Genomic DNA, 123,219 nt, shown 5'->3' with positions numbered 1-123,219 from the left:
ATTAGGACCAATTATAATGACAGATGTGACGAGATCTGCCGCCACTGGGAAGGAGGCAATGTCCTGGGTCCTAAGCCTGTGGCTCAAATTGCCAAGCTGGAAAAGGCAAAGGCTAAAGAACTCGCCACTAAACTGGGTTAAATGTACGCTAAGTTTTCTGTACATAAATATAATTACAAAATTACCTTCCAAAACAGACAAACAGACAAATAAAACCCCCAAAGGTAATGGGCATTTCAGTATTTTTCCCAACACGCCTCTGGTTTAGCCTGTTCACTTCTCAAGGAGCATCTCCCTTCTTGCAGCCAAAATACCCATATACATTGAATTTAAAAAGAAAGGAAGGAAGGAAGGAGGGAGGAGGAGGAAAAGAAGGAAGGAAAAGAAGGAAGGAAGAGAGAGAGAGAGAGAGAGAGAGAGAGAGAGAGAGAGAGAGAGAGAGAAAGAAAGGAAGGAAGAAAGAAAAAGAAAAACTGGTTTCCCCCTTCTCAGCCACAGCAGTTGTCTCCCGGGGACATCTGGTAACATCTGTGGACTGTACACTTGCTAAACAGAGAGCTAGCGCCATCTAGTGGATCCATCCAGACACACAGCTAACAAAGCGTTGCCCCTCTCCCAAGTGACCAGGTTTGGAAATGGCTCTGGCGAGAAGTTCTCCAATTTCTCTAACTGCTGGTAACAAGCCTTACTGCTTGGTGTTGGCATCGAGGATGAGGACGCTGTGACTGACTGTGCCTGGAGTAGAGCAGGAAGGAAGAGGAGGAGCATTGAAGACAGCGAGGGGTCACGCTGCTTGGGGCCACATACCGTCCTGAGATGGGACAGCACAACCCAGAGAATGCATTGTGGGGAGAGGGGTGGGGAAGGGATAAAGAGGGAAAGGGAGGGAGGGAGGGAAAGATGGACATAAGACAAGCTTTGGACTCCAGAGAGAGATAGAGACAAACCCACTCTTTTAGAAATCAGACCTCTCTCTGAAGTGGAAACTTCCAGTTCTTTGGAAAGTCAGTCATGTCAAATGATGGTTTGCTGGGGCACACAGGTGAAAGGCTGTCTCACTAAATCAAACACACGAGAGACCGTTTTCCTGGAGCAGACACACATGAAAGGATGTTTGGACAGAGCAGACATGTGAAAGAACTCTTGATGAAGGAGTTGAATACGATCGCACAGACAGTGGGAGAGCACGGAGCATCGGTTTGGTTTGTTCCGCCTCACTTTTATTCCTCACTAGAGACACACAGGTATTGGTGCGTGTCTTTAGCAAAGCCTTTACATAGCGTTGTTGAGCTCGACTTGTGATAACTCCACCACTGAGAGAAACTCACCCAAGAACTGCTCGTGAGGTCCCCGCGGCGCCTGCTGCCTCTGCAGCCTCGCCCTAGACCCCTTAGCAAGCCTGGTGGTTTCTTCAGGATTGAACTGCAGCTGCTGGTTCGTGCCTGGTGTCTGCCCGCCTAGAGGACTGGTCAGCAGCTGCTGAGTCGGATTTGGGACTGCACTGCAGAGAAAGAAGATCAAGCAAACCCCCAAAGAACTGTTGCTGGACAGGTCCTCTTCCCCCACATCCTAATAACTTTTCTCTTCCACTACCTCTGCTGGGTTGTTGAACCCTTATTAAAAGTAGGTTTCAAAAAACGTATGCCTACAAATCTCAGCGATACACAAAACTGTAAGGAGGGGAACTGTCCACAAAGAACATAAAGGTTGGGAAGCAGAGACAGATAACCAGTGAAGACAGCTCCCAGGTCCTGAGGCCCAAGAAGGGACCGGAAGCAGGGCTTGTGGACCTGAAGCAGAGCTCTCGGTCTGCAGGGTCGCTCAGAAATGTCAAGCTCAGGAGAGAGGGACGCTCCAGGGTTTATGTCACATGGCTTGCTCTTCTGTTCTTCTGGGCAAGGGAGCCCCAGGCTTATCTCCACAGAGGAGCACTGGGAGGGGCTGTGGGCGTGCCAGAAATTCCTGTTAGTTTCTGGCAGAAACGGAGTGGGTGGCGGGTACCCCGGACACCTGTTGCCACACCAGACACAGACTGAGCAACGCCTCGGGTCTCCTTACAGAAACCAGCAAGATCTCTCAGCTTAGAAAATACAGAGGCTGGGGGTTGACCAGAGCTGTGATCAGCAGACAGAGTGCCAGACTTCTGGGCAGATTCTCACCCCTGAGGGTTAATATTCAGGGTCATTCCCCAGGATGAGCAGGGAGCTATCTCCTGGAGTCTCTTCAGAGCCAGTCAGGAGCTGAGTACCGTGCACAGCACCCTGACACGGTTCAACTTTCTTCTGGGTGATTCTGAGGGGAGGGAGGGGATAGACCATTAAGTAAATCCCACTCTCTGTCAGAGGAGGAGTCCCTTCGAGTTTGCCTCCCTGTCTCAATCTATACAGTCTGAAGGCAACATCCTAAAACGTCTCCCAGCGCCTTACGCAAAAGGCCTCAGCCAGGCCTCCACCCCATGGGAAAGATGAGGGGAGCCTCGGTTCCACACAGCAGAGCAAATGCAGGCGGCCACCTGGGTAGTTGCCAAGAGGCCTCCCCAAGGACAGAAGACAGAAAAGGCCTGGGACATGAGAGTGACAGAGAATCGAGGTCCCAAAAGATGGGGAAGGGACTCACAGGCCACAGAACAAATGCAATGTGAATGAGAAACCGTGGACTAAATGTGCCAAGATGGAAAGCCAGCAAAGACAGAAATGACTGTAGTGAAAGCATTAAAGAGACAGGCTGGAGAGGTGGCTCAGTGGTTAAGAGCACTGCATGATCTCCCGATCTCCCAGAGGTCCTGAGTTCAAATCCCAGCGAGTACATGGTGGCTCACAACCACCTGTAATGAGATTTGGTGCCCCCTTCTGGCCTGCAGGCACACATGCAGGCAGCATACTGTATGAGAGCTGGGACAAAGTGTACTGCATATAGTCGGTGTACAAGGCCTTGGGTTCACTCAACAATAGGAGAAAATAGACATTGGAGAAAATTATGTTGGGCTGGGGAGATGGCTCGGTGGGTAAAAGCACTTGCCTCCAAGTTTGAGGAGGACCAGAACCAGTAGGAAGGAGAGAAGGAGAGAACGAAGTCTGAGACTTCTGACCTGCATTTGCACGCAGTGGTACATCCCCAAGTTGATGGGTGTTTTCTATGAGGGGAACACACACACACACACACACACACACACACACACACACACCACCACCACCACCACCACCACCACCAACAACAACAACAAAAAGGGCACCAAAATGCTAAGTATTCTGTGGTTGATTTGGAGAAATAGGAAACGCTTTTGGAGAAATAGGAAACGCTTTTCCCTCGGGGAAAGCATGAGAACAGAAAGCCCAATGAACAGGCCTCTTAGAGGCTGGACGCAGATGGACACAGACAGAAGCTCGGAATTAGGAGACAGGCTCAGACAGTGCAGACAGTGGCTGGAAGGGAGGCTTGGGTCGGATGCCTGAGTGGCCAGGATGAGGAAAGCAAGCGCAGAGGGAACTGGAGACTCCCCAGGAAGGGGCCCGGGCTTCTCTCCTGTGAAGACAGACATGAGCCAAGTGGGCAGGCTTGATGGCCTGGTTAAGTATGACATCAGAGGACAAGTGAGAAAGAGGAACGGCAGTAGTTACTAAGTCACAAGATTCGCCTACTTCTTGTTCTCTCCCAGTGCCCTGTGATACTGCAGACTGCCTTTCTCAGTTGTCGGAGGGCTTGGAACCAGACTTCCTGAGTCATTCCCTCAGTCATAGGACTGAGCGCTTCACGGGATTTCAGACACCCGGGTTCAGAGGGCAGACAAACAGTCACGCTGTGCGATGTGCGTCACAGCCTCGATCCAAACTCTGCAGTGTCAAAGAGAACAAAACTCATGGCCAGGTAATGGAGGCTGACAGACTGGGGTGTGCAAGCAATATGCTTTCAGTCTCACACCAAGACACTTGTGGTGGGTACCACGCCGGAGAACTCTTCGGTGCCCTGAAGGGCAGCTGCTGCGGGGCGTGGCCATCTGGGGCGAGCGCACAAAATCAACAGCAGAAAGCGGACCGCCGCGTCGCCAGCGCCAGTGACCAGCAGAGGGCGCCTCAAACTCCCTTGCCACCTAAGAGGGGCAGGGCTAGGCGCAAAGATTCAGATTTTTAAAGTCTTAGCATGTGGGCAAGCTAGAACAGGAAAAGGTGGAATTTAGCTCTCAGAACTTGTGCTTGGGGGTGAACTCTGTATAACCAAACAGCTAATGGATTATTTCATCTGAAAAGATGATCTAACTGTAGCTCTCAGTAAAAGGGTGTAATAAATGTGTGCTCAATAATGCTGTCAGAATCATATGAGGTAATCCAGGGAGGGATGTTAACGGCCACTGGAACAAGACACATAACCCTAAATTGTACACAATACTCTAGATGGGGTCACTGGCAGGCTCAGTGGGTAAGGGAGTTTGCCACCAAGCCTGACCACTTGAATTTGATTCCCATGACCCACAGGATGAAAAGAGATCTAACTCTTACATGTTTTCTGCCGACGTCCACAGGAACACTGTGGCATGCACACACTCCTCCCCCTGCAAACATAAATAAATAAAGTAAAAAAAGAATAATATCACAACTGATTGACTGTTAGAATTTTGTCATTCTGTGCTCTAAATAGGAATGCAAGAATTACCAGAAAACGCGTGTTGAATTCATATTATTACTGTTTCGGTAGCTAGACGGCATGCTACAAGCAATTAGAATATGCATTCTATATGGGAAGACTTAAAATGGAAAGGGGAGATCGTGTAGATGGTTTCCATAAAACTGACGCTCAACAGAGCTGCTCCCATCCACATGACATCACTGCCAGAGAAACAGACAGTTAAATCATGGTGCAAGGGAAGTGAAGACACGACCAAATGATTGACAAGGGACCACGGCTACCAAAACTGCAAAGAAACCAGCTGGTGGTCCACCTGAGTCGTGCTGGTGTCCCTCTGTTCCGGGAGAGCTGCAGAGGCTGCAGGAGAGGGAAGGGGGCAGAACCACCAAGGCCCTCAGAGCCTTGCTAGAAATCCATTTCTACAAATGACCACGTGGGAGACAATGTCACCCAGACTCTTCAGAAGGGCAGGTAGATGAATGCTCAGGGGGGTTTGTCAGTGCCTGGAGCTCAGAGAAAGCATCTCTACGTCAGGGAACCAGCCCTGGCCTCTTGCTGGCCTTTCACACTGACCAGGGCCTCTCTGGATTTGACAGCAAACAAACACGCACGGCACAGAGTCAAGCTGGGAAAGAGCCGGCTAAGCTAATGGTTAGAGCAAAGGATGACCTCAGGCCTTAGGCCCATTTGTGTGTTTTGATGTCTGGGGTTTACTCTTATGAACTGAGTGTAGCGGTGTGCCCAGTGCTGTTCCCAGCACTCAGGAGACAGAGGCCTGAGCTACACAGAAGACCTCTGCTTTAAACAAACACTACAAAATAAGTAAGTAAGTAAATAAATATGAAAATGGAAAGGAGAAAGAATACAGATATGTGCTTAAGTGTATGTACATGTATGAATGTATGCATGCATGTATGTATGTATGACTACATACATGCATGCATGCATGTATGTATGTATGACTACATACATACTGGAGGTAGACAGACAATACATCTGTCTCTCCCTACCTCAAACTGCGCCAAGCACTCGGGCGTTACTATGGTATTTTCAACTTCTGTAGGTTTTGAATATATTTCTATAATAAAAGGCTTAAATCAATTTATAGGTTTCCTTTTGCTTTAAGACAAGGTCTCACTGTGTCGCCCTGGCTGGTCTAGAACTCTCTACACAGACCAGGCTGGCCTCGAACTCAGAGATCCGTCTACCTCTTCTTCCCAAGTTGCTGAGATTAAAGTTGTGTGTCATTGAGACCTTGTGTGTGTCAAACAATTTAACAATGGAGATGTCACAAATATCTCCTCATTTACCTTTCTACATATATTTTAACTCCTCAACTGAAATTATCGATTGTTAAAAACAATTCCCCCCCCTTTTTTTTCTGAGTATGTGTGTGTGTAAGGGAGCATGTGTGCAAGCGCCCATCGAGCCCAGAAGGAATTCGGTTCCCTGGAGCTGGAGCTATGACTGGGAGCTGCTTGGATGTGTGTGCTGGGAACCAAACCCAGGTCTCCCACAAGAGCAGCATGTGCTCTTAACTGCTGAGCCATCTCTCAAGTCCCAGCTCAAAGAATCTATGCTGCTGGCCAGGAGGACAGGGCTTTAAGTTAGTTCTTTCATGTCAGTATCTCCAAAAGAGTTTTGCTTGGTTTCAAGTCTTGACTCAGCTGAGACACGTGGGCCTGCGAGTCAGAGGGTCTCACTGACTCTCACGGTCTGGCCTGTAGCAAGTAACTTGCATGCGGATGATAGCAGTCTCCTTGTGATGCCAGGGACTGACTACGCCTGTTCAGCGCTGGAATCTGGCAGGCGTGGCCTCATTTAGTGCTTTTAATCAATGACGTAGGCACGACTGTTACTCCCCAAGGAAATGGAGGTGAGGAATAGCAGAGCCATTCTTAAGGAGGGATGAGTTTTGAAACTTGAGCCATATAGTTAAGGATTGCTCATTATGAAGCAGAACAGCATTTTCACAGAAATGGGAGTGGGCAGTATGGCCCTGAGAGCCAGCGGTCCTTGACTACGAGAAGGCTGTGGGAGGAGCTTCCAGGGGGAGGGGCCACTGCATCTGCCAACACTTCCTCCTCACATCGCCTCCTGGTCATCTTCCATGGCACTCTCTCTTTCCAAGCAGCTGCCTTTGCTCGCCTCCTTTAGCTGGCCTAATTCACTTCCTTCCTTTGGAAGCTGGCTCACGCCACTGCTGGAGGCAGATGTGGTCCTATTCTAGGGAAGAGGGCTCTGCAAGGGCTTCAGAAGCTGAATGTGGACTCTGCTTGTTTCTTGGGCTTCTGCCCTACAGCTATGGTACACTGCAACCAAGACTGGAGGGAAGGATGCAGAGGAGGATGGAGGGGAGGATGAAGGGGAAGAAGGAGAGGACAAAGGGGAGGATGGGCCTCTCCTGGGGAGAGTCCTGCTTCTGGTGTGTCTTTCCTCACAGGAGCTGTGATCCAGAGAACTTTGAATCTGACTACAGGGCACCCCTCCCCCCTCAAGTAAATGTCTAAACCAATGGTAATATCACACAAAATTTGGAGGCCTCTTTGCAGACATCAGGAGCCCTGTGCCCAGCTGTCGGTTGGTCCTGGGGGCTTTGGTGATTCTGCTACAGACTCTGAAAACTTCTGGAAGCCTAACTTAGTAGTCTGTAAAGTGCAGCGGACACAGACAGGTGGCCCAGGCAGAAGGGCTCAGAGGCCTTGATTGAGCTTCAACCCTCCACCCTCCAGGCAGGTCCTGTGGCCCTTGGGAAGGAGCATGAGGAGCATAATGTATAGCAGGGAGGGTCGGGGGTGGGGGAGGAAGGGAGGGAGGGAAAGTAGATTGAATCTATCTTCTGACTTGGGGTTTGCATCCCACCTCTTCTGCAGACCACGCCCTTCGCCCCCACCCCCTCAGTCTTTCTTCTCAGTTAACAGCGGCTTTCAGAGCCAAAAGGTGCACAGGGCTTAATGAACAGGGCATGAAGGAAGACAGGCTCCTTTCGGGTCCTGAGCAAATGCCACCAGCTAAAGCCTATCTGTCTCAGGCACTGTCCAGAACAACCCAGAGGCAGGTTCCGGGAAGAACCCCCATCCACGTACAGACAGAGAAACAGAGTCTTGAGGTCCTTTTCTGGCCAGGGGGACTCAGTAGTAGTGCTCGAATTTGAATTAAGACTCTGAAAACTGCCTTTTCAGCTACAGGACTCTTGCTGCTCTTGGCCTACCTGCCCGGGACAGGTGTCATCGGACTTTATCCTCGTCCTATGAAAGAGTGGAAGTCGCTCGCCCGGTTGCTGCGGGCCTCGGAGCCCTAGCAGGCAGCTCGGACATCAGAATGCCTTCCCTAGCTCACTTTGCCCCGACCACCAAGCCTTGTCTCTTCTCCTTGGAGAACCCACCGCCGCCAGCGCGAGGCACACTTAGGGACAGTGCCAGGGTTCCCCCAGGACCCGCGCAGGTGTTGACACGTAAGCCGCCCCGAGCCTGGCAATGCAACCCTCCAAATTGGCTCTCACCCGTAGGCGCGCCTGTCCTGGGGACCGGGTCTCTGAGCGGCGCGTAGACCCTGAGGATCTGAGGGTTTCCTCCACGCTCAGCGGGACGCGGGATCGAACAATGAAGAAGAACTGCACATGCGCAGGAGAGATGCTAGGGACTGTTCCCGCGACCCCCTTGGCCTCCATCACATTCCAGACTCCGTTCCCACGGCGCCCGCGCCCCTCCCAGGGGGCGATAGAGCTCCTGTCTAGCGGGAGAGCTTGAGCCACCTGCAGCTGCTGTTGCCTCAGAGGCAAAGGCACTTGAAGAGTCGTGTCTATACCACGCGAGAACGAGGCAAGGGGGTGAAGTGTTTATAGAAAGTAAAGCCATGCATTATAATCGACGATTAATACTACCTCACGTTTCCTCTCTCAAAAGTACATGACACCTTCACACAAAACTGAGCATCGAATATAAGGCCCGGAAACCACAGAGAAAATCAAATACACAAGTCAATGGGGCATATGAGCAAATGAGGCCATGAATCATTTCCTTTCCCAGAGATGACCATGGATAACATTGGGTGGTCCGTTAAAAACCTTTTTAAAAGGTTTGTGCATATGTGTGTGGTTTTGTGCACGTGAGTTTAGATGCCCGTGGAGCCCAGAAGTTCCCAGAAGATCCCCTGCAGTCGGAGTTACAAGCAGTTGTGAGCCGCCTTAACTGAATCCTGGAATAGAACCCTGGACCTCTGCAATCATAAAAAAATATTTATAACCACTAGGCCATCTTTCCAGATCCTAGGCAATACTGTTGGTGATATAGGACCCTAGACAGGACGTGGTGGCTCATGCCTTTATTCCTAGCACTCGGAAGAAGAAGCAAGCGGATCTCTGGGTTGGAAGCCAGCCTGGTCTACAAAGCCAGGACAGCCAGAGCTACACAGAGAAACCATGACTTGAAGACAAACAACAACAACAACAACAACAACAACAACAACAACAGAGAGAGAGAGAGAGAGAGAGAGAGAGAGAGCGCATATTAATAATTTTCTTACTGTGCAGTGGTGAGAGTAGATACCCTTTGAGTCCAGAAGAGGGCGCCAGATGCACTGGAGCTGTAGGTCCAGGCGGTTGTGAGATCCTGATGTGGGTACTGGGAACTAAAAGGGTAAACCTGGGTTTTAACCTTGAGCCTCGCCCCCGCCCCCAGTCCCTGGAAATAACTGACAAGTTGGTATACGGCGATTCACAAATTTGTAAGGTTTTGCATCTTCTGTGAGTGACAACTGGCTACAAAAGGTTCTACTCACTGTGGTAGTCAGCATCTAGGACTAAGTTTACCAGTGTTGAGCGCTGGGCAGAAAGCTATCCTTGCAGGCTGCCGGGTGCCCTTAGAACTGGAGACTAAGGCTGGGTGTGGTGGCGCATGCCTTTAATCCCAGCGCTTGGGAGGCAGAGGAAGGAGGATCTCTGTGTGTTCTTGACCAGCCTAGTCTACTACATAGAGAGTTCCAGGAGAGCTAGGAGCGATTCTGTCATCATCATCATCATCATCATCATCATCATCATCATCATCATCATCAACAACAACAACAACAACAACAACAACAGCAACAACAACAACAACCCCATCAAAACCCCCGGAGGCTGCCACGACAGGAGAAAGAGTACATTTTCGACCTCAGCTCGGTGAGCAGAGTGGTCCCATTCCTGTTGCATTTCACTGTATTGCTTGACTTAACACATCAAAATTTCATCTGAAGAGCCAAAGCCCCTAAGTAGCATTGGGCATTTTTAATTGATAACTTAGAGTATTTCCAAGTAGATATGAAAGTTCTCTCTGCTTCTGGCAAGGACAGGCTTAAACCCAAACGTTCCTAAGAACTCCTAGTAACATGGATAAAGGTGAAATATCCGTGTAGGAGGCTAAGAAAAAAAGGAAATTATTTTAAAAATCATCTTAGGAAACTAGGGGACTGGAGAGTGGGGGGTGGGAGAGGAGCAGGGCACGTGCTGCTGTGGGTACCTCACATGGATGGGACCTGGCATTCTAACCATGTGTTGCCAGGCACTGTATAGGAAACTTTGATCCATGGGCAGGGAACAACAATAGTACCTACCGAGAACACGACCTGAATCTTAACTCTTAAAAAAAAAGTCAAACCTTACCTTAAAAAGTACCAATAAGATTGGAAAATATATACATATATTTTGTAAGTCTACACATATGAAAGAAATGGTTTACTGGCTCCATTTAATTATCCCTTACACATTTGTAAGAAGATCACAGTCCCATAAAAATGATCTATGGATACAAAGGACGAGCAATAAAAGGGAGATGCAAATGAGGAGTAAATACGCAGGAGCTGGCCATAAACTTCAGATAAAAACTGCAAGTGTTTAAATACTTCTTCGCCTTCACAGTAGGCGAAGATTATAAAGAAATATGACGTGCGGAGTGGTTGAAGTTCGGGAAAACGCTCATTCTCATAAATATCTTCTTGGGATGTAATTTGTAGAACAATTGGAGGCCACTCTGTCTCGGGGGTTCCAAAGGAACGTGTGCTTTGTTAAGGCAGTCATTCCATCCCCAGGGCTGGGAAGCAAGGGAGGGAGATCCAATGGGCATTCCCCGGTGTTTGCTGACAGGACTGTGCCGTGAGTGTGTGTGTGTGTGTGGGGGGATTAAGTTACAAAAAAAGATGAAAACCCACAAAGAGGGATATAGGCCGATTGTTAAACCCTACAGTGTAGATTATAACATGTTAATATACAATACATGGAAGTTGGGTAGAACTTACAATGTAGTTTTAAGATTTATTTTTATTTTTAATTGTGTGTGAGTGTGTCTTACTCAAGGTTCTCTAGAGGAACAGAACGGATAGGATTACACACACACACACACACACACACACACACACACACACACACACAAAATGATGTATTAGAATTTCTTACAGGGGGTTGGGGATTTAGCTCAGCGGTAGAGCGCTTGCCTAGGAAGCGCAAGGCCCTGGGTTCGGTCCCCAGCTCCGAAAAAAAAGAACCAAAAAAAAAAAAAATTTTCTTACAGGGTAAGTTCAACAATGTCCAGCTAACTCAACAACGGTTGTCTGCCAATGGGAGGTCCAAGACTCCAGGAGTTGTAGTAGACTGAATGTCCCATCTGGTCTTCAGTACATTCTAGAATCCCAAGAAGTAGGCTCTAATGCCAGTGAAGGAACGCACTTGCCAATAAGAGCAAGCAGGCCAAGACAGCAAGCTTCCTTCTTCCGTGTCCTTTATACAGGCTGCCAGCAGAAGGGGTGGCTCAGATGAAAGGTGAACCTTCCCACCTCAAAAGAACCAGGTTAAAAGTAGGTCTTCCCATTTCAACTGATTTAAGAAAAAAATCCTTCACAAGTGTACCCAACCACAACTAGACACTCCAGAGGTAGTCTAATGGACAACCAAGAAGAGTCATCGCAGGGTGAGAGAGTGGGAGGGGGTGGCGATGTGCTATACGAAGGGGCCTGCAGAGGCCAGAAGAGGGGGCTCAACCCCCTGGAACTGGAGCTATAGGTTGGTTTCTGAGTCTTCAAAGGCGGGTGCTGAGAGTTGAATCCAGGCTCTCTGCAAGAACAGTGTGAGTTCTCAACCACAGAACTGTCTCTCGTTGCAATGTATTTTTAAATAAAATACACTTAATTTTAAATTGTGTATGCGTGCGTGCGTGCGTGTCTATGTGTGCATGTGGGTGCGTGCGTGCGTGCGTGCGTGCATATGTGTGTATTAGTAACTTTCCTATTGCTGTGATAGAACACCATGACCAAAGCGACCTATATTAGAAAGAACCTATTTGGGCTTTCGGTTGTGGAGGGCTAAGGGTCCACCATCATCGTGTCAGGAAGTTATGGCAGCAGGTGGCACACATGGCAGCAGGACCAGGTGAGGCCTCACATCTTTAACCAAAATCAGGAAGCAGAGAGCAAACTGGAAATGGTGTGAGTCCTTAAAGCCCACCTCTAACGAATATTTCCTCCAGCAAAGCCACACCTCTGAAACCTTCTCAAACTGCGTCACCAACTGGGCTGTTCTCCAATTGGTTATCAATCTGTCAGTAAAGCAGCTATGGGCCAGTTGCTGGGAGGAAGGAATAGGCGGGACTTCTGGGGTCCCGACCCTCAAGAGACAGATGTAGGAGAGAGAAGAATGGAGATCTCGGGTGGAGTGGCCACCGGCAGGTGGTCGGGAATGTTTAGCTGGGATGAGATGTAACTGATCAACCGAAATCGAGGGCAGGCGGAGAAGTGAGGAGCTAAGAGTATCGATAAAAGGGCGTGCTTCTCCACAGGCGGGAGATAAGTAGCGCCCAGCAATTGCCCCAGAAAGGCAAGTTGAAATTGAACTACTGTGTGTGTCTGTATTTTTTATCTGTGAATTCAAGGGAAGCTGAGTGGGGGCTGGGGTAGCCTGGCCCATTCCCGGAGCTTAGATGGGGTAGCAAAGGCTACATGCAACACTGGGGACCAAATGTTCCAATGCTGGAGACTGAGGAACCCTTGTCGTGGAAACCATCACAGTGTCATACATGTGTGTGCCCATGTGTTCATGCTGTCTTCCACGTTATATTATTGTTGTTGTTGTTATTTATTTTGAGGCAGGGTCTCTTCAGCTGAACCTGGAGCTCACTGATTGGCTAGACTAAATGGCCGGTGGGCTCTAGGGATCTGCCTGTCTCCATCCCCTCTCCCCGTCACAGTGCTCTTGGTTTTTATGTGGCTGCTGGGGATTTTAACGCAGGTTCCCTTGCTTGCTGGGCATAGCCATTTCCCCAGACCGCCAATAAAATATAAAAGAAGATAACGCCGGGCTGAAGACATGGCTTAGTGGTTAAGGACTTTCTCTACTCTTGCAAAGGACTTGACTCCCACTCCCCATGTCTGCCTCTAACTCTAGGTCCAGGGATTTGACCTCCTTAGATGCCTACACACCTGGACATACCTCCACATAGACGCATGTGCATAATCATGACTAAAACTATGAATCAGAACTGGGGGTCGTGGCACCCACTTTTAATCGCAGAGTTTCGGAGGCAGAGGCAAATGGTTCCCTTATGAGTTCAATGCCAGGCAGGTGTACAAAGTGAGTTCCAGGATAATCAGGGCTACACGGTGAGATCCTATTTCAAGGAACCACTGCCCTCTTCACAAAAGGAATAAGAATGAAAGCCTGAAGAGGGGGCTCTTCCAGAAAACCCTGGTTCGTGTGCCAGCATGTGCAATGGAGCATGTGTAACTCCATCTCCAAGGGATGCAATGCTCTGTTCTGGCCTCCGTGGTCACCAGGCCACCTAATGCACTAGTGTACTTGCAGGCAAAACACCTACACCCATAAAGTAAAATAAAATAAAATATGAAGTCTTTAAAAATAAAGAAGATAAGCCATGGGTTTTTATTTTTAATTTTATTTTTAATCATCTGTCCTTCCTAGGGTTTGAAAATAATGTTAAATACCAAATATAGGTACAAAATCAAACCAAAAAAAAAGTTAAACCTCACCGTACGAAAATCTCCGAACAGGTTTTATTTATAAACATTTCCGACCTCTATTCCTTAGCACTACCCTGGAGGACCCAGGCACGGTGGGCCACACTCAGTAGCTGGAGTCAGTATTCTCTGCGGAGGGTGTCACTCCAAGGCGGCCCCTTTAATTTTCCCGGTGTTAGCATGATATATTTAGTGCTCGCCACTAAATTAACTGTGCGGTGCATTACAGTGCTTGTTGAAGTGTCTTTGTTGTGCATTATAACATCTAATTTCCACTTCAAAGTAATTGGCTTCCATAAGTCTTTTTTTTTTTAGGCCCCTAAAAGCTCTATCACTTAATGACTTTGGATGAGGCTGGTGTAGTAATTAAGTGATTTACAATTTTAGTAAAAGTGAACGTTAAAATGATTAACCAAGTTACTAAATTATTCAAAATAGTCTAAAGCCCTGTCGCCAGTGGATTCTTTGACGGGACAGTAGCACTCAACGTTAAATGGATGCATTTTTGGCTCAGCCAAGCTCCACGACTCACACCAAGCGCGCACGCGATTAGCGCTCCTCGCCACTTTCATACTATGGCTCTGCGCACCTTCAAGGAGCTGAGAAGGCCGTCGTGTCTTTGCTGTCATTTCCAGACAGTACACTGTGTTCCTGGGCGCTGAGCGGCACTGCCCTCCCACACTGTGTTCCTGGGCGCTGAGCCGCACCGCCCTCCAACTTTCCTGCGGTGCCATTTCAATGTGTGGATACAAATGCTTGGAAGTCAAGGAGAATGCGTGCTGACCTTCTGACTGTCGTACTCTCTCTAGTGACCGTGGGGTCTGTGATTCACAATGTTGAGTGTCAACTCCAGTCGACACAACCCAGAATCACCGAGGCAACGGGCCTGGGAGGAGTCTCCTAACTGGGTTTACTGACGTGGGACACCCACCCTGGCTGTGGGTGGTACTGTTTCCGTGGCTGAGCTCTAGACTGGACAGAAAGGAGAGAAGGTGCTGAGCGGTGAGCCTACATTTATCTCTCGCTTTCTGTGTCCATACGGTGCATATAATGCGGCAGTTGCCTCAAGCTCCTATGTCCTGACTCCATGGATGGACCGCCCTTTGATCCGTGAGCTGAAATAAAATCTTTTCCCTTTAAGCTGTTTTTGTCTAAGTATTTTTTTTTCTCCACAGAAACAAGAAAAGAAACCAAGACATAGTGACGGCCGATATTTTACTTTTTATTGACAGAAGTGAGCTTATTTGGTGTATACAGATGTGTATACATAATGATACTTCCATTGACCATGGGCCCATAAGGTTATATAATGGAGCTGAAAACTCCTATGCTCTAGGATTGTGGCTTGAATGTGCAATGTCCCCCATAGGCTAATGTGTCTGAACGCTTGGTCCCCACCTGGTGGTGCTGTTTGGCAGCTTATAGAATTCCCAGGGGGTAGAACCTTCCTGGAGGAAGTGGGTCACTCGGGGCAGGCCTTGCAGTTTTATGGTGCATCTCCTGACACCATGCCTTGGCTACCAGCAGCCACATCTTCCTTGCCTCTGTGGACTATGACCCCATGGAACTATAAGCCAAACCTTTTCTCCCTTAAAAAGGATACTTTCTTAAGGAGAAGTAACTAAGTTGGGCAGCACCTCTACTGTGCTTTTCTGTTAAGATACACACAATCGTTACAACTGCATACGGTACCCAGCATGGTGTCTCTGTCTGCCATAGCACATCGTACTGGTTTATACATATTACAGGTCTGTAGCCTGTAATAGATAGCTTAGGTGTGCAGCAGGTGACACTCGCCAGGCTTCTGGAAGCATGTTCTCTGAAGACAAGTGGCCTCAGGAAACCAGCAATGCTACTCAGTTCTCAGCCCTCTCTCTGGTACATTCTGGGCTGAGGACAGAGCTGCTGGAGCAGCTTGGAGGGGACTTCATGGGGGACTCAGGGCAATGCTGCCCCCTGGACTTCCAGATGCCACTCTAACTTGTGTCAAGTTATTCAGCGAGATTGTGACACCATAGATGGTGTCACTTCTACAGAACACTCATATCAGGTGTCTGGCTTTGTCATTCTCTTCTTGACTGCTTAGCCTGTAGATTTCAAGCCAAGGCATGAGACATGGGCTCAATCATGTCATAACTTCCTCCATTGTTGCCTACGGCCACACCTGTGCGTAGACATATAGATATACATATATGTATACAAATACACGGTGGGCAGGCAAGCTGTAAGTCTCAGAGGCTGCTGGGAAGAGGGAGAAGAGGAAGAGTGGCAGCTGTGCCTTTGGAGTTAGGGTCAGCAATGGATGCTTACAAGCAGTTGACTAAATCTGGAATGACACAGGACCTGGAGAGAGCTCAGCCTCCAGCAGAGGGTCATTGACTGGGATATCTGGTGACCAGAGATTCTTGTTGGTAATAGTTCCTGTGTGTGTGTGGGTGTTCTGGGGGTCTGGGGGGCATCAGATGAAGCTTTTGAACAGTTCACACTGATGTGGAGGATCTGCTGTACAGGAAGAAGCCCAGGCTTTCCCAAGTAGTCCCATTGACCTCACACAGTCCACAGACACAGACTGTGAGTCAGTAGTCGGTCAGGGGGTGCTGTGCCTATTATAGACTGGAGAACGTCCACTAAGCTAGCTTCCCCGTGAACCTGGAAGATGAGATCGCCAAGTGATTTCAACATGGGCTGGCTGTACGCAGTCAGTGGACAGTGTCCGTGCACTCCTGCAAACAACAGGGCACTCTAAGGCATCGCATGAAGACATTAGCTGAGAAAACAGAGACTTTTCTAGATATCAAAAGACTTGCCTCAGTGGGGTGCTACGAAAGATGGATGGATTTATACACGCAGAGCAACAGGGCAGAACTGAAAGCTGTCAGCTCCGTCAACAATGGATAATTTCTAAAACTCGCCTCCTGCTCTAGGAGAACGATGCTACTCACTGGCAGAACAGGAGCCATTACAGTGGTAGTCCACAAGCTCCCACCCTGCGGATGAATCAGCGGGGCAACGCCATATCTGTGATTTAAGGGCTCCCTTATGCACCAGACTCCATTTCAATTCACTGCCCCCATCAGAACTCCCTTCCATCCTTGTTATCTGGGAGGGGGAAACTTCGATTGGGGAGGAAGCCTCTATCAGGTTCGCCTGTAGAGAATTTCTTGACGATTGTGTGAAGGGGCCCAGCCCACTGGGAGTGGTGCCACCCCTGGGCAGGTGGTCCTGGATGGTATAAAAAAGCAGGCTGACCAACCCAGTAAGCAGTGCTCCTCCATGGCCTGTTTCAGCTCCTGCCTCCAGGTTCCCACCCTGATTTACTATAGGTATGGACTATAAGCCGTAAGACGATATAAGCCCCAAGACGAGATGAGTCCTTTCCTCCCCAAGTTGCTTTTGGTCATGGTGTCTATCACTGCAATAGAAAACAGACTAAGGCAATCCCCTTCCTAAAGAGTTTCCTGGGGCTGGGGAGATGGCTCAGTGGTTAAGAGCAATGACTGCTCTTCCAGAGGTCCTGAGTTCAATTCCCAGCAACCACATGGTGGCTCACAACCATCTGCAATGGGATCTGATGCCCTTCTGCTGTGTCTGAAGAGAGTGACAGTGTACTCACATGCATAAAATAAGATAAAAAAAATTTCCAATCAGCACATAAACATGCAATTACCCCAGTTCTTACAAAGAAACCATCATTTGGGGTGTGTGTGGAGAGATGGCTTAGCACTGACTGCTTTTCCAAAGGACCGCAGTTCAATTCCCAGCACCCATATGGCAGCTCACAACTGTAATTCCAGTTCCAGACGTGCAGCTAGAACACCAATGCACATAAAAATAAATATATCTTTAAAAAAGTACATTTATGGTGGGTAGGGGTGGCAGCATGTACCTTTAATCCCAGCACTTGGGGGCAAGGCGGGGGGTGGGGGTGGGGCGTAGATCTCCTGTGAGTTAGAGGCCAGCCTGGTCTACAGAGTGAGTTCCAGGACAGCCAGGGCTACCCAGAGAGCCATGTCTCAAAAACAAAACAAAAATTACATTCTCTTGTGTATTTGGGGAGGAGAGGTTGACCAGTAACAGCGCATGTGCCGGAGTGTGTGTGGGGACGAGAGGCCAGCCTGTAGGAGTTGGTTCTCTTCCTGTATCAGGTGGGTCCTGGGGTCAAACACAGGTTGTTTGGCTTGGTGGCAAGTGCTGTTACCCCACATGGTCTGGAAGCCTCTCAGACTCTACAGATGCAGTAATAATCGCTAGGAAAGGAGATCGGCCACCAGGCTGCAGATCCTCAGACTGCTGAGCCGTCTACAAGCTGTGTGGAGAGGTCCAGGGCTGCAGCCTTCACCGCCCACGCTAGTGGGATTTGATAATGCAGCTAGGGGCTTCCGGGCCATCCCTGCTCCCGTAAGCAACCCCTCACCCATACCCGTCTGTAACCCCAATAAACTCACTGGTTTACCGAGGTGGACTTTGGTGTAATCATTATTTTGGTCTGGCATAGGTTTCCTTCCTCGGGTGTGTTGCCTCTTCCCAGTAAAAGTCTCACACAACAAATATCTGTTATTTTAATGTGGTAAACATGGGGTAAGTTTTACGGTACCAATAATGTCCCCCCAGCCTCTAATACTTTCAATGTGACCTTATGAGATAAGGCTTTTTACAGATGTCAGTCAACATGAGGTCATGCCTGAGTAAGATGGGACCTTGATCAGACATGTCCTGATAAAACGGAAACGTAGACAGACATGCGCAGTGAGGATGGACATGTGCAGTGAGGACGGACATGCGCAGTGAGGACAGATACAAAACCTGAAGTCTCGTTGGCACAAGCTGCAGGACACCACATGGGAGAAGCAAGCCTAGCCAGCCTCCAGTGGTCAGAGGGTTGCAGCACTGGGTCTGACTGGCTGTCTCGGGTCCTGTGAGAGGAGATCCACTCTTCTGATGGTTATAATAGTTTCTTACAGCAGCTGCAGGAAGTTCACAGACCCTACAAGTCGCCATTCCCTTTAGTTGCTTTTAAGGATCTTCTTTCATTTAATTGCTTTAGAATTTTTTATGTGTCTTCAAGTTATTTTTTAAAAACTGCCTTGTTATTGTATGTGCATAGGTTGGCAGTCCATGTATGGTCAGAGGACAACCTTGTGGAGCCGGATCTGTCACATTTACAGGTGTCGCGGGATGCTGGCTTGTAGAACAAGCACCGTTACCAGCTGAGTCCTCTCACAGGACCGTCAAGTTTCACTCGTGACTTTCTGTGATTGGGTCTCACGACTTGCCCTTTATGGACTTGCATTTTTCTCATCAGACTTGAAAAACAAAAAACCCGTTCCCCCCAGCATACAGCACTCCCTTCTATAGACTAGGTCAAACCAGTAAAGGCAAACAACTCCGTGATCACAAGACTGGTGACCTGTTGCATAACCTAGCGGCAAGCAGAAGGCACGATTAGACAGTTAGGGTACAGATCTTTGAAGAGCGAAATTACCTCCCCAAAACAGCTCACCAACATCCTCTACAAGGAGCTGTGAGATTTGTAAGACCAAGCAAAGAAAAGTAAGTATGAGGAATGCATTTTGGCAAATGTGGTAAAAATGCTTAAGTATCCTATCAGTGAGTTTTTATATTTATTTATTTATTTATTTATTTAGTGTGTGGTGTGTATTTGTTCTGTGTGTATGCCACATCACCCTCGTGGAAGTCAGGGTAACTTGTAGGAAAATCAGTTCTATTATGTGGGTCCCAGGGATTGAACTCAGGTCCTCAGGCTTGCTAGCAAGCGCCTTTGCTTGCTAATCCTTGTCAAGCCCCCATCAGTAACTCTAAAAGCAGATGATAAAACTGCATTCGCAACAGCACCCAAATCGTTCAAGTAATAATTAAAATCTTCAGGAAAAGATTACTATTGATATATGCATACATTCATGTCTTAGCATGTATTCGTACATATCAAATGCGTGTGCATTCACAAATATGCATTTACCTTACTGAAGGATAGGAGATACAAACTGAATGACCAGGCCATCTTGTCCCTACTGGGATTTCTGATGGGTCTCAAACAAAGGGGAGCTTTTCCCACCCCAGAACCCAGCGTCACGAGCACAGGCAGCAGACGAGTCAGAATGAGACTCAGTACCAAGACTACGTTGGACAATACAACTTACTTTGGCCACACGAAGGGCTGATTTGCCCAGGACAAGATACCCAGAGGCCCTTCTTTGTTTTGTCAATGAAATAAACTCACTTCATTGTTCTATAAAATGCACAGCACATCAGAGAGCAGGGCTGGGTTTGTGGAAAATTCCACTTGTGGCTGGATACCAGGAGTTGGCAATAACCCACCAAGAATGGCAGGCATTCTGGCTAGGTGCACACATCCACACTACGTGATTCTATTTGGCACAATGGAGACATTTTCTCAGAAGCTGACAGTTAAATTCTAAATCATACCCCTATGGACATGTTCATTAAAAAAAAAAAAATCAAGGTATTTTTGAAAGCGCTGACATAATCAAACCACTAATAGAACAGAGGTATTTAAAACACGAACAACACAGACACTGTTTTGACTCGAACACTCCCCAAATCCTCTTCACTATTCAGATCTGCTCAATTCATTTTTGGTTTTGCTATGGTAACTGCAGTCGCTGTTGTCTTGGCTTGCATGGAAGCTCAGGGAGGCACTGACAAGCTGCCTGTGCCTCTCACTAGAAAACTCCACGGACTCGGCTTCAGCAAATGCTCACTCCTGTGTGGGAGTCGCCACAGGCATGAAGGGGGTTCGTCCGACTCACCTTTGCAGAGAAAGGGATTAGGGCCTGTCACTAGACAGGAGGGACAGAGGACGGACGGTTGTGTAGTCTGAGGTGTTAATACTGGAAACTCATAAACAAACTACTCAGTTACCGCAGGAGCAATGATCTGGAGTCAATGCTGGCTCCTCACATCCGGCAACATACGCTATGCAAATTAACTGTGGAGGGAGGTCAGGTAGGAATTAGTGTTTGTTCCGTGATCGGAAGGGCGGCAGGCACACCTGGTATAATGTTTAAAATGCTGAATGTCTTCATAGTTAACACTGAACGTCCGGCGTCCATAAAACAAACTCTGTACGTGGCCCACGTGAACTCTCTGGTGTTTGAAACAGGGCTGCCTTACGCAACGGTCCCTGTGCTGACGAGGACTCACGCCTTTATGTGTAATTCAGGACTTGAGCATTACGTAAATGATCCGTTGTTGCCTTGCTGGAATTTACTTCTTGTGAGTTTTCTGATGTAAAAGGAAGTTTGATTTGTGGCGAAATGATTTCTTACATATGCTACACTCATAGGGTTTCTCCCCTGTGTGTATTTTCTGATGTTCAGTCAGAGTCCAGAGCCGGCGGTAGCTTTTTCCACATTCACTGCACGCGTACGGTTTCTCCCCTGTGTGGATTCTCTTATGCACTGTGAAGGCTGACTTATGGCGGAAGGACTTCCCACATTCCTTGCACTTGTGTGGTTTCTCCCCGGTATGAGTTCGCTGGTGCTCAGTAAAGGAGACCTTCTGGCAGAAGGTCTTCCCGCACTCTTTGCACTCGTAGGGCCTCTCTCCCGTGTGTGTCTTCTGGTGGTGCCTGAGAGCTGACTTCCGGCAGTAGGTCCGCCCACATTCCTGACACTCATAAGGTCTCTCCCATATGGTTCTCTTGTGGGCGACGCGGCGTGAGCTCTTGTGGGCTGTCCGCCTGTGATCGTGACACTCATGCAGATTCTCCTTTGCCTCCGCTCTTTTCTGCTCGCCACAGTTGGACTTCCCAGCGGAGGAGGGTCGGCTCCACTTACTAAGCAGGCCGTGCTTCTCCCCTGCGTGAGTCCTCTGATGTATCGTGAGGGTTGACTTCAGGTAGAAAAGCTTCCCGCACTCGCTACATTCAAAGGACTTCTTTCCTCTGTGAATCACCTGATGCGCGACCAAGGCAGACTTCGTGCACAGAAACTTTCCACACTGCCGGCATTTGTAGGGCTTCTCGCCGGTGTGGCTTCTCAGGTGAACGTTGAGCGCCGACTGACAGAAGAAGGTTTTGTCACACTCCTTACACTCATAGGGCTTTTCCCCGGTGTGGATCCTCTGATGTGCTATCAGGGCGGAGAGACAGAAGAAGGTTTTGCCACACTCCTTACACTCATTGGGCTTCTCGCCCCGGTGAGTTCTTTGGTGCACAATGAGGTACGACTTCTTGCCAAAGGCGTTCCCACACTCCTTGCACTTGTAAGGCTTCTCCCCGGTGTGGGATCTAAAATGCTCAGCCAGGGCTGACTTCCGGAAGAAGGTCTTTCCACACTCGATGCACTCGTAGGACTTCTCCCCGCCGTGGATCCTCTGGTGCACGATGAGGGCAGACTTGTCGATGAAGGCTTTCCCACACTCCTTGCACTTGTAAGGCCTCTCCCCGGTGTGAATCCGTTGGTGCCGGGTGAGGCTTGCTTTTATTCGGAAAGTTTTCCTGCAGTAATTGCAAGCGTAGGGCCTCTCTCCTGTGTGGATCCTCAGGTGTACGATGAGGGTGGACCTCTTAGAAAAGGTTTTCCTACACTCCACACACTCATTCCGCTTTCGTTCAGGACACTCCTCGGTGCGGGCTGACTCCTGTTCACCTTCATTGTGTTCAGAGGGCTGACTTACAGCCGGGTTATTCAGCTGTTGAGTGAGATCCTCACCTTGACTCCTAACATCCCCGACTTCACTCCATTTGTACCGCTTTGCTGCAGAATGACTTCTGTCAGCCTTCGTGTGGAGCGCTGGCTTCCCCCTCCCATCATGCTCAGCAGCTACCTTCCCATTGGCTTTGCTTGGCTTTACGACAGTGTCTTCTGAATTATTTTTTAGGCCATTTCCACCTGGATCGTATTTATGGAGCATTTTCCCCGAAGAAACACTGTTCGTGTCGAGAGCAACTGTTTTCTCAAACAGATTGGCTTTTTCTGATGTCGTTTTGTTATTGATGACTAAGAACTGCTTCAAATGTTTGTCTTGTGTCCTCTTGTCCTTCTCTAAGGTGTCATCATCTTCTGGAAGGAATAAAGGAACAGAAATGACATTAATATGTGAGTTCTGTGAGCCTCTGACAATCTGTGCAAAGGCCTTATGGGGGCCAAGGCTCAGCACTGGCTTCCCAGTGATAAACAAAACCACAATGGATGAGAGAGAGCAGGGGTCAGGGGACAAAGCAAACCCACCTACAGCAGCTCACTATCGGGTCAGAGAAAGGAGAAACTGACAAAAGAACACAGGAGCCTTGGAACCCTGACAGAAACATGCAGCCGGGATGGTCCCCAACAGCTCTCCATGGCTGACAGGGTGACAGGACAAGGACCTGGTGTGAACAAAGGGGAATGCAGCAAGACAGCGAGAGCATGAAGCTGGCTTCCGGAAGTGCTCAGAAGCATCAGGAGGGAGGGGCCAAGCGGACATCTTTTCAGTGCTGAGTACTCTGGCATTTATGCAAATGCAGTGGGGTGGAAAGCTCGAGAGGGCGCTGAGAGGCATGGACTAAGGCAGTAGGCAAGGCACCTGGGTGGGCACCTGGGTAGGACAAAGGAATCAATGCGGGGTGAAGGTGCTTGGGTTCTGTGGATGGAGCACATAAAGCTCCATTAAGTGAACAGATTTGGGGAGGACATTTTAGTATCTATGAGCTGGCCTCCTCATCTGTCACTTCGAGATCTCTAGGTCCTAGAAGATTCCAGAAGATCATACAGGTGCCTGCTGTGGTCACAGATCAGCCTGGGCTCAAGTTCTTCGGTTTTACCCACTCAGTCATCGCACTCACCTGCATGTGACAAGTTCTGATGTGACAAGTCTTCCCCGATCCAGGGCTCTTCCCCTTGCTCCAGTTTTAGGATCACATCTGGTTTGCTAACACGAAACCCTGTTAATGAGAAACAGTATGGGGTTGGGGATTTAGCTCAGTGGTAGAGCGCTTGCTGGGTTGGGTCCCCAACTCCAAAAAAAAAAAAAAAAAAAAAAAGAAGAAACAGTATGGAACTTGAACCAAGCTCTGTGTACTTCAAGGACTTAAGGACAGGGAAACTGGGCGATGGAGATGCCCTCTGATAGCTCAACAGAGCCAGTACGAGTTGGTGAAGAGCTGTGTGCAAATGGTTGACATTATCATCCTTCTCCCGTTACTCAAGGTGAGTGAATTCACTTCCACTCTCTACCGTGTTCTCTGACACAGAAGAAAGGCTGCCTCTGGTGCTGTGGGGGCCGCACTCACCCACCATTGTGAGGCTGCCTCTGGGTGCTGTGTGGGGGCTGCACTCACCCACCATTGTGAGGCTGCCTCTGGTGCTGTGGGCTGCACTCACCCACCATTGTGAGGCTGCCTCTGGTGCTGTGGGGGCCGCACTCACCCACCATTGTGAGGCTGCCTCTGGGTGCTGTGTGGGGACTGCACTCACCCACCATTGTGAGGCTGCTTCTGGGTGCTGTGGGCTGCACTCACCCAGTGCGATGAGGTTACTGTAGTTCTCCAGCATCACATCTCTGTACAGGAGGCGCTGCGCAGGGCCCAGATATTGCCATTCCTCACGGGTGAAGTCCACAGTCAAGTCCTTGAAGGAGACTGATGTCTGAAAGAGCAAGTTGCATCTGAGACACCAGCACTGAGCAACAGCAGAGGAGCGGGAGTAAGAACCATGAGGTCGGCCCCGCACGGCCAGGGCCCGGCGAGAGAGAAGCTTCAGGGGGAGCAAAGAATAAACCGCTCACGATGTGTGCATGGGTTCTTTACATATACCGTGTCCTGGGATCCCGGATTACTCACTCGTGTGCACGACGGCTCTCGCTCTCAAGGAGCACCCAGTGTGACTGGGGTCACACCCAGGGCTGCACTTCAGGCAGGAACATACATACTAGACAAAGCACCACCACCAATGGTCCTGTTTCGTGTCCTGAGAGGTCTGTGAGGCCATGATTTTAGTCCTCACAGAAGGTATGTCTTGCTACAGTATGTTCGCTGAGAAATACACTTAGCAACACACACACGCACACACACACACACACACACACACACACACACACACACACACACACACACACACACACACACACAGGCATACACACACATGCACACACATACACACATAGGCATACACATACGTGCATGCACACACACATGCACACACAGGCACACAGACAGACACACACACACACACACACACACACACACAAACACACGACAGTGGAAGAGTAACCTTTGTAGGAAAGAAACAGGAGTGGGCAGAGCACAGAGGCCTTTTGCTACTGCAACGCATCAGTAAAACCCTCTTCCGATGTACAGAGGACCCATGCCTTTACTTGGAAACCATAGTGTAATTCTAGGCTAAGCAGTGCGTTAATACCAATAACCATGTTAACACCGATAACAATTTGTTGTTTGCTCATGCTCCTGGCCAAGATATGAATATGACTATAATAAGCCCAGGGGCTGCTGGAGCGCTCCTCACCGTCCACTCTGGAGAACACAGAGATGTCTATAACCCCTGGAGCAGCAGGACAATGTGCATTCTGGGGGTGACACTGTTGTGTGTGGGTGGTGGCAAGCCATTGCCCTGGGGCCCAATCTAATCACAACGGCTCAATCTGGCCGGTGCCTGGTTCACACTTCGCCCGGGACCTTTTCATTCAACAAGCGGCTGCATGTAGAGCTAATAGAGATCCTGTGTCCAGGCAAAACTGAAAACCATTATCATACAGTCCCCCAGAAGAAGCTTGCTGTTCCCCACTTGAAAACATGGGAAACAGCTAAAAGGTCCAGTCAAAGGGGAAGAAAATTAGGATGCCCTTCTACAGGGAGCTTCAGTGGGTGAGAGACGAGGAGAGTGAACACTCCGTGAGGACCAAGAGGGACTGGCCACCTGTGGGCTGGAGGAGTAGACTGTTAAGTGTGACCAGAGCCGGAGCATGTCAACATTGTACGCCAATGTTAGGAAGACAGAAATAAACAGCCCCCCCACACACCCACGCAACAGCACAGGAAGCTAAGGCACCAACCTGCTGTGCTCAGAGCATCTGTGCAGGAGACGGGCAAGGGCACCTACCCTGGCAGGCGACATTTGGCTTTGGCGCTCAAGGAAAAGAACAGCAATGGGAAACAGTATCTGAAGGCAAAATGCGGAAGTCTCTAGACTGCATGCAATGAGATCTAGGCTGTACCGTGAAGGGAAAGAGGTACAACGGTATCTACAGTGTACCGCTATGTGAGGAAGGAGAGGAAAGAAGACACACAGGTAACAATACCCATGTAAAACACACACAGAGAGGGCCGACCAGGAATGAATGAATTTGTCGCCTTCGGGAGGAGGAAGAGGGAGAGAGCAACAGTAAGGAGAAAGGGCGAAAGTGCGGAGGGCAGGGCATTTCCACACAGACTTCTGTGTATAGGTCTGATTCAGAGAACCGCAGGGATGTTTCTCAAGCCCCCAAACCCAAGCAAGCGAACTACCACGCACTATGGAGAATCACAAATCAGACACAAACAGCAACACACCTGGCTGGACAAGGGAGCCACAGAGTGTAGGTCACAAGACAGAGGCGCTACAGACAAGAACAGGGTCTTGAGACCATGCAGGGTCGTGAGAGACAAAGGTCATCCAGATTACAAGAGGCCATGGACACGAGACAACTAACTGTAGCACTGGACCCTGGCTGAAGACCTGGGCACTGCACTGTTGTCCACTCAGTAACAGAACCAGACTGGCGCTTTTCCCAGGTTCCGATCACTGCACCCAGCACTGTCAGGCCAAGGGAAGATAGGCCAAGCTTGCATGAGAACTGAATGTGACTTCTGTTCTTACATTTGTCTGAATTCATTTCTAAGTGCAGCAGCGATGACATCTCCCAGCTCTACAGAAGCCCATGAGCTCCCTGTGTGCCAGGCCACAGGCTCTCCTCATGAAAAGCTATAGTGGGTCCCTGAGCCGTTCTTCCTCCTGCCTCACAAATGCACACGGGCCTTGGGGCACCCTTCCTTCAGGCTCGAGTGCCTGTCTCCTGGAAGTGGTTCACGATCCACGTTAAATACTCTCTACGAATCACTCCCTTCAAAATAAGCTTCCTGGTACTAAACAGTACTTTATAATTTGTATTATAACCTAGGCAGGATGATGTGCACATGTACTCTTGACGACTACAAAGAAGACACAGAGAACTTTAGAGGGAGAAGGCCAGGGAGGGTCGGATGAGGAGCGCGGACTTGAGTCCTCTGCACACCCGGACAGCAACAGCTGCCCTGAGAGCACACAGCCCACAGCAGAAGGGAAAGCAAACTCCTTTTGGAAGACACTGAACAGTGTTCATGACGAATGGTAAAAAACGTCAATCTCCAGTGATTCAGTCAACTATGGAATAACCCTATGCAGTCTGAGAAGAAAACAAAGGAAAACCAAAAGAGAAGAAAATGAAGGCCCTCCCTGTAAGGGATGGGGTGGTAGAGAGGGCATGGAGAGGAGGCCAATGGCTTCAACTGTAGGCAAACGTGCAGACCCTACCCTGATGTGGAAAAAGAGACAGCGGTACAGCTCTCTAAACACACAGCTTGGAGGATAAAGAGAAGGGACAGGAATGGGTTCTAAAACAGAACAGCTTCTGCCTGTGAAGAATTAGAAATTATTAAACAACAGGGAATAGGTTCAAAGTAAACTCAGGTGCATGATCAGGAAACAGAAGCATGATACAGTCCTGCAGCGGGCTAAACGCAGTTGATGCCTGCTTCCTGGGGCACAGTGCACAGCCAGCAAAAATGTCTGGCTGGGGCAGTGCCGTGAGATGACTTCTGGCAGAGGGACAGCAGGCCTGGGATGGTAGGTGTCCTACAGCATATGGGACAGCCTCAGAAAAGATGAGCCCCCAATCTTGAGTTGCTTTCTAACATCCTGGTCACATCCATCGCAAATCTGTTGATAGCGATCTGAGCCATGTCTGGGTGTCAGCTACAGGAAGGCCACTCCTCTGCCAGCTTGAGCTCCACAAGGGAGCATAGAGGCGCTGGCTTCCAACAAGCTACAGGTGCAGCATCCAACCCACAGGTGCAGCATCCAACCCACAGGTGCAGCATCCAACCCACAGGTGCAGCATCCAACCCACAGGTGCAGCATCCAACCCACAGGTGCAGCATCCAACCCACAGGTGCAGCATCCAACCCACAGGTGCAGCATCCAACCCACAGGTGCAGCATCCAACCTACAGGTGCAGCATCCGGGAGTGTCAGGTCCACAACACAGTGATTTACACATAGGTGTTAAGTGAAAGGTCTGGAGTGGCAGGAACTAAAGAAAAGCAGGAAAAGGCCAGGAAGTAACCTGCCTTGTTAAGTCAAACCAAGGGTGCTGAACTTTTATCCTGCACTAGTGTGGACTTGCCTGGGCAGGGCGGCACTGAGACATACAGACAGGTATTGCTAGGAAGACAAGCAAGAGTGAACAACACACTTGAGAAAGATGTGGATAGATCACGGGGAAACCTATCATGAGAATCCCAAAGACAGGAACTGAGGCAGGAGAAGTACGAACTGATTCTCATGAGATTTTGCAAGGCCTGGGACTGGAAACAAGGAATGGGAAGACTAAACACACACCTCGATTTCTTTTTCTCCCCCTTTTGAGACAGTTTCATTCACCCTGTAACCCAGGTTGGCCTCAACTCATGGCAATTCTCCTGCATCAGCTTCCTGAGTACTGAAGTTGTAGACATCAGTCACCACACCTAGCTTTGGGCTTCATTTTCTTTCTAGCTTGTGGACCTGGAGGGCTTAGCAATGCTGGTTCAATGAGGGAGCCGCACTGAGCAGACAGAGGTGCGGACATTATTTCTGCTCTGCACCGGAGGACTCCAAGGGCCTTTGGCAGACCCACTGCACAGAAGTACAGCGAGAATAACACCCCGAAAATCTTACAGGCAGGAAGATTTCGGGGGTCAAAGGGTTCAAGTTAAAACTCTAGATGGCACGAAGGAAGGCAAAGAGAAGGATGGAATAAATGTGCAATGTTGGAGGCAGAAGGCGGGAGCAGTGGGTATGAGAGGGGAACTGATTAGCGAGTTAAAGAGAGAAGTGGTATGGAGGCTAGAAACAGTACGATTTGGGGAGAGACGATCACACTGTAAGGGCAACAGGGAGTTTGGTGAAGCATGGAGTGGAAATGCTAAGTTTGAAAACAGGCAAATGATCACTAACTTTGATCACACTGGTAGTACACAAGGAGCGAGTTGACATTAGAAGCAAGTGAAATAATTTTACCATAGGATCTAAAATCAAATAGTGCCCTGACACCTGTTTTAAAAGTAGACCTGAAACACTCAGGAGGCTGAAGAATTACCAGTTTGAGCCAGTTTCCACTTTACAGTACACACACACACACACACACACACACACACACACACACACACACACACACAAAAAAAAAAAAAAAAAAAAAAAAAAAAGCACTAAAGATAAAAAGAAATAGTAACAGGCACCATTTGAGGCATATGCAGCCCATTTAGTGTAGGTTTTATCATCACACCATGGAGAACGATCAGAGGGCCGTCTACGCCTCTGAAAATAGATTAGACATCTGTAACTGCTAGGCCTTGCCAAGTTGTCACAGGGAATCCCCAGCTGTTGCTGGTAAAGGTGATTTTGCAGCTTCCGCTCACAGATTTTCTAAGAACATGTTTATAAATAAATGATTAAAAACCATGGTGACAGCCCACTTCCTACTACCTGGGTCTTTGTCATACAACCCAAATCAGCCCACAGGGATGTATAGTGTCTGTTTACTTATTGATTCATTCGTTTATTTTTTCAAGACAGGGTTCTCTGTGCAGCCCTGGCTGTCCTGGAACTCTCTATGCAGATCAGGCTGGCCTCAAACTCAGAGATCCTCCTGCCTCTGCCTCCCAAGCACTGGGATTAAAGGCGTGCACCGCCACATCTGGCAATGCCTTCTGTTCACTGAGGTTCACTCTTCTGGTATCGATCTGATTCCCTTATTTTCCCTGATGCCGACTTTTTATATATTTCTACTATTTCGTCTGGAACGTATACGCTGCAATCTATGAAAACCCACTGCAAAAGGTGGGAAGCGAATCCCTCAGTGACTTACCTGGGTACTGTCCATTTTCAGGTGTTCTCAAGAAAGGGCCAGGAACGGTGACTGAAGGGCTGGGTGAGGAAGAACAGGATTGTGATCAGCAGACTGGCAGTGACTCACAGACACGTGGAAGGAAAGGACCCTCCCACCTGTGTCAGACAGAAAACAACTGCGGAGGGAATCTGAATGGACAAATCAGAGCTTTTCTTACTGTGTGACTGGAAACAAAGGTGTGAACTGAATTACCCTCTTATGCCTCCTTAAAAAACACAACACTTTGGAGTTCAGATTAGATCCTATCAATAAGCTTTGGTGTATATAAAGCCTGAGACAGCAGGCCAGCAAATCTAAGGTCTATCTGTCTGTCTATCATTTATTTTTTTGTGTCAATTACCTATTTTCCTACTAATGTATTCAGCAGATGAAATGAGAAAACACAGAAGGAGGGTTTAAAGATGCTTATCACTCTGCTCCCCTCCCCCAACCTTAACTGCAGTTTCATGAGAGGGAGGCCTCTGCTTCAGCGTAGCAGAGGACAAAGCCCTGGCCTTCGAAACGGCCCACCAGAATTGAATTCTTGGTTCTGTCACTAGCAAACTACCTAAATGGTTAAAATAGCTGCCTTCCTCACTTGAGAAAAAGTTCGAATGTCTCAAAAAACCGTCTTTGTAGGTACTCTTGGGTCATTCTTCTATATAAAGGAAATCAATAAACCCCAGGCTGGTGGTGGACGTGGTTTGAGCAACTCTAGTGAAACAGAATGGAGACTCTAAGGAACGACATGCATTTGTTCCAAGTGATGCAGAAACCATTTACTTATCCATGGCTGGCATCCCTTCCCTCCCAAACGAAAGACCCTCCAATGAAGCACCATTCTCCCCAATCTGGACCTGTTCGTTCCCTCAATCGCAGTTCAACTTTAATCAACCGCGAAGCTTTACCGGGCCAAGGGCATCCGCAAGACTGGTGGGATCCGATTTTTGCACGCACACACCTCTCTCCCAGGCTGCCCGCACGGAGGCCTGCAGCCCCGGGATGCTCTGTTGCCTCGCCCGACCCCTGGACACGCGCGAGCCTCCGCGGGCCCCAGGAAGGCGCTGGTCCTGCCCCGGAGTCGCCACTCCGTATTCCTCTGGCCCGGGGAAAACCTTGCTTCTTTTGTAGCTCCCAGAAGGCCCCAGGCAACCGTGGCGCACAGGGGCCCCTCGAGCCTCGCCTGGAAGAGCCCAGAGAAACGGAAACGTATCCATAGAGGCTAGGAAACGGCGCATGCGCAGAGCCTCGGAGCGCCCATTCCCACGGTTCTCCAAAGGGTGCTGCAGTCTTTCCAGGACTACATTTCCCACAAGGAGTTGCGGTCCCCCGCCCCGCCGATTTCCTCTGAGGCGCTAGGGTTTTAATCACAGTAACTGTGAGTAAAAACCATGAGTACCAAAAGAAGTGTGATAAATGAAAAATTAGAGTTCTGGAAAGAAATTCCAACCGTATATTAAGAAAACAATAATAAGCAAACAGTTTTCTCAGAATAAGAAAAGTAATGACGACCTTCCCAAAATTACAGAAGAAACCTCTAATAATGAGGAATCAGACCATCTCTAAATATCTTAAAAGAAAAGAGTCGCCACCCTGTTGATCCCCAGCTGTCTGAGTTAACTTGACAGGTGCACACTCTCCTGTCAATTTTACAAAAGGAGAAATCACAATAAGTAATAGCAAAATATTTTAACAGTATATTATTTTCGATTTTTACTTTATTTTATATGCATAGATATATTGCCTGTCTGCATGTATACCTGTTCACCTATTGTGTGCTGTGCCTGGTGCCTCGTGTCTGAGGAGGCCAGACGATGGTATTATGTGGGTGCTGGGGACTGAACTCTGTTCCTCTTGAAGAACAACCAGTGCTCTAAATCACTGAGCCATCTTTCCAATCCCTTAACAATATATTTTAACACGACCCATTATATATAATGCAAGTAATATAGAAACTATCTCTTCATCCATGAGGACAAATTGTATATATGTATATACCTTAAAAAAGGAAAGCTATATAACGTTTACTCGCTGGAAGACCAGGAGGTTTCTGACACAGTTAGCTGTTATCTTTAAAAACTAAGAGGAACATTGGGATGCAGAGGCTGAGAGATGGTCCTCGGTGAGCCAGACTTTCCAGGGACTCAGTGTTCGTATATTGTCTCCCACATCAAACGTGGCCGAGGTGTCATTTTAAATAAAGGGGGCATCAGAAGGGACACCTCAGGTTTCAAAAAACAAACCCAATATCCTGGCAGTCAGATTTGTTTGCAGTGTCCCTAGAGCTTGTGTCCGACTTTAGTTAACTAGTTACCAGAGAGTAAGTGGAAATCAAAAGAAGCAGAGAGGCAAGGTGGAGAAACAGCCCAATCTCTCCCAGAAACCCAGCCTCACCTCACATTACAGGGATCTTTATCAAGACTTCAGACTCAGGGAATGAGCCGTCCTGAGCACTGCGTGCGGTTAAGTTCTTGATGGAATAACCAATTGCATCACTTTAAGCCACCGCATTTTGGGAGTAGTTTGTTTTGGAGCAATAAATACATGGCAAGTCTGCAAGATGTTTCAGTGGATAAAGGCACTTGTCAACAAACCAAATAACCTACCGTGGGTCCCAGGAATACACATGGTAGAGGGAGAGGACCCAGTTCTGCAAGTTCCACATGTGTGCCATGCCATTCTCGGGGACATGTGTACCCGTACACACACCAAGTCAAAAGAAAACGGAAATGACTTTGGGGAGGAAAGATGGATTTTTAAAAGCAAAGGAGGGGGGGTTGGGGATTTAGCTCAGTGGTAGAGCGCTTGCCTAGCAAGCGCAAGGCCCTGGGTTCGGTCCCCAGCTCTGGAAAAAAAAAAAAAAGGAAAAAAAATAAAAGCAAAGGTATGGGGGAAGGGAATGCAGTTGGTTTCTATATATAATAATGTAAAAGTGGGCTCAATTATTAATAGTGCTACTAGAAATAATTTAAATCAAGTATGTTATTTGCTTTTTAAAGTCAAGTAAGGGATGAGAAAATTAATATAGAAGATTTGGAAATGAGTTAGAAATTAGCCATATGGGATGGTTTGAATACATATGGTCCCCATAGACTCATGAGTTTGAATGCTTGGCCCGTAGGGAGTGGCACTATTAGGAGGTGTGGCTTGTTGGAGGAAGTGTGTCACTGTGGTGTGGGCTTTGAGGTCTCTGTGCTCAAGCTACACTCAGTCCCCTTCTGCTGCCTGCAGATCAGGATGTAGGACTCTCAGCTCCTTTTCCAGCACCAATGTCTGCCTGCTCAGCATTGTGCTTCTCACCATGACAACAATGGACTAGACCTTTGAAACTGTAAGCCAACCCCAATTAAATGTTTCCCTTTTTTAGATTTACCTTGGTCATGTTGTCTCTTCACTGCAATAAAACCCTAAGACACCATATAAATGTATGTGTCTATGTCTGTATCTGTATCTATTATCTATCTATCTATCTATCTATCTATCTATCTATCTATCTATCTATCTATCTATCTATCCATCTTACTGGATCACACTAAGGATCCAAGAAAAAAAGTAATTGATACTTTAAAATCATATACCCTCTTGGCAAACAAGCTTGGTTATGGAATTGGAAAAAACGTTCCTCATCTGGCCAAGTCGGCTGTCACTCTGGCGGAGTTCCTAGAACACATTCTGCACGTGAATTGGAGCTCAGAAGCCCTTTACTCTAACAGTTCAGGAAACTCCTAAAGAAACAATTGAACTTGTGTACAAAGATACATATCAGCAACATTCTCAAAATGGTTTGTTTCGATTTTGAGCAGGGTTTCTCTATTTAGCCCGGATCATGGGATCATTTTGAATTTAGGATGGCCTGTCTCTGCCTCCCAAGTGCTGGGAACTGATCTCAGTGGTGGACAGGTGCCACAGCTGCACCTCCAGGCTCCCCCGGGGGGATTCTGGGACACCCTGCAAACTTGGAAGACTTCCTGGCAGACTCAGATCCCCATTGTTCACGAGTGTTTTTCATAATACACTCATGTCCCCTCCCTTCTCCCCCTCTTTAGTCCCCCATTCCTGTATCCCGGAATCATCTTTCCAGCTCCCTGTTCATTTTATTTCTGACATGATGGAGCGTCAAGGTGCTGCATACTATCCTGTTTCTTCGTATTGCACCTTCCATAATCAGGATTGCTTAGAGGATCACGGGCTTCATGACTCCTACATTCATTCTCCTTGAATGAAAACCATAGTGTTGATATCAAGACCCTGACAACTGTGTGTGTATGACCACAACTCTACTAAGGAGACAGACAACTCACAGATCCTGGTAAGTTTTTAATACAGTGGGAGGTTTCTCAAAGCGTAGACTTGGGCCAGCGAGACATCTCAGAAAGCAAAAAAGCACTTGCGGCTCAAGCTTGAGGGTCTGAGTTCTATTCTCAGAACTCTCACGGAAAGAAGAGAATTGCTTCTACAAAGGCATTCTCTGATGGCCACAGACCTGCTGGGGCCAACTTCTGTGCACTTCACCTACACGTGTACATTGTATACCCTCACAATGGGAAGAATAACAAAGCAAAGCGTTTAGACTTGTGAATGAAAAGAGGAAAGAGAGGAGGAGAAGAGAGGAAAAGGAGAAGAATAGAATGTGGGGACCTGAAGAGGAATAGTCAGCCAGATGCTGGGATCTGCAGTTTCCCACACTGACCACTAGATGGCAGAAGACTCCCCAGCCAACTTCCCTTGGAGGCTCCCATCAACTTCGCTAACTAGGCGGCCCAGTCAAGAAGGCCTCCTCATAGAATGTGCCGAAGAAGGTTCCAGCTCTTTCTGATACTTCAGATAATATATCCAGATGCCGTTAATGTGGGTCAAGCAATTTGTAGAGACTCTTGTTTTTTCGTAGCCTCATGAGACTGATAACATTTTTTCTGATAGCACTTTTCCACTGGGGGGCTACCCCAACCTTTACTCGAGATTACCATACAGGCTTTCACAAGCTGTGTACTGCACAGCACCAGAGGACCCCACCCCTCCCCGACTTCCGTTTTTTGAGAAGAGCCCACTAGATAGAGCTTTACCCAACCTGTAAGTCTGTCAAGGCCGTCCACAGAATGATGGGCCACCTTTCTTTTCCTCTTCCGGCTCCAACATTCTATTAGCCTCCTTTCCTCTCTCCTCCTCCTCTCTTTCTTTCTTTTCATGGGGTGCAGGGCTGTGACCCAAACCAAGCATGCCATGAATCTGCACTTGAACCCCAAGTAGAATGGCGTGGGTGCTGTGGAGACTGCCCGTGATCCCAGCTACAGGCGTCTCCAGGCTCTGCTGGCTCTCGGTCTTCCTGACTCCTACAGTTTGCCCTTTGAGTGATGAAGAGCTACTTTCTGCTGCTGGCAAACAAAGCCCTGTGAGTCGGGGTACACTTCAGACTTGCTCAGATGGGAGCCGTCGGAGAGAGGCTCTGCACGAGGATGAAGGCAGGTCTTCACTCATTATACACTCATTTATCCGTCTGGTGGAAACTCGGGAGACCTGTTCTGTTACGTTCATTTACTTGCTTAGTACAGTATTTTAATTTATTCTTTGGGGATTTCATGGCTGTATACGAAGCATGTACGAATCCAGTTGGCACTGGTAGTAAGGGTATAGTATGGGGCCATCTACTAGAGCATGGGCAACCTACTAGGAGCCACACCGCTGAAGAAAAATTACCACCCTACCCCAGTAGCCATTGACGGCCAATAGCTCCTCAGCGAGGAGTGAGGCCTCATGGGCCCCTCCCCAATCCATGCCAGAGAGCGGATTGGTTTCTTCTGTGTAAGCAGCCATAGCTGCTTGAGTCTAGCAGTGCACTGCGTTTACTTACTGTGTGTGGGCGCGTGCGCATGCGTGAAGGTGTGTGTGTGTGTGTGTGTGTGTGCATGTGCATGTGAGTGTGCATGTGCATGTGTGTGTGCATGTGAGTGTGCATGTGTGTGTGCATGTGAGTGCGCATGTGTATGTGTGTGTGTGTGAGCAGGTATGCTGTACATGTGTGTGCATGTGTGTGTGCATGTGCGTGTGAGTGTGCATGTGCGTGTGAGTGTGTGTGCGTGCCTCTGTGTGTGTGTACATGTGAGTGTGCATGTGCGTGTGAGTGTGTGCGTGCCTCTGTGTGTGTGTGTGTGTGTGTGTGTGTGTGTGTCCATACCATGATAAACATGTAGACATCAGAGGACAATTTCAGGGGAGCTGGTTCCATTTTTCCATGTGTGGGAGTTGGGATTAGAGCTCAGGTCCCCTCAAAGTGTGTCCGATGCTTCCGACAGAGCTGTCTAGATTCCAAGGTCCCTGAGGTGACTGGTCTGTTTGCCCAATTCAGGTGCTGACATCCTGGCTCCTCAGGTAATGGTGTCACAAGGTGTGTCTTGGAGCGTTCCTGTGGTCAGGCCACTGTGGATGGGTTGGTGGCCAGGTGAAAGGTGAGCCCTACTGCTCTCCTTCCCTGCTCACACTCACAGGCTGGCAGCCATAGTTTCTCTAGTTTGAAATTAGTCTCCTTTTTGTTTCCAATACTACTGGATGTGTTTAATTCTGAGAAATCACATTAAATATAACAATCTGATTCTATATCTGGAAGGAAAATATGTAAGCCCTTCCCTCTTCCCTTCTCCCCCCCTGCCCTGTGTGCGCACAGTATGTGTATGCATGTGCGTGTGCAGGCACATGATCCTGTGTGTGTCTCTGGGAATGTGCAGGGCACAGCATACATTTGGAGGTCAGAGGTCAGCCCCTGGTGCTGGTCTTCCCCTTGATTGAGGCTGGCTCTACCTTTGCTGCTGTGCATTCCATGTGGCTCTCCTGCTTTTCTGCTGTGCGTTCTGAGCTGGCTGTAATCCTAGCCTTTGAGTAGTAGAGTCAGGAGAATCAAGAAGTCCAAGGTTATCCTTGCCTGCATAGTGAGTTTGAGGGTAGCCTAGGCTACACAAGGCCCTGTCCCAAAGCAAACACTACAAGATAAAATCAACAAAGAGCAAAGAAGGAAAAGAAGTGATATCATCTTAGTTACTTTTTTATTGCTACATAAAACACCACAGACAAGGCAATTTGGAGAAGAAAGGACATTTGGAACTTAAAGTTCCAAAGGGTTAGGGGTCCATGACCGTCATAGGGAAGAGCGTGGCAGCAGGCAGGCATGGTGCTGGAACAGTAGCGGAGAGCTTACATCTGGAGACACAATCACAAGGCAGAAAACTAACTGGAAATGATGTGAAGCTTTGATACCTCAAAGGCCACTCCCAGCAACACAGCTCTTCCAATAAGGCCACACCTCCTAATCCTTCCCAAACAGTTCTACCAACCCAGACCGCGTATTCAAATATATGAGTCTATGGGAGGAGTTGAGCACTCTCTACCACAGCTGTCAAAGAATACATTGTAGCCACAGTCATAGTACAGATGGTCTGAAAATAAGTGTGCGCCTCAAGTTTCACAATAGCTACACAAGGCTTTGGGGCTCGCCCTCCCTATGCTTCCTGCTCTGCCTTCCTTGCCCCTCCCTCTCCACGGAGCCAAATCCTTCGTTCAGTCTTTAGAACTCTTGATTCTGTTTTACCGAATGGGATGTTGCCCTATGTGCCGATCCCAAAAGTCAATCAAGATGTGAAGTGTGTTTTCTTATTATAAATATTATTATTCTATGTTGCAGGACATTTGATCACACTGTGAGACAGAAGATTGTGAACTGTAAAAATCTGTTTCTAATAGCGGCTCAGCCTTGCATCCTAGAGCTTTCTGTTTACTGTAAACAAGTAATTGTGGTGAGTGTCGTTCAACCCTGGCACTTACCTTAACAGCAAGAGCTAAACAAAGTCGCTCTAGGTCAAGAGGCAGAGTAAGGAACCAACTGACAGGGAGTGACATAGATCTGAGCTGAAAGGCATTTAAGACAGAGGGGAAAGAGCTTTTTCCTTCTCGGACGACGTTGTGGAGTAGCAGGGTCAGCTGGCTGCTTTCTCTGCCTCTCTGAGCTAGCAGGCTTTCACCACAGCAGCTGACTCCTGAGGTAAAAGTGAAGAACAGTTTTCCTATGGGGAACTCAAGGCTACATACGGCTAACCAGAGACCGGATTCATAGCCGAGGATCACTAAACAAATATGTCCCTTCTCTGAAATTCAACATTCAGGGCATCTTGTATTTTTATTTACCAAACGTGAGACGTCTAGATGGAAAGGCCCCCACAGGAGCAGGAAAGAGCAAAACCGTTCAATAAATAACTTCTATTTAATAACTATGCTCATTTATAAGATCAAACTTTCAGATTCACGTAAATTCTCAAAGGCTCCGCAGGATCTCCTCGCTGATGCTTACCAGGGCTAACTCCATCTAGCGGGAAGGAACTGAACTGTCTGGTCCTCCCAAACTTCCAGTCCTCTTTACTGTGCGCGCCTTCCCTAATCTTGCAGGCCTTCCACTCGCCAAGATTTCGCGCACATCCCAAGGGAAAAGCCGATCACTGACGCCCTGCCCGATCATTATGTAGATACGGAACTGAAGCTCCGAGGCGTGCAATGACCTACTCAAGGTCATACGGAAGCCGAAAGGGGGTCATGTGCCTGAGATCCCTGTGACTCCAGAGCGCTTGCCCCCCGGCCGGGCTTCCTGGGTCCCCGAGTGCCCACAGTGTTGACGTGTCTGTCCGGGTGGTCACTCCGGTCGTGTCTCCTCTGGAGCCGGGCCTGCAAGTGGCTAAGCCTCCTGGCCTCCTGGGCTGGGAAGAAGGAGGCGGCGATGGCGTGCCGCAGGCGCCAGGCATAGGCCTGCAGTACCAAGGTGGCACCAGCCAGCAGCTGCAGGGCGCCCGCGGCCAGCGCAGCGGTGACACGGGGCGGTTGAGCTTGCGGCAGATGGCAGTTGTGGGATGTGAAGCGCAACTCCCACTGGAAGGAGCGCTGCACCGAGGCAAACACGCTCTCCACCGGAGGCTGGTTGAGGACGAAGAGGATGAAGTCCAGGACCTTATATGAGGCCTTCAGAACAGAGGAAAGGGTTAAGTCAGAGGAGCCAACAGATGCCCTATCGCTGCCACCTACAGAATGGGTAGAGGGAGGGGCAACCGTGACCCAGTAGCCATCCAAGCAGCGTCACACAAACCTTACCTCTGTTATTCTTACTACCTCCGAGCAAAGTATGTTTAGAGGAAACTAATTAAAGCCGGAGGTGTCTTAAGGGCTCAGAGGGCAGAGTGGCTGATTAGCAAGCAGGAAGTTCTGCTTCCACCCAACAATGGGGTGTGGGGGTGGGTGGGCTGGTCCACGCCTTTAATCTCAGCATTCAGGAGGCAGAGGCAGGCAGATCTCTGTGGATTTGGAGGGCAGCCTGTTCTGCATTATCAAACTCCAGGTCACTCAGAACTACATAGTGAAACCCCATGGGGAAAAAAAAGAAAATAAAAAAAATAAAGCAAAAAACAAACAAACAACAACAACCCCCCAAAAACAAAAACAAACAAACAAACAAAACAAAAACAAAAAACAAAAAACAACAACCCCACCAACAATGCTTATGGTATTGGTGGTCTTGCCAACTTGATAGGATTGAGAAATGCCCCGGACATTAGCAATTCGCTCCTCTGGGTGTGTCTGTGAGGGTGTTTTCAGGGAGAATTAGGGGATGGGGACCCTGTACTAATCAGTGATCTATTGATGGATCTACATCACAAAGGCCTTGTTGGAAGGAGGTAAAAGCTAGGAGATAGGGCCCAGCTGAAGGGAGCAATCACTGGGTGTGGGGTGTGGGGATGTACCTAGCCCTGGTCCCTTCCTGTATCCCACTTCTCTGCTTTCTCGTTCCTCACATCTCCACGTCATCTGTCTGTCAGACCCCGCATATCCAAGGATCATGACTCTGAGGCAAGCAAATACAGACAGCAGGAAGCCCAGGACTGGACAGACCCCTCCCACCTGATTCTTCCAAGAGTATTCCCCTCGGTACACTTACATCGTATTTGACTGTGAGCGTGAGTGGGACACTGGGTAAATCCTGAGCCCAGGTTACAGCTGCTCGTGCCAAGAGGAAGGCCCCATAGTCTGAGGCCACCGTCACAGCTGTGGCTATGAGGAGCAGTGCCAGTAGCCCCAGCCTTAGAAGACAGCTCAGCAACTCCTCTTGGGACAGCTTAGATTGGGCTGTTTGGAGTAGCCACGGAGGTGGAGCGGCCAGAAGATGTGTGGCACCAGCCTGGGTCAACTGCCGAACCAGCTGTCGAGTAGCATAGATGTTGTCAAAGCGTAGGTCGGTGAGGTAGCGATGAAGGTACCAGGCCGACTCGCCCAGGAGACCCAGCAGGAACAATCCGGTGACCACCCGTTGAGTCCCTAATGCTGCCCGAGCCAGGAACTCCAGGCCAGAGAAGTCTTCCAGGATCTGCTGAGTGACCCTGTGCGTGTGAAGTCGGAAGGCTGAGCCATTGCCCTCCACCTCAAATGTCAGGCTCCGGCTGACTGCTTGGCCGGCTGGGACCAGTTCCCTGGCTGCCTGGCGCAGCTGGTAAGTGGTATTGAGCAGACTCTCCAAAGAGCCCTCAGTAACACAGCCCAGCACTCGCCCAACTGCGCGCACATTAGCTAAGACGTTTGGCATCACAGCAACTGCCAGGTTGGCTGCACTGTAGGACAGGAGCAAGCGGCGGCCCTGCTCAGAGCCCAGGGTAGGCACACTGAGCGCAAACAGGCAGCGGATGGGGGGCACCAGGCCCAGGCTCAGGAAGACGAAGAGACCACAAAGAGCGGTCACCAAGGTAGGGGGTCCCAGAGGATAAAGCTGCAAAGAGACCAGCCAGTGATGAACCAGGCCTGCGATAAGACTGGCCAAGGAAACACATAGGAGAAGCTGGGTCAGTAGCTCATTCCGGCTGGCTGGCACAGGCTGGGAGAAGGCATTCCAGGCAGCCTGCAGAGGGACAACTGCTCTGCAGATCCCCAAGTGCCAGAACCTCCACCTGTATACAAGGAAATAAGGGAGTCAAGTGTTAGGAGGGTGTAGTTATCCTATCCCACCAGTCAGGCTGCTACTAGACTCCTCTTAGAGCCATTGGAACCCGCACACTTTCCAGATGGACCAATCAGAGGTTCTCTATCCATCCGGGGTACCGCAAGCTGAACCAATCAGAGCCTTCCCCAGAAAGTCTTTACCGGGTTGTTAGTCCACAGCCCAATGTCTGTGGAATAGGAGGTGGTTACCGGCTCTGGGAGCAGCAGGTATGCTGTGGAGAGAGTAAGCAGGGCTGAAATAAAGAATGTAGCAAGAGAGTGAGGAGGCACAGTTACACACACACACACACACACACACACACGCGCACACACACACGCATACACATGCACACATACACACACACACACACACACACACACACACACACACACACACACACACACACACACACACACACAGTCTGTGTACCTCAGTGCTGGTCCCGTTCATGTTCTTCCTTACAGAACCCAGTGTTCCCTCCATTATTTACAGGCAAGGAGACGGCTCAGTCGGCCTCTAGGGGACCTTTGCTCTTCAACCAGCCTCAAAACAGTCATCAAACTAACATTTCTTTGTGTGTGTATGTATGTATGTATGTATGTATGTATGTATGTATGTATGTATGTATTGTATGTTTTACATTCATGGCCTGCATGTCAACATCTTTTATTCTCCATCTCAATTTTTTTTATTACATTTCATTTTGTGGGTTCGTGCTTGCATGCCACTGTGTGTGTGTGTGTGTGTGTGTGTGTGTGTGTGTGTGTGTGTGTGTAGACGTCTCTCCTTCCATCACGTGGCTCTTAAGGATTGAACTGGGGTTGCTGACCTTGCTATCAGGTTCTCTTACACTGACTGAGATGTCCCACCGTTGCTCCACCGTATTTTTCTGAGGCAAGGTCTCTCATGGGTCTGGTGCTCACCAATTTGGCTAGACTGGCTGGCCAGGAAGCCCCAGGGAGCTTCACCTCTCCAATGCTGGGAGAGCAAATGCATCCTCTCACGCCTTGCTTTCTTCACGTGAGTTCTGGGGATCCAATCAGGTCCTTGTACAGTAGGCATTTTACCCACCGAGGCAGCTCTCCAGCCCTCAACTAATACTCAGCAGTTGCCGTGAGCTCAGCATTGGAGACACAGCAGGAAGGGAAGCGGACTCTGGCTTCCTCGGTGCTCACACCAGTTACACTAGTTACACCAGTTACAGCAGACGGACGACTACAAAATGGTTGGCTTCAGGGGTCAAGTATGAAACATGGACATTTTATCACTGCCCTCTTCACTGCAGACGACTGGGTGGAGCTGAGCATCCATTGCCTGCGGGTCAGCACAGCAGAGTGCGCCACCTACTGGTGATCGTCACTACTGCACGCTCACGAGTCTTCAACACCTGTACCGCTTTCCCGGCCCACCCCGCTGCCCGAGAACATTCAGGGGTGGGATTACACACTACTCTACACACAGTATGGTTAGTTTAGGGGCAGAGAACTGCTGAAGCAATAGAAAGTAGCGTAAATGCTTTTAAGAACTGGAAGCCATGTCAGGGACCCAGCTGCGGCAGGGGTGCTCTCACTCTGAACCGCACCCTCTGCTCACACCTCACAGCTCCCGCACAGCCTTATAGCCACTCCTATTATCCCACCCTACCAGGAGAAAAGCAGATTCCAGAAAGGTGAGGATTCTTTGGAAGGCTTGAAACTTGATCTCACACCCGTCTCAATGGGCTGCTGACTTCTCTGGCATGTGTCCCAATCCCCAGACTTACCCCAAGCTGACGAGGTGTTGCACGGCTTCCCTGCTGTTCCTCATGGTCGTTGAGAGCTGTGTTCAGGCGCTGCTGGGGCAGCCACAGCAGGTGAAGAGGAAGTGTGGGAATCGGGAGAGTCCTGGCTTCTTCTTTCTTCCCTTCAATCACACCCTCCTGGCCACCTCATCCTGCCCTGACAGGGGCCCACCTCCTGGGGGCTGGGCCAGCTGCCTCACCCTCTTCTGAAAGGCAGTCAGGAGCAGCCAGGGGTGGGAGGAGGGAGATACACTTCCCAAGAAGGCAGGGAAGTAGAATTAGTCCGTTTCACAGAAGAAGAAACTGAGGTTCACAAAAACCATACAGCTCATCAACGGTGACACTAGACTAAGAACTCCACTTTGCTTCCCTTATTCCCCCACGTAATCCCTGATTCTGGGGATGAGAACTCACGGGAGACTACAGGGACCCATGGGGACCCCTGCTAAGGCCACACTGTGCCGTTCTTAGCCATGAGGTACATCCATGGAAAGAGCATAATAAATGCAGCCTACATTGAAAACAGTAGGTGCTCAATAACTGCACATGTCCCTGTAGTGATTGCCTTGTAATTCCAGGCCATCCTTGAAGCCCATTCCCATCTGGCATGCAGAAACGTCTCCCTAGCACCAGTCCCCATGACCGTCTACCCTAGGACTCCTCTGCCATGGGATGGCTCCCCTGCTAAAGGACACAGTTGGCAAGAGTCAAATGGCCAGGCATTCTTCCTTATAAGGGCATCGTGCTGGGCCATGGGGAAGTGACCTCACATAGTACATAATTGATTGAGACACCTATGACCAGACCCTCAGAGGGATATGAACCCTTCCCGGAAGCTGGGAGCCTTCACGGATGACAGCTCCCCACCCCAACCCCAAGCAAAGCCTTGGCACACCGTAGAACCAGAAGCAGCCAACTCTTGGGTCTTGTGGGGCACCCTGATGAAGCTGCTTCTCCGCGAGAGTTGGCAGCATGCTGCCCGGGTAACCCAGTGGGACACTCAGACTTTGGTGGGAAATGAGCAAGGTTTTGAAGCCAGGAAAGAAGGGAACAGAAAACAGGGAAGGCAGGAAGAGAAAAGGAAGGAGGGAGGAAAGGAGGACACAGAGAGAGAGAGAGAGAGAGAGAGAGAGAGAGAGACAGAGGGAAAGAGAGAGAGAGAGAGAGAGAGAGAGAGAAAGAGAGAGAGAGAGAGAGAGTCTTTTTTTTTTCTTTTCTTTTTTTCGGAGCTGGGGACCGAACCCAGGGCCTTGTGCTTGCTAGGCAAGCGCTCTACCACTGAGCCAAATCCCCAACCCCGAGAGAGAGTCTTAAGAGGGCCACCCACTCTGTAGGAGGCTTAGGTCCCCTGCTGTCTAGTGGGCTGCAGTCAGTGAGCCTTTGTAGCAGCCCTGGCCTAAAGGCAACAGATCTAAGTGACTACTGTGAACTTTCACTTCACTGTGCTGTCTGACTTTGGGCAAGATACGGTCCCTCTCTGAAGTCCGAGTCCTCTGTCCTCTGCAGTATGAGAACAAAGCGCCTATTCCGTGGTTATTCAGCAGGCGGCCCATAAACGCTCGTGTCGTAAGCCCTTCCGCCTGAGTGCTAGCCTTGCCTGAGTGGGCTCCAGGATGCTTAGACCTGACTCCTCAGGCCAGATGTCTTTTATATCATCCCCTATCCCCCCTCCCAGCTCCCCACTCCCACCCCAGCTGGGGACTGCAACCCACAAACCGTGGCCAGCCTTTGCCCAGCTCTGTAGCTGGTTGGTTAGGAAACGGGCCATTTGGGGTCTCCTCTGGTGGCTGAAGGAGAAAGAAAGCTGGAGCACAGGGCCTGGCGAGGGGGAGGGCAGGAGATATTTTGGGGTTCTCGTAGCACGTGTGGGCAGCCACCTTTACTCCAGCCAGGCTGATCTGGCCTCACAGCCTTTGGAGGTGTTTCTGAGTCATCAATGGAGCTGGGCTGGGGGTGGGAATTTACTCTTGAAGGAATCAGAGCCACAAGACAAAGGGGAAGTAGGGAGTCTTTAGGTCTCCCCAGGGCCACTTTGGCTCACAGTCCCACAGTGAGTTAATGTCCTTGTGCCCTTCAGCAAAAGGGTGAGAAGGTGGCCACAGCTCCCTTGGCTGACAATACAGGCAGGCTGTGGAGATGGCTCGCACTGTAAAGCATTCACTGTGCAAACAGAAGGAGCTGAGTCCTAGCCCCTAAATCCACGGAGGGGAAAGCCAGCTTTGGTGGGGGGGGCAGCATTCATGGTCCCAACCCTGAGGAGGCGGAAACGGGGAGGGGTTCCAGATGGCCCGGCTGAAGGGCATCTCAGGGTTCAGTGACCCTCTAAAGGCCCTCAGATTAGCGCAATCATAAACACACACACACACACACACACACACACACACACACACACACACACACACACACACACCCCTTACCCAAGAACCTAACAGAAATAGAATGGGAGTTGCCAGCAGAAGCCATAGAAGTTTCTAGTAATGATATTAAAACTGAAAAACATTTTGTTAATGTCTGTGTGTGTGTGTTTGTGTGTGTATGTATATATGTATGTGTGTGCATGTATGTATGCATGTGTGTGCGTGTGTGCATTTGTGTGTGTATGTATGTTTGTATGTATGTGTGTGCATGTATGTGCAAGTGTGTGTGTGTGTGTGTGTGTGTGTGTGTGTATACGTGTGTAAGTCAGAGGACAATCTTAAGAGCGAGTTCTTTCTTCCCACCATGCGGGTCCTATGGATTGAACTCAGGGTCAGCAATCTTGACAGCAAACACCTTTACCCTCTAGGCCATCTTGCCTGCCCTGAAATCTATTCTAATAAAATATTTGTTCCATCAAATATATCCCAGATATGATCTGCTTAACATGTAAAAATACACAAAAGGCATAGCAGGATAATTTATATTGTTTTTTGTGTCACTGCAAAGGCCTGAGGGGAGTCACTCACGCGATGGCCCAAGGGTTAGGTGGGCGACCACCACCATCACTTCAGGAAGGGCCATGGGGCAGTGCTACCCTGTGACCACTGGAGCAGAGACCGACCTTTCAGCTCAGGCTGTGAGGCTTGAGGTCCTTCACAGGCCGGGAAGGCGGCTCGGTGGGAAGCAGAGAGCCAACACAGGTTGGGGAGGACGACGGGTGGGGCCTGGGGTGAGAGGGCTGTGTATGAGCTACTCAGCTGCTAATGGTTGCTGCTCTTCCGTTTGTTTCTATCTGTAGCCCAGGCTATCCGGTCATGCATAACTCCTCATTGTCCTGCTTCAGTGAACCAACCCACACACAGCCTGGCGTTTTCTTTCTCAAGAGAGATAGAACCCCAGATCTCCTAGGTGGCACTCCTGACATTGAAGTTTAGTGAAAAGTGTCTAACTGGAAGCTAAGAGAGGGGGAAGAAATTCTTGGCTGTAGGGCTGAGGGGCAGCTCTGACAGGGAGAACCAAGTGCCGTGACTGTGGGGTCTGCTCCTTCCAAACTCACCTCCCCTTCCCCATCCCATGCCCAGGAGTGATCTGGAAAGGCCGCACTGAAGGCTTTGTGCTTCTGTTGGTGGGACATGTGGGACTGTATGTGCCAACCTGGGCAAACCACGGTACCAGTGATGGGTCAACATTGTTCTGGATGTTTCTAGGAGGTTTGTTTGTTTGTTTGTTTATTAGGCTAACCTTTAGGTCAATGGGTTTGGAGTAAACAAGATGGACTTCAGACTATGGGGTGAGCCTGGTCTAATCAGGGAAAGAAAGCCTGGATTGAAACGGCTGGGCGTGGTCTGCAGCAGATGGCCTCTTTCCATCCACCCTGTCCTTTTTTTTCTGCACTCCCAGCCTGCCACTCCCCCAATCCCTATCCCATCAGGTGTGGGTCTCACCAAGTCTCCACAGCTGTGAGCCCACCCCCAAAACATGTCTTCTCCCCGTTTTCCCATCAGTGAGATGCAGCAGCCACACCACCAGAGACTAAATAAACCAGAACCGACCATCTGGGCACCTGCTCTGAGCACAACAGCTTACCAAGGTCCAGGCTGGGACCCGAGAAGTCACCTGAAGAGGGATCCTAGAGAGTGTGACCACTGGGGACATTCCCCCAGCCAAGTTCTGTGACTCCGCTGCCATGTTCAGCCAGCCCTGAGCAATGCCGCTGGATCTTCACTCATGTTCTCGGCGGTACTGCGGTGTTGGGACGCTGTGGCCTCCACAGAGCCCTGCCCAGATACAGCGGTGTGAGTCAACAAATCTGTCCCAAGGCCGCGGGGCTTCGATTGGATACTGGGCATCTTTAGATGATAAACAAAGCTAGGATTGGCTTGTTTGTCCTTTCTGGCCTTTGGCCCTCCTGGCAGGCTCCAGAGGAGCCCTAGTGTGTGCCCTGGGGCTTAGTCTCGCCAGTTCCCACACCACCATGGGGAGGGCCTCCGTCAGTGTCTCCTCTTGCCTCAATTCTCTTGATGAGAATACACAGACAGTAAAGTGACCAGTGGTGACAGTCCTGGGAAAGGTGAGGAGAGCTGCCACCAGCTAGAAGGGACAGAAGCTGGACGTTCAAAATCCCACTGGTAGCCCAGAACTATTGTGCCACACTGTCTATCCTCCTCCGGACTCCCCGCCACCCCCATATTTTCATTTTCACTATGAGTGTCCAGTCACTATGTTCAACCTAATGCCGCCTCCTCAGAGAAGCCCACCCAAAGCCCACAGTCTGAGTCAGCTTGTCATGTGGCCATTTAAATGAGGACTGTCAGTGCACATATGTGCCACCACCTGTTCCCTCTGCTACGTTTGAACCAGCACATCATAGACTAAGTGTCTGCTGACCAAGGGGAGGCATAAAGAAAGAACCGAGGTCACGTCCAAACCTGCAGTCAGTTCTTAGGTCAAGTGTTTACTGAGCACTGGTGTTGTGCCGGAACCTGGTCCAGACATCTGAGTTACATCAGGGAGCCAGAGAATGGCTTTTACTGTCTCTATTGTACAGGATGAGGAGGGGATAAACCAGGAAATAAACACCACAGGATGCTAAGGAAGTGTGCACAGGGGAGACAGTACAGGAAGGGAAGTTGGAGGTCAGATTTGCAGAAGTCCTGACCAGGAATCTATGGTTTCATTTTGAAAAGCCAAGAGTCATCGTATCCAGTATTGACTAACGGTCTTTATTTATTCGAGCGCATATTGGATCAGCAGTATCAGAAATCATGAATCCTGTGGTTACAAGGCCGTGGTCTTCTCTGTGTATGCCCGTCCTTGTCCCCTGAGGGATCCCATTATCCAGCCCCAGGGGGTGCTGACTCAGTCTTACAGTGTCACTTCCAGCTCAGGCCCCCTCCAGCCCAGCTCTGGGAAAATACTCTGACTCACTTGTGCCCTAACAGTAAGTGTCCATCCTTGGGATGTCCACCCTCTGGAGGAAGTGATGGTTCCACCTCTGGTGTCAGCCGAGTTCCGAGCCGCCCCCTGTCCCCACAGTGTGCTGTTCGCAGAGTATCAGAGGCTTTTGCTGGGAATAAGGACAGCAACTGTCTGCTTTCAGGCTTCTGCCCCGGTGGAAGGGGACTGGGGGTGGGGGTGGGGTCTCCATCTGCAGGATGTTACAATGTCACAATGTTACAGCACACTTCTGGCCTGAGATACTTTGCCCTGGTTTCTTACAGGTCTCCATGGTCCTTCAGATTTTTCTCTCACCCCTGAAGACTGTGGCCTTTGCAAATAGAACTTATTGATCATGTGGAGCGGGGCGGGGGTGGGGTGGGGAGGCCAAACCCAGTTGTTAGAGTAAAAACAGCTGGTGGTCTGCAGCCACAGAGCCCCTCCCCAGGGCCACAGACAGGAGGGCCCTAGAAGGATAATGAGCAAGGCTGACCTAGAGCTAGGTCCTAAGAGAATCAGATGAAAAAAAGAGAATCCCAGGCATCTTGGATAGATGTGTGAGTTGGGGTTTTTCAAACCCCTATGGTGTGCTGCTTGGGAGTTTGGGGAAGCAGCAGAGAGACTCCAGGAAGACCTGTGTCCTCCCTCCGCCTCAGGCAATGGAAGCCGACCTCTAGCTGCCAGGTATCATCTGCAAGGGAGACGGTTAAACAGAAAAGGCAGAATCCAGCCTGCTGTGAACATCTGTAACATCTGGAGCTTTGCAGTCACAGAGCTCCTCCCGTCTCTAGACTGGTGACGGCTCCAGAGACCAATGGCAACTATGAGCATCGATACCCTCGACCCTAGGTGTTGCAAAACAAACACCGCTTCAGCCTCGCCATTTCAGCTTGTGGCTCAAGTGGACTTTCCCCCACACTGTGGCCACAGACCAGCTCGGTGAGAAAAGCCTGTTCCTCAGGCATCAGGTGCAGGAGCTAGCTTTGAAATGCATGAGAAAGAAAGAGAAGGCGCTGCAGACAGGGAGCCTGTGGCCCAGGGAACCTGGCTGGCAGCCTCCTAGCAGATTACAGGGAAGAATTACTCGATGAGCTTGTAGGATCCCAGCAGCAACAACAGCAACAGCCCGCTGGGGGGAACGCCCAGCCGGAGAAAGAAGTCCCCATCAGTGTTCAGAGGGTTTGAACTGTGTTGTTGGTCAAGGCGGGTGGCAGTGCGGTCACGTTGGCAGCGTGGGTGTTGGCCCAGTCTGGGAAGGTGCCCAGCTGGAAGATGGTCTGTGCCCAGGTGTTCATGGCCAGGCTGAGCAGCAGGACACCCATCAGGTTCATCAGGAGGCCGGTCCGCACCTGCAATGGGGACGGAAGGAGCTGAGCAATCGGCCCTCAGAGCAGATGGAAGATGCTGGCTCAGCCCACAGCTGGCAGTACACATCTGGAGCCAGCCACAGAGGCTTCCCAGGACCCGGGCTGGCCCCCAGGCCAGGTGACACTCCCTCCCTCCACTGAGGGTCTCTGGCTACAGAGTGGTCATGGGTTATGCCAGTTAACCACAAGGTCACTTCAACAAAATTATCAATTTCCCCTCAAGACAGAGAAAGCCAAGCCTTGTCCAGAAGTCTTAGTTGCTTATTAGCCCCTTCCCCCAATACTCAGTACACACATGTAGACACAGGTACACATGCATGTTCATATGTGTACACAGGCACAAGTGTGCACAAGCACACACACACTGGAGGTCCAGTTAAGGAAAGTCTCTTTTTGAGACAGGGACTCGAAGCCTAGGCTAGCCTCAAATTCACCATGTAGCTGAGGTTAGCCTTGAAATCCTGATCTTCCTGCCTCCACCTTCCAAGAGCTGGAATGACATCTGATTTTGTATAACCTGCCTGTCTGATGTTTCTACCAACATATTTTAAACGTGCCTTGGTTCATGTCTTTCTCTGTTCTGTTATTGTGAAACTTCATGTAGCTGTTGGTACACTAAAGCATGGTGGCATTCGCAGCCCCTGGAATCTGTGTTTCTGGGCCACGTTCACTTATATTTGACTCCCGAATAAACTGTCTCTTCTCCTCATTGAGGTAACAGCTGTTTTTGCTTTTGAAAGCTGCAAGTTCAAGGCCAGGCAGGGTCACAAAATGAGGCATCTCAATTGCTCTGTGCCTGCTTTCTGAGAGCCCAGACCCTGCATCTAATAACCCCATTCCTGTCTGAACCCACCCAGCCCCAGCAGCCTCTGATCCTGTGCTTCTGGTGATAGAAAGTGAAGCCCTTTCCCCATTTCAGACATTTGCATGGGCTGAGCTCTCTGACTGGACAGCCCCACTCCACCCCCAACCCCATGCGGCCACGGCTCATTGCAAGGCTGGTGACTCATTTTCTCGGAGGTCGGTTTTGCCCACTCCATCGTTCTATTTCGATCCCTGGCATCTTGAATCATTTCTTTTACTTAGCAATTCTGGAATTCGCATTATTTTTAATGCGTGAGGAATAGTCTTCCAGATTGCCTCCAGCCACAGAAAGTACCTACCCTCGCAGGAGGCAGATGGCTGCGTCTCCTGCAGTGCTGCCTCCCAGTGGCCGGACCACAGATTACACTGGGCAAACCAGACTAAGGAAAGAGGCTAGGAGGGAGTTCTTTCCCCTGTTCTTCCTCCTCACTCTCGTTCTGCCCCCATTTATTCCATTGGAGTCTTATGTCTGCTTCGGTAGACTGTCATCAGCTGTGTGAGCCAAGGATGCATGGAGTAGTGGTGGCTATGGGCAGAGGAAGAGGAGGGGGAGGAGGAAGAGAAAGAGAAGGAAGAAAAAGCAGAGACGGAACATAAAGCAATGGTTCTCAACCTGTGGGTCGTGACCCCTTTGGGGGTTCAATGACCCTTTGACAGGAGTTGCCTAAGACCACTAGAAAAATATAGATATTTTACACTACAATTCATAACAGTTAACCAAATTACAGTTACAGAGTAGCAATGAAAGTAAGCTTATGATTGGAGGGGGGGTCACCACGGCATGAGAAACTGTATTAAAAGGTTGAAGCCTTAGGATGGCTGAGAACCACTGGTGTAGAGGAAGAGGAAAATAGAGGAAGAGGAGGAGGGAAGAAGGGGAGAAAAGGAAGGAGGGGGAGAGGAGAGAGAGAAAGGAGAGGACGAGGGGGAGGAGGACGATGGTGGGGAGAGTCATGTGGGACATGAACAGACGGGCAATGCTGGCTGTATCTGGCTATCACCCACCCCTCCTCCTGCCAGGCCACTGCTGGGCAGGCCCACACCTACCATGTCTTTGACCAGCAAGTGTCCAGTGGAGAAGGCAATAGAGTTGGGGGGTGTCGAGACCGGCAGCATGAAGGCGTAGGAACAGCTGACCGTGCCCGGGATCATCAGGTACAAGGGGTGCACGTGCAGTCGGATGGCCTGGGTGGGAGAAGCCCCAGGGAGAAATTGAGGCCATTGGAAAGAGAGTGTCAGCAGCATAGAGACTGTCACAGTGACAGAGAGACATGGGGGAGGCCCATGAGAAGAGGGACAGAGACAGAAATGTAGACAGACACACAACACACATGACATGCAGTTTTAGAGAAACAGAAGATTTAAGGTCAGTGAAGACAGGACCACACTGCCCATGACCACAGAGCAGGCAAGGAAATTTATTTAGAGCCCCCATCCCCTTCCCATACGAGCGAGCTTGCGGTCCCAGCTGCTCCAGAGGTCTAAGTGGGATCCAAGATACTGCATCTGTCATATGTTTAAGGAGCCCAGGCTGCAGCCGGTGCAAGGCCGTAGGCTGAGAACAATGGCTCACATAACCAGGCTTGGCCCTGCCCCCATCTACGGCATCTATGGTGGAAGCTCCATCAGGGCCTGACTGGAGCTGAGAGAGCAGGTGGGTGTCCCCTTGGCAAGCACTGTCCTAAGGCAGAGAGTTCAGTGTGACTTGGTCTTGAGGCTCCTACCCTCTAGGCTGACTGCATCTCAAAAAAATCCCCGAGAGGGAATTCCTGCAACTGGAAATTCAGGCATTTTTTTTAATAGGTTCTATTATCATCCTCAGTCTGTAAATATTTTGATTTTGATGAGAAGCCGCATTTAAATGGCCTTTACTGGTATCTTTTCTAGGAACTGCCAGTTATAGACTCGGAGGCTTTGAGCTCCTTCCCCTCTCCCATACCACCTCAGAGCATCCCTATCTCCACCGATTATCAGGTGCCCTAGACTTCAGAACAGGGTCTGATTAATCCAATCCCATTCAGCAAGGGCTTGAGGACTCCAGGGAGCCCACACTGAGGGCAATGTGCTCGCATCCAGCACGGTTTCCAGTGTTCATGTTCTTTTTTTTTTTTTTTTTTTTTCTTTTTTTTCGGAGCTGGGGGCCAAACCCAGGGCCTTTTGGTTGCTAGGCAAGCGCTCTACCACTGGGCCAAATCCCCAACCCCAGTGTTCATGTTCTTGCACCTAGGAACTCCAGGCCGAACCTTGTGTTGACGGTAGCAGCCTGTGTACACAAGGTGAAGACCAGCTGCTGGTGATAGCTTTCTGGAAATGTCTGCCCGTCCATTAGGACAGAGCTTAAACATGCTAATCAGCTCCAGTTTTCTGGAACTGTCTTCAGGACCATTAGGACAGAGCTTAAACGCTATCCATTTATAGCAGAGTCTGTTTCAGGGGTAAGTCTATGGCCGATACAGTGTCATCTCAATCAAAAATAGAAACATAATAAACAAAGAGATAAGGAGATAAAGCCAAGCCCCCTCCAAAGGTGGCAACGCTGTTTCGTTTTATCAGTTTTGGGTTCTTGGAGAGGTGTCCTATGGCTTGCTTTTCTTCAATCTGTTTAACTATAAAATGCAATCCCTAGTTTCCTACATCTGCCCTCTTCTTTCTTCCTTCCTTCCTTCATTTTTTTTTTTTCTTTTCTTTCTTCTCTTCTTTCTTTCTTTTTTTTTTTTTTTTTTTTTTTGAGGCAGCATTTTTTCTATGTAGCCCTAGCTATCCTAGCTATGCTGACTATGTAGACCAGGCTGGCCTTGGACTCACAGAGCACTGACTGCTTCTGCCTCCAGAGGGCTGGGGTGAAAGTCATGTGCCACACGATCAAGCCGCCTTTTAAGTCCTAGAATGAAATCTATCTGCTGGCAGCCTGTGCCCTTAGCTAGTCCTGGATGGATCTCCGCCAAGTGCTGGTCTCAAGTGCATGCCAGCTCACTTTCTCTTGCTTTGTTTTCTTCCTGCCTGGCTTCCTCAGGATTTTTTTTTCCTTTCTGAATCCATCATAAATTGCAGGGCTGTCCTGCATCTTTCTGTGACCTAGGAATGGTTGGGGTACTTAGGAACTTGCTGGAGGACAGTTTACTGGATCTTGCTTGCTAAGCAAAAGAGGGTTCTGGATAAATCACCCTGAACCACCTCTGACCCCAGCCCATCTGAGACTGGCTGGTGACTTTTATAACAGAGGGTCGCAACAGGTTGAGACTTGACATCCCAAGGATACTTTTGACAATGACTGGTGACATCTTGGATTGCCACTGTTACAGGGTGCTGGCCTCTAGTGGGTGGAAAATGGAGAGTGCTCTGACACCCCACCATTTGCAAGGCAACTCTCCTTGCAGAAAATGTTTAGACTGAAACAGGAGGCAACAGTGCTGTGTCTGCACCTTCTCCTGTGACTCAAGAATTTCCATGGAACCCAAATTCTTTCTCTTCCCAAGAAACACAGGATGTCCTCATGAGTTAATTCTCCCACAGAGGAACTATCCCCATTTCTTAGGTATTTCTTTAAGAAAGAATCCCCCAGGTTGGGGATTTAGCTCAGTGGTAGAGCACTTGCCTAGCAAGTGCAAGGCGCTGGGTTCGGTCCCCAGCTCCAGAAAAAAAAGAAAGAAAGAAAGAAAGAAAGAAAGAAAGAAAGAAAGAAAGAATCCCCGTCGTTGGTGAGCTGGCTCTGTGGTTCAAATGCTCCTGTGAGTCCTGGAAGCAAGCATGGCAGCAGGAGCCCCAGGGAAGCACCACAGCAGGGGACTCTGAGTTGGGAGTTGGGCCACGGGGATCCTCACCAGCTCTGCCAGGACGGGCAGGAAGATGATGATGGTGGCCGTGTTACTGGCGAACTCTGTGAAGAAGGCGATGACCACAGTGATGAGCAGCACAGCCAGCAGTGGGGGAACATGCTCTAGGGGGTGCAGCTGCCCACCGATCCACGCAGACAGCCCCGACTCCTGTGGGCAGACATACCGTTGGTCTCAGTCCACCCAGCACTGCCCTTCACAGGCAGCCATTACCTTCATGCTCTGCCACCACATACTCCACAGGTCCAGGGGACCCCATAATCTATTTGGTTAGAAAGCAGAGTCTCTGTTTCCATTTGGATCCAATGCCCAAAGTTCTAGCTTGAGTGGGAGAGGGAACCAGACAGGCCCTATGGCTAAGTCTTATTCCTTTAATGATGGTCACCACTCATATCTTCCATAAAAAATTGCATATTGTTATTACACAATGGCACATTAATATAGTATAGGATATATTATATCTCATATACTATTTGTAATATAAAACATATGTCATGGTTAGTTTAAATTATTAACTTGACACATTTTAGAACCACCTGGGATTGTCTAGATCAGTCTGGCCTGTGGGCAAGTGTGTAAGGTATTGTCTTACTTATTTCAATTGATGTGGGAAGGGACAGCCCACTATGGGCAGAGCCATTCCCTAGGCTTGGATCCTGGACTATATAAGAGTAGGGAGCCCAAGCTGAGTGAGCACAAGTATGCACTCATTCATTGCTTCTTTCTGACTATGGGCAGAATGTAACCACTCCCTCCCTGCCTCTCTTAGGGTCCTGCCTTAACTTCCCCAATATGATGGACTTTAACCTGGAATTGTGAATAGAAGCAAACCCATTATCACTTAAGCTGCTTTTGCGGGGCTTTTTTTTTTTTTATCACATCAACAGAAAAGGAAACAAAGATAGCATGGGTCTGATACATCAAATGCGACACAATGTTATTAATGACTTATGAGTAGCCCTAAAGATTATTGTCACAATGATAATTAACCAATATTGTAGTCACAAGACGCCAATATTAACATGCTATCGTTAGTCGCCATTCTCAGAATCACCATTATCAAGGCTGGGCACCTGATGACTCCTCCCTACCATCCTGCCCCTGTTTTGCCGAGGAGGAAACATTCTTGTGGCTCCCCCCAAGGTCCCATAGCAGTGACTGAGATACCCACCTGAATCCATCTGAACTTCTAGAAAGTTCCCTACCATCTCCACCCTCCTCTGGAGGAACTGTTCTGTCACTTGACCCTTAATTAAGAGCAATGCCCACCTGGGTGTGGTAGCTCACACCTAGAACGTCAGTACATGGGAGGTGGAAGCAGGAGAATCCCTCGGCAATGTAGAGAGTACCAGGCCAGCTTGATACTGTCCCAAAGCAGGCAAGCAGGCAAGCAAGCAAACAGACCACTCAAAGCAAAGCAAAGGAGATATTCAAAGTGGACCATAGTTTCCAGAGCATGTAAGGACAGGAAGGACCCTTAGACCAAGACTACACAGTTGTTGGGGTGCCCTCTCTCCCGACCTCTCCAGGAACTACCTTGGACAGCGTTCATCACGCATACCTTCTGCCACCATCAGATCTATCTTCCACCAGCACTGATCAAGCCAAGCCAGCTTCCATAAGACCTCAAAGCCGACCTCCCCTCAAGCAGGTCTGGATAACAGTGCAGCCAACAGGGACTTCCCATCCCACCTTAGGGCTCTTCCTGAGGTTTAGGGGCTAATCCCAGGCAGAGCTGGTTGAGCCCCAAACACTGAGAATCAAATCATCCTGTACGAGAGGCGCTTGATGCCTGCTTGTTCGTGGTGTATGCAACGTTCACTGCCCATTCTGAAGTTACATTTCTTATTAATGTGTTTATTTACCCTCACAATACTGGATACTAGACCCAGAACTTCACACCTACAAGGCAAGGGCTCTACCACTGAGCTCTACCTTCAGGCAACACTTTCCTTGTTACTTTGGCTAGTTGCCCAGGCTAGCTCTGAACTCACTCTGTAGCCCAGGCTAGCCTTCAACTTTTGACATTCCTACCTCACTCTCCTGAGTAGCTGGTATTGCATGCCTGGGTCACCATATCTGTCTTTAGAAGATTTCTTGATAGATTTGGGGCACAGCAGTTGTGGTCCAGACAGAACAACACATTCGCTTCTCTGATTTACCTTAGGAATTATTACTTCCAGGGCCAGAGTATTAAGAGCTTAAGAAGCTGGGTATGGTAGCTCACACTTTTAATTCCAGCATTTGGAAAGTAGAAAACAGGATGGTTAAGAGTTCAAGGCCAGCTTTGACTACATAGCAAGTTTCAAGCCAGCTAGAGATGTTTGAGTCTCTATCTTAACAAACCAGACCAAAAGAACCAAAATCAAAACAAAAACAAACGACAACTTAGACATCTCTCACCCCAGGAAAGTCCTTGTTAAAGCATTTTCTGCAACCTGCAGAGTTCTGTGAGAGGCTAAACCAGCCCTTCCTTGCTACAGGGAACACAGGGCAGCCGGTGTTCCCTCAAGCCATGGTCTGGCACATTGTGCACTGCTGAGAGCCTGTTAATGACCGGGCAAGTGGCCAGTCAAGAGCTTCCTGTGGCCTGGCCTCCGAGTGAGAGGACCCTTGCCAACCAGTGCCTTGACTTGGGCTCCTAAATGGAAGGCATCTTCTTCCTCTCAGCTCCCTACGGTTCTGCTGGGACACTAAAGGGACTTCCTCCAGCCCTTTTCAATTCCCTGAGGAACCATGGGCTTGGTTTCCTTAGAAACAACCCCCCAGAATTCCCGGGGAGGCCAGAGTCCAGCAGCAGCCAGAGGCAGCATGGTGGGGAGAGCTAAGGGTCTGTGCTTAGCTGGGTTAAGTGTGCTTCCCAGAGAATCCTTCACTTTCCCTGGGCCTCAGTTTCCTTATCTGTAGACCAGAGGTTATAAGGGAGAAAAGTGGCTGATCTAAAACACTTAGCACAGTGTCTGGGCACCAGGAGTGCTATGTGGCCGATGTCCCTTGAGGTCACCCGATGCCTGTGAGGGGAACTCAGAGCTGATCGGCACAGTGGCTGTCAGACTGTGTTGCCTAGAGACTCCAAAGGTGACCAGCAGACCCAGGGTCACTTTGCGGAAGGGGATGGAGGGAAACTGAGCTACCAAGATGGTGTCTCTCTTCCCCCTCTTTTCTTCAGCCAGACCCTCTCTCCACACTCTCATCTCTGCATAGTGTGGTTCTTACCATACTGAACATAGTGTGGCCATGTTTCCTGAGGATGGTTCAAGTCCAGTGCTCAAAAACCCAAGTCTGTGAAAGACCAGGAGATGGACAGGCAGACAGCCAGGAAGAGGGGCTACAAGTGGATAACAAGGGTGACCAGCTCCCATTTATTCTCACCCTCCTGGCCGGAGACAAAAACAGCTTAAAACAAAGTGGCTTTGCCTCTTGACTGTAGTCCCACCCCCACCCTGCAGCTGATGGACCAGGCCAGCAAGTACAAGACAGGGGGTGGGGGGCATGTTTAGCCCAAAGTGGTGGGTCTGTTAACCTCTCTGTTTTTGTCCGAACTTACCGACCCTGAGTGGGGGGAGGGGTGCACCTTAAAGACCCTTATAAAACCTGAATCCTCATGGAAAGACTGCATTTTAGCCTCCCAAGTCCCTCCCCCAACCCCTCCTCTCTGTGTGTGTGTGTGTGTGTGTGTGTGTGTGTGTACACGAGTGTTCCTTACCCCTTAAAAAAAAAAACCCCAAACTCCTTTTCCCGATTAACTCTGCTTCCATCAGCTGTGCTTGAGATTTTTCCCTGCTGCTACTTGTCCAGCTCAATTTCCCCCCTGCCTTTTAATTCTTTGAGTGGCAGAGAAAACGAACCTAATCAAGGCCCCAAGAATGTAACACTGGGGTCCTGGGAAATCTCTCTAAAGGCCTCAGAAAATACAGCAGACTCAGCTCAGTGAACTAATTCATAGAAGAAACAAAGCAAGTTTGAGAAAAAAGAAGGCTGCTGCTGCTGTGTGTGTGTGCGTGCATGTGTGTGTGTGTGTGTGTGTGTGTGTGTGTGTGTGTGTGTGAGAGAGAGAGAGAGAGAGAGAGAGCGCATTTAACCTTTGCAGCGCCTAAGAGCTCTGTGACCTTAGATAAGTGACCTAACATCTCTGTTCCTCCACTTCTTTAAGTGAATCCGAGGATTAATGAGTGTCTGTAAAAAGGGCACTGGAAAGGATTTGTTATTTTTAGGTAATCCGATGAGCACTAGAGTGTTTCCCTCCATGCCAGATGTTTCCCCAAGTACTTTGCTAATATTAATCTAATTTCTATGACCATGCACGAAGTAGGTGGTGCAATCTTTCCCATTTTATGGGTGAAGAAACTGAGGCCCAGGGAGCTTGCGCTGGCTAGTTTTATGTCATCTCGACACAAGCTAGACTTATCTGAAAGGAGGAACCTGGGCTGAGAAAATGCTTTCAAGTTGTAAGGCATTTTCTTAATTAGTGATGGCTGGGGGAGGACTTAGTCCATTGTGGGTGGTGCCACCCCGGGCTGCAGGTCCTGGGTTCTATAAGAAAGCAGGCTGAGCAAGCCATGAGGAGCGATCCAGGAAGCAGCATCCCTTCAGGGCCTCTGCACCAGCTCCTGCCTCCAGGTTCTTGACCTGTCTGAGTTTCTGTCATGGCTTCCCTCAGGGATGGACTATTTCCTGAAGTATAAGTCAAAATAAACCCATTCCTCCCCAAGTTGCTTTGGTCACAGTGTTTCACCCCAGCAACAGTAACCCTGACTAGAAGAAAGCTAGCAGATGTGCTCCCAGCTTGGGCTCTGAATCTCAGCCGTTTTGGTAGATTCACATCCCCATTAACAGGTCACACATAAAAAGCGATTGTGATTTCCGGCAGAAATTGGCTGACAGCAGGAGCATACCTCCGTCTGCCTCTGGGACTCGCTGCTTCTTCCTTAACTTCCTGGAGCCCGGTGGATTTGTACATAAGATGTGATTTGTATGCATGAGGTACCAGTGTAAGAGCAGACAAGACAGTCATCTGCCAGCACCTACAGCGGCTTCGAGGTCCTATGTGCTCATGGCAGTGGCAGGGATCCACTCTCTTCCAGAAGCTTCTCTGGGGCGTTAGCATGTTCACACTAGTCCCTGGCTCAGGGCAGACCTTCTGAGCACTGGGATGACTAATCTTCGCAGTCAACTCAACTGGAATTGAAATCACCACAGTAACACACCGCTGGGTGTGTCCCTGAGGATGTTTCCAGAAAGATTTCACAGAGAAGACCCGCCCCATAGGCTGGGGTCCTGACTCCATAGAAGGAGAGTGAGCCCGAATACCTTCTGCCCTCTGCTTCCTGACTGGATACAATGTGACCAGCTACCAGACGCTCCTGCCAGCCTGCCTTCTTTGCCGTCTCCCATGAACTACCCTCAAATCACCAAGTGGAGTAAATTCTTCCTTCCTTCTGCTTCCTACGGCAGGAAGTTTGTCCCAGTAAATGAGACAATGGCTAAAACAACACACTAAGTATCAGGCCACACTCGGGTGCCTAGAACAGTGGTAGGAAGGACAGGTGGCTTCATATTTTCCTGACGGAGAGGGCCCCAAGCGGCAAGCATAGTTAGTTGGGAGTCACTGGGTACCAAGAGTGGGAGGGAGGGAGGGCAGGGGCAGGGGGGGGGCAGGGGCAGGGGCAGGGGCAGGGGCAGGGGCAGGGGCAGGGGCAGGGGCAGGGGCAGGGGCAGGGGCAGGGGCAGGGGCAGGGGCAGGGAGTTGAGCTTTAGGAACATGACCTCAGTCTCTGAGAAATCAAGACCTGAAGATCTAGGACTCAGATTACAGTGAAAGGTTGGTCGTTAGAGAAGGTCCCGGAGTGGAAATGAGTCTGATGGGGCTGAGCAAGAGGCCACTGAACGTCCAGGAGAAGGAAAGAGGAGGTACGGACACTGGCAGGAGGGAGGCAGGGGCCGGACGTGTATGGCTCCATGTAGAGGCCCAGGGAGGCCTCTGGTCCAGTGCTGATGTATATGGGTGTTTAGCACATGCTTTGCAGCAGGTTGCCTGAGGAAGTCCTGCTATGGCTTCTGAGGAAGCCACATACTTGGGCCCACCTATCCTTCACCCAGGCATCCTCAAGCCTTGGGCAGCCTGATGCAGCCTGGTGAAGGACCTGGACAGGGCCCGGAAGCCAAGAGGTGTCACAAGCTTCCTGGTGGCTCCTGGAAGATTATGCCACCTAGGGACAGAGGCTGGGGTGAGGGGCAGCTAGTAGACAAAGGCTTCACTGAATGGAAACCCTGGCAGACTGCCTAGCACTGGCCTCCCAGCATGCACTATGGCTCTGCATCCCAGCCCCCCACTCAGTGCCTCTCCACCAATCCCCAGCTTGGGGAATCCTCTGGGGTATAGGGTATCTGGCAGCTCCTGTCCCAGGCCCAGGCTGTGCCAGTCACTGTAGCAACATGCGCCTTAGCCACTAAATTGTGTAAGCCTGAGTCTCCCCATTCCACTCGGCTGGCCCTTTCTCTAATGTCCAATCCAAATAGCAAACCACATCGGGCCGTGTCCTAAGTACTGTCTCACCTTATAACACTAGTTATAGCAAGTGGCTGCCCGGTCGTCATTCCCATTTTCCAGATGGGGAAATTGAGACCGAGAAGATTTAGTAACTTGACCAAGGTCACACAGAAGAAAATCTGTGATTTGAATAGAGACACTCTAGCCCCACTGCATGGTCTAATCCTCTAAACCTGGACAACATGCTACTTCCTCCCAAGTAAGCCTTCCCAAGTAGTGTAAGAAGTATGCCTTCCCATTTCAGAGACATCCTTACCCGGAAGTGGAGCTGATCCTCGAGTGCTAGGTCTGGAATCTCTTTGTGTTGCCCACCCCTGGCTAAGCAAACAGTGTTGGCTATTGGTTCCTTTTGTCTTTAAAATGAGAACAGCAGCTGAGATCATACCTCAGATGCATGATGCCCTGGGTTTGATCCCTAGTACTGCATAGAACAGACATGCCTGTAATTCCAGAATTCGGGAGGTGGAGGCCAGGGATGGGAGGACCAGGAGTTCAAGGTCATCCTTGGCTATGTAGCAAATTTGTTGCTAGACATGGCCACTTGAAATCCCATCTCAATGGACTGGAGTGGAATGGGATGAGATGGACTGGAGTAGACTGGGATAGGAGATGGGCTGGGCTGGGCTAGGAGAGCAGCTGTGAGTCAAGGTTTTCTGAAGACAATGAGTCACTGCTTGGAAAGCCCCTCCATCTGGCATCCAAGCTCTCTAGAGGGTGCAGTGAAGCCTCTGGACCTCAGAGCCAAGTTCATTTTGGTCACTGCTCCTCCACATGGCTCCTGGAGACTTAATTATCCACTGCCTCACTTTTCCTATCTGTAAAATGGGGATAGAAATATTACTCCCTTCTTAGGGCCAGGATTAAATGAGATGATGCCTCAGTTGCACTGCTGACCTTGACCTCACAGGAGAACAAACATGACGCTGAGAGTAGACAAGCTGGAAACTGCTCCTGGGAGCTTCACTACCTGAGGGGTGTCTACCCTGCTCCCAACCTGCCTCTGAGCTCCGAATCTCAGGAGCTACAATGTTATACATTGTTATTAAGTCTCCATACCTTACCAGAATGAGTTTCTATTTCCTAAACCTGATGTGCTCAGGAGAACATATCTTAGCCTGTTCTGATCCTGTGACCTGGTGATGTATGACCACCCTTACCTTGCTGAGAACTCATGGACCCAGGGTCACCCTTTTTGCCTGACACAAAAACACATTTTCAAGGTATCTTGATCAATACCCATGACCACCTACCTGATCATATATGATCACCCCATAAAAGGGACCCCACAGAGCCAGTGAGGAGCTCCTCACTGAAATCTCGACTTGGGGTGAAACCACCAGCTGGCCAGTCCCGGGCACAACTCTTAAATATAAAGCTGGCTTCAATTAGACAGCCATTAAATTGGTCTTTCTTCTCACACATTTGGGTTTGGCAGAAATCATTGAGAATGGTGATTAATATCTAACATTCGTCTCATGGGGTCAAGGCCACAGATTTTGGCATTAGGCTGCCTGAATTTGAATCCCACCTCCATAGCAGTGTGACCTTAGGTACCTCACTTCACCTCTCTGTGTCCAGGCTTTCTTGCACTGAGTGGGAGTAACAGCAGCATCTGCCTCAGAGGTTTATGGGAGGTCTCCCTAGGGTCTTATGTCAGAAGTGGAGTGACTCATGTGCTCTGGGTCACCCCAAGACTGGTGCTAGCCTGGCTGCACACCTATCGTGGGACCCCAGGGGCTGCCTCAGACCTCACCCCCCTTTCTCATCTTCAGGCACTGAATGTAGACCCACAGGCTAGAAATCCAGGGTGGTCCTAACTAGGGGAGCAGGGCCTGGCTGTCTCCTTACTTGTTCCCTGGAGCTGCGGTAGGAAACTGGCCATAGCTTCCAGGCCTATGCAGCAGCAGGCCCCAAACACGACTTCTCCTGGGCCCACAGTCTTCACAGATCCTGGGCTTGCAACATGCAGGCCTCCTGGGCTGCAGGACTCCCACTTCCTTTCCACAGTCCCAACTCCTCCTAAGCCTACAGCCTCCATCCTTCCCTGGCTGCTCCCTGGCCACAGGGGCCCCTCCTCCCTGGCCAGGCCTGGTTCCCTCAGCTGCTCTTTCACAACCCCCACTCCTGCCTGGCCAGAGCCTCCACTCTCTCCATGCTCAGCAGCCCTCTCCTTCCTCCCTGCACCCCCTGCTCCTCTCTGGCCACAGTCCTCCCTCTGCTCCACTACCCTCAAGTCACCCGGGCTCTCACCTCACAGCCTTTGGCCATGGCAAAGCCACCTCCCAGGAGAAGGATGATATTCCAGGGCACTGTCTCCTGGGCCTTCTTCCAGCTCAGCAGGGGCTCTGTCTCCGAGTTGGGAGCTAGGTAGAGAAAAGGACCCAGTTGGCTTTGGCTCCGAGGCTGCTTGGCTGGGGGATGCCAGCCCCGGAACCTCATCGTTGTGGGGACTTTCGGGGACCCCAGGAAGCCGTGTCTACTTCTAACATCTGCTTTGGGGATTTAGGGAGAGCCCCAACACCTCCTTCTAATCAGAATGGACGTAATTTTTAAGGCTGCTACAGTTAAGAACATTCTGGACCCTGGCTCTCCACATATCCCATTTAAAGTCTCACCAGCCTTCCTGGCTAAGGGCTATTTTTATTCCCATTTACAAGATAAAATGCCTTTCTTTCTCTGTGTTTGAATGTGGGGACTGTGGACCCAGGACAAGTGGCTTTGGCACTTTGGTTTCGAATACCCATTCTCCACGGAAAGAGCAGGTCTCTGTACAGCTCCCTGTGTCCCAGACTGCAGCCCAGGAGGTATGGGTGCTGCAGGCCCAGGGTCTGTGGGGACTGTGGACCCAAGAGAAGTGGTGGATTTGGCCTTTTGGGTTAGAATGCTCATACCCCAAAACAAAGGGCAAAAAGAGGAAGGAGACAGAAAAACAGACACCAGGGTTCTTGAGCCCAGTGCATTGTGGGGTGGCTGCTATTTCCTGGAAAGTGGTACCGAACAGCAGTGGCTGCAGTGGGCACGGGCAGCCAACAGCTGGCCCTGGGGTTGGAGGGAGATGAGCGGGGCTCTGCAGGCCAGGCCTGTGGTTGAGAGAAAACTGCAGTATGGGACAAAGGCAGGTGACAGCCAGACTTGGGGCACCCAGTTAGCATCCCCCATAAGTGGGTGCCTTGGTCCAGTGACTCGACCTCTGTGAGAAGGACTCGGGACTGTGAGAGGTCACACCGAGCCTGGGTTCTTTGTCTGACGAATGTACCCCACATGTCCGCCACATGCTTAATTCTCTTCTTCACATCCCAAATGCAGAACGTTGTATGGAGACCAACTCTTTCCCCAGAGAACAGACATTCCCCAGGGAAGACATATAATAGATAAATACAGCTCAGCGTTGGGGAATATCATGTGCTATAAGGAACAACTAAATAAGTAACAGAACAGAGAGAGATGGTGCATTCGGGGAGGGCATCTCTGGGGAGGTGGCATTTGGGAAAAGCTCTGAATGATGCAGCTGAGTAAGCCAGGTGGACACCTGGAGGAAGGGCTGGTTGGGTAGGGGAGAAATGAGTTATCCTTGCCATCATCCTTACCACCACCACCATCATCATCATTGTCCTCACTACCATCACCATCACCACCACCACCATCATCCTCCTCACCACCATCATCCTCACCATCATCCTCATCACATCACCGTCACTACCACCACCACCACCATCATCATCATCCTGTCCTCACCATCATCACCACCATCACCATCATCACCATCATCATCACCATCACCATCACCATCATCACCATCACCACCATCACCATCACCATCACCATCATCACCAACACCACCATCACCATCACCATCATCACCACCATCACCATCATCACCATCACCACCATCACCATCACCATCATTACTAACACCACCATCACCATCACCATCATCACCATCATCACCATCATCCTCACCACCAGCAGCAGGAGTAGCATCACCGTGATCTTAAGAACCATCATCATCATCCACTTATCAACCACAGCACAGTGCCCGGCTACCTAGGCCCTAGTCTAATACTGACAATTGAAGAGAGATTCGTCAGGGTCACTCAGACCCATGATCAGGATACCCATGTGGCCTGGTTTCTATAATTTATGTCTTTTTAACTAGGTCTGCGATCCTTATTGGGTGACTTCTTCCCAGGGAAACCCAGTGACCCCCTAGCCAAGGCTCCATGGTTCCTGCTTCATGGAGGAACACTACTAAGATGTCGCTCCAGTCACTTCTGTACAAGCCAACTGGTAGCCCACGGATGGCCATGCACGGAGTCCCTGTCCCTGCCCACACTCTAACACCAGAGACTCCATCTTGACCATGCTCAGCAGAGGGGGCATGGTGACTCCCTGGACCTGACTGGTCACACTGAATGATTTCATGCTACTGCTACGGCCTCATGTGTTGGCTTTGCAATTTGAGTTATTGGACAATATCTAAAACTGGAGGGGTGTTTCATGCAGAAATCGAGATTCTTTGATTCTCTTGAAAAAAAATCAGAACGTTTTAGTGGAAACTAGTTCTGGTTTTCTGCAATGAAAAAGAATGACATCTTCCCTCAAAAAGCAGAATTTCCAGGTGTGAGTGTGAACGGACCTGACATGCCCAGGGATGGAGGCCCTACCATTATGGTTACTCTGTGAGGATTAATCTTATTGTCAGCTTGACTGGTATCACCATGGCAACGCACCTTTGGGCATGTCTATGAGGGTGTTTCCAGAGACGTTTAACTAAAGAGGGATGACCCACCCTGAATGTGGGCAGGGCAGCACCATCCCATGGGCGGATAGATATAAAAGAGAAGGTTTGCTGGACGTTGTCTTCATCTCTCTCAGCTTCCTGACTGCTGATGTGATGTCGCCAGTGGCCTCCAAATCCTACCGCCATGCCTTCCCCCGCCATGATGGACTGTTTCCCCTCATACTGGGACAAAGCGATCTAGTTCCATTCATTCTGTTGCTGTGATGAAGCACCCTGACAGAAAGTATTTGAGGGGGGAAGGATTTGCTCAGATCATGATTCTGGGTCACAGTCCACCATTGTGGGGAGTCGAGATTGTAGGAACTTAAGTTGCCAGGACACCCAGAGCCAAGAGCCGAGGGAGGATGAGTGCACACTAGCTCACTGCTTAATTCCTCAACAGTTCAGGGCCTGAACCCAGAAATGATTCTGTCCACTTTTAAACGGGTTCATTCAAAACCAGTGGACATAATCAGGACAATCCCATCCCCCACAGGCAAGCCCACAGGCCAGACACATCCAGATCATCCTTCATTGCAACTATCTTGCCCGCTGATTCCAGAAGATTACCATCAAATCTTTTCCAAGGTGCTTCTTGTCAGGTAATCACAATTCTGAGAACAGTAATGAGCTTGCCCTCTGCTGCTGAGTCCTTATGGGATGGAAACTGTCCTTTGTTTCGAAGATGCGACAAGGCAATGGATCCGGAAGCCGTGTGTCCTGTAAGCTACACCTTCCTGCTACCACTCAGCTGAACTTAGATGCTCTCTCTAGAAGCACTGGAATTCTCAAGCCATATCATCCATCAAATCACCAACGCCAGAGGCAAGGCATCCGTAGGACCCCTGGCTGTGTAAGTGAGAACCAGGCCCAGAGAATCTGGGGCCTTAGTGGAGGCCACGAAGCAAGGTGGAAAGAGAGTGGGGTAGTGGTCCAATGTGGTGCCTCTCTGCAGTGCAGAATGCAGGGGACAGATCCTAGACTGAGAGCCAATAGGTCAAAGACTTCTCAGGAGTCCATGTTGCTACAAGGGGACTCCTGGGAGACACTGCCTAAGTAAGAACTCCACACTCCAAGGTCCTTAGTCTGGAAGCATGGATGGGGACCGGAGAACCAGAAGAACAGGGAAGACTCCAAAGAATGTGGCTGCGTGCTACAGGTGGGGAGGGAGTAGGCTGGAGTCCCGTGAAGAAGATAGGGAGGAAGATGAAAATGGTGGGCGGGGGGGGGGAGGGAAGCAGAGTTCCTAGGAAGGAGGTGGGGGGGGGGGGGGAGGCTGAGGCTTCAAAACAGGGGAACAAGAACCCTGAGAGGGGAAAACCTTTGAGGGGAGGGAGACACCAAGGGGAGGGGACCCTGAGATGCTAACAGAACACTTCATGGAAACCTCACTGGATGTCTTTAGGTGGTTTGCCTCCCCAGTGTCTATTCAGTTTATGTCTAGCTCAACTTTGGTTTTTCCTGCATCTGAGGTGGGACTCCTATGCTGAGCAGGAGTTTTCTATGAAAGAGTCAGAAGTAAATAGCCTGGCTTTGTGGGTCAAGAGATCAAACTGAGGCCATTGCCTTTTCACTCACATAACTAAAAACACAGCTTCCAAGGTCCACAGGAGACTAACGGAGCTTTTTTTTTTTTTTTTTTTTTTAGCTTAGTTTTGTTTTGTTTCAGACAGGGTTTCTCTGTGTAGCCCTGGCTTTCCTGGAACTCACTCTATGGACCAGACTGGCCTTGAACTCGCTGAGCTCCACCGGCCTCTCCCTCCAGGTGCTGGGATTAAAGTCACGTGCCTCTCCACCGCATGCTAAGCCTTTTTAAAGAACCCTGGAAACAAGTTCACCCACCAGTTGTTTATTTTCCTTTTGGCTTTTTCCCAGTCATTTGAAAATGTGACAAGCATCCTTAGCTCATGCGTTGTTGGAGGGGGGACACGCAGCTGCTGGATCTTGCCCAGGGACCGCAACTGTTAATACCTGTCCTAGACAGTCACATGGGGCAGTCCTCGAACAGGGCAGCACACCGAGCTTGTGGTTAGCAGCACTGAGACCTGCTCCCTGATTCCCCAGCCCCCTGTCCAGTCCTTATCAAGCTCCAGACTCCAGCCGTGACATCTTACCTTTGAAGTCAAACCACCACTTGAGTGAGGGCTTCTGGGAAGGGAAGAAGAACAGGATGGTGACAATGGCCACACCGGTGACAGCATCTGAAACAAACCTGCAGGGAGAAGACCACAAGCATGTAACTCTGGCTCCTGACAGGCCATGGACTGGCAGACTTCTGCTTTGTGCCCAGGTCAGATGTGGCTACCAAGGCAGGCCCAAGCTGTTACCCAGGATGCCCCAGGGAATTTTACTGCTACCAAACAAAAGCTTGTTCTGATCAAAGGACCTAGAATAGGGACTCTCCAAAGACAGGGATTTGAAAGGCAAAGAATATTAGGGTCCATAGGGCACAAAGGAATCACCTCACTTGGACCTCATAAGCGCCCCGAATGTGTGCGTTTAGCTTCAGCTTGGGTTCTTCCTGGCACAGACAGCTCAGCACCAGAAAGGCAGTCATCCACACCCGCCAAGCTGGGGTCCACAGGCCTCACAGCTCCTCCAAACCCAGCTTCCACATTTTAAGAACTCACACTGAGTCTTTGTGGGAGTTTGGTGGACACGAGGCCTTCAAGGTAGGCTTTAGGGGCATTCAGAAAGCAGAAATGACTTGCCTAAGACCAGACCATGGTCTGTGGAGGGGTTGGGCTCAAACCCTGATTTTCCCAGCTCTGAGCTCAGGGACACCCAGAGCCTATTGCTAACTCTTGTAGCTCACACCCGAATGCTTGAAATTGCCAAGAGGATGGAGGGGGCTGAGCCAATTCCACACCATACGTGGGGCCTCTTTTCTGCCACCTTCCCGGGGAACAAACCTGGTGCGGGCATTGGGAACACGTGAGTAGTGAGATAATCCGGGGTGAACCTCTGGGAGGGTAGGTAATGAGTAGTGTGCTCACCCTTCCATGTGGCCCCTCCCCCACCCACATTCCTGGCCTTGAGTTCTTTGCAGAACCGTTCCACATCCCAGTCCATTGTTTTACAGTACAGCGCGTTCACTTCTTCAGTGCACCCAGTCTAAGCTGCACTCCCTGGATTGTCTAGTACCTGCTCTTGTCTGTGACCATGGCAACCGTCCCACGCTTAGCACGTGACACATTCTCCATCAGTGATGGTACACTGAGTCTGATTCACGTAGCTCATAAAGGTTGAACTAGGATTCTAACCCCGTTTTGTCTGAGCGCTTGTTGCCTGAGAAACCAAGGGTTAGCATCCACGTAAGCTCTTCCGGGAGGGAGGGACTTCTGCCCATCCAGCTCTACATTGCTCACCCCAGGATCCTCCCACAGAGCCCTGCCCTGCCCTGCGGGTCTGCCCAATCTCACCCAGGGGCGAAGAGGCTGGCCCAGCCGGGGATAAACTTCGGGTCCCGGGAGAAGAGGAGGATGGCAAACATGCAGAACAAGATGAAGACAGCCTGTTCAGCAAACCTGTGGAGCAGAGACACAGGCCCGCTGGGGACTCAGGCTCACACGGGTTCTGGCTTGACCGGTGGCCCTGACCTGCTTCGGAGAAAGCTGAGAGGGGCTAATTACTCTCCGGGAAGCCTAGAGAGAGGGTGCCCCAGGAAGTGATTCACACTTGCCCAGAGTCCCCAAAGGGGTCTATCATTGTTAAGGGAATTGTTCAGGATCCTACAGAAAAACCAGACAGACAGACAGACAGACAGACAGACAGATGGCAGACATACGACAGACAGAGCAAGAGAAGGGCAGGAAAAACAAAGAGAAAGGGAAATAAAAGTGAAGAGGGCCAGGCCAGGCATGGTGGCACACACCTTCACTCACAGCACTCAGAAGGCAGAGGCAGGCGGATCTCTATGAGTTCAAGTCCAGCCTGAAATCTATGGTGAGTTCCATGACAGCCAGAGAGCTATATAACAGAGAGATCCTGTCAAAAAAAGGGGGTAGGGGACCCACACACAGAGAAACGGTCATACAGACTGACAAACATACGCAGAAACTGACATACTTCAAGAGGGGCATACACAGGGAGAGACATGGCCAGACACACAGAGGAGGGTACCTAGGGATGGAAAGACAGACTCTCAAGTCTGGAGGAAACAGCCGGCAGTGTGTGGAGTCCACAGACTGGGGAATGGAGTCTTAAGGCACCCAGGGAACAATGGCCAAACCAATCCTTGAATTTGGGCTTGCTGGGGTCGCCTTGATTTCATCACATGGGAAGTATGCATTAGCCAGGCCCACAGCTCCGGGAGGTCAGAAGGAGAAGGAGACTCGAAGGAGAAGGTATCTTAGGTGGGACCGAGAAGATGCTCAACACAGTCCACCCTGAGCCCAGCACCAGGGCAAGGCAAGAGCCACCTTCTGCCGTCTCTCATGGCCAGGACCAGCCACTGGGCCTGAGGCACACCTAGGACTCAGCCATGCTTGAAGTAACTCCCCTGAAACCCTCACTCCCACCCCAGCACCCCCTCGTACTTGATGGGCCCCAGGTTCTGGAACTCCTCCTGAATCACGGCTTTAGCCTTATCCTCTGCGACGTCTCGTAACTTCGAGTTCCTCTTCCTCCAGCCCCTGGGCAGGAAAGAGCAAGATTGGGAGTGGTGGATGGGGAGGGGGCACTTTATGCTTTAAAATTAGAATTCCCTGAAAGTGTCCTGGTATACGTGGAGGTCAGGAGACAAATTGCAGTAGGCGGTTGTCTCCTTCACGTGAGTTCTGGGGATTGAGCTCAGGTCGTCAGGCTTAGTTCCAAGGGCCTGAGCCATCCTGACGATCAATTAATTAACTTCTCACCTACCTTCCCTGTCCCCTCCCTGGCCCAGCCACAGCATCCCCATCCTGAAGGTGCTGACTTCCTAAAACTTAGGTTCGGGTTGGCCTTTTAAAAGTGTGAAATGTCATTGGCTATGTGGGCTTTAAAGCCTTTCACAAGTCACACACATATGCGGATAGTCAAAAGGTCAGTGGAACAAAAGAGAAATAGGCTTCAGTCGTGGGGAAGGCTATCCAGTGAGGCCATCTTAAAAAGACGAGAGGAGGGCATAGAGCTCAAGGACAGAGCTCTTTCCTGGCACGTGCAAGGCCCTGGGCCTGATTTTAGGAGCCATGAACAGAAAAACAGACATCAATGAATGTAAATATCTACCTTCATATCATACTCGTAATTGGAAGGTAAAAGTCAACTCTCATGGGGCTGGGAGATGGCTCAGCGGGAAGTTCTTGCCTTGACAGCACAGGAGGACCTGAATTTGTGCTGTGTGATTTGAATAGCAACGCTAAGGATGCAAAGACAAGCTAATCCCAGGGTTCACTGGTCAGCCCATCTAGCCTACTGAGTGGGTTTCAGGCCAGTGAGGGAATATATATATATTACACACACACACACACACACACACACACACACACACACACACACACACACAGAGCCATCATCCTAAGCAAAAAGAAGCCATGATAGTAAATAAGACATATGATTATGTCTTGCTTCAACGCCATCAACTAACTGGTCCGAGCTATCCTAAAAAGCAGAGTCACTTTCTCTTTGTTCGAAGGGCAACAGGTGGGGTTTGGCAAGGAAGCCTGGGCTTTTCTACCAGCTGTCTAGAAGGTTCCACATACCTCCAGCTCATTCCACCGTAGAGGAAGGAGATCCAGAGCCAGCCCACCAGTAGGAACAGCAGCATGAGAGGGAAGGCGAAGATGAACCAGGAGCCAAAATTTACCACATCACACTGTGGAAAGAAACTGGGGAGCAGAGGAGAAGGGAGGGCAGCCATCAGACAGGACCATCAGGGCTGACAGAGGAAAGGGAGGACAGCCATCAGACAGGACCATCAGGGCTGACAGAGGAAGGGGAGGACAGCCATCAGACAGGACCATCAGGAAGGGGAGGGCAGCCATCAGACAGGACCATCAGGGCTGACAGAGGAAGGGGAGGGCAGCCATCAGACAGGACCATCAGGGCTGACAGAGGAAGGGGAGGACAGCCATCAGACAGGACCATCAGGGCTGACAGAGGAAAGGGAGGGCAGCCATCAGACAGGACCATCAGGGCTGACAGAGGAAAGGGAGGACAGCCATCAGACAGGACCATCAGGGCTGACAGAGGAAAGGGAGGGCAGCCATCAGACAGGACCATCAGGGCTGACAGAGGAGAAGGGAGGGCAGCCATCAGACAGGACCATCAGGGCTGACAGAGGAAGGGAGGCAGCCATCAGACAGGACCATCAGGGCTGACAGAGGAAGGGAGGGCAGCCATCAGACAGGACCATCAGGGCTGACAGAGGAAGGGGAGGGCAGCCATCAGACAGGACCATCAGGGCTGACAGAGGAAAGGGAGGGCAGCCATCAGACAGGACCATCAGGGCTGACAGAGGAAAGGGAGGGCAGCCATCAGACAGGACCATCAGGGCTGACAGAGGAAAGGGAGGGCAGCCATCAGACAGGACCATCAGGGCTGACAGAGGAAAGGGAGGGCAGCCATCAGACAGGACCATCAGGGCTGACAGAGGAAAGGGAGGGCAGCCATCAGACAGGACCATCAGGGCTGACAGAGGAGAAGGGAGGGCAGCCATCAGACAGGACCATCAGGGCTGACAGGGAAGAGGGGAGGGCAGCCATCAGACAGGACCAACAGGGCTGACAGAGAAAAGGGAGGGCAGCCATCAGACAGGACCATCAGGGCTGACAGAGGAAAGGGAGGACAGCCATCAGACAGGACCATCAGGGCTGACAGAGGAGAAGGGAGGGCAGCCATCAGACAGGACCATCAGGGCTGACAGAGGAAAGGGAGGGCAGCCATCAGACAGGACCATCAGGGCTGACAGAGGAAAGGGAGGACAGCCATCAGACAGGACCATCAGGGCTGACAGAGGAAGGGGAGGGCAGCCATCAGACAGGACCATCAGGGCTGACAGAGGAAAGGGAGGGCAGCCATCAGACAGGACCATCAGGGCTGACAGAGGAAGGGGAGGACAGCCATCAGACAGGACCATCAGGGCTGACAGAGGAAAGGGAGGACAGCCATCAGACAGGACCATCAGGGCTGACAGAGGAAAGGGGGGGCAGCCATCAGACAGGACCATCAGGGCTGACAGAGGAAGGGGAGGGCAGCCATCAGACAGGACCATCAGGGCTGACAGAGGAAAGGGAGGGCAGCCATCAGACAGGACCATCAGGGCTGACAGAGGAAGGGGAGGGCAGCCATCAGACAGGACCATCAGGGCTGACAGAGGAGAAGGGAGGGCAGCCATCAGACAGGACCATCAGGGCTGACAGAGGAAAGGGAGGGCAGCCATCAGACAGGACCATCAGGGCTGACAGAGGAAGGGGAGGGCAGCCATCAGACAGGACCATCAGGGCTGACAGAGGAAGGGGAGGGCAGCCATCAGACAGGACCATCAGGGCTGACAGAGGACAAGGGAGGGCAGCCATCAGACAGGACCATCAGGGCTGACAGAGGACAAGGGAGGGCAGCCACATCAGGGCTGACAGAGGACAAGGGAGGGCAGCCATCAGACAGGACCATCAGGGCTGACAGAGGAAAGGGAGGACAGCCATCAGACAGGACCATCAGGGCTGACAGAGGACAAGGGAGGGCAGCCATCAGACAGAACCATCAGGGCCAAGGCAGGAGGTCTCCAATGGGGTCAAGGCAGAGACTTAAGGGCCCTGGGACTACAGGAAGGGAAGAGCCCTTCCCTTTGACAGAAGGTACCTTCTTGTGGGGAGGTAGGTTCTGACTCAGTGGAACCTCAGATGCTCAGTGTCCCCCAGGGGCCCTACAGCGATGTGGGGAGGTTGTACCATGGCAAACTCAAGGCTCAGGTCAGCATTCACGAGATGGTATGCTCAACCCAGCTCTGAATTATGTGGGGTCACCACTCATGAGACCGACCATGCCAGCCCAGTACTGAGCCTCACGTGAAATTACGCCGTGTTTAGGAGCTGGCATCCCCTTCAAATGTTTCTCGTGAATCTTCCCACACCTTGGGTGGGACCTAGAAGTGAACATCTTTAATCCTAACACTCAGGAGGCAGAGGCAGGTGAATATCTGTGAGTTCAAGGCTAGCCTGGTCTACACAGTGATTTCCAGGCCAGCCAGAGCTACATAGTCTACACTGTCACAAACAGAAATGAGAAAGAAAGGAAAGGAAAGGAAAGGAAAGGAAAGGAAGGAAGGAAGGAAGGAAGGAAGGAAGGAAGGAAGGAAGGAAGGAAGGAAGGAAGACCAAAACCCAAAACAAAAATGTACTATTAGATTGGAAAGAAAAAATGTTATAAAATGAGGCAGATAAAAGAATATGGACACAGGGCTACTATCAGCCAGTTGTAAATAAATAAACAAGACAACAAAACAAAACAAAACAGGGGTAGCCATTGTCTAGCAAAATGATAGAAATATCCGTAACCAGAGAGTGGGATCCCGAGAGGATTTCACATCTTTGGTTTTCCTTATCGGACTTCCTACAAAGAAACATATGCGCTGTAATCAGGCAAGACAAGGAGCAAAACAGTTGAGCATCTGTTAAAGCCTTAGCAGATATGGACCAAGTTACATAAATTCCTAATATCAAAATAATACTAAAAGGAAATAATCAAGATGTCACAATCAATTAAGTACAAAGCCCAGGTTGGGATCATTTCTAGCCCTTAGAAATGTATATTTTTTAAACAACATTATTTTTATGTGAGCAAACATTATTTTTATGATTTTTATCTATAATGATAAAATCGGGCTATAAAAGTGGGCAAACAGTATGGCAAAACTAGTATTAAATAGAAACATATACACATACACACATATATACATACATATACATGTATACACACAGATAGATAGACACACGTACATAGAAAGGACTAGAAGGAAGCCTGCTGTCAGTGAGACTTAAAGTGTTTAATTTTTCAAATTTTTCTATATTTTCTAAGAGTTCACAGTGTGCATGATTCATTTTGTCACTAGAAAAAACAGTGAAGGTTGCTTGTGTTAAAAACAGCTCACCGGGGTTGGGGATTTAGCTCAGCGGTAGAGCGCTTGCCTAGCGAGGGAGCGCAAGGCCCTGGGTTTGGTCTCCAGCTCCGGGGGGGGGAGGGGGGGGGACAGCTCACCATACCATTCTAATCTCCCAGGTGCCTGTGGTGGCTCGGTGAGCCCGAGGGACCCTCCCATGTCTGCCTCCCAGTGCGATGACGCCATCACATGTGGAGTTTTACCTGGGGGCTGAGAACCTAACTTGCATCCTCATGCTTGGACAGAGAACATTGTATGGTGCTGGTGATGCCTAGGTATCCCTTCAGGATCGTGACTGCGCGTGAGAAATGACCAGCGGCTCCCTGGCCACCATCACTGCCTGCCTCTCATGTCTGGGCTCTGGTTGAGCCCTGGGTGTAGCTGGTGGGCAGCCTTAGGAGCCAGGTCCTTTTTAGTGCTGTTTGCCAAATATTCACACTTTGCATTTGTGCAAATCACACAAATAGACAGTAGGGAGGGGCTTGGGGGAAGGGCAAAACAGAGAAACTCCAGGGACTCAGCTGCTTGGAATCCTGGGATCTGAAAATCATAGAGAATCCTGAAATAAGATTTACACACCAAAGCCTAGGCCATTGGAGCGAAGCAACCACTGTAGCCCTTCTCTCCTGTTCTCCGGCCTGGGGCCAGCCATCGGTCAGTGTCTAGAGACCCTCCCTGCTGGCAGAAGGACTTCCCTGAAGGAGCCTGCTCAGAGCTGGAAGCCTCCTCCGGGCTCCTTCTTGCCTTGCCATCAATGCCTCCAGCTCGGATCTGAGTTTTACATCCCGATGCCCTGGTGTCTCGGGGTCTCACTGTCTTACTTGTTGGGGTTCACGTGCTATGCTTGGAACCCAACAGCCCCCTATTCTTTTTTAAAAACCGCTTGCTTGTTTGTTTTTGAGATGATGTCTTGCTAGTGTCTAACTTGTGGGCTACCCTAATCCTCAGACTACAGGGGTACCCTACCCGCTCTCCCTGGTCATGCTGTTTCCCCAAGATGCCCAAGGGCAGTCACACCTCAGGGCCTCTGCTCCTTTTGAAGCTCTCTTTCAGCTTTGAGCTCACAGGCTCGCCCTAGAGCTCCCATGCCACCTCAGCAAACGGCTGTCCCCGACTGACGTATAGACACAGGGCCCTTGTCACCCCTGTACCCCGACCTGTTTTATTTCTACCCCATGCGTAGCATACATTCATTGGCCTTTGTTTTGTGTTTTGAGACAGGGTCTCAAGGAGCCCAGGCTGGCCTCAAACTCTCCGTGAGGATGACCCTGAACCTCTGATCCTCCCCGTCCTTGACTCCTGATTAGGACGGAAGCCGCGCCATCCCACCCAGCCTTCATTTGCTCCTTGTTCATTGCCTGTCTGTCCCCCTGAATGCTGGTTCTTCAAAGATGGAGGTTTGATGATTTGTTTCTGTGTCCTCAGAGCTAGGCCAAGAGAGACACTTTTTCACCATCCTTGGCTAGGAAATAAGTAAGGAAGGAGGAGAAGGATGGACCCTTGGCCCACAGGGGACATTGTGTTTAATTGTGTGTGTGTGTGCGTGTGCGCATGTGCGTGTGTGTATTGTGTGCATTGTGTGGCCATGGAATGTCAATGCTGAGTGTCCTCCTCAGTTACTCTCCACCTTACTTTTGAGGCAGGGTCTCAATGAGCCTGGAGCTCATTGACTCAACTCTACTGGTCAGTGAGTCAGTCCCCAGACGTCCATCTGTCTCTGCCTCCCCAGAGCTGAGGTCAAGACATAGGTCACCACGCCTCCCTTTTAGGTGGGTGCTGGGGATCCAAGCTCAAGTCCTCAGTGCTTTACCCACCGAGCCCTCTCCCCAGCCCCGCACCTACCTCTTGAGCTGGCCGAGCAGGATGAGGTTGGGGGCTGTGCCTGTGAGGGTGGCGGTGCCCCCGATGCTGGCTGAGTAGGGAATGGAAATGAGGAAGCCCTTCCAGATGTTCCTTCGATGTTCCTCCTCCTTGGAGTCATCAGGCAACTCCAGTGGGGCCTCCACATCCTCAGGGTGGCCTCTGTGGGAAAGGACCCAGGGAGAAGCAACTCAGAGTGATCCTCCGGCCCCAGGAGGAGACAGACATCCGAGGCTCTGCAGCTTCAGGATTCTTCCTAGAGCCAAACCTGGCATGGACCCTGAAAACCTTTAGCTCAGATGCTCTACTCGAAGAATTTACCTCAAGGAAACATTGAGACAAACAGCTCACTGGGTAGCAGGGTGAACAAAAGCATTCAATATTATTTCACTCAAAAACGACCTAACTGTTCATCCAAGGGAAGAAATCAGCTACGTGCAGAGTCTCTCTCTGGATGGGACAACTATGAGGCTGTTAAAAACAAGTCATTTGGGGGGTAGTGAGAAGGCTCAGCAGGTTAAAGGCCCCTGGACCTGACATGGTGGCAGGAGAGACCTGACTTCTACAAGTTGCTCTCTGACCTCCATACATGGATGCACACAAACTTGGGCAAAATTAAAATGTAAGAATGTAATTTAAAAAGTAAAATAAAAATGAAATGGGCGACTTGGGAGGAATCCCTTAAGCATCTGTATGAGCAATCACACGAGAGATATTCGATATCGTTCTGTTGTAAAAACGTCCCTGTAACACTCTGTCTCAGGGATGTACAAGGGCTCCAGCCTCCCATGTTACACGCAAACTTGCCTCACTTCCTTGCCCGGGAACGGAACTATCGAGTTCCCCCACTTTTATTTCCTTTTCTTTTTTCCCTGTACAACTTGGCAAAAAAATGAAGCCAGTAGTTACTAGTTGCTTCTTGGAGAGATTGTGAGGAAGTCAGAGACGACATGGCCTTCAATTTCCGTGCTCTGGAGGCTGAGGCTAAGGCTAAAGGGTCCTGATTTTGAGGTGAGCTCCCCCTTTCTTTCTTCTTTCCTTCCTTCCTTCCTTCCTTCCTTTCTTCCTTCCTTCCTTCCTTCCTTCCTTCCTTTCTTCCTTTCTTTTCTGGACTCTGGGATCAATTCATCCTTGTGTTTATAAGCCAAGCACTTACTGACCTGACAGCTACCTCCCCGGCCCCATGGATGCCTTTTAGTTTGATATAATTAAAAGTGTTGAGATAGCATCTTGCTGTGTGTCTCAGGCTAACCTCCAACTCCATCCTTCCTTAGTCTCCAAATGGCTATGATTATAGGTGTGTGCATCTACACATGGCTATTGTCTGCTTTTTAAAAAGGAGGGCCTCAGCTGAGCCACAGGGGTGAAGGGGAAACACTTGGGCTCTGAATCATCTGGAGAGAACTTGGGGCTGGTGCCACACCCAGTCTTTGTCAATCACCCCCTTGAATCTGTCTCGGGATTCCCCGGGAATGAGACCAGAGTTTACTTACCCTTCTGAACTGGCGAGAAACTGCATCTCCGTGGGCACTGTTCGAAGTCCATTTCCCCGCACAGCAGCTGTGAGAAAAGAGCAGGCGCATTGGTGAAGGCAAAGGGGACTAATGGGAAGTTTCCCGTTCTTGTACAGCCAGTCAGGAGCAAGATTGCACTGCCAAGATGCTATTCACTGAAGAAAAAAATGAGGCAGGTCAAGACACAGCAAGGGGGTGGGGGAGGAAGGGAGGGTGGAAGGAAAGGAGAAAGCAATAGAGGGACATGGGAGGGGGGAGGTAAAGGTCATGATTCTTCATTCCACCCTTCACCCCACTATCGACATTTGGAGGTGGTGCCACTGCCAGGCTGACTGACAACCCCTAACACAAACCAAGGCTGGCCTGAGGGACCATTGCTGCTACCTGGAAAACGAGCAATGTGAGCAATGACATTCATTCATTCACTCACTCATTCATTCACTCACTCATTCATTCACTCACTCATTCACTCACTCACTCACTTCACTCATTCACTCACTCACTCATTCACTCACTCACTCATTCACTCACTCACTCACTCATTCACTCATTCATGACTCATTCATTGATTCATTCATTCAGTGATTCATTCATTCATTCATTCATTCATTCATTCATTCATTATCTGTTCATCCAAAACATAGACACTGACCCTGTGTAGAACACAGACTGAGGCCCCTGCTCCAGGAGACTGTATTCTAGAATAGAAGACAGACAAGAATATAATAATGACATTTTCAGGTGGCAATGAAAGTTATAGAGGAACTATAACCAGGCTAGGGAAGAGCAAGTGACAGTCAAGTGCCACTGAAGTCATGTCACTAGAGCTGATGACATTCCCTCGAGCCTCCGGTGCGACAGTGGCCAGCCCTAGACGCTCCCTAACAAAGGCCCCAGGAGTAGGAGCATCAAGTGCAAAGGCCTTGTAGTAGGAAAAGCTGGCAGAGCTGAGGAAGCTGATCACGCTAGGTCAGTGGTGATTCGGGAAGGGTTAAAGGGTACGGAAAGCCAGAAGTGACAAAAATGCTCTGTGGAGTTAGATTCTGCAGGTAGAGGCTTAGATGGACTTGTTAAGTAAGGGGATGGCGGCTGAGACAACTGAGGTTGACCAAACTGTGTTGAAATCAAGACCTCACCTCTCTTGGGAGTGGAGGACTAAAAGCATGCAGATTTTACAAAATGGGGCAAGCACAAGATCTCTTTGTGTCTCTTGTATGATGAGGCAATCACTGATGAGGCAAGAGACCCACCATGGGTACTGCCACCCAGCACAAGATAAACAGGCATAGTATGTCCCATGGGTGGGTGACACAGGGAAAGAAGGAGCCATCGTCCTGAAGAGAGTGGCTGTCGGGAGCCTGGATGGGAGGGAACATTGTCACCTCGGAGTGATGTGAGGGAGGTCCTGAGAAGGAAAGTGCTATGTGGCAAGGGACTGGAGGTGCTCTCCTTTCTCTCCCTCCTCCCTCTGTGTCCCCCCCACCCCCGCACGGACACAGCCACATCCTGAACATGTACATCCGATCACCATTTAGGTTTTTTCACATGGAATTTCTTTCTGAGTATCGGGCAATACAGTCAGCCCTGTGCATTGGAGGAAGGTTCTGAACTCTTCACTCTTCTTGCCTTGGCCTCTCTCAGGCTCCCCCAAACCCCGGACACACACACACACACACACACACACACACCTGGGGACACCCTTCTGTTGTCTTGGTGGCACCAAAGGGAACAAGACCGCATCCCTTCTGCTGTGCCCTTGGGGTGCCCCTTCCCTGTTGAGCACAGCAAAGGTCTCAGGTGAAAGGGGGGGTCCACTCCCCCTAGACTGTTAAACAGCTCACAGCTGGGGCAATGGGACACGTGCTCACATGCAGCGCACGAGGCCAGGGCACTGAAGCAGGAAGTAAAAGGCTGTTAATAATACACAGATGGGGGTGGGGGAGGATGAAAGGAGTCACTCCCCAGAGGATGACCTCTGACCCAATGACCCTCAGCCCTCAACATCTCAAGTTTGCCCTGTATCTTTCCCACTGGGCCCCATGTGGCTGGGGCAGCCTCAGACATTGGTGGAACCTGCCAGTACCTGGGGTAGGATTCCCCAGCCTCAGGGACTCCCTTGGGTGTGAGTCCTACCCAGAGGGTAGGGGCTCTGTAGTGGGCAGAGCCTCAGGAGTTTTGACAAGCCTGGCGGGAGATGCTTTTGTGTAGTTGGGGTTGAGAGCAGCAAGTCCAAAGTGACAGAAGGGAAACTGAGTGGTGGTGGAATGTATACCTGAGTGGGTCTCATGTGGAGCCAGGCTGCACCCATGTGAGACTGTGTGTGGTTCTAGGCATAAGGGACTCACTGTGTGCACCAGTGTGTGGGTAGGGATAGGGATTCATATTGGTGTTAAAATGTTCTATATTGGGCACTAATTTTGATGATGATGATGACGATGGAAAACAGGAAAGCCAAGGTGAACTCCCAATTAATTCATCCTGGCTGTCCCACAGCGTCCCTGTGACCCAAGTAGCTTTGGAGACGGAATGGAAACAAGTCTATGGAGCAAAGTCTCTAGGGTGCCTTTGCTTGGTCCTGGAGCCACAGGTCAGCCCAGAGTGGGGTGCTTATGTAAGGGTTACGCACACAAGCCTTGAGCGTATGCTGTGTGGAAGGGTCTGGAATCTGCATGCACGTGCTACCACACAGCCCCCAGCAGCCACCGAGTTAGTCATTCTCTGCAAGGTTGTGGACAAGGGACTCCATGGGTTAGTTGTTGAGCCAGGCCTATACAGTAACCAGGATTGACAATTTACCCAGAAATGTCAACCCCCACTATCACTCCCACCATGTGTCCAGGGCACTCACCCAACACATAGTAGGTCTGACACAGAACTAATGAATATTCCAATTTCTCTGTCCAACCTCTTGGATTTGCCTCAGGAAAGAGTTAGCCTGTTGAGTTAGTCAGAGAGCACGCAGTGGAGGGCCAGACACCCCCACATTAGGCAGTTTAGTGAACACAACTCATTCCGCACATCCCATAGCCTGTAAGTATTGCTTCCTCCATTGAATGAAGAGGGAAACAGACAGTTAACACAGATGCTAACTGGTCCATTCATTTGCTTACTCATTACCTATGTGCATTTATTGAGCACCTACTATGTGCCAGGTGAGACACAAGACTGCACCAGCAAATGTCATTCCCGTGATGAATGAGAGCAACCTAATCCTTCTTGAGCTTGGAGACAGACAGATGGTGGACAGCAGGCAGATGGGACGGGAACATGAAGAAAAGCCTTGCTGTCTACCCTGCCAATTTATAGAAAGTGCTTTTGCTGCTGATGCCTTTGGGATCTCTGTGTGTGTGCATGTTCATCTGTGTGCACATGCTTAGAGACTAGAAGTGACTTTGAGTGTCTAGATCACGCCCCACCTTAGGTTTCTGAGACAGTCTCTCCCTAAACCTGAAGCTCTGGCTGGCTTTGTCATGCAACTCTGGGGACCCTGCTGTCCTCACCTTCCCAGCAACAGGAACATAGGCGGGTGCCACTTGCCTGACTTTACACCAGGGTGCTGTGGATCCGAACTGAACCATCTCTCCAGCCTGGTGGTGTTTTTTGTTTTTGTTTTTATTTTCATTTTTGAGACAGGATCTTGCCATGTAGCCTTGGCTGCCTTTGCACCCGACATTTCCCTTTCTTGGCCTTTTCAACGTTGGGATTACAGGCGTGAGCCGTCATAAGTGCTGCACACCAGCCCCTCCCTCCGTCCCAGACACCTGTTTCACGCATGTCACAGGCCGTGCACGAGAAAGTCCTGACTTTCAAGATTCGAGAATCCCGGGAAGCAACTGGCAAGCAGTGAGTGAAGGGGAGAGCCCAGTACCTCAACCTGAATGGCTGTGTGGGTGGCTTCTTCCAGGCAGAGAAAAGACAGAAGAGTTCAGGCTCAAAGCTAGGCAAACCCCTTGCCTAGGGGTTGAGGGATTAAAGTGAAACACAACCCTGAGAGACTCTCCTCAGCTGAAGCCCGGGTTAGAACAGCGCTCCCTCATTAGTAATGACAAAATGCTCCAGAACCGTTCAGACAACAGTAACAACGTTGGAAGGAGAGGTGGCAGGCACTCCCCGAGAGGCAGAGGACCTCTTGGGGTCTTGCCATCTGTTCATGTGCTCAGAGCTCTGCCTCTTGCTTACCACATTCCTTCGGGCAAAACATTTTGCCTTTGCGAGTCTCCAGCTCCCCATCTATGAAATGGGCACCATAAATATCAAACGGGCTACTGAGAAATTGGGCCAAGTTACCACTCAGGGTCTTTAGAAAAGGGAAGTTTGTGTTGGCATGGTTGTTGACCTGGCCATTGGTGACCCTTATGAACCTGGAGCCTCTGACAAACTCCTTGTTCAAATTGGAGTTCACCAGCACAACCGCACACGTCCTCTCTCCTGTCTAACACACAGAAACTGAGTGGAAAGAGCCCCTCCCTTTGTCCTGAAGTTAACTCTTTCCTGAGCCTCTGAGGCTGATCATTAACCTTCAGGCCTCTGATCCTGCAGCCTGAAGGCAGATGTCTGGCCTGGGCACCAGGGTCTGGGTCTCCTCAAAGCCTGCAGAATAGGAAGAATGGCTTTTATAGGAAGAGTGACTTTAGGTTTCTTTTCCTAACTATCCCTGTCTATGACCTCAGGCTAAGTCCCTTCTTCTTTAAAGGTCTTAGAGTTTTTGTTTTTGTAAGGGATTGGATGTTCAAACATCCATGTGGCCACCTTGTGGGAGGCAGGAGAATGATGGAAGGAATACAGCCCCAGAGTCAGCCAGGCCAACTCAGACAAGTCACGTTGCCATGGTAACCCCTGAGGACTTTTCCATCTTCTCCTTATTTCTTCCTCAATTTCTATGTATCCAAATGATGTCGACGAGATCCCATCTCATTCAGACACGGACCCTCAGAAGGGTTTGAATGCAGTAAGTACTCAGTGAGCTTGGTTCTTCCGCAGACGCATCAGGAAAAACAGACACATCAGGAAAAACAGACACATCAGGTAATAGGTTCCTGAGGTTGAAATGAATGAAGGGGTATGACCATCCTCTCAGAGCCCCACAAGGTGGGAAGGGAACAGTTTCAAGGCCAGTAAGACAGAATCATAGGGTGGGCTCAGCAGCCCTTGTTTGGAGCCTGAATGTCTGTAACTCCCAGCCCACCTTGTCTGAGTTGATTTGCCAGCTAAGAACAGTTCTTACAATTTTTAAACAGTTCAAAATATCCAGAGCTCAGTCAGCGAGGCCCTTGATGTATAAGCGTGAGGCTCTCAGTTTCATTCCAAGTACCCAATACAAGCCAAGTGCCGGGGCTGGAGAGATGGCTCAGCAGTTAAGAGCAGTGGCTGCTCTACCAGAGGACCTGGGTTCAAATCCCAGCACCTACATGGCAGCTCACAACTGACTGTCTGTAACTCCCAGTTCCACAGGATCCGACACACATGCAGGCAGAACACTGAGGCATTAAAGTAAAAATTAAAAAATCATTTTTAGAAAGCCAAATGGAGTATGTGTCTATGATCCCAGAGCTGGGGAGAAGGAGACAGTAGGATCCTGGCTGGGGCTGGCTGGGGCTGAGTCAGTGAGATCCAGGTTCATTGAGAGACCCCGCTGCAAAAGATGTGCGGCATGTGCTCCCCAATGGTGGAGAACACTGCAGTAACAAGCACCACATCGCTCTCCTTGCCAGTCTGCTGGAGAGTTCTCTGAGTATTTGCGTCTGGGAAAGAAACTGCAAACATTCGTGTAACTTGATTAAGTTCTTGCAGAATGCCCTTAAGAAGGGCTAGCCTGGACTAAGTTCTCTGCACACAGAAACACACAAGAGCCACAGAAGAACAACATGTGGAGATGACACAATTACAGGAAAACTTAACTTTGGCTCCCACGTATGACTGTAGCCAGCCGTCGGCACCCTGCCGCCTTCTTCAAAGGCAGGGCTGGGAAGTTGCGACAGAGTGACCCACAAAGTCTAAAATGTTTACTGTCTGGTTATTTACAGGGAACAAGTGCCAACTCAACTACCTGGCAAATGTCCCATGTTACCTGGAAGACTGTGTCCTGTGACAATACCTCTCTGCTGCTTCACTAATGGGAACATTCTAGAAGTGTCACTCCGTCTCTCCAAACTGTGACCTGCTCCTAAACCATTTCAACTTTTAATGACATGCATAATGAGTATATATCCATATTTGTCAGACATGGGCAGTCTGTTGATGGTGTGTGGATCAATGTGTGATTTGTGTATATATGTGTGTATATGCAGTGTACATGTGTATGCAGGCATGCATGTGTCAATGTCTGTACAGTATGCATGTGTGTACAGGTATGCATGTATATGTGGTGTACATGTGTGTGCATGTATGCATGGGACATGCACATGCATAGGTGTGCATGTGTGCTCGTGTATATGTGTGCATGTGTATGCAATATGCATGTGTAAAATGAGTATGCATGTATACATGTGTATGCAGTATATATATATATATGTGCATGTATGTGTACCTGTCCGTGCATGTGTGCACATGTGTGATGTGTGTGTGTATGCAGTAAACATGTGTGCAGGTATGAATGTGTATGCAGTGTACATATGTGTGCAGGTGTGCATGAGTTTGGATGTATGCATGAGTGTGCATGTGTATATGTGTGTGAAGTGTATATGTGTGTGCAGGTATCCCATGTATATGCAATGTACATGTGTGTACAGGTGTACATGTGCGCATTTGTATGCAGTGTACATGTTCTGTAGGTGTGCTCATGTGCATACATATTCAGGTGTGTATATGTATACATGTGTGCATGTATATGCAGTATACATGAGTGTATGCAAAGATGCATGTGTGCATGTATACATATGTATGTATGCATATATGTGTGCAGTCATGTTTGTGCATATGAAAGTGAACCTCAGGTATTTTTCAGGTGTCATCCTTCTTTCTTTTCTGGACATATGTCATGACAACTGGCCTGGCTCTCCTTATGTCCACCAGGTTGACCTTGAACTCACAGAGGTGCACTTGCCTCTGCCATTCGAGTCTCAGGATCAAAAGCATGCCTGGTATCTTGGGGTTTTTTGGGGGGGGAGGGTTGGGGACAAGGGCACTGGCCTAGAACTCACCAATTTGGCTAGGCTGACTGGCCAGCAAGCTCCAGGGATCCACTTGCATTCACCTCCCCAGACTAGGGTTACAAGCACGTGCCACGTGGCTTTTTGCCACATGCCACACATTGGCTTTTCAACATAGGTTCTGAGGACAGAACTCAGGTCTTCATACTTGTAACACAAGTCTGTCCTGGAATAAGCATGCTTACACACATTTTCAAAGAACACGGTTAGCATGGCTTCAAGGCTAATGCTGCATTCATTGGCCTAACTGTCACCTCTGTGGGAGTGGTCAGCCATTTTTGTCAAGGTTTTGGTTTCACCTCTCTTCCCAGGTGGCATGTCCTGCTCTCACCTTGTGACTTAGAGCATCCACTCAACACAGGGTACAGACTGGGAAGGGCAGAACCACAAGGGACCCATATTTCCACTAAATTCTCACAGACCAGACTTAGACCTAATATGCAAGGGAAGTTGGGAAGCTAAGCCATCCTCAGCACAGCGTGAGCTATGTAGGGTCTGTGAGCGAGGAAGAAACAAAGCCAGAGATGAGAGGACACTTCTGGCCCTTGCAAGGATGGATTTAGACATCTCTTAAAAGTATACGGACACCAATAAAAAGTGGGACATTTTAAAGTAGAGGTGATGTGGCAGCCACCTTGTCACCATGGGGTAGGGGTGGGTGTATGTGAATCCCGGGGTTGCCAATGGAAATTCTCAATGTCCTTGTGCCTCCAAAGTGACCCCACAATGCCTTCCCCTGATTTCCTCATGTCTGAAGAAAAGAACTTCCCATGTTTTAAGCCACTTGAAGGCAGACGCGCTTTCTATTGCTGCCCAAAGAATTTTCACTGACATCGCCCTTTTCTGGCCACACTGCCTGGGTTTAAAGTCAGGCCTAGCCACCTTCCCTCTGTGTGATCTAAGGCAGTGGCTTACACCTGAGCTCCACATGGTTATGTGCAAACATCTGCCAGACCCCTCGGGTCGGTGCAGTCTGTGACAGGAGCTCTCCTAGCATTGTTAGCGCCCTCCTGCCAGCCCCTACCCTAAGACAGGATTTCTCTATGTGGCTCTGGATGACTTAGAACTCGCTCTGTAGACCAGGCTGGCCTGAAACTCACTGAGATCAGCCTGCCTCTGCCTCCTGAGTGCTGGGACTACAGACATGCTCCACAGCTACCCTCTGCATCCCTCCTCCCATCCTGGAGAACACTGCAGTAACAAGCACCACGTGCTTCTCCTTGCCAGTCGGCTGGAGAGTTCTTCGACTGTTTGTGTCTGGGAAAGAAATTACAAACATTCCTGTATCCTGATTAAGTTCTTGCAGAATGCCCTTAAGAAGGGCTAGCCTGGACTAAGCTCTCTCTCGAAGTGCCTGAGAATTTGCCCAGCTCCTGTTCTCACCTGCACCTGTACTTGCCCATCTGATGCTTGCAGGTCTCATTGTTTCCAGGGATGCTTCTCTGGGGCTCCGTGTTTATGGGCACCTGTTCAAATGCTTTGCAACAAAGTTAAGGCCAGCACCTGCTTTCAAATGTACAGGAAGGGTGCTCAATCCATTGCTTAGCATACAATGGATGCAAGGCTAAAATGTCCAGGGATCCATGGTTTGGTGTGTCCAATTCTAATTAACTGTCATCATTACAGCACTCAGCCCACAGCGTGTGTCCAGCACATGAGTGTGCCCTTGGTCTTCCCCAGTGGCCTCTAGGCCCCCAGTGCCCATTCCCTGGCAGCGGTATGGACCCTGGCACCCATCCGGCCTCACCTGTGCTGTCCTCGCCTTCCCGGGGAAGGTCCTTCCGAGCGTCACGCTGGCCAAAGAGGCTCTTGAGGATGGCACTGGCGATGGGCAGCATCATTGCGGTGGAAGCCGTGTTGCTCAGCCACATAGACAGGAATGACGTGGTCACCATCATCCCCAGAATGAGCCTGGAGGGCAGAAAGAGTTCGGGCTGGGTCTAGAACTCAGGGTCCCAGGGGAACTATGGTCTAGTCCCTGGGGAGTCTAAGCATGAGTTTTACAGGAGGGAAGTCGGGGTCTGGAGAAGGCAGATGAGTAGCAAACATAGAAGTAACTGCCTAGACTTATCTTGTTTGATTTGGAGTATGTGAGCGACAGAGCTCCATCAGTTCTTCCCCTTTCACCTCTGCGTGGGTTGTAGGGACCTAAGTCAGGTCACTGAGCTGGAGCAGCAAGTGCTTTAGCCCACTGAACCCCCCTGGCTGCCCCAGGCTTGCTTTAGATCCAAGGACAACTTGGCTTACTGTGCTTAAAGAACTCGACCGGTGAAGTCAGTTCAAGCCTAGCGTTTCCCTGCCTTGCCCCCAGATCCTGAATGGTGTCCATTCCAGAAAGAAGCAACTGACCGGGCACTAGACTCTGTCACCTCGCCCCTCCCCCTTCCGCTCCCACACCCGCCGGCTCCTACGGCTCACTAACATGGGCTTCTCGCCAGCACAAAGCCAACCTGGATGCTTCTGTTCCAGTCTCCGTCTGGTGCGCCCCCGCCAGCACGATCTGAGTGTTAGGGACTTTCACGGGAAGCTCATTTAACTACGTAATCAGTATTACGCAGGAGGTGAATAGAGGCGTCACCATAGATGAAGCCAATGGATTCTTCATCCATTTCTGTGTCCTCTGAAACCTGTCTCTTCCCAGCTCCCTTGCTGCATCTCCAGTGGGCATTTCTTGTCCATTCTGCCCAGGTGAGCTCAGAAGCTCTCTCCTCCAGGAAGTCCCCTTCCCTCTCCCCTGGGACTTCATTTGGCATTAAACAGGCTTGTGACCTTGCCCCACAAGTGGTCCCTGATTGGTGAATAAAGATGTGCCCAGCCTATAGCTGGGCAGAATTGAGATAGGCGGGGCTTGGGGTTCCTGGGCTTGGCATTGGAGGAGAACCACAAGGAGAGGGAGAAGGAAGACCCCATGAGTTAGGTGAGTCGTGAAAATACTGCTACGAAGGCTGGCCAGTTAGAGTTAAGAGCAGCCCAGATGGAACATGGCAAGTTATAATTCAGGGTCATTAATGGGGAAATAGAATTTAATAGCTTAGAAGGTAAATATCTGCTCAGCTCTAGTGCTGACTGAAGCTTATTATTAATAATAAAAGTTGTGTGTCTTTTATCCTTACACTGAATGATCAAAGGCAGGGTAGAAGTCCCCGATTGAGATTAAACATTATGACAACACACTTCTACCCATCACATTGGCAACAATCAAAGATGGTGGCTAGCAGTCAGCTTCATCACTCGAGTCCGTGTGACCCCTTGAACTTGCCCAGTTAATCCACAAGGACTTCATGAGACCTGGCTACAACAGCTGGCAGAGGTGGGCGCTCCCATGAAGATGGCTGTCGCCAAATCAGCTCTACCCTGAACATATCAGGAATGCATCAAAGTGACACAAAGCCAGGAAGTCAAACATGTGGGAAATCACAGTTTCTTGGTTCAACGCCAAAAGGAAGAGCTTTGCCTTCTGCCCACCCCACCTTTCCCTGTAGATTGGTCTTACCTTGCTGGCTGGACCCCAACCAGCATGAGGACCTTGAGGGCGATTCTCCGGTGCAAGTTCCGTTCCTCAATGGCACTGGCCATGATCAGGCCGCTGAGGAAGAGGAAGTTGGTGTCGAGGAAGTACTGGGGACAGACCTTGCTGGAGGGTAGAATACCCATGAAGGGGAAGAGGATGATGGGCAGAAGAGCCGTCACTGACAGGGGCAGGGCCTCTGTGCACCAATACACCGCCATGAGCAAGATGACATACAGGCAACGGCCTTCCTGTGTGTGGAGCAGGGGGATGAACACTCGGTCAGTGGCTTAGGCATCAGGCCAGAGGCGGTGGGGGGAGGGGCCCCAAGGCTCAAGGGCAGGGAAGTAGTGGTCAGTATCATCTCGCTCAGCTCTAAGATGAGGAAGCGGTCTGCACCGCAGACGTTGTTGGAAGTATATGAAAACATTTCCCCCCTCACACCATTATCTCTGTGAGAAACCCTAACGCTGAGAATGTTAAAAGTTTACTTCTAGAGAATTCAAGAAAGTTCTGGAAAGGCAGAGGGGGAGCAAAACAAAAGAAACCAATCAAGGGTCCTTAGAAGGTTCCCCCAGGGACACCGAAAGCACCATTCTTGTGGGGAACCTGAAGGTGGCGCTATAGATGTGTCCAACCTTTCGATGTTAGGAAAGATGCCGTCTACAAAGGCTGTCCTTGAAAGTTACGTAGTCCAGTTACAAAAGAAGGAAAGAAGGGGCTGGAGAGATGGCTCAGCGGGTAAGAGCACTGACTGCTCTTCCAAAGGTCCTGAGTTCAATTCCCAGCAGCCACATGGTGGCTCACAACCATCTGTAATGAGATCTGGGGTCATCTTCTGGCCTACAGGCACATATGCAGACAGAAAGCTGTATGTTATATACATAATCAATAAATAAATATTTTTAAAAAAGGAAAGAAGGAAGGAAGGAAGAAGAGAGGAAAGAAAGAAGGAAGGAAAAGAAGGAAAGAAAGAAGAAAGGAAGGAAAGGAAGAAGGAAGAAGGAAGGGAGGCAGGCAGGCAACCAAGCATCTTCTAAAGTTTTAAGTAAGTTTAGGAAATGGCATAGCGATGGATCGATGGCAGTCCTCAGCAGTTCTATGCTGTAGAACATGTCCTGAAGTGTTCTCTGAAAGGTAGGACATCCTAGGTCCCTTGCTATCCCTGCCTGAGGATTGTTCCTGGGAACAACAGCTCCCAGCACTCCCAGAAGCCCCAGCGGCAGACTGAACATGCCCCTCCAGCCAGGCAAGCTCACCCTGGGGACAGGCAGGTGCCATTGGTGTGAATGGGATTGGCCAGCACTGATGGCAACTGCCACCCCTACAGGACACTCTTGATATTGAAGGAAAGAATCAACACTCACTGTTCCCTGCCACTTGCCCTGTTCTGTACGTCACCTGACAAGACATAAGTCGGTTTGGGTCCAGAGGTGTCTGGGTGTAACGTCAGTAACTCTTGGATCCCCTTGGACCACCTTACACCATGTGTATAAGATTGTTCACTTTTACCTTGGGTCCAGTGTAAGACATTCAGACCACTAGACAGTAGCAGATCCTCCAACATGCTGTCTGTGTTGGTCCCCTGCTACCCCTGGGTCCCCAGCTTCCCTTCTCCAGGAACACCTCCCCAGGGAGTTAAGATTTAAAGCAGAATTGGATTTGATGGGCTGTGGGGATATGAGGGTGGGGGCTGAGTGTGGAAAGGGCAGATGCTAGTGTCTGAATGCATGTGTCACCCCCTTCTCTTGTTGATACTCAGTCTTTACTGGTGTGATGAGAAGAGGTGGGCTCCTTAGAAGTGGGACTCGTACCCTTGTGAGAAGCCTCAGGGTCTTTCTTCTGCTCCGTGAGGACTCTGAAGAAAGAGCACCTTTCTGAGGCTGAGTGCTGCCTCCCTCATCAGCCAACATCTCCACCTTGGATGTGTGCTGCCCTCCTAACCAGAAGCGTGGAGGTTCCCAGCCTTCGGGGCTGTGAGCAGTAAACCTGTGTTCTTTACAAACTACCTAGGCTCGGGTATTTTGTTACAGAGGTCAAATGGACTGAGACACTCCTCCTGCCCAGCTTGGTACCGTCATTCTGGCTCAGACGTGAACGTGCAGCTTCTGGCTTTAGATGCACAGTTGACCGAGACTTCCAAGGAAACAACATTCTGGAACCAGTTCCCATTGGGAAATCTGGCGGCCTCTCTAACGAGATGAAGGAGGTGTATTGAACGCCATCTCCCAAGCTTCCTACAGAGAGCCCATCATCCTTGCCCTAACTTCTTCATCCTGGGTTACTGCCATGGCTGGATTTCAGATCCTGTCTCTGGGCCCTTTGGTGGATGACTCACTCAAAGGATGGCTCCTGCTTTCCAGGAGAGGGCGGTAGCTTTCTGAACTGAAGTTCAGGGGTCTCTAGCAAAGAAAAGGAGAGTGGGTGCCTTCTGCCTGTTATGGAAGCTTCTTTTGTGTGTGACTCAAAAAGGAGTTGCGCTCTCCAGCTGGACCCAGAGCCTGTCTAAGGCAAACCCAGCTAACAAGGGTTAACACTGTTTACCCAGCATCCACCTGAGGCGGGCAGATGGGAACTTAGGCTGTTCTGTTGTGGCTTAGTTTTTGGTTTTGTGAAGTAGCAGGAATGGAACCTAGGACTTTGCACATGCTGGGCCATCCTCTAACTCTGAGCTGTGTCTCCAGCAAGGTGTTCACTTTGTAGATTTTAAGACAGAATTTCACTAGGTGCTCATGTTGGCCTTGAACATATGTCATAGCCTAGGCTGACCTTGAACTTGTAATCCCTCTCTCTCAGCCTCTCAAGTATCTAGGGTTGCAGGTCTGAGTTACCATTTCTGGTGGGAAATATGTATTTCTTTTTTAAATGCGTGTGCGCACGTGCACACGTGTGCGTGCAGGTGCATACGCAGGTGCATATTGGTGTGTGTAGAGGCTGGCCTCAGGAATCATCCCTGGATATGTTGTCTCCCTCCTTTGCACCAGGGTTTCTCATTGACTGGAGCTCGTTGGCTAGGCTAAACTGGCTGGCTATTGTGCTCTGAGGCCTTCCTCTCTTGCCTCCCCATTATGAGCAGAAGCCTCCACACCAGCGTTCTGAGTGTGTTCTGAAGATTGAACTCAGGTCCTGATGTTTGCAAGGGAAGCAGTTCCCCAGCTGGGCTATCTGTATTCCCAGCCCCAGTTCTTGAGTAGACACACATGTTCATGTGCTTCAGAATGGAAGATGTCACACCACACTCGGAAAGTGTGCGGTGTGCTCTGCATAGGCAGAACCACCGTGAAGGGGGATTTGCCAGGGACTGATCAGGTTTTATGTAATCTCTATCAGATGCCCAGACATGCCATCTAAGGTCATGTAAGATATTCACAAGGCCAGGGAAGTTTCAAACAACTGTTCTCCTTGGCACCCATCCATGATAGATACATTGGATGCTGATGGGTTACAGAGTCATATCTACACTGGTTTAATACAGATTCTCAAGACGCAGTCATCCACGGTACTCCTTAGATATGCCTGGCTGGTACTCTGTGGACATGGTTAGAAAATCAGCCTGACTGCATGTAATCTCATTCAACGAGAGTTCCTTAAGCTGAGGGTCCATGAGAAGGGGTTCCCTGTTTGCTGTGTCCCCTTCTCTTCTGTGTTCTAGAGCCTAATGCAGCCTTCAACATACTTAGTTCTGGTGTCTGCAGTGGAGAATGGGTAAGTAAACATGAGTGAGTGGTTGACAGATGAATGGGTGTGTGTGTGTGTGTGTGTGTATGAATACATGTATTGTATGGATGAATGGATGATGGATGGATGAGTGGATGAATGGACAGATGGATGGATGAGTGAGTGGATGGATGAATGAATGTATTGATGGTTGAATGAGTAGATGGATGGATAGATGGATGGATGAATTGATGGATGGATAAGTGGATGAATGGATAGATGGATGGATGAGTGGGTGAATGGACAAATGGATGGATGGGTGGATGGATGGATGGATGGATGGATAGATGAGTAAGTAGATATATGGATTAGTGGGTGGATGGATGATGGATGATTAAGTGTATTGATGGATGGATGAGTGGGTGAATGGACAGATGGATGGATGACTGGGTGGGTGGCCGAATGGATGAATGGATGGGTGAGTAGGGTTGTTGATAGGTGGATGAGTCAATAGATGGGGGAATCAGTGGGTGAATAGATGAGAGCATGAGTGGGTAAGAGACAGATGGACGGTTGGATGAGTGGGTGGGTGGAAGGTGAGTGTGGGTACTCTTGGCTAGGCCCTAGAGTGTAAACATCTCTCCTAGCTGCAGTAGGGCAGGTGGCTGCCGTCATGACTGTAGTGATGGCGTACAGCCGCAGTACAGAACGGTGTACTCAGTGGTGGGTGTGGCCCTAGGTCCTGTTTGAGGTTCCAGAGGAATAATTAGCTACAGGCTAAACAGGGAAAGCTGGGTGACCTTCCAGGAGGAGCTCTCAGCTCCATCTCAGAAAATGCACACTTCCACGGAGTCCGAAGGTCAGGCCCTCCTCCGCTGTCCTGCAGCCTTTGTGTATTTGTTTCTCAAGGGGCACTCAGATCCCAGAGGAGACTTGTGGGGCCATAGAGGAATCCTGCAGATCGGACCCTCTGACTAATCGGAAGTTGGTGTGTTTGGGGACGGTGCACACATAAATACCCAGCCTAAAACTCAGGCAATAATGCAGTTTCCTGGCTAGTAGCACTCAGGCTGAAACTCATCAGACAAAAACCTAGAGGAGGCTTCACAGGGACGAGAGCATCCAAGGAGTGACAAAGAGAAACTGAACCACCTCGTGCTGACGACTTAAGAGAAACAAATATCTTGAAAAACGTAACTCACTCGGCTCCAAGAATAGAACTAGAAAAATGAAATATTCTAATATTAAGAAATGGAACCAATCATTAAACCTCCCTCCCCCTTCTTCCTCCCTCTGCCCTGCTGGTTTCAGTCTTTACTCTGCTGAACGGAAGTGGAATTGGCAGGGTTTGTGTCTTGCACACCGCTCTTTGAGAAGAGACAAGGAGGACGTTTGCTGTTTCATTCAGTCTATGGGCCCAGGATAACCCAGGGCTGCCTTGACAAGGGTGCCACGAGAAAGTAGAATGGAATACTTGTGAGGCAAGACAGGGTGCGTGGAATTACCTGAAAACGGTCATCTGAGAGACTGAGTCCTGTGTCCTTCTGTATCCTGACTCCTATCACCAGGTAGATGTGTCAGGCTGTAGCAATGACACCCAGAACATTTCCAGAATATTCCCCGAGTCCCAGGCCTCTCACACACATAGGCTCAATTAATGTTCCCCGACAACTCCTCTGGGGCTGCTGTTCCCTCCCTACTCTCTTCAGAGGGAGCTGCAGAAAACCATCAATTTCAGTCATGCCCAGCAAGCCAAGGCCTGATGCAGCTCCTGGGCCTTCTCCCCAGGAGAAGTCTGTAGACTCCACCTGTACAGATCTCCCTGGAGGCTTTGGCCCTGACAGGAAGCCGGGAAGACGGCGGGCCTTGGGCAGCACATGGGTCAGGAGTGTGCTTTGTTATTTTTCTGGTTAGCATTTGGAATGCTGCTGGTGACCCCAAATATCTCCCCTTCCCTAGCTGACCATCCTATGTCCAACAGATTCAGATTTGCCGGGGCACTGATAAGGGCCTCTGCCCTTTACCTCGTCCCAACCATGCTGGGTCTCGGGGAGAGAACTGATTCAGAGCAAAGCTCTTGAACACTTAATGATAGCAGGATTAGTAGGTGAGAGGCCCGTGGGTATGGGTTAGCAAAATAAAGTCTTTTCTACTGTGGTCACCTTGCTGGGGCAATCAGAGATCAGTCACAAAAAGGGACAAAGTAGAACAAGATGCCATCTTTGATGATGAGAGAAAAGGGAAAAGTTCACCCACAGGTGTGAAGAAGAAGCCGCCACAGTGGGATTAGGACTTAGCATCAGGAGGACCCTTGTGTTGGTAGATGTGTCCTCAGAGAAGCTCTGTACCTTGGTTTCTGGAACGCAATGCCGTCTTTACTGTTCGTGCAACCTGGGGAAGGGAGTGTCCGGAGCTACGTGACAGTACAGAGTCCAGGCTAGCTGACAGTAGAGACACCGGGACCCCTGACAGGAAGCAGGTTGTCTGTGACAAGTGCAGGGCAATGACGGTCACACACCACTGGGACTGAGGACTCAGTGCTCTGGTGGTCACTGATTTTAGTTGTTTCGAGGTTTAGGAATTAAAGATAGGGTTTAAAAATCACTGTGTACCCTAGGTTGACCTCTGACTCAGCATCTCAAGTCACCTCAGAATACTGGGATGACAGGAGCATGTTACCACGCCCAGCCTGGTATGCGCTCTGACTAAAAGAGACATAAGAGCCCAAACCTAGCCCAAGCATGTGACACTCTTCCCAGCCGTACAGCACAGGCACTGTCCCCACACTTTCCTTCAAGACTTGGCTCTAAAAGAATGGCCCTAAGGACACGGTGAGCAGCCAGGTGACCTGCAGAGCACTGCCATGAGAAGTCAGAGAGGACGGAATGGGGAGAGAATAATGAACCCAGGAAGAATTGTGCTACAGAGGAGGAGCCACAGGGCAAACGTTCCTCTGTGAAGGGTTAAAGCCGAGGTGATGGCCTCCCGGAAACATCTCCAAATCTGCAACAGAAGCCCCAGACAAGGTGCCACAAGCTCAGAATCCCAGTACTGGGCAAGCTGAGGCAGGGGGGATTAGCATTAGGTCAGTGTGGACCATGCCGCAAGCTCTAGGCCAGCATGGTGAGACATTGTCTCAAAAATAAATAAATAAAATGATAAAACGTGAATTAACAAATGGGTCTAAAAACAGACATTGGGTAGAGGGTGGTGGAGTCTGGGGCTCAGTAGTAGATGCCCACATAAAGCCTTCTAGAGAGAGGGAGCGAGGGAAGTATTCAAAACAGACCAAAGGCAAGAACATTCAACAAAAGCAGAGTGTCACGTGACGAATGGTATACACCTGTAATCCCAGAGGCAGGAGGATCACTGTGAGTTCAAGTCCAGCTTGGACTACATATCTAGAACCCATCTCAAATAAATTCACAAGTATACACCTCCCCCACTAACAAGTACATCACACATGCACATGCACATGCACACGCATGTACACGCATGCACACGCACATGTGCACACATGTGTATGCACACACACATTTGCCCACGCATGCACACAAATGCCCGTGTTAGCTGTGGAGATTTACAAGAACAGAGCACGAAGGACGGTTTTTCTGTGATCTTAGGGATGACCCTGAGATAATTCCCTATGAATGACACATTTCAATGTGCATTCCCAGGCCCTTATCCCCAAAGGCTCCTACGGAAGGCAGACATCTAGGAATCATGATTCCCAGTTTTCAGAGGAACAAACTGAGGCTCAGTGTGTTCTGGGGAATTCCACCACACCCTGCCTCTGGCCTCCAGACCCTGGACAGCAATTCCACCCACAGTAACTTTCCTTAGCAATGGACTCCTTCAGTGCCTTCCCCTAGTGAGCAGTGAGCACCTGAAACATAGTGCCATGGAGAAACAAGAATTCTAAATTCCACTTCTTGCTTTCTTTCTTTCTTTTTTTTTTATTCTTTTTTTTCGGAGCTGGGGACCGAACCCAGGGCCTTGTGCTTGCTAGGCAAGCGCTCTACCACTGAGCTAAATCCCCAACCTAAATTTCACTTCTTTAAGTAAGCTTGTGACATGGGGTTCTGGTGTTTGGATGGCACGCAGTAGAGACTCCTCTTTTCTTCCTATGCTCATGAACACTTCCCACTTCGACTACTTCCCGGGTCCCATCTGTATCAACCTCTCCCTGGCCCTGGCTGGGAAGCCATTCTCAATGTGGCACCTGGCTTCTCAGGCTGCCATTTCCCCCAGGCCTCAATCTCAGGGTCCTCCGTGTCAGTGGCTTTTTTGGGTTTTCATTTTGTTTTGTCTTTTTTCCTCCCCAAGTCATCTGGTCCTCCAGAAAACTCAGGAGGAAGAGCCTCTGGGCAGAACCAAAGCAGGAAGCCAAAGGAGTTACCCCCTGGGCCAGAAAGGAAGTGAAGAAGATCCGGTGCTTTCTCAGGGACCTCCGAGCTGCAATGCAAAGGGACCTCGCTACAGCCGCGGCCACAACCTGCCTCGAGGGGTGAAGGAAGCTGGCATTTTGCAGATGTGGCTGGCAGATGGTGGTGTGGCCACGTGGCTGGCCTGAGATCGGGAACCAAGGGCCCCCCCCCGAGGCAGGAGTGGAATGGCTTTGCTGTGAGATGCAGTGGAGACCCCTGTGGATTCCCTACCTTGGCCCACTATTTCACGCGTGGCCAGGACACAGAAGCACAGAGGGCCTTGTGTGCTCTCCATGGTCCTGAAAATTTCCCAGCCTCTCCAGGCCTCAGCTTTGGCATCTGTAAGTTGGGGGTTTTAAGACAGCAGGCCGTTTTAGCACACAGTCCTGGAACCCTTTCGAATCCAACCCTCTGGTGACATCACTGTCAGAGTTGGAAGTGTGAGCGACCCTTTCTCAAAAAGCAAACAAATGAAACTAATATCCCAAAGAGGCAGGTTTCCTGGCCCACCGTTTCCTTTTGATGAGTGAATCTTTTAATACCGTGAAATTCCACATAAAATCACTTTGCCTGGAGGGAGGACAGATTATGGACAGCAAACCAGCAATCCACTCCAGCTGGTGAGAAGATGCACAGGCAGAAAGAATCCCAATGACAGCTCACCTGGTGGATTGGTTGACTTTCTAAGCCAAGAGTCTTGTGTAGCCCAGGCTGGCCCCAAACTTCCTCTGGAGCCGTTAGTGGCCTTGGATTCCTAATCCCCCTGCTTCTACTTCACTGGGATCCTGGGCATACAACTCTGTGTACTAGAGCACAAATGTTGCTCCTGCCTCTGTCTGGCAGCCCCTTCCTCAATCTGCTCATCAGGGTATCCTGGGCTAACCCTTATCCTAGCCTGATTAGGAAGAAGGGCAGAGTCGTCAATTGGTTATCATCCTTGATTCGGCCAAAGTCATGCCAGGGCTACTCTTACATACTCCACAGGACCTGGCCTTCCCACAGGAAGCATTGTAACCCCTTAACCGAAGAAAACCCGGCTTCTGAGCTTAGGCCGCACCTCGCCAGCCACAGAGATTAAAGTCTTCAGACGAAGCATGCAGGGGGAGGGGAGAAAATGCCGTGTCAGGAGGTTAATTTTTGAGCTGGGGAATGATTTCCAGGCAGCCCCAGGTGACTTTTCCCCCTTGCTCCAGGCTGGCCCCTCTGCCCGTGAAGGAAGAGAAGGAAATGGCCAAGGGCGGGAGATTACGGGACACTGAACCCCACTAAGATCTCCTTTCCCCTCACCAGCTTCCCCCTAGGCCACAGCAGGGACCTCTGTCAGGGTGTGTGTGGGCAGTGACCAGGGTGGTGGTAGAAAGCCGGGCAAGCCTTGGGGACCAGCTGCCCATGGTGGCACCTGCTTCTTTGGGGCTTCCTTAGGTCCTGGGAAGGCACAGCCACTGGGAGGCCCTGAACTTGGGGCTCCAGCAGGGAAGGAGCCAAGCAGGGTTTGAAGTGTCAGGCTGAGGTGCTCTGACTGTGGGGTGGAACCTTGGCCAAACCTGAGCCTGTTTGCAAACAGATGGGTAGGAACAAGGACATCTTACTTCCACACAGAGGAGTCTGCCGGGAAGACAGGTACTCCCCCATGGAGCAAGTGCAGGACCATGGAGACAGCTGTAGGTGTGGAACTGAGACAGAGAGTGAGACACAGGAACCTGAGCTGATAGGGTGGTGTCCAGCGCCATGGTGCCTGGGTTCAAATCTTGCCTCTGTTACTTAACTCTTTCCTAAAGAATTTCGACCTCCTGGCTCCACCGTTGTAAGCCGAGCATAGCCCAGAGTCCGCGACCTTTGCACATTACAGATGTGGCGCCACTTCCTACAGAAACCCTGGCTCTGGGTTTGCATTTCTTGCCTTTTGCACTGCATTTTCCCAACCCGGTGGACCACACCTACAGTTCCAACACTCTGGGGCTGAAGCAGTAGGGTGCCAAGTTTGAGGCCAGCCTAGGCTATGGAATGAGACTCCTGTCTGAAACAAAGCCAAACAAAAGAAGGCCTCAGGCTTTTCCTTCAGAGATCCCCAAGGGACATGGGGTCTTTTCTGAGGCGTGATGGCGACAGCCATTCAGACACAGGCACTGAGGGGAAGGGAGTTTGGCCCTGTCACTGGCCTGGGGACAGGTCCTAGCCTAGGAACACAAACAAGAACATAATGGAAACGTGGTCCACAAAGCCAAGAAGCATGCTAGACAGAGGCTTCCGTATGTAAATAAGGGGCCTGTGAAGGCCTCAGAGGCCCAGAGACAAGGCCAGGAGGCTTCACTCAGCCCTAGGCACAGACTCAGACAGCCTTCAAGAGCTTTGGGGTAAGTGTTTGTCCCTTCTGAGCCTCCCCATGTCTGTCTATGAATGAGAGTATGCAGGAAGCTGCTGTCAGAGCACCAGCAATTGGGTAGTCTGACGCGGGTTCTCAATCTCTGACTTAGAGGACCCCAGAAAGCAGCTAGGCCTCGCTGGGATCGCAACAGGGGAGCCTGGAGGGGGGCTGCAGAGCTGATTTTTCGGATGGCGCCCCTGCCCCCACCCAACACAACGCTGACCCCTAGACTCATTAACAGATGTCCTGACAAGTTAAAGCTCCCAGAGCCATTCATTAAAAGTGCTCCGGGGGCATCTCACACTCTCTGGCTGCCCAGGCTTCACTAATCATTCACAAGCCGGCAGGCAGGCAGGCTCCACTCAGGAATGGCCCCAGATCAGGAGCCCCCAGCAGCCTGACCCAAGCCTAGAGCACACTGCTGTGTCCCTCTGGGAAAAGAAGCTGACTCACTATATGACCTTGGGCAGTTCCTCCCCTGGTTGTGCCTTAGTCTCCCCAACTGTCCTGCAATTCCGTCCACTCTAAACATGGGACCAGAAGAGGCATCTACATTTGGCAGCCTGAACCTGTCAGGAGACCTTCTCTGGCCTGGGTGGAACCCTGCCTAAGGTATTGGTTGGATGAGGTTCAAATCCCATCTAGACTGTCCTATTCTGTTACTGGGGTTCCAGTGGGTCGGAGGCAGAAAGGCTAGATGATCAAACTCATCCTCGGCTACATAGGAAGTTCGAGACCAGCCTGGGAGACATGGGACCCTATCTCAGACAACCTCTCCTACTCATAAACCCCCCTCCCCTTCTAGGGTCCTGGGCTTTGAGCCAAAGATAAGGAAAAGGGGTAGCCACTGAGGTTTTTCTCAGCAAGACACCTCTTTGACCTTCTAGACACCCCACTAGGGCAGATGAGCCTTATTCCAGCTTAGAGGGAAATAAAAGGGGGGCCTCAAGAACCCAGGGCCTTAGCAAAGAGAAGAGGAAAGGCCAGAGGGTTCAGGGAGGATGAGTCCCAGGTTCCATTAAAGCCCCCTCCAGGACGCCAGGCACTGGCTTAGTGGGACTCAAATATCCAGACTAGTCCTCAGTACCGCAGAGGGCAGCCCAGACACCTCTAATGCGCCTTGCTCTTTCGGATTCTTAACACAAACCAAGCTTCCCCTCATCCCTGCGAGCTCCTTCCCAGCAGTCTTTTCATTTCATGTAGGAGGAAACTACAGCATAGGGAAACTGAGGCACTTTCCCAAGTTCAAACAGCCAGAAAACAGAAGAACAGGATTGCCACGAACCACCATGCCACGTGCTGCTGGAGCCCATCTCTACCCCGGAAGTGATTCTACAGGGCCGGAAATGATTCTACAGGATGCACCAGTTCATGGGAGGCAGGGTCCTGCTCAGTCCACAGTACACCTTCAGCAGAAAAGGTTCAACGTGCCCCTTTATTTCCTTTCCGGATGGCTAGCTTGCAGGGTCAGCAGAGTTGTCTACACGTTCCCTCATGCTAAAGGGGAGACTGAGGCATGGAGGGCTAGGCCAGAGGCAGCATACAGGGTGATTATCACAGCCAGGACAGCACAGTCAAGTAGCTGGGCTGGATTCAACCACAGCCAGGGGCTCTGGAATCTGTCCTCAGTTCGACTGTGTGAATCCTGGAAAGATGGGCCCATTATGTTGATGAGCAGACTGAGGCTCGGAGTAGTGTTTCTTATCCATTACCTGGAGGTACAGTTTCAATCTAGCTCTAGATGGCTGCACTGGAAGATGCTGTGAAAGGTGGATTTGTGCTGGACAGGGTAGGGACACAGAAGACTCCTGCCCCACCCCGGGGAATGATTGACACTCCAAGCTAGGACTCTGGAAGTCTCTGGGGTTCTCCAGAAGCAAGGTATTATGAAGACCAGAACTGACATGGGTAGGCAGTCAGAGGTGGAGAAGGGAGCTTAGGCTTGGCAGTTGGGTTTAAGTGCCGAGTTTTAAGCCAGCTGTATAATGTGGAACATCTCTGTACCTTAGATGGCCATGTTCGCTGATGAGTGCAGGGTGGCCCCAGTGCCTGCCCGGAGCCCTGGGGGAGCAGCCCTGCCACACATGTTAGTTCTTTGATCTCCTAGGAAGTCTAGTTTTGTCATTAGGAAAACGGCCTAGTGGGAGTAGCAGGCCTTGGGTGACTCATGGCCCAGAGGATCATGGGAAGGGAAGGGCTGCGAAGTAGAGCCATCCCAGCACTCCTTGCCCTGATCATCTCCAGGCTCGGGCTCTCTGCCTTCTGGGTTCCTGGGAGCTAGATGGTGCCTCCCTTGAAGTGGAGGGGAAAACAAAGGAAAGCCTGTCCCACCTTCTACCACCCAGCTATGCCCTGCTCGCTCGCTCTCTCTCTCTCTCTCTCTCTCTCTCTCTCTCTCTCTCTCTCTCTCTCTCTCTCTCCTCTCTCTCTCTCCTCCCTCTCTCCCCACTCCCTCCTCCTTCTCCCTCTCCCTCTCCTGAAAGCTGTTAGTTGTTGGTCTGGGGAGCTAGGGGTAAAAGGATGGGAGCTTTCTCCGCTCCCTTTAACTCCTTCTTCCCCTTTGTGGAACCAGAAGCAACCAAGAAAATCTCTCAGGCACTGAGCCAGGCACTCAAGAGAGACCGTAGTGGCCTCCTGAGCCACTACCCACTCTGTTGGTGACTTCTGGGCCTGAACCACGGAGGGGTGATGTCTGGGGAGAATAGTAGAGCCCCACCGTGTGTTGTATAGCGTGAACGTTGAGTGTGCTTTTGACAGAGTCTTTCCTGACTCCGTCCCTCCTTCCAGCAAGAGGGAACCTGCATTGAGCTCTGCTGACCCTCCAAACAGAGCCACCCAGGGAGGAAGTGCCCATAGAACCCTTTCTGCTGAGGGTCGCCCTCTCATTTCCTCTACCAGACCCTCCCAGCGTGAGGAGTCAAAGGCACCAACTGCAGAGGGCTTTACCCAGCATTGCACATAGGGCGGCCGGACCCACCTCGGAGGCCTGAAGCCCGTGGGTATAGACCATCAGCTTCAGCCACAGCTCTATCTTATGTTGACTGTACCTGTGGACAGAGGAGGCGCTGAACTTGCCCCCGTGTCTCAGTTTACCCATTTCTGAACAGAGCTGCCGTGGCGAGTGAGGGAGCCAGTGCACGGCTAAAGAGTAGCTTGGGGTCTTGGTGTGTGATGTGTCCCCAAAAGATAGTGGTCTCGTTCTTCCCACCCACACTTCTCCAGGGAGACAGTGACCCCCCCCCCAGCTCTTCATGAGTGACACTGAGCTGCTGTAAACCGAGGCTGTGGCTTGGAGCTTTAATAGAGGAATCCACAGACCTGCGACTGGCATAGGTGACCTTGCAGCAGTTGTGTGGCACTGAGGTGACAAGGGACAGCTGAGGTAGGCTGAGGGGGAAATGTTCCCTGTGTCACATGTACCCCAGGCAGAGCCACATTCCCTACATATTATCCTCTCCTGTGCTGTTGGAGGAAGAAACTAGGGAAGACATCCCATTCCAAGTAGGTCCCCCCATTGAGGAGGTAGCTTGGCCCGTTGCATCTATTGTAATGCTGACTTCTGTACCCGAAGGTCTAGGCCTAGGAGTGAATTCTCACGTTTATCAGCCTTTGCCGTGCAAGCCTTGTTCCTTAATTTAAAACTCTTGTAGTTGGGTCTGTATTGTAACACTAAATGCTGGCCCTCATTGTCTCAGGAATGAGGAGATCCTCACATACACCAAGTGATGCTATGAAACTTTGCCCTTCAAGTTATCCCCGACTGGTCAGCAAAGACACCTAAAGCCTGTGTTGAGCAGAAGAGAGATAGGTAGGGCTTCAGTTCGGGAGCTTGAGGGCTGAGGCAGGAGACTACAAGAGAGGAGAGAGAGGGTGAAGAGAGAGGAAAGAGGCCATAGTGTAGGTGAGTCATGACAACATGGCCATGAGGGCTGGCTAATTGGAGTTAAGAGTGGCCCAGAAGGGACATGGTTATGTCCCATAGTTATAACTCGAGGGTATTGATAGAGAAGTAGATTCTAATAGCTTAGAGGGTAGACATCTGCCCAGCTGTAGTACTTTATAGGCCTACTATAAATAAATATAAACGTTTTCGTGTCCTTTATCTGGGAACTGAATGATTGAAGGTGGGGTAGAAAGCCCTGACTGTGTTTAAATATTTACTACAACACAAAGGAAGAAACTGGGAAAATATCCCTTCCAAAAACACATCCCCTCCAAAGGTTAGCGCCTGTGAGCAAAGATGAGAGAGACCTCCACAGTGCAAACTGTCCAGTCACCGAGAAAGGAATCACAGAAGATGCTAGAGAATGGGAAGACGACCCAGGCACCTGGATTGGCAGAATTCATATTGTAGAAATGGCGATGCTAATAAAGCTTATGTGTAGATGGAAACACGCATCACAAAACTCTGAGGTCACATCTCACCGATCTAGAAACACACATACCCACACCCAAAATTCGTATAGAACCACAAACAGCCAAAGCAGGCCTAAGGGGTGGACATGGCTGGAAGGTTCACCACACCCTTACTACAGAGCGACAGTGATAAAGACTTCCTGGTGCTACATGAGAACAGACAGGGACCGGGACACGGAAATAAACCTACTAAGCTACGATGCCTGCTTTTTGACAAAGAAGGTAAAACCATACATTGGGAAAAGGATAGCCTGTTCGACCAGGGGTGACAAAACTAGGCATCCACCTGCGGGAGACAGAAATTAGATTCGTATCTTTCACCTTGCCTCAAAATCAACTTGAGGTGGATTAAAGACCTTGATTTTAAGTTCTGAATGCTGAAACTTCTAGACACTAGCCAAGGGAAACCTTCTCAAGGCAGCAGAGTCAGCAAGAAGTTTCTGACCAGAGCACCTGCAGCCTGGGAGCCAGCCCCAAGCACCCACAGCTGGGACTCTGTGGAAATAACAGTCAGTTCAGAGAAGGAAACGACACAGGGAGTTTCCTGGAATGGGCTGCCATCTTTACCAGCTTTGCTCCAGACAGGCTAACATCAGAATTTACAAAGAATTGCAGAAATTAAATAGTAAGGAAACAGAATTGCCAACCAGCGAGAATGGGCAAAGAAACTGAATAGACAGATTTTTTAAAAAAAAAAAGAAAAGAAAAAAGAAACTGCTATGAATAGCCAATCCCTAATTTTAAAAGTGTTCAATATCCCTGGTCATCAGCCAAATGCAAATGGCAGGAATGGGGTTTTCTGGGTTTTCCCCAGGAGCAGAATAGCTGTCTAATATTCATTCTTTTTAAAATGCCTTTGAGGAACTTCCAAACATGTTTCTACGATGGGCCTATGAATTTGTACACCCATCAGCAGTAGATAAATGTTCCTCTTTCACCACACCCTCTCCAACCCTTTCGCCAGATTTCTTTAATATTTTTAATACTTATTTATGCAATTGTAGTGAGCGCTCTTAACCACTGAGGCAGCTCTCCAGCCCACAGGTTGTCAGATTTCCTGACGATAGCCTGACTGGAGTGAGGCCTACCTCAAAGTAGTTTTAACTTGCCACCAACTATCTGGGGAAGTTCAGTGGGGATGCCTGGTGCTTTGTGTGCTACACACACATGCACACGCGCGCACATGCACACACATGCACACACACCACACACAAGCACATACACACATGCACACAGGTGCACACACACAAACAGGTGTGTGTGTACACAAATAGACATGCTCACACAGACATGCACACACAGACACATACACTAGACAGACAGACAGACAGACAGACACACACACACACACACACACACACACACACACACACACTGGAGCTGCCCTGAACATCTCTGAGCTGGCATGTGAATCCTGAGCTGTAGTTCTTTTTTTGTTTGTTTGTTTTTTTTGTTTTTCAAGACAGGGTTTCTGCCTGGCTATCCTGAAACTCACTCTGTAGACCAGGCTGGCCTCAAACTCACACATCTTCCTCCACCTCAGCCTTGAGTGCTGGGATTAAAGTCATGTGCCACCCCCACTGCTCTGTGCTATGGCTCTTAAAGGACTTCTGGGGAATGGGAAGAGATCCCTCCCTGCAGCCTCCAGGGTGTTTGCGTTTCCCTGCAGAGGAAGCCTGACACACTGAACACAGAGGCCCCTCTCAGCCCTGTGAATTAAGGCCTCCTCAGGAAACTGTGGGTCCCCACTGGTCTGGGTGGCAAGGGTATGGTGGCCTGGAGGGTTCTTCTCCAGCGTCTTTATCTTTTGGGTTGCTGCCGCACCTGATGTGGGTTTCTGAGACACAGGCCACAGACACTGGACCCTCACTCTGCCTTTACCAGGCACCTGTGGAGCACCAGGCGTTTCCTTTTCCTAGCAAGTGGGTCTCACAGAGCCACTTGGCTGAGGAAGAAAACAGCCAAGAGGATGAGCGGCCACGTGTGTCTCCTCCCAAGACCCTGGTGCACCTGCATGGGAGGCAGCAGCTTGGCACTGGTCTGTGGACTGTGTCTTCAGAGTCTGGGGGTATCAGAACCCCCAGCTCATCAGTGTAGAGGGCACCGTCCTGTAGGGCTGGGTCAGGACACTCGATCTAGCTCCCCGCCGAGCCACCGGGAACCATGCCGGGCTGTTTACACACCTGGCAGAAGTGGGAGGCTGGTCAGGCCTCAGAGGACGACGGCTGAGGCCCAGAGCTAGGGGTGCCCATAAGGGATGAGCAGCTGGCCACCTAGCCAGGAGGACTCTTAGGATGTTCTGGGGGTCCCTGTGGGAAGACCAGGATGGCTTCCCTCTGTCTCCTGACCTCAGTCTCCCAGCTAAAGAATCAGGCTACTGTTCTCTGCTCAAATGTGCCACAGTTCAGAGGTGACCAGGGGTTTTAAGAGGCATACACACTCTGAAACCAGGGCCTGTGTTTAAACCCAAGCCTGCCCACTCTGCTGTTGCCAAGTGTCCCTCATGTCTAAAGCTAAGTTCTAGACCTTAGGGATACAGGGGGAACTGTAGCAAACAAGGCTTTGCCCTGACGTTACCCACAGCCCAGAGTGAGGTGTGGGTACTGAATAAAACAACAGACTGTGCACGGCGCTGTGCAGACAATGAAGTGGTGTAGCCTTAGAGAGGTTCTATGGGGTGAGAGGGACAAGATCTTTAAAGTGGTCATCCAGGAGGACTCCTCGGAGGCGGTGCCCTTGGGCCTAAGACGTCAATAACCACAGCCTTCCAGCTGCAGTTGATTAGGGCAAGAGCGTTCCAGTGGCAATGCAGGTGCCGAGGTCCTGAGGCAGACACAGCAGGGCAGGTGTGAAGAAGTAGCAGCAGGCTTGTAAGCGACGGGAAGAGAGCAAAGAAGTGAGGGCAGGAGAGAGTTCTGATTGCTGTCTTCTAGTTTCGTCGATTCCTAGAGAGAAGCCTACACCATCGCTCGCCCAGTAAAGTCACCACTGCCGAGCTCACTGCAACCATCTGCTCCGAGGGACTCCACCTCAAGCTGCTATTTGCCTCCCCAAATCACCCAGGGCCAGACACCATCTGGGGACAGCCCTGTGTCCCAGAGCTTACTGAGATCTGACCAGCGGTCAGTCTTGACCTGCAGCCCTGTCCCAGTTTTCATCCCTCCATGCCTCTGCCTCCTGCAGGCCCTGGGCTTCCTGGGTACTTGCTGCATGGCAGCCTGCTCCTGTTTCCAGGCACCTTGAGTGTGAGGACCTTATTCCTCCATGACAGTCACCCTGTGGCTAGGAGCTCACTGACCAATCCCAGCACCACGAGGAGAGGTGGTGGGCAGGTGACAGACAGTGCAGGGCAGGACTGGACCTGGAAGTGACTTGAGGCCTCTGCAAATGTCCAAGTTGCTCTGCTGCCTTGGGCCCAGGAGGCTGCCTTGCCCGGTCTCGTAGGACCGGTTCCATTGAGTATAATGTGCCACGCACGTAGTAGGCTCTCAGCCAGACTCAGAGTACGTTTTCAGCTAGCATGGCTTTTGCCCGTTCCTGCCCTCTGGGGTCAGGGTTCCCTGAAGCTTAGGGTGGGGTAGAGGGAGGCCCAATTTCCTGCCTCTCCTAGAACAGCCAGCAGTGTCCTGCCCTCCTCCCCACCCCTACTCCATCCAGGCCAGAAATGATCCACAGGGCAGATGCCTTCTGGCTTGCCAGGCTGACCCTAGGTAAAAGCTTGTCTGTCCCTGTCACCCAAACACTATGGTAAACAAGGCAAAAGACCTGGGGACAAGCAAGACTTTGGTCTCAGCCCGGGAAGCATCCTACGACAGTCATCCACCAGAACTCACAGAGCCGGGGCCCCTCGGGTCTGATCTGCATGGGGTGGGCAGAGAGGACCATGGGAGCTCCTCACTAGGGTCACGGGAGGATTTGTGAGAAGCGCACCGCTAGAGCTTGGCTGTCGACCAGCATTCCTTTGTTCTCTTATGCAACATGGACTTGCTGAGTGTCTACTACACATCAGGCCCTATGCTGGCCGAAGACACCGAGGTAGGGACAGAGAACCCTGCCCTCCTGGAGCTAACCTCACTCCAGGGAATGTGGATGGCATGCCGACAGATACATCGCTTAATATGTGACGGATTGCCGGCTGGTGATAAAGGTTGTCGGGGGAAAGAGGCAGAGAAGACAGTAGGGTGTAGAGATCTTTCATTTTCCCTTTTAGACCTGAAGGTGGTGGTGGGCAAGGCCTTGGAGGAGGCGATGTGAACCACATAGGTAAACCGAGGGACCCAGCCTTGCATGGACAGGCACTGGGGTGGTGCTCAGGAGCTGTGTGCTGTCAAGAACATGACTCGACTTCTCTGTCTCCGTCTCCTCATCGGATGAGGACGGCCACCGTACTTCCTTCTTAAGACCACTGTGGGGGTGAAATGAGCTGAGGTGTGATAGCCAAGCTCGGGGTGGGGGAAGGGGCAAGGCGCTGGTCGTTGTAATGGCAACAACTGCCCAAGCCCTGTGTTGCCCTTTGCTTTGTCAGAATGCACAGCCTTTGGGATGGGAAGCCCTTGCTTACCAAGGAGGAAAGAGGGGCTCAGAAACTCAGCCTTCAAGCCCAGAGACAGCCCCTCCATTCCATCATCTTAGGGCCCCTGTTCATCCATCACCAAGGGTCTCCGAGCCTCAGTTTTCCTTATCTGACAGTGTGAGCGCTACCATCCTTCAATATTGAGTTAAAAGGTCACAAAGCCCCCACGTGTCCATGGATATTGTATCATGGGACCCCCCCCAAAAAATAACCAGACAGCATTTCAGCCATGTTGAAAGAGCGGCCCAGAGGAACCATTGTCTTGTCAGGATCACAGAGAAGGCCTGTGGGGGTGAGAATCCAGTCCTGATCTCAAATCCCCATAAACAGGGAAAGTAAAGCCTTCTCATGGCCACCCACTGGCAAGAAGACGAGCCAAACAAAAGAAAGGGTAACTCTGGACTTGCAGATGAGCTACCAACCCTAAAAAGATCACTGCCCCCCCCACCCCAGGTCAAGCCTTTCCAGAGGACACCTATGGGCAAATTCAGAAGCAGGGGGCTTCCGTAGGGGGATCCAACTGCTCCCTAAGACTCAATCCAGCCCCAACTGCAGCTTGCTCACTGCACACCTGGGCACCATTCTGTAGTTGTCCCACCTGCGACGTCCCCAGCCACCCTTCCTCAGAGCAGCCTCAGAGTCACCCGGTGGTGAAGACCTCAGTGGCCAGGGGGCAGACCAACTGTTTGTTCCTTGTGGAATCAGAGGGAGGGAAGCCGTCCTGCAAGCAGACAGGCTGGTAGGAACTTGGAAGCATGTTCCCGAGATCCCAGCCACACCCGCTAGCCATCCCGGCCACTCATGAGAGACAGCCTTTGGTGGAAAACAGCTCCTGACTCCTGTTCAGAGTTGCTGGCAACCCTGGGGTGATGGAAAAAGATCCCCTGAGGGCTGGGACTTCTAGGCTTGGCTTGCGCTTTCCCTCCCAGCTCATACCTTGAATCACAGTATATAGTAGGAGCCACCTTTCCACAGTGAACCAGCTCCGTCTGGACTAGTGACTCACAGAACATCAGACAGAGTATGTGGCCTAGAGGGAATCACTGAGATAGAAAGCCAGGGCTGCACTGAGGTAGCCCTCATTACTCCATAACATACCAAATGGCAGATGCCCTGGTCCTCCGAGTTTCTCCCCTTGTCTGGTACCTGCCACTCTCAAGGATTTCTAGGCCGTGTTTGTCCAATGCCACCTGTTTAGTGACCACGGCATACGGTTCCTACGCATCCACTGTCTCTATCCAGACTTCCGTGGGCCACAAGACCAATGTCCTGGCTTGACCTTCTACCTTTTCCCCCCGAGCCCATCATACTGGCTCCAACCAAACTCAGCAGCGATTCCCAAAGGCAAAGAGACGACCATCTCATTTTAAAGTCAAGGAAAGTGAGACCTGGCAAAGGAAGGGAGCCTGGGAGCCCCCAGGCCAGTGATTCACTCAGGGCCCCAATGGCCTTGGCAAGGGTGACCTACTCCTTCTGAGGTCATTTCTTTGCTCTCTTCAATGTCAACAGAGTCTGATGGGCTAGATAACTGAGCACTAAAGGACTCGCTGTGCATGGCCAGCCTGGGGTCACTGCTCCTTGTCAGGCACGCAGGAGGCTTTCTGTGGCAGGCAGCTCTCTGGGGCTCGGCTGCCTGCTCTTGGGTGTCACATATTAAGTGACACCACTACCTCTCCTTTATTTTGTGAGCATTGGCTAGCTCACTCAGTACTGTAGGGGTGAGGCCAAGCCCCTTCTGGAAGAAGCCACTTAGTGTGATGGGCCTTATGCCCTTCTGGGACTCCTGATGGGCTAGGCACAGGTGCTGGAGTCCCTAGGAACTCACGCCAGCCTTCTCTCTGACAGCACTGGACTCTGGAAACAGCAAAGGCTCTCAGATGTGAGCACCCCGAGGGGGAGGGGTTCCCATCGAGAGTCAACCATGAGAGTGTCCCCTGCTGTCTCCAAGCCTTAGTTGTCCCAGTTTGAGTGAAGAGGGGGTGCTCTGAAGGGAATTTTTTTCAGAGGTGACACAGGACAGGTGACACTTCCTCTAGAACGTTCTCAGGAAGGTGTAGTTCTCCAACCATTGAACAACTGCTACAGAGCAAAAGCAGCTAGCACACATTAGGCGCTTACTACATACCAGGCTTAGTTCTAAGACATCGACATATATTGACTCCTTTATATTCACGATGAGCCTATGTTGCCTTATCACATTCCCTCTTTCTGGGTAGGGGCACATAAACCAAAGTTCAGAGAGGTTAAGTGACCAACGACAGGTCACACAGTTGTCCTTCGGAAAGACCGTGAAGGGCTATACCCCAGTAGCACCAAGCAAGCGGTCAGAGCGCAAACTTTAGAAGTGGGGAAGAGTCGCAGGAGAGGCAGACCAGAGAGAGTCACGGAAGGGAGAAGGAGAGCCAGCGGGTGCTCCTAGAGGGAGGCAGGCTCAAGGAGGGAGGGTCTCGACCCGGGGCCACCGTACCTTGGGCGGCAGGGCGAAGAGAATGGGCAGCAGAGCCAGCGGCACCAGCAGCAGCACCAGCAGGCGCCGCGCGCTCCACACCTTCTTGGCCAGCGCCGCCAGCGCCGCCATCCGCGCGATCGCCGGAGACCGCGCGGCCCGACTGCCCCTCAGCGGCCGGCCAGCAAGGACCTAAAACCCCGAGGGGCGGGGAGGAGCCACGTGGAACCGCCCCGGCCGCGCCTCCTGGGCCGGGGAGAGTCCAGGGCAAGGAGTAAGGAAGCCCCCCCTCCTCCCCGAGTACCCCCTCCCCGCCCTCGGGCCCCACTCTGGACTCACGTGGGGTTTGAGGCAAAGCCCAGGTGGGGCTAAAGGCCTCAGCACTGTCACCCCAGTTCAGACCCTGTAGGGACAGACCACGCTGCTGTGACCTCTAGTGACCGTGGTTGCAGCCTGTTCCAGACTTGGAGGTTGGTGGGGGAGATTGAATGAGATAGAGCTTCGTGCAAAGGGCCCAGTCACCTGTGGGTAGAAGTTTTCCCTTCCTAGTGACAGATGCCACCACCTGCTTGATTGTGTTGGGACAGGCTGTCACTTAGCCCAAGCTGGCCTGTATCTATGTAGCTGAGGACGACCTTTAAATCCCATCCTCCTGCCTCTACTTTCTGAGCGTTGGTATTATGGAAGTGTGCCGACGCCCCCGGTTTCATATGGGCAGCTGCTAGGTCAGCTTATAATCCAACCTCCACTATTTTAAGAAAACAGGGACTCTCCGCTCTTACGCTGCACTTTTTACATTCCCGCCAGCATCTGGTGCCAGCCTGGCTTCTCCACACCCTTCCTGAACTGCTGAGCAGCGATGGATCAGCCGGACTCTTCTGTATTCCAGAGAGGCCGGGAAGGAGCCCAAGACCTTGGCCATGCAAAGCATGAGGCACGAAGCCTGACTCTGCGTTCTGCCCTGAGTGGGTCCTCCACCCTCATTGGGAGTGTGACAAGTTTCCACAGTGGCTACTTGTCCTGGCTACTGGGTCCTGACTGGTTTCTGTGGAGAAAGGGCCTTGTTGGGAGGTTTCTTGCTTTTTGTCATTTTTTTGTGGGGGATTTTGGCCCAGGACATGGCATATACACAGCTTGTAATCTATAGGCACTGCCATCTTACCAGTTCTGTAAAACATAAAAACCTCATTGACCCATGTGTCCCTTTTGCTGTGTGTCCATTCCTGACACTGCTGTTGCTCTGCAAACATTCGGAATCATGGCCACACTACGGTCTTTGTCTCAACTTCAGACGTAGGAAACCCAAGATCATGTTAACATGGCTGACTTCAGTACAGCCAGGGTAATTTAATACCCTCTCAAACAAGACAGAATGCGATGACCAACGCGGTCTTCCCACAACTCGTGCCCACACTCTCACATGTCTGTACACATACACAGGCATGTCATGCACATACTCGGGGATCAAAAATACAGAAGAGGGGGCTGGTGAGATGGCTCGGCAGGAGATGGCAACTCCAAGCCTGGTGACCTGAGTTTGGTCCCTGGGAGCCACCGTAGAAGGAGAGCAATGATTCCTGCAAATTGTTCTCTGATCACCACATACAAGTGCTCTCTCTCTCTCTCTCTCTCTCTCTCTCTCTCTCTCTCTCTCTCTCTCTCTCCCCCCCTCTGGTAATAAAATAAAATATACCCAAGAAAGAGAGAGGGGAAAAGAATGAGGAGCAGGGAGAAAGGGAGGGAGCCATCGTGCTTACGTCAACCACAGTTCCACTAACAAACTCCCATGGTTCCCTGCTGATGGTGTCCATCTTAACGCTGGCTATTTGGGAAGATCTCTCAGTGCCATGGCCTTGGTTTGGGTTTGGCTCCGGGTTTCTTTGCATCTGTGTTTTCTGCCAGCTGTGACATGGACCCAACCATCCTCCCTTCAAATGTTTCCTTCGTCCCATGCTTTCTCCTGTCTTTCTAACCACCAGTTACATTAGAGAACTGGGCATCAGCATGCAAATTTCAGATTCTTCCACTTTTTCTGCCTTTTCCCTCTGTGTGTCCCGGTCTGAGTACCCTCAATACCCTGCCTTTGGTTTTCTCCTAACTTGGCCTTCACTATATCCACTTGTTGCAGGGCTCAGTCCTTGTTCGTGAGGTCATGCCTTTGACCCTAGCATATTCTCCATTGGTCACAGTTTCAAGTCTAAGAGGAATGGCCCCATTTATTAATGAATGCTGCTCTCTCTTTTTTAAAAATTATTTTTGTCCATGTTTTAAGTCCCAGATTTTAAGAACCTAAGTCACCCCCAAGATCTCCTGATTCTGTTGTCACATTTTTTTAAAAAGCTTTTTTTATTTATGTGTCTCTGTGAGTGTCTGCCATGAGAGTGTCCACAGAGCCCAGAAGAGGACATCAGGTCCCCTGGAACTGGGGTTACAGGTGGTTTGGTCATGAGTTGCCAGGCGTGGACGCTGAGGACCGAACTCTGATCCTCTGAAAAATTGGTTACTAACAGAGCTAACTGGCTGGCCCTATGGTCACTTTTGTTTGTTAATCTTTGAACACACCATGAAAATTCTGTGTGAAGGGTCAGCAGAGAACGCTGTTCAACCCACTTCCCTTCAGGAGGAGGCAATCGTTCTTCCTGGGTCTCGGTCTCTGTGTGGCCTTAGTTGTCTCTGGCTTCAAATGCTCTGAGGCAGGAGCAGACACTTCCCGCAGCAGGATAGGACGGGAGCATGGACAAGCTCTTTGGCTTCCAGTATCTGAATTGGGAGCCGTGGCAGGCAGTGCCTCTCTTCTGGAAGGCTGAGTTGCCATAAATTTTATGGCTGTTGGGGGAATTACCTGTTCCCACCAAAGCCTCTCTAAAACCTGGGTCTGGAAGAGTCTTCCAGTTAGTACTGTTGTTGTTCATGTGATGGCGGCAGGGTTGTAACCCTGCACATTTGTGAAGGTCTGAAACGCCATGCATGGCTGACCCTTAGATATCCCACACCTCACTCAGCCTCTGGGAGCCGCCGTCTTGGAAGCGAGGGCACCTCTTAGTTCCTTGGTCTCGTTCCTTATGTGTTGTAGGTGTATGGATGCCGCCTCAGCCTCCCACACAGAGCTCAGGTCTCATTGCCATCACTTCTGTAGCACCTCGCCTTTGAGGGAGGCCTCTTCCTCCCCAGGGGTACACTCGTTCACTGCCTCCCTTCCCTTTGGTGTCTTGTCACTGTGCATGGGAAACCCCACAATCCCGGGCAGCAGGCAGATACAGACCTCCTTTGGAAGTGGCGCACACGGCTAGCTCCTCCCTGCTTGAGGTGAGCTCTTGCTCTTGGGCAGTTGCTCTAGAAGCGGAGCAGCAGCAGAGACTTCTCTGTTGCAATGATCTTGCCACTTCTGCTAAAATGTAGCTCCTTGGGTAGCTGGCTCTGTGGATAAGGCATTTGCTATGCAAGCTTGAGATCCAGAGTTCAGGTCCCCAGAACCCACATAAATGTCAGATGAGTTAGTTCCTGTAACTCCAGAGCTCAGAAGGTGGAGACAGGGAACACCCAGAGCAAGACCAGCCATATGGGTGCTCTCTGGGGTCAAGCGAGAGACCCGGCCTCAGTGAATAAGATGTAGCATGATGGAGGAAGACTCAGTGTCAACCTCAGCCTCCACACACATTCGGATGTGCCCACACACGCAGGTTCCTTCACACGAGTGAACACACACATACACCAGCACACAAACCACACACACACACACACACACACACACACACACACACACACACGTGAAAAACCCTCTTTCCTCCAGGTTCCTCTATGTCCTCGGCTCTCTGTGGATCGTTTTCACTGGTTATTCTGCAGCTTGGAAAGCCTCTTGATGGAGCTTTTAAGAGCCAAGCCATCTCTTCAGACCCTGAACAATAGCTTGTAACTTCCTGTATCAACCAGAAGTGTAGCACTACCAAAAGTAACTTTCAATATTGCTGCATAAAAGATAAAGTGTCCAGAGCATCTCTTGTGGTCGGGTAAGACTGCATGAAGAGAAGGAGCCAAGCATGGAGGTATGTGCCTACAATCCCAGAACTCGTGAGGCCGAGGGAGAAGATAGGGAGCCCAAGGCCAGCCAGGTCTACCCAGCAAGATCCTGTGTCAGGGTGAACAAGGAGGTACCCTCTTGCTCAGGCTTGACTGATGTGGGAGAACGGGACTAGGCTCAGCCTGATGGTAGAGGGGTGGGTGGAGGTGTGTGTGTTGTATGTACATGCTCATGTGGGTAGTTCAACGTAGGTGCCTGTGCATGTATGTAGAGACGGTTGACACTGATGTCTCCCTCAGTATGACGTCTCAGTAAGGCTAGAATTCATCAGTTGGCTAGCCGCCACTGAGACACTCATCTGTCTCCACCTCCCCAGAGCTGGATGCAAACTCAGGGCCTCCTGACGAGCATTTCACCAACTAAGCCATCTCCCCAACCCACCATGAGGGCATCTATTTTTTTTTTTTTTGGTTCTTTTTTTCGGAGCTGGGGAGTGCAGTATCTGAGAAGGGATAAAATTAGAACCTCACAAAGTTCTAACAGGAAATACAGTAAAAGCTGGCTGTTATGTGCTCACATACTGGTACTGCCAGCACTTGGAGAGTAGAGCAGGTGGATCAGGAGTTCCAGGGCTGCCTCAGCTACAGGGTGAGGTTGAGGCTAGGCTGGGCTACATGACACCCTGTCCCCACCCCTGGCCAAGAGAGAGAGAGAGAGAGAGAGAGAGAGAGAGAGAGAGAGAGAGAGAGAGAGAGGAAGGAGGAGGGAGGAGGAGGAAGAGGAGGAGGAAGAGGAGGAGGGAAGAGGAGAGAGGAGGAGGAGGGAGAAGAAGAAGAAGAAGAAGAAGAAGAAGAAGAAGAAGAAGAAGAAGAAGAAGAAGAAGAAGAAGAAGAAGAAGAAGAAGAAAAGAGGAAGAAATGACGAAGTAAAGTTTAGATTATAAATTTGACTCTTGTGCTGTTCAAGGTGTCAGCATATTCATGGGTTTAACCACAAGAGGATTTTGTATATTTAGTGGTCAAAGCATATAGCTTTATAGAAACATGTAACTACAGTTTAGAATGCTGGGAGGAATTGTCATACCCAGCTTTACATATCAACTTGACACAGCTTACAGCCACCTAAGAAGGAGTCTCAGCTGAGAGATTTTACCAGACCAAATTGCCTTGTGGGTATATTTGTGAGGCATTGTCTTGATTGCTAGTTGATGTAGGAGGACCCAGTCCACTCTGGGCGGCACCATTGCCTAGGCAGATGGTTCTGGGATGTACAAGAAAGCTAGGTGAACATGAGTCAGAGAGCAAGCAGGCCAGCACGCAGCGTTCTTCTGTGGTTTCTGCTTTCCTCAGTGATGGACTATGACCTGGAAGTAGAAGATGAAATAAACTCTTTCCTCCCTTAAGTTGCTTTTGGACAGAGTGTTTCATCAAGGCAACAGAAAGGCAGATAGGAGGGGGATTAATGATACCTGTGATTCCTGTGATGTATTCCTGAGTGTCAAGTTCAATCCTTCTTACTCATGAATACCAACAGCCAGCACTCCCTGGATGGTTATGTGGAGCCTGCCTCAGTCCCAATAGCATAGCAGGCATTAAGCCATTGAGAGTTCAACCCTACAAACTTGTCCTCAGATGCTTCATTTTGCTGAAGGGGGACCAGATACAAAGAGCTCAAGGAACTTAGTCAAGGACACAAAATGGGAACTCGAACCACAGTAATACAGCCTGAGTTCACACGCCAATTGTCCATGACCCACAGTGTGGCTGGCCCTCAAGAGCTCGTGACTTCCCAGGTCTATCACCCATCCTGAAGCAATTATTCCAAACAGAAACCTGTTCTGAACATACACAGTTTTTTCTTCTTGTTGCTTTCTAGAAGATACAGTGTAACAACCAACTGCTTAGCTTATGTTACATTGGGCTCATTAGTAACAGGACTGAAAGAAACTGTGGGGGACCGGGTGCAAACAGAATGTGAAATAGCATAGTCCACAAGGCAGCTGAACCCCTGTGCTTAACCATATCATATCCTTTGGGTGTTCTAGAACCACAGACACCAAGTGACAGCTACATGTGCCTTTCTTAGGTATGAGATCACTGATGTTAGTGATGACATGGGACAGAGCCGTTGCAGCCAGTCTGGGTCTCTTCATCCCAGGTGCTTGCCGATACTTTGAACTTCAACATGCGTGTGCTCACTCTCCAGGATGATCCCCACCTTCAGTACCCCTGAATTGTCCAGCACGGTGGTTTCCAACCTTGGCTGCATGGGGAACCCCTGGGAGATTTAGGGAGGCTTGTGTTCCCCCAACCCCATGAAGCTCCACACAGTGAATAGTCACCCCGCAGGCAGGCCCTGGCAACTGAGGACCTACGTCCCATCTCTATAGAATTCCTCCTGTTCTGAGTGGCTGCATTCATGGAATCAGATAGTGCGGGCCCTTTGCTGTATGTGTTCCCCACTCGATGTATTCTTTATATGTATCCCTGTCCTAGCGTGACAAGGGCACACAATGTGTATGTGTATTTGTCTGTGTGTGACTGTGTGTGTGCCTGTGTATGTGTGTGTGACTGTGTGTGTCTGTGTATATGTGTGTTTCCGTGTGTGTGACTGTGTGTGTGACTGTGTGTGTCTGTGTATATGTGTGTTTCTGTGTGTGTGACTGTGTGTGTGACTGTGTGTGTCTGTGTATATGTGTGTTTCTGTGTGTGTGACTGTGTGTGTGTCTGTGTATGTGTGTGTGGTGTGTATCTGTGTGTGTGTATTCATGTGTGTGTGCGTGCATACATGTGTGTGTACATGCGTGTGTGCATGCGTGTGTATCTGTGTGTGTGTCTGTGTTTATCTGTGTGTGCCTGTGTGTGTGGTGTGTGTGTGTTTGTGTGTGCGTGCATGCATGTGTGTCTATGTGTGTATCTGTGGGTGTGTCTGTGTGTCTATCTCTGTGTGTCTGTGTGTGTTTACCTGTGTGTGTGTTTGTGTGTGTGTGTGTGTGTGTCTGTGTGTGAATCTGTGTGTGTCAGTTTGTGCTAGGGAACAAATTCAGGCTTCACCTTTACATTGGCAGAGACTTTACTGAGATTGTAGATCAGGGTGGCCTTGAATTTATGGCAATCCTCCTGCCTCGGACTCTTTAGAACTGGAATTACAGACGTGGGTTGAGAATGTAGACTTGAGTCTCTTGCCGGAATCAGATGGTACTGCGGTATGTTCATTCATTCTTAGAGTTACCTTTGACCTTAGACAAATGAAGTTTGAAAGCTTTATTCCACCTGTGACTTTTAAAAGCCCCCTTTAAACTAAAACTTTACTTAAGTCTACAGTGTCAAGTGATATTAAGGAAGAGACCAAGTACCTTACTGTGCAGAGAGAGCAGTCACGGTGAACGTGTGGGTCTGGGAAGCCTTGAGAGGGAGAAGCCCGATGAGAGATCCCAGGCTCACCCCCCAACCCAGCACAGCACAGCACAGCATTCCTGTAAACCCCAAGGGCAAGTGACTTCCGGGTGGACCTGTCCCAGGCTGTGATGAAACCTCCTCCCATGACCCTAAGCTGGCCCAGCTCGGCATCATCAAAGGGAACAGACAACCTCGAGTGTGGACCAGGCCTGCAAAGGGCACTGTGGATCTTCAGGCGTGGTGGGTGGGAGGCGCAAACTGGCCCACCCTCTAAGGCCCAAGTGCAGGTAGCTGGGACCAGAGAGTACTGGAAGGAACCCTGAGTGGGCCCCCCTGTTCCAGAACAAGTTAAGCAATTAGAACAGGATGCCTGACCCTAGAACAGAGGTTTCTGTCCTGTGGTTCAAATGTAACAAGAGTAACTTTATAGTAGTGATCCCAGGAGCCTATTCCAGTGCCAGCCTGCGGCTGACTGAGGGACACACAGAGCCAGCCTGCCACTGGGGGAGACCTCTTGCCTCCCTGTCTTCCCTCTTAGAGTGGTTAGGAGGTAAGTCAAGCCCTCCCAGCTCTTGTCCTGTCTAGTGCTGTGCTCAGTACTGCTGGACTCCTGTCCTTTTGTGTCCACAGCCTCCCAGGTGGCTTCAATTGCCTTCCTCCCAAAGAAGAGACAGAAGCCCAGAGATGTTGGTTGTGGCTCAGGCCACACCGTTTACCCTCAGCCACAGTGCCCCAAGAGGCCTCTTGAGCCAGTTTGAGCTGGCCCCAAGACATGCAGGCAAACCAGATGTGACTCCAGGTATCTTTTGTGTTGCCAGGCTATTAAAGTCGGAGGGATTTCTGGTGGGACTCTGTCTGCCATGGAAGGACTTGTGTCTCAAGGATGATGAAGAACTTTATATAGAATGATGCCAGAGTTATAGGACAGCACCTGGAGAACTGAGGCAGGAGAATCACGGGTTTGAGACTAGCCTGGGCTACATAGACCCTGCCTCAAAGAGAGAGAGAGAGAAGAATGGGAAAAGAGAGAGAAAGACAGACCTGGGACCGTGCAGCAAGCTCCACAGTGCTTAGTGCTGCAAAGAAACTGAGAGGAAGGAGGGCGGGGGCACCAGCAACCTCTTCAGCTTTTCCTTCCCAGGATGATGGCTCCTCCCTGCTCCTCTCCTGGGCCACTGTCAGCATCTCCCAGTGTGACACTGCTTGGAAGCTCCAAGAGCAATATTGGCTTTGAGACAGGTCCCAGCAGAGCTCTCAGGTGGGGGCTGGGGTTAGTAGCCCCCCTAGAGGCTTAGAGGCCCAGCAGCTCATCCTTGGGACTTTCCTTCCTATGGCGAGGGCTGTACTCTGGCTCCTGGCAAAGGGGGAGGCTGCACACAGTGGCCTTTGATGGAATCAGACCCCCAACATTCTCATTGTTTTTTGTTCCAAATCCCAGGCCAGGATTATTTTCTGCTTTGTTTCCAGCAGGGAAGTTGGTGGGTAGGTGGGGCCTGTGTTTGTGTGTGGCTCTCTGTGTATGTGTATATATGTTTGAGGTTGTGTGGTGTGTATGTGTTTATATGTGTCTGCATGTGATATATTTGTGTATTTATGTGTGTGTGTCTATATATTTGTACACATATGTGTATGTATGTTTGTGTGTATATGTATATATATATGTATATGAGTGTGCTTGTATATGCATGCATGTGTGGTTAAGTGTGTATGTAACTATATGTATGTGACTATGTGTGTATATATATGCATATGTGTATCTGTATTAAGTGGACTGTGTATTTGCATGTACATGTGTGTGTGTGTCTTTATGTGGTTGCATGTGTGTGTTCTGGGTAGTGGGAGGAAGGCTCATATCAATTCTTGATGCTCTCCAATGAGCAGCAGTAGGTCCTGTTTAACTCCTCACAAGTTTTGGCAGCAGAATAACAGAAAGAGCATGTGTGGTCTATGGCCGATCATCACCAAGTGAAACAGAAAACAGAACCTATCCATCCTTCCAGGAGCAGCCAAGTCACCGTCCTTCCTAAGCTGCCAGGACTTGCTGCTGGTCTGTGCTCTGGGCTGAAGACAGTCACAGGAGCACTACCCTGTTTCATTTCTCTTGTTGGCAAAACATGCTGACAAACAGCAGCTTCGGGGAGAGCGGCCTCACTTTAGCTATAATTCCAGGTTCTAGTCTATTATTTCAGGGAATTCACAGTGGCAGGAGCTCGAGGCAGTGTTTGCATCACACCCACAGTCAACAGCAGAGAGAAAGGTACACATGTGTGTTTGCTTCCTTTTGTGTGCTCAACTGGATTTCTCCATTCTTTAGTACCTGGCCCCTGCCAAGGGAATGGTGCTGCCCACAGTGGGCCGAGCCTTCCCACATCAATTAACTATGACAAACCCTAGCCCAGACATTCCCACAGGCTCACCCAATGAGGGCAACTGTCACTGAGATTTTTTTTCCGTCTGATACTAGGCTGACAACTCTTTCCCTCACAAGGGCCCAGGGTGTGGGCTGCCATGCTGAGTGTTTGTGGAGACAAAGAAAAAGTATGGAACTGTGGGTGGCTTGAGACGTAAGTTAGAGGCACCTAGGAAACCTTCCCAGGAAGGCTTGCAGATTGTCTTCTCTGGGACTCTCAAAGGCTCTTGGGGGAATAACATGCAGATGAAGAGGTCTGAGATGGGGGAGGTTTTCCTCCCGTGGTCTGTATGGCAGGAATGTTGGGCCCAGAAGCAGCCTGAGTGCAGGACAGTGAGGAGGGGTGGAGCAGGGTGACAGGAGCACACAGTCCCCTCAAAAATGGGAGAGAGAGAACAGGCCCATGAGGCTCTCTCCGTTTCCACAGGAGTCAGCTCCCTGGATTTCTGTAACCAGCCAACTGTTCAACATTGGCAGCTGAAGACAGCATGGCTCCAGCCAGGAGGAGGTTTATAGGAGCAGCAATGTCTGACCCACACCAAGGGCTTCACCTTACCAGTGGGGAAACTGAGGCCCAAGGAAACCTGGAGTCTCCAAGCTCACGGAGGCAGCTGTAGATTGGCCAGGCCTTGAGTGGGAATGATCTGAGTCCAGGACGGGTCTGGAATGGTCTTCCATTGCCCCCACCTTGATCGAAGTGGACAAGATCATGTTTCCTGAAGTCCCCACACAACCAAGCAAGGCAGCAGGTGCTGGAGACGAGTGTGTCCCCTGAGGCCTGCAAATTCTCTGCTTGGGTTCACATTCTTTGGACTTCAGGTAACCAAAAACCTATTGACAGTGGCCTTCAGGCAAGTATTAAGTAGATGCCTACTTGTGTGTGCTGTGAGACAGGGAATGGGACCAGGGTAAAGTCAAATGGCAGAGGACAAGTTCCCTCTCCACCTGCCTCTGCACGCCCTCGTTTTCCTCTTCTTGACCCCTTACCTTTGCTGTGGCCTCATGATCTCAAGAAGGGTGCAGTGCTGAGTGCCAGACATCATCATGTTAAAAAAGCAAACACTGCTGCTGGGCTTGGTGGCACAGACTTTGGATTCCAGCATTGAGGAGGCAGATCCAGGCAGATCTCTAGGAGTTCAAGGCCAGTGTGGTCTAACATGATGAATTCCAAGACAGCCAGAGCTACACAGTAAGACTCTGTCTCAAACCCCGACCCTCTAAAATAATTAGTAGAAGCAGAAATTGTTGAGGGAGATGTGTTGAGAGCTTGGACAGGGAGCAAGTTCTCACTCTACCCTCCTATCAGAACCGAATCTTCCAAAGAAGGCATCTTCGCATGGTGCCGCACGTGACACCCCTTTATCAAGAACTAGCCTGACCCTCCCCTAATGAATTTCTAGACAAGTGGTGTATTGTGCAATAGCAATGGGGTTGGCTCTGAAGGTTGCCAAGAGGAAAGCTGACTCAAATCCGTCATCTGGAAGACGATATCGAAAGCTGTCCCCTGCCCTCCCAGCATGTACTTCCGGTTTTCCTCTCGACATCCCTTGCTTCTCCTTAGAACTTGTTAGAAGTGCAGATTCTCCTGCAGCAAGGGAAGCCTGGCCCCTCGGTCCACAGTGGACTATCTTCAGTCTCCATAAACAATACCACTTGAGTGGCTTCATGACAGTACCTGCTCACTGTGGTGTTCCTAACCTTGTGGCCATGTCCCACTTGAACAGTGACATCTGTGTCTGTAGTACATACTGATGTGTGACTCAGCTCCCCTTCAAGGAAGGACTGGGGTCTCAGGGAGGGAGAGCAGTCAGCTTCTAGCTGTCAAGCATGGGGGTGTGGGTCTCCTGCCTGTGGGCAGATAGTAGCCTTGCCCAAGCTCCTGCCCCACCTCAGGTAGGCCCACTGGAGACTCTGTGATGTAGGATACCAAAGGCCTGGCCGCCCTGTCCCATGTTGTGACATTTCTGACAGCCATCTGGCTGCATAGCTTTGGAGCTAGCTTAGGGTTGCTAGTCCACCTCCTGGCTCACCCCCTGCCTCTGCAAGCCTCTCCTCCTGTACAGTGTGACTCAGGGTCTGCCTCCTGGGGACCTGAGATAAGGCTGCTTACAGCAGCACCCAGGGGGGCACCCCAGCCTGCCCTCCTTCCAGATGAGGACACAAGGCCCTGAGGTGCAGGAGGGGTCCAGGCCTGCAGCTACACTCAAGGAGACATGGATGAAAAGCCGGCGAATTTCCAAACGTCAGAGTAGCACAGTTGGGTTGAAAAGGGTCCAGCAAGAAGGCTCTACAGGTTAACGTTCCTACTGCCAAGCCTGAAAACCCACGCTCAGTAGCAAGGACTTGCACAGTGGAAGGGGCGCCAACTCCACAGGCCTATGTGCATTATATCAAAAAAAAAATAGGCCCCACTCCGCATGTATATTTAAAAAAAAAAATCCCAAAAGTGTCTCTCTGCCTGCTGAGTGTGGAGGAATGCAGAGCCAGGCAGCAGGCAGCCACGGGAGAAGTCCTAGTGGTCAGCAGTGGCCAGGGGGCCCAGGACAGTCACTGGGATTTCCCCATTGCTGGGGATGCCCCACAGCCCAGCCAAAGTGCTCACCCAACACCTACTTGAGGGCCAAGTGAAGAAGAGGCTGGGTGAGAGGTTAGGGCAGGAAGAGCCATCTGCCTTGTGTGTGGCACCGAGTGAGTGATCACTCAAGTGTCTGTCAGGGTGGATGTCAGAAGTGGTGTATGCTCACCAGCTCACAGCTGAGCAGGCTCAAGGAGGGCAGAGAATGGCAGGCAGGACCTCTACCTGTCCCAGAGAGATGGTAACAAGCGACCTCTGGTGGCACAAGACAGACACTGTCTTGGAGTCAGATGCCTAGAATCAGACTTCAGCTGGCCAAATCGTGGGTGAGGGGCTGGGCTGAGCGAACAGTAACACTGTGAATGGGAAGGCAGTGAGGGGCTTGCGGGGTTCATCAGGTGCTGAAACCCTCACTAACTAAGACATGTAATTTAAGCTTTAAAAACAAAATTGGGAGCCAGGGACAGTAGCACATGCATTTAACCCAGGCCAGCACATGGGAGACAGAGGCAGGTGGGTTTGCTTTGAGGTCTGAGATACTTAATAACAA

At 50.3% G+C, this 123,219-nt stretch overlaps 3 protein-coding genes across 3 annotated transcripts; all 3 read right to left on the bottom strand.

Annotated features, from left to right (window-relative positions):
• Positions 1-20,388: 20,388 nt before the first annotated feature.
• On the bottom strand, positions 20,389-30,820 carry Znf334 (zinc finger protein 334). The gene is made up of 4 exons (XM_032904808.1): positions 29,736-30,820; positions 24,098-24,224; positions 23,423-23,521; positions 20,389-22,661 (listed from the first exon to the last, which is right to left on the bottom strand). Exons 1-4 carry the CDS (start codon positions 29,748-29,750, stop codon positions 20,863-20,865), a joined length of 2,040 nt encoding a protein of 679 aa, XP_032760699.1. The 5' UTR covers positions 29,751-30,820; the 3' UTR covers positions 20,389-20,862.
• A 7,473-nt stretch (positions 30,821-38,293) lies between these two features.
• On the bottom strand, positions 38,294-42,555 carry Ocstamp (osteoclast stimulatory transmembrane protein). Its single transcript, XM_032902649.1, is given in 4 exon segments — positions 38,294-38,311; positions 38,313-38,747; positions 39,718-40,717; positions 42,512-42,555. Coding segments are annotated over 4 exon segments (1,497 nt in total).
• Positions 42,556-48,713: 6,158 nt separating this feature from the next.
• On the bottom strand, positions 48,714-110,349 carry Slc13a3 (solute carrier family 13 member 3). The gene is made up of 13 exons (XM_032904807.1): positions 110,290-110,349; positions 88,370-88,635; positions 86,624-86,787; positions 77,708-77,774; positions 76,197-76,376; positions 70,960-71,085; positions 69,817-69,912; positions 68,701-68,805; positions 67,393-67,490; positions 62,749-62,861; positions 53,937-54,098; positions 51,163-51,300; positions 48,714-49,233 (listed from the first exon to the last, which is right to left on the bottom strand). Exons 2-13 carry the CDS (start codon positions 88,603-88,605, stop codon positions 49,057-49,059), a joined length of 1,662 nt encoding a protein of 553 aa, XP_032760698.1. The 5' UTR covers positions 88,606-88,635; positions 110,290-110,349; the 3' UTR covers positions 48,714-49,056.
• Positions 110,350-123,219: the final 12,870 nt, after the last annotated feature.

This window comes from Rattus rattus, chromosome 5 (genome assembly GCF_011064425.1).
Source record: "Rattus rattus isolate New Zealand chromosome 5, Rrattus_CSIRO_v1, whole genome shotgun sequence".
Taxonomy (NCBI): domain Eukaryota; kingdom Metazoa; phylum Chordata; class Mammalia; order Rodentia; family Muridae; genus Rattus; species Rattus rattus.
The sequence above is the reverse complement of the archived record's forward strand: the minus strand, read 5'-3'. Positions and strand labels throughout refer to the sequence as shown.

Coding starts and splice junctions, on each gene's coding strand:
- Znf334 (XM_032904808.1), bottom strand. Junction 23,522..24,097: donor CAGTAACCTCATCGCACTGG/GTGAGTGCAGCC, acceptor TCTCATTAACAG/GGTTTCGTGTTAGCAAACCA. Junction 22,662..23,422: donor TCAGAACTTGTCACATGCAG/GTGAGTGCGATG, acceptor TATTCCTTCCAG/AAGATGATGACACCTTAGAG.
- Slc13a3 (XM_032904807.1), bottom strand. CDS start 88,605: ATGGCGGTGTATTGGTGCACAGAGGCCCTGCCCCTGTCAGTGACGGCT. Junction 62,862..67,392: donor GTGGTGGTTTGACTTCAAAG/GTAAGATGTCAC, acceptor TTCTCTACCTAG/CTCCCAACTCGGAGACAGAG. Junction 51,301..53,936: donor TGCCCGTCCTGGCAGAGCTG/GTGAGGATCCCC, acceptor TCTCCCACCCAG/GCCATCCGACTGCACGTGCA.